The following is a 144,179-nucleotide window of genomic DNA, read 5'->3' as shown; positions in this document are numbered from 1 at the left end:
AGAATCACTGTTATATTGTGTCACAGTTCAGTGCAACATCACTGTACTTCTCCTCCATGGTCCAGCAAGGGCAACCTTTCTCTAGCTACCAGTTTTCCCGGTCATTCACTTCCTTGGGTGAAGACCCATGTGTCTCTCCCTCCTGACTGGCATATTTCTAGGCTGCACAGTTCCCTACCTTCGCTCTGCTATTGGTCCTGTTTTAAGCACAGGGTTGGACTAATGCAGGCCTGCGATCTCTTCCAAATCTAATCTTCTATGACTCCCGGCAGAGATAGGTGACCTAAGCACACCTGTTTGCTTTTTCTTTAGAGGCTGCTAACAGTGACTCTCAACAGTTATAAAGTAACAAAGAGGTAGCTATGATAGTCTGTACTCCAACAAAACAAAGCAGCAGAAATGTAGCACTTAAAAGACTAACAACACGATTTATTCGTTGATGAGCTTTCGTGGGACAGACCCACTTAACAGTTGTGTTATCACACAGCTCTTTTTACACAACCCTATAAAAGCCACAGAGAAAACAATAACAACATTAAAAGTATCTGCACATGTTCATAAATTGGAGAGTTAAACCAAATCCCAAATGCAGTTTTTGGCTGAAGCACTCCTTCCAAATCCTAGCCTTGTGGTTTCAAGTTCATCACAGCTTCAGCTCAGAACAAGCACTCTCAACAGTTAATCATCCTTTATACAAAACAAAGCAGCAGAAATGTAACACTTTAAAGACTAACAAAATGATCTGAAGAAGTGGGTCTGTCCCAGGAAAGCTCATCACTGAATACATCATTCTGTTAGTCTTTAAAGTGCTACTTTTCTGCTGTTTTGTTTTGTTGGAGTACAGACTAACAAGTCTACCTCTCCCTTACTATCCCTTTATATACAGTTGAGGGGTTTTTGAACTGGAGTTTCTGGGATCAAGTAATCAACACACAGTGAGTTTTCCTTCCCATGACATAGCTTCAGAAGGGTCAGTTCAAAGAGGTTGTTTGCTTTCTCTTTCCCCCAGGAACACCTTAGGAATTCCACTTCAAGGGTATTGCTCCAAAACGCTCCCTGAAGTTTCTAATGGTTTCCAGACATTGCATTAGTCAGGGTATGTTTATGTTAGAACCCTACAGGGACACTGCTGCTGCACTTACAATAGCAACAGAAGAGGCTTTTCCATCACTAAGGGCCTGGTTACACTTACAAAGGTGCTGTGGTATCACTACACCGGCACCACTTCAGTGGTTCAGTGATGACAACCTATGCCTCCTACGGGAGTTCTCCCTTTGTCATTGCCAGTCCTTCTCCCGCAGAAGCAATAGTTAGCTCAATGGAAGAACTTGCCCATCAGCCTAGCACTATGAACTCCAGGGATTAAGGTATTTAACTATGTTGCTCAGCAGAGTGCATTTTTCACACCCCGGAGTGACAGTTATACCAACCTAATTTCCTAGTGAAGATCAAGTGCACAGTAAATTCTCCGCTCGGACTCAGAAGCTGTAGCAAAGATGATGGAAAAATTCTTCTGTCAACCTATCAGTGTTTACCTCAGGTCTTAAATTAGCTTAATTATATCACCCGGGTGTGAAATTTTTCACAGCTCTAAGCGATGCAGTTAAACCAATCCATTCTTGTAGTCTAGACTACCCTCAGTGTCCTAGAAAAGTTACATATGAACAATTCCACAACAGCAAGTACTACAACTGCATTTTTATTACAATGGTCCCCAGAGGTAAAACACTTAATTCAATCACATTTAACTGAATTCAATAAAGTTCACTGAGGATATTGCAGGAAATTTTCTGACTGTCACACATTAGTCATGCTATTTCAGACCTAACGTAGAATACTCTTTTCCACGGGCAAATATCTCCCCAATGGAATAGTTCAATATCCAGAGCCCACAGAAAAGGGCACGCTCGTCAGAGTACTCCTTAACGCTAAGTTGTTTGACATTGTTTTGTCTTGCACTGTGCTGCAATGCAAAAAAAGGCAGCCTTTTGCGAAATCAGTATATACAGCCATTTGCTCTAGTGCATGGTAGAATTAAGGCCAGTAAGAACCATTTGGTACACCAAAATGTTTACGGAATTAACAGAAGTATGAGAGATGCAAGAAATGCAGGTCTTGGTCCCAGTTTGGTAGACCAGATTTTTCTCAATAAACATACATTGAAATGATAGCTTGTGAAGCATTGAACCTAAGTGTCTGACGTTTTCAGAAGTGGTGGTGAATAATGTTCTTACATGAATTAGAATATGTTTATAGCTAGTAAGCTTCTTACAAAAATACTATTCATCTATTACAGCTGCTTGTAGTATGAGATTTCATAAATGTGCACTGTTACAATTCATATGTGGATTTCAAGTTCCTGAAATGGAAAGCAACAATATGTCTGTCTTTAATTCCAGCATGATTTTCTCTGGTTGCCTTTCCAAACACCTGAGGCCAGGCACATGAGTAAATTAGATTATGCTAAAATGCATATTAATGAATCTCAACCAATGATCCCCCAAAGGGACAGTAAAACTATATACACAGGCATTTTAACCAAAAGGGAAATATATATTTAGTTAATATGTCTTCAGCAAGTTTAGATACTGCAAAAATCCTTCAGTTCTAGAACGGTAAAGAAAATGCTGGGAAATAATCATATATTGAGCTCCTGATTTTTTTAAAACATATGAACAATGCCCTTGAACAGTATTTAATGTTGTGTGCCCCATCACTCTTCTGCATCTTCATCACCATGACCCTTCACCTCATTGATGGCAAGCTTCCAGAGGGTGTGAAGATTGTCTCTAGAATGAATGGGAATATATTCAATTTCAGGAGACTGAAGGCTAAAAGTGAGACCTCCACAACCTTGACCATGGAGCTGCAGTGTGTGGGTGACAATATGGTTGTTGCTCTTTCTCCCACAGCCTTTCAGACCACCTTAAGTGCCTTCAATGAAGCATATGAAAATCTCGGACTCACACTGAACATCCAAAAGACCAAGGTGCTCCATCAACCTTCACCAATGGGACAATCTCATGAACCTTCTATTGAAGTCAAGGGAGAACTGCTGGAAAATGTGGAGCACTTCCCATACCTACCAATCTGATTAGCTTCTATGATGAGGTAACAAGCTCTGTGGACATGGGGAAGTCAGTGGATGTGATATACCTTGACTTCAGCAAGGCTTTTGATATGGTCTCCCACAACATTCTTGTCCATAGGTTAAGGAAATATGGATTGGATCCTTGGACTATAAGATGGATAGAAAGCTGGCTTGATGGTTGGGCCCAACGGGTAGTGGTCAATGGCTCAATATCTGGATGGCGGTCTGTTTCAAGCGGAGTGCCGCAAGGCTCGGTTCTGGGGCCGGTGTTATTCAACATCTTTATTAATGACCTGGATGAGGGACTGGATTGCACCCTCAGCAAGTTTGCGGATGACACAAAACTAGGGGGAGAGGTAGATACATTGGAGGGTAGAGAGAGAGAATCCAGAGGGACCTGGATAAATTGGAGGACTGGGCCAAAAGAAATCTGATATGGTTCAATAAGGAGAAGTGTAGAGTCCTGCAGCTGGGGGGGAAGAATCCCAAACTTTGTTACAGGCTGGGAACCGACTGGCTCAGCAGCAGTACAATGGAAAGGGACCTAGCGGTTATGGTGGATGAAAGGCTGGATATGAGTAAACAGTGTGCCCTTGTAGCCAAGAAGGCAAACGGCATACTAGGGTGCATTAGGAGAAGCATTTCGAGCAGATCTAGAGAAGTAGTTATTCCTCTTTATTTGGCACTGGTGAGGCCACATCTGCAATATTGTGTCCAGTTTTGGGCCCTACAGTATAAAAAGGATGTGGATTTGCTGGAGCAGGTTCAGCGAAGGGCAACAAAAATGATTAAGGGGCTGGAGCACAAGACCTATGAGGATAGGCTGAGGGATTTGGGCTTGTTTAGTTTACAGAAGAGAAGACTTAGAGGTGATTTAATAGCAGCCTTTAACTTCCTGAAGGGGAGCTCTAAAAAGGAGGGTGAGAAACTGTTCCCAGTGGTGTCAGATGGCAGAACAAGGAGTAATAGTCAGAAGTTGAAGAGGGAAAGGTGTAGGTTAGATACTAGGAAAAACTTCTTCACCAGGAGGGTGGTGAAGCATTGGAATGCGTTGCCTAGAGAGGTGGTGGATTCTCAGTCCCTTGAGGTTTTTAAGTCCCGGCTGGACAGGGTCCTGGCTGGTATGACTTAGTGGGGGTTGATCCTGCCTGAAGCAGGTGGCTGGACTAGATGACCTCCTGAGGTCCCTTCCAGCCCTGTGATTCTGTGGTTCTGTGATCTATGCTAAAGTTGACATTGATGTGGAAATCCAGCATTGTCTGAGCCATGCAAGCTCTGCTTTCACCCACCTGAGACAAAGGGTCTTCGAGAACCAGGACCTCTATCCCAAGACAACATGCCTTGTATAACATGCAGTGGTAGTTCCAGCACTACTATATGCATGTGAAACCTGAACAACATACAAGCGTTATTTGAAGTCACTTGAACAAATATCATCAACACTGCCTGAGGAGAATCCTATATATATATCTTGGGAGGATAGGTGCATGAGCACTAGGATCCTAGAAGAGTCAAACGTGACCAGTATTGAAGACATTATCATTCATCAACAACTTCATCGGACTGGTCACGTGGTTCGGATGTCTGATCAGCACCTCCCAAAATGGATTCTGTTTCCTGAATTGGAGGAAGGACAGAGGAGCATTAGGGGTCAGTGGAAGCGATATAAGGACATGCTGAAGGCACATATGAAAAAGTGCAGCATCGGTGTCAACACTTGGGAGAATCTTACCCAAGAACTTTCCCAGTAGAGAACGGTAATCCATGAGAGTGTGGCGCAATTTGAGAGGTCCTGCCTCAGTGCAGATGAGGAGAGGCAGAGAAGAAGAAAAAAGCATCAAAAATTGCTCTGCGTCCCTCCAACAGCTTCCAACACCTGTCTCTTCTGTGATAAGACCTGCAGCTCCAGAACTGAGCTGATCAGGCATCAAAAGACTCAAAAACAGGAAGGCAACATGAAGACATCCTACTCATTATTGAGTGACCATCAAGAGTTTCCAAAGAAATATGCGATAAAAGCTTTTTCAGTTGCTTCAGTTGATGCTGAAATGTTAAGGGAGATTAGAGAGGCTATCAAAATAAAAAACACAGTAATAATAGGAGATTTCAATTATCCCCATATTGATTGGGTACATGTCACCTCAGGACGGGATTCAGAGATTATCTTTCTTGATGCCTTAAATGACTGCTTTCTGGAGCAGCTAGTACAGGAACCCACAAGGGGAGAGTCAATTCTCGATCTAGTCCTGACTGGAATGCAGGATCTGGTCCAAGAGGTAACTGTTACTGGACCGTTTGGAAATAGTGACCACAATATAATAACTTTTAATATTCCTGTTTTGGGAAGAACACTGCAGCGGTCAAACACTCCAGCATTTAATTTCAAAAAGGGGAATTACACTAAAATGAGGAAGCTAGTTAAACAGAAACTAAAAGGTAGAGTAGCTAAACTAAAATCCCTGGAAACTGCATGGAAACTTTAAAGACACCATACTAGAGGCCCAACTTAAATGTATACCTCAAATAAAAAACACTGTAAGAGACCTAACAAAGAACCACCATGGCTTAACAGCCATGTTAAAAAGGCAGCGATAGAGAAAAGGGCAGCTTTTAAAAAGTGGAAGTCAAATCCTAGTGAGGAAAATAGAAAGGAACACTTAATAGAAATCAAGTGTCATAATGTAGTAAGAAAAGCCAAAAAAGATTTTGAGGAACAGCTAGCCAAAAATTAAAAAAATGATAGTAAAATGTTTTTTAAATACATTAGAAGCAGGAAGCCCGCTAAAAAAGCAGTGGGGCCCTTGTACAATAAAGATATAAAAGGAGCGATCAAGGAAGACAGTGCCATTGTGGAGCGATTAAATGATTTCTTTGCTTCAGTCTTCACGGCTGAGGATGTTACAGAGGTTCCTAAATCTGAGCCAGCCTTTTTAGGTGACAAATCTGAGGAACTCTCCCAGATAGAAGTGACATTAGAGGAGGTTTTGGAGTTAATTGATAAGCTGAATAGTAACAAGTCTCTAGGACCAGACAGTATTCACCCCAGGGTTCTGAAAGAACTTAAATGTGAAATTGCGGAGTTATTAACAGTGGTTTGTAACCTCTCCTTTAAATCCGCTTCAGTACCCAAGGACTGGAAGATGGCCAATATAACACCAATATTTAAAAAAGGCTCTAGAGGAGACCCTGGCAATTACAGACTGATAAGTCTAACATCAGTACCAGGCAAATTAGTAGAACAATAGTAAAGAATAAAATTGCAAGGCACGTAGAAGAGCACGAATTGTTGGGCAAAAGTCAGCATGGTTTCTGCAGAGGGAAGTCATGTCTAACTAATCTATTAGAATTCTTTGAAGGGGTTAATAAATATGCGGACAAGGGGCACCCAGTGGACATAATATACCTAGATTTCCAGAAAGCCTTTGGCACGGTCCCAAACCAAAGGCTTGTGTGTAAATTAGGCGGTCATGGGATAGGAGGAAAGATCCTTTCATGGATGGAGAATTGGTGAAAAGACAGAAAACAAAGGGTTGGAATAAATGGTAAATTTTCACATTGGAGGGGGGTAACTAGTGGTGTTCCCCAGGGGTCAGTCCTGGGACCGATCCTGTTCAACTTGTTCATCAATGATCTAGAAAATGAGGTAAGCAGTGAGGTGGCAAAGTTTGCAGATGACACCAAGTTGTTCAGGACAGTCAAAACCAAAAGGGACTGTGAAGAACTACCAAAAGATCTCAGCAAACTGAGTGACTGGGCAGCAAAATGGCAAATGAAATTTAATGTGGGTAAGTGTAAGGTAATGCACATTGGAAAAAATAACCCAAATTACACGTACAACATGATGGGGTCAAATTTAGCTACGACAGATCAGGAAAGGGATCTTGGAGTTATAGTGGATAGTTCTCTGAAGACATCCACGCAGTGTGCAGCGGCAGTTAGTAAAGCAAATAGGATGTTAGGAATTATTAAAAAAGGGATAGATAATAAGACAAAAGATATCATACTTCCCCTATATAAAACTATGGTCCGCCCACATCTTGAGTACTGCGTGCAGATGTGGTCTCCTCACCTGAAAAAAGATATATTGGCATTAGAAAAGGTTCAGAAAAGGGCGACAGATGATTAGGGGTTTAGAGCAGGTCCCATATGAGGAGAGGCTAGAGAGACTGGGACTTTTCAGTCTGGAAAAGAGGTGATTGAGGGTCGATATGATAGAGGTATATAAAATCATGAATGGTGTGGAGAAAGTGAATATAGAAAAATTATTTACCTTTTCCCATAATACAAGAACTAGGGGACACCAAATGAAATTGATGGGTAGTAGGTTCAAAAATAATAAAAGGAAATTTTTCTTCACACAGTGCACAGTCAACCTGTGGAACTCCTTGCCCGAGGAGGCTGTGAAGGCCAGGAATCTATTAGGGTTTAAAAAAGAGCTCGATAAATTTTTGCAGGTTAGGTCCATAAATGGCTATTAGCCAGGGATAAAGTATGGTGCCCTAGCCTTCAGTACAAGGGCAGGAGATGGATGGCAGGAGATAAATCACTTGATCATTGTCTTCTGTTCTCCTCCTCTGGGGCACCTGGCGCTGGCCACTGTCGGCAGACAGGATACTGGGCTGGATGGACCTTTGGTCTGACCCAGTATGGCCATTCTTACGTTCTTATGCTTTGTCCCACTCAACACTACTACTGTAGGAGTGGAAAGATTAGACATTCTCCACTTATTCCTTACCCACATCTCTGTACTTCCCCCAGTAAAAATAATAGCTTTTATTGTAGTTAGTAATAGGAGGGCAACGACCAGCTAACATACAGCACTCTGCACAGCAGAGTGGAGAGAGAAGTGTTTGGGGAAGGGTATGGGAATAAATCCCCATTCTTAAGAAAAAAAGACATGGAATCTGACCTATCCATTCAGTTTCCACAGAACTTCAGTTAGCAAAACTACCTTATCCCCAGTTACAACAATCTTGCAGCAGACTGAGATGAAGGAGGGACACTCATGCAACCCACTCACTAGCCTAGGTTGCCCTTGCTGCTTGGGGAAATAAAAATAATTACTTCGGAAATAAAATTATTCATTATTAAGATCGCCCTACATAGCTGGCCACTGGAAAAAGAAACTAAAGAGTCAGACCTTCCTTGTAAGCCATGGCAATTGCAGTACCCTAGTTGTCTAAGATTTCCATTGTGGGAATAACCCAGTGCCCTTTCAGAATATGTGTTTGACTCTGAGGTGAATAGCCCTCTTTTCCTAGAACATCAAGGTGTAGAAAATTACCACTACTTGTGTGTTTTTGCTTCTCAGTCTATCTATAGATGACAGCACAGTAATTGGTTTTTGAATGACATATGGCTCTAGCAGTCTGAACCACTTATACTATAGAGACTCAGGCCATTCACCCAGTAGCTCAGTTTGAGCACTTCTGATAGGAAGAAATATCTTACTTAATAGTATATCATTAATCATGTAAGCCTGGGCAAATTTAAAGGTGATGAACTACTATGGCAAGTGTTAATAAAAACTCTCCATTTTGTTGCATATACAAAAACCTGCTCTGTTTCTGAGATCAACTTACCCCCTCTCTCAAGACTCTAGTTTTAAAAGCAGTGCTGTTTTGTGTTGGTACTTGTCAGTACTGAGTACTGGCCCCTCTGCAGCCCCAGCCATGGGACTGGCTGGTGCGGGGAGCCGACTGAGTACTGGCATCTCTTTTTTTTTTTCACAAAAAGGACACTATTTAAAAATAAACGTATTTATTTGTCTCTTGTTTTGATCACTGTGGCTTATTACGGAATAATTTAATTATTCAATGTTTCACCTTCAGCTCAACAGCAGAACATATGTAAAAGGTTATTGATTCCATGGATTTTGTATGACATTGAGAATGACAGTAAAAATAAAAACAATAGTTACAATGAAAAAAAGCCATATGGTAAGGGAGGTTTCAGTTTACATATGGTACAAGCTCATATCTGCCATGTCACTATGAAAAGGTGAGTTAAAAATACAACTAACTTAAGCAGAACCATCAAGATGTTACATATATTGAGGTTAACACATGGCAACTGTTCAGGTGCTGGAATTATGTGTGCACTGATGCTTCCACATCCCTGACTTAAAATGGCTATACAAATTGTTCCAGAACCACTGGGTAACTATCCTCACTCTACCGAGCCCTGGTGAGGGCTCAAATGAAGCAGTGTATCCAGTTCTATGGACAATTTGGAGAGTATCCAGAGGAGAGCAACAAAAACGATAAAAGTCTTCCTATGAAGAAAGGTTTAAAAAAAGCTGGGCATGTTTAATTTTGAGAAAAGAAGACTGAGGAGGGACCCAAAAACAGTCTTCAAATATGCTGAGCCTAGGTAAGTGATGATGAGCTAAGGCATAAAGTTAGCACCTCTGTTTCTGTGACTTTTAACGTAGATAAATGAGAATGAGCTAGGCAGACCTCTGGCATAGATAGGATACCTAACTTCACACCCTCTTTAAAGTGAACACCTACTTTGCAGAGAACATGGAAATCTCTAGGTAGGCCAGAAATAACAGACATTACTAAATTAATGACCGTTGTTAATACATATGAAGATGTCAGCCTGTAAATTAAGTGTACCCTGATATTTACTGGGTGAGGGAATTAAGCTCTAGACATGGAAAGTGAGCACATAGTACTCGGGTTCAATAACAGAAGTAACCCACTGTCAGTTAGCTCTAGTCAGGCTTTAAGGTAGCTTTCATAGCCTTTCTAGAGCTTTTTAGCTCTCTAGTTTCTCCTAAATTCCTAAGCCTACTCAAGAACTGAAGAAACTGGACCATCAGACTCTTTTTGCCATGTCAAAGACAAAGCTGATCCTTTGTTTCTCACCACCAGGTTATCAAGGAAGAGTGTGAGTATGTTAATCTTGAAAGTTCTATAGTATTAGTATATAAGCCTCTAGAAGATGTATCTCTAGAACCAATATTATGTAAATAATAATATTTAGCCCCTCAAATCAGGCAACAAAGGTTAAAAGGGAAGTGGTGGAACTCCCCATTAAGGGAGGATTATAAGAACCAGTTAGACAACCATCTCTCAGGGATAATTTAGGTATACTTGGTCCTGCCTCTCCACAGAGCACTGGATTAGATGATCTCTTGAAATTCTTTGAAGTCCTACATTTCTATGATTTTACTGTTAATCCTTCTGCTGTGCCCCTTTGACACTTCCCAAATCTCTTTTGTCTGTTTAAAATACTCACCATATGCCATGGCTAAATTTAGGCTGCAAATTTATTTTCCAAGTCTGAAGTGCATCCTTTTTGAATTTCTGTGGCCTGGATTTTTAGATATTCTGAGCACCTCCAGGTTGGCCATTGATGTCAACAGGAATTTGGAATGCTCCATACCTTGGAAGATTGGGGCTAAATTATCTCAAAGTGGGCACCCAGAGTTCCTCAAAAATGGTTGCCACTTTGGGAAGTTTGGCTGTCAGCTGTTTGGGGAAGGAACTAAGTCAGATTCCGTGTAGCATCGAGCACACTTCCGGTCTTCAAAATTGGATTCTTGTCACCACTTGCTACAGCTTTGTGCTGACTCAACCATGCAAAGAAGTCATAAAGTTGTTCTAAGGGACAGTCAAGGATTCTCTCAGGATAGGGGGATCTTTGGACAGTGACAGCCTGCATAGCCAGATTCTATACTATCTATTTAGCAAAACATACTCATTGGCACACTGATGTTATGATGATTGGCATTAGTATAAAACCTTAACATAAATAGTTGCTGGCAAATTCTAGTTTCATACCAGGTTGTTTCCAAGAGGTTGCTATAAATAAGGACTGGAAATATGGCACACTTTTTTTGACAGTGAGGATGATTCAGTGGTGGAGCAACTTACCAAGGGTCTTGGTGGAGTCTCCATCATTGACAAACTTAAACTCATGACGAGATAGTTTTCTAAAAATATATTCTGGAAACTATTTTGGGAAAAGACTATGGCCTGTGCAATACAGATGATCAAACTGGGTAATTACAGTGGTCCTTTCTGGACTTGACATCTATAAACGTACTGCAGGTTTGGTACATGGAAAATGTTTTCATGCAGTGGATTCTCCCTCCCTCCCCCCACCTTCACACACACACACACACACACACACACACACACACCCTCAGATCAATTATTACATTCTTCCTTTTACTGCACTGGAGTTGTGTTTGTTTGGGTTTCTTGTTTGTTTATTTGTTTAGTAAGTTTATTCCTTTTTTAAAAAAAGAAAAGGAATCCCTATGTTTCTGCATATACTTGAGCTTGAACAACTAAAGATGTGTGCTTTAACTTATCTAATTCAGTGGCTTCTATTCTGTCCTTGTTTCATCTAGTTCCTGGCAGGGGAGGGATGAATGAAGTCAGTTAAAGAAAGATTCGGCTCCAAGAGATCAAGAAGGGTATGCCAAGACTTCATGCTTTCCACATATGATATTTTGTTGCAAACCACTGGGGGTTGGAGAAAAATCTTAGTTTCAAAGCTCAGCCTTGTAAAGTTCAAGAATACTCAAAAATGGATGAAAGCCAAGGCAGGAGTCTGTAAGTTGGAGAGTCACAGGGATAGTAGGAGAATTAGAAAAAAGCAATATGATACCCACAGCTGCACTTGTTAGCACAGGAAAGTAGATGATAATAAAATGACGTATGGAAATAATTACCTAACACTGTGCTGTAATCTTCCATAGAAAAAGAGCTCCTTTACAAAGAACTCTCCCCAGAAATCATCCTGCAGTATTTATCACTACAAGCTGTATTTTGATGTTTCTTCATGTGTTCAGATACTTCATAGTCACTTAAGATGCAACTGATAGTTAAATGTGCAAAAGAATCATCCTTTTGTCTTCTGCACTTTAAGAAGCTCTGAGGACAAAAAGCAATTTAATCAGAAATATGGGATGATGAGAAGAGGCAGCAAGGGAGTACCTTCATTGCTTCTTGAAGAAATAATTAATACCCACAGAACGTCTATTAAATGCAACAGAATTTTTATTGCTAAACAGTGCTGTCATATACGCTGATTTCTGTACCACATTGGTATTATTACTGTACATTGTCAAGAAAGATGACACACAAGCCAAATTTCATGGACAGAGACCAGTGGAGCAGAAGTTCCAAACATCTGTTTTGCTCTGATCCCACACCAAAGTGCTGCAAGATATTTTGCTCATAATAATACTTTCTGATCTCTTATTTTTTTCTTTTTTAATTTCTGAAAGTATCTTTTCAGCAAAACAATTTATACCACACTGGGGAGCAGATCCTGTTTCAGATCTGAAAAATAAAGAACGACTCAGGTGCAAAGTTCTCAGAAAGGTAATTTTTATTCTGGAATGAAATACACATTTTATCCAGTAAGGAATGTGGCAGCAGGAACGCAACGCTGCTGAAGGCTGGGAGGAATGTGTCTCTCAGAGATCATTTGCATGGGAATGCAAAGGGGTGCATATCAAAACAAAAAGCAGTCAAGCAGCACTTTAAAAACTAGTAAAATAGTTTATTAGGTGAGCCTTTGTGGGACAGACCCACTTCTTCAGACCATAGCCAGACCAGAACAGACTCAATATTTAAGGCACAGAGAACCAAAAACAGTAAGCAAGGAGGACAAATCAGAAAAAGATAATCAAGGTGAGCAAATCAGAGAGTGGAGGGGTGGGGGGGGAAGTCAAGAATTAGATTAACTAAGTATGCAGATGAGCCCCTATAGTGACTCAGAAAGTTCCCGTCCCGGTTTAAACCATGTGTTAATGTGCCGAATTTGAATATAAAAGCCAGCTCAGCTGCTTCCCTTTGAAGAACGGTGCAAAAATTCTGGCTATGGTCTGAAGAAGTGGGTCTGTCCCATGAAAGCTCACCTAATAAACTATTTTACTAGTCTTTAAAGTGCTACTTGACTGCTTTTTGTTTTGATAGTGTATAGACTAGCACGGCTTCCTCTCTGTTACTATTCAACATGCAAAGGGGTGCATGTGTGATACTGAGGCTGGGAGGAATGTGTCTCCCAGAGATCATTTGCATGAGAATGGAAAGGTGTGCATGTGTGATACAAACGTGTGCATGTGTGATACCTTTCAGGCAAAGCCTAATGGGTAGCAAGTAAGACATGAGATTTTGTCTATTGTAAACACATTGTGGTAAAATCACAATTTATGCTGACACTCAGTGTGGGAGTTGTGGGATCTCACCAATGCTCTGGGTTGTTGTGGTGGACAGGGCAGTCTCCATAGCTGCATAAGACATTGATTACACAGGGCTCTCTGGTTTAAAGCATTGTAAAGCAGAAGGGGAGGGATACTAGTTGAGTCAGCTTGCCGAGTGCCTTGGCCATATAGCTATAAGCCTGGTTTGACTAGCCCTCCCCAATTGTTGAAAGATAGAGCTGGATACTAGGGTTTTCATGAAACTCCACACTGGAGATATTCAGAGCTGAAATCACAGGGTTCTGCCTCAGGGTGATTCCCCCAGCAGCATGACTAGTAAGGGGGTGACAACAGCAGGCGGCCAGTAGGAGCAGCGGCGGATGACGGTGACTGGTGGGCAGCAGGTAGGAGGAGTAGCCAGCAGCCAGCAGGTGGCAGCCAGTGGGATGCTGCAGACAAGCAGACAGCTAGTACTGCCCTGTGGGCTCTGAGTTTGGGACTGCACCATGAGAGGTACACCCTGTAACTGTGTGTGGGGTAAAGGCCAAGAGCCCCAGCAAGAGACTTGGTTCTATAATGTATGGGCATGGGATCTTGTTAAAGGGGTTTGTCTCTCCTTTGCTTAGATATACTGCATCTGTCACAGTAAACTTGGGGTAGGTTATTGTCATTAAATAAGCTGTTTCTATCTTAGACTCTGTGCTTGGGTGTGGGGGGAGAACTGCCTTACAGGCACCCAGCAAGTGGGGTGAGATTGTCCCAGGCCACTGCGTGGGGGCTCAAGCTGGTTGTTTGTATCCTTGACAGGAAACCCTCTAGGAGCTGAACCCGGCCCTTCTGGCAGGCACCTGGCATTAATAGAAGCATTACATCACAAAAGAACAAATAGTTAAATAACCGACACACACAAACACATTGTACTAAATTCCACAGAAAGAGCCATGACAGGAGGAAAGAGGAACAAGCAAAGTGTTGGATTAGATGCATACAGTAACAGAGGCTTTATAGAAACATGGATTTTCAAAAACTGAATATTCCAGTACCACATGCTTGGCCTTAGGGAACATGGAGCCATGGGAGAACCTGTATCTTGGTGCTCCAGACCCTGGATGCCTCCTCACACACCTCTCCCCTCATCATTGGATCCTGCTGCCTCTTGGGCTCCCCACCCATCCCTGCAGTATTCCTGGCCCACTCTGCCTCCGCCCAACCCCACCATCACTCCCAGGCCCATTGCCTGCCCCCATACTACAAGCTCCATTCTGTGGTCTCACCCTCACCCCTACCTCATTCCTGGCTTCTTGAGCATGGACCCCTCACCACAGCACCCTGGGCAGTAGCCCACGTCAGGCTGACCCTTGAGGTCTGTGATACCATATAAAGTTTTCTGCTCCTATCCCTTTCCTAGGTGCTCTGTGTAAGCGATGTGCACAATGTTTCTTAATCATTCTGGTTCTGATGGTGAACCTTTATCAAAGGTATAAGTCGTAATGTGCAAAACAACAGAAACCCACAATTGCAAGGGAATATGCTGTCAATGTTGTGGAATAAGGCAAGTGCAATCTTCAATTCATTTATAATAAAAGACACTGCAACAGGACTCAAAAGATACATGGCATGAACAATGTAGTACAAAACCAAAGACAATTCTAACACTGCAAGCAAGGGTGCTAGTTTAACCTGACAGTTTAATAGCTGACATAAAAATGAAATGGGAGTACCTGCCACTGGTAAGCAAAAGAAGGGACACAGGGAAACACATATCTGAGGATTACCATGTAATGACAGCTCACAAAGAGCAGGGAGTGATTCTAAATGCAGAGTTTATGGTACCAAAAGACAAAACAAACTGTCTTAGAGCAGGCTAATAACCAGACATTGCAGAAAGAAGAAACTGCATGCTGAGGTGATAGACTGAATAGAAATGGCTGAAATGCAGTTGGGGGAGGGGGTCTAAGGACAGGAAGTGCCAGAAAACGCCAGCAAGAGCTTGAGTTTCTTTAAATTACACATTTAAATTTCTGCTGATCTACTATCTAAACAGACATCTGCCATTCTGTGAAGCAAAGCTGGCACCACATGTAAAAGAGACACACTCTGTGCTCTCTCATGGAGATTAAGACTCAGCATGTATCATTCCTTGAACTAGATATAAAACATTCTTGGAACTTTACTTGGTTTGTTGAAAATCTTTCACAACAAAGGATGAATAGAGACTATTCAACAGCAAACGTGCATTAAGGTTATCCTATTAATACTCTTCAGGATTATGTATTGAGACAGAAAAGAAACATTCATAAGGTCTTTCAGGGAGCCATAAGAGAACTCTGACGAATCTGTTTCATGATCAGGAGACATTTATACTTGATATTAGTTTATTTTTCTGAGTAGTGAAATCTGATACTACATCATAAGCTGCATTGGGTATTGACAGCTAATATTCATGCCTCTTACTTGCATAAAACATACCAATTTTCTTGGGATCTGCTTCTTATGAAAGTATATGTTTTATTTACTACAGAATAGCTTGATGCTTGACCTACTGTTTGTAGGAAAGACTTTCAATACTGTTGCCTGTGATATAGTTGATGTCAGATATAAGCTACAGGTCTTCTTTTCAAAGGCCTTCACAGCCTCATCCCTTCAAAATTTCTCATTCAGTATCAGAATGTCAGCTTCCACCTTTGATCAGCACATTATGCCAGCCTCCTTCACACACTTGTTTGATTTTTAAACTAACATCTTGAAGCTGTTTCCAATACTGCCTCTCTCAGGGTAAGTCTATAGAGCCAAAACACCCAACCAAAATTCATGGGGCAGAACAGAGGCTGAGCAGGACTGGAGCCAGGATGTGAAGAGGTGGGGAGGGGCTATCATGTTTTCTGTCTTCTCTTTCCAGACGAAACAAACCAATTTTTTTCACTCTTCCCCCATAGTCATATTTCCCTGCCTCTTGAGCAAAGTACTTAAACCAACATAAGTCTATAGCGTCTTCTTCTTCTTGTGGTCTCTCGATAGGACATAGGACATCTTCATGTCACCCTCCTATTTGTGAATCTGTTGATGGCTGATCATCCAGATTCTGGAGCTGCAGATCTTATCACAGAAGAAGCAGGTATTGGTAGCTGTTGAAGGGATACAGAGCAATTTTTGATGCTCTTTTCTTCTTCTCCACCTCTCCTCACCTGCACTGCAGCTGGACATCTCAAATTGCACCACACCCTCATGGATTACCATTCTCCACTGGGCAGGGGCTTGGGCAAGGTTCTCCCAAGTGTTGACACCGATGCTGCACTTTTCATATGTGTCTTTCAGTGACACCCGAAAGACCACTGTCATCAACGAGGAACTGAAGAGGCTCAGAGTTGATATCGCTGCATTGCAAGAGACGTGACTCGCAGATTCGGGATCTCTAAAGGAAAAGGACTACACATTTTTCTGGCATGGTAAAGCCCAAGAAGAACCCAGAGAGCATGGTGTTGGCTTTGCTGTTGTTGGGGAAGCCACTTTCCCCGGGGAACAGTACTCCCCAAAGGTCCGAGGCTGGAGGTTAAAGCAGTGAGGCAAGAGTGAGATCTAAAAGGAAAGTTTATTTGCATATATGCAGGCTGCCAACTTCCAGAGAAGTGGGAGCCCTGAGAATCAGTTTTCAGGCCTTTTTATACAGTTTGTTTAGATAGTTTGGTAATTAATTGTCTTTTTTAACATACCAAAGTTTTAGCCAAGTTATTCTGAGATCTGTCTGCAAACACCAGCTCTGCTGACTTTAGTTTACCCTACAAAGGTACATGATGACAGAAACAAAGGAGTCTTCAGGGTAAATTGTTTTTAAGTGACAAGGTAACAACTTCAAAGAGGTGCAGATGACCCCCTAATTTTCTCTTACAGAGTGGGGTTTGGTTATTGTGGAAAAGTAAAAATTTTAACCCCCACAGCAGTTTTTCTTTTTTTTTTCCCCCACAAATCCCCCCTTTGATACTTTACAGGAGTATTACGTTAATTTTATTTTGGACAATTTTAGGTGTTCTTTTTTTGCTAAGATACTTAACCCATTTTATTATAGTATCTTAACCCATTTTATTATAGTATCTTAAAGCTTTAAAATAGAAAGGATAGTAGTAGCACAGTAATTAGTAAGCAAATAGCACAACAGTCTTCTTAGTAAAGCTTAGTTATTTAGTACTGTTTGGCTTGCCTTAGCAGGCAGTTTTTGAGATTTTGTAGTTTTTTAATTTACTTAATACTGCAGGAAGTTGGTTTTTTTTAATGAAAGTTACAGGGTGTTAGGATTACCTGCAGTTTTTTGGTGGCACAGTTTTACTTTTTAGTTTATATTTTAAAGCTTCCGGTGGAGGCCTGTTTGGTAGCAGTCTGGCTTGGGAGTTTGCCTTCTTGGTTTGCTGAACCTCGTCCTTAGGTGATTTTTTCAGGGAGGGGTCCTGGGTGACGGGGTCAATTAGCTTTGCTGGGTCTACAGTTTGGCATACATGACTTGCGTGGATCCACGAGGGGCGCTTCTTTACCTTTACTGCTGTGTGGGTGACAAGCAGCACTTGGAACGGTCCTTCCCACCGGGCTGCGAGACAGTTTTTTTTGCGATGTTCCTTTACAAGCACGTAGTTACCTGGTCGGATGTTGTGGCACGGTACATCAGTAGGTACTGGGAGGGCTTTTTTTACCTGCAAATGTAAGCTGGAAGCAAGCTTAGTTAGTTGGATAACAAATTTGGTTAAAGAGTTAAACTCCTCACTTAAACTTTTTACAACTCTAGGGGGTGATAGTCCCACTGCCATGGGTCGGCCAAAGACTATTTCATGGGGTGTGAGGTTGTGTTTTTTATTAGGTGTATTTTTAAGATGCATTAGCACTAAGGGTAGGGCTTTTGGCCACTTTAGTTCAGTGTTAGCACAGATTTTTTCTAACCGCCGTTTTATGTTGAGGTTTCTTTTTTTTGTGTGGCCGCTGGCCTGTGGGTGGTATGGGGTATGGAACTGCTGAGAGACATTTAAAGCCTTGCAGATGGCAGTCATAAGGGACGCAGTGAAGTGGCTTCCTCGGTCAGAATCAATTTGTAAGGGCACACCAAATTTGGGAATGATTTTAGTTAACAACTTTTTAGCTACAGTTACAGCATCTGCTTTTTTGCAAGGGAAACACTTAATTCAGCCACTAAACAAACACACTATAACAAGGCAATACTGATACATCATACATTTTGGAAGTTTAATAAAGTTTACTTGCAAATACTGAAATGGTCCTTTTGGCCATGGAGTGGCGCTTGGAGCTGTAGGGTTTTTTTTGCAACATTAAACTGCTTACAAGTTATATATGAATTAGATATGCTTGCAGCTTTTATGTGCACGCCTGGGGCATACCATTGTTTTAGGATCTGTGAGGCCACCCCCCTTTTGCTCATGTGTGTTATCTGGTGAGACACCTGAGCAAGCTGTTGTGTAAGAGATCTCGGGGTGACCGGGCGACCGTCAGGTGCAACCATGATCCCTGTTGGGGATAAGGAGCAGCCTGCTTTCTCCCAGAGATTTTTCTCTGCAGGTGGAGCAGCCTTCTGTAGCTCTATTAGGTCCTGCAAAGAAACAGGGAGAGAAAGAGAGACCAGAATCTGAAAAGGAGCCGGAGGTCCATGTGCTGCTGCATGTCTGGCCGCAGCATCAGCACTTGCATTGCCCATAGAAACAGGATTAGTGGCACCTGTGTGAGCTGGGCAATGGATAATGGAGAGGGACATAGGGAGCAGAATGGCATCGAGAAGTTGGGAGATAAGGGGACCATGGGAGACAGCAGAGCCAGAGGAGGTAAGGAAACCTCGCTGTTTTCAAATTTGTCCTGTAGCATGACAAACAGAGAAAGCATATTTTGAGTCAGTGTAAATAGCAGCAGGCTGTCCAGAAGCTAGGAGACATGCACGGGTTAAAGCGATAAGTTCAGCTGCTTGAGCTGATCTGATACCTGGGAGAGAAAATGCTTCTAGAACATTATTATCTGAAACCACTGCATACCCAGTCTCTAGTTCACCAAATGGATATTTTTTACATGACCCATCAATGTACAATACCAGATCTGCATTTTCCAGGGGTTGATCAGACAGATCTTGGCGAGGCTTAACACAGTGTTCAAGCAGCTCTTCACAGTTGTGGATATGAGGTTCACCATCAGAGGGTAAAGGAAAAAGAGTAGCTGGGTTAAGCACATTACACCTTTGAATGACAACATTTGGAGAAGAAAGGATAACATTTTCATAGCGGGTCTGTCTCTGAACAGACAGATGCTGGGTGCGGTGTCGCTGCAAGAGAGCAGAGACAGTATGGGGGACCTGTAGGATAACACTGTGTCCTAATGTGATAGGTTGAGCTTTTTCAAGTAATTCAGCAGCAGCTGCAACTGCTCGTAGGCAGGGTGGAAACCCACGGGCTACTGAGTCCAGGGTTGCTGAAAAATAAGCTACTGGGCGGAGTGTGGACCCAAAGGGTTGGCAGAGAACCCCTGATGCAATTCCATCCTGCTCATGACAAAATAGGGTAAAAGGTTTTAGATAGTCAGGTAACCCAAGTGCTGGGGGCTGTGAGAGAAGAGTTTTAAGAGAAAGGAAGGCAAATTCGCAATCTGTAGACCATTCCACAGGATCAGAGGCTGCATCTAAGAGTAGCTCAGTAAGGGGTCTGGTGAGCATAGAGAAATTAGGAATCCATTGTCTGCAATATCCAGCAGCACCCAGAAATTTGCGTACCTGACGTTTGGTTAATGGGCGAGGAATGGAGAGTACTTGTGAGATCCGCTCAGGTGTTAACTGGCGGCCATCTCCTGAAAGTAAATGTCCCAAGTACTGAACCTGTTGTTTGGCAAATTGCAATTTGGCTTTGGAGGCCTTATGGCCTCTTTCAGCCAGGCATTTTAACACATGCAGAGTATCAGTTTTACAATCTTCCTCAGTCTTACTGGCAATTAACAGGTCATCCACATACTGAACTAGTGCAGACCCACAGGGGAGAGCTATGGAATCAAGATCAGCTTTTAGAAACTGAGAAAACAGGGTAGGGCTTTCACAATAACCTTGGGGAAGACGTGTCCAGGTTAATTGACAACCCTGAAAAGAAAAGGCAAAGAGGAACTGGGAATCCTCATGCACTGGAATAGAGAAGAAGGCAGAACATAAATCTATTACAGAGAACCATTTAGATGTGGGTGGAACAGAGGAAAGAATAGTAGCAGGGTTAGGTACTACTGGAAACCTGGGGATTACAAATTTGTTGATGGCTCTCAGGTCTTGCACAAACCTATAGATTTGTTTACCCTGGTTATCAATTTTTCCTTCCTTCTTCACAGGTAGTATAGGTGTGTTACATGGTGAGGTTGTGTAAACAAGTATCCCTTGTTCAAGGAGGGAAGAGATTACAGGCTTAATGCCCTCTTCTGCCTCCCTAGACAACAGATACTGGGGTACCCTTGGGAAAGGCTTATTGTGTTTGTATGTTATTTGCACTGGTGTTGCAGAGGCTAGCAACCCAACTTCATTTGCATGGGCTGCCCACAATGTCTCTGGGATATCTGAGAGGTCCAGGAGGGGTGCATGTCCTGAGGCCTCATCAGATTCCACTGAGAGTAGTAATGCCATCAAATTTGGAGTCTGATAGGGAGGAAGGTCAACAAATATCCCTTCCTCTCTACAATAGAGGTTTGCTCCCAATTTACACAACAAGTCACGTCCCATAAGGTTTACAGGAGAACTGGGAGATAACAGGAAAGAATGCTCAGCTGATAAGGGTCCAACAGTCACTGATGTGGTTTCTGAGACTGGATGAGGAATACATTGACCTCCTATTCCCACAGCATTAATCACAGAAGGAGTTTTTTGGAGGGAGGTTTCAGACTGTCTTAAAGTAGAAAGGGTAGCCCCAGTGTCAACCAAAAATTTGTGGGGTTGTCCATTCACAGTTATTGAAATAAAAGGTTCAGGAACTTGTGGGGAAGTCTGAAGGGGTAATGTGAGGACCTCACGGCATTGTCAATAATTACAGCCATAATTTTGATCAGTTCCCAAGTGGCTAACACGTGGGTTAGGCTGTGGAAGCAGATCTTGGCTGTTTGGGGGATCAGGCCAGGGAGCAGCAGCAGGATTGAGTTGGCTCTGGTGTTGTAAGAGACCCCGATTTTTTTGTGCCATGTCCTGCTGGCGCTTGCGGCATTCATTTTTCCAGTGGCCATTTTTCCCACAGTAATGACACTCCCCAGTTCTTAGGGGTCCCCGGGGCTGAGATAGTGAGCGTTGCTGTTGTTGTTGGGGAAAGTTAGGTTGGCCAGAAAAAGGAATAAAGCTTCGACTTCTAGGTGGCGGTGGTGCACTAGTTGGGCGCCATTTAGGGTTTTTCTTTTTCTGCAGATTTGCAATTTGCATGGCCATGAGAGTTGTTTTTAATTCCTTTTTCTTTGCTTTGTCAGCTTGCAAGTTTTCCCAAAACTGTGTAGCTCCCCCTGAATTTGAAGGATTGTGTTCTCTCTCCAGCCTACAACGTTGTTTTTAATCCTGTCTCTGATTTCAGGGAGGAGATTGTCCACCACAACTGCAATAATAATGGGACGATTACCTTCCACTTCTGGGTCAATTTGGGAGAATTTTCGAAAGGCAGACAGGAGGCGTTCAATGTATGAGACAGGAGGTTCATCTGGCTTTTGCTTTACAGCTTGTATTTTTGACCAGTTCTGCCGCACTGGGACAACCTCAGTGATTGCATTAAGGAGTCCCTTCAAGTCATTATTTAAAACATTTTGCTCAGTATTATTAGTGGGGGAGCCAGGGAGAGGATCATTTGGCCATTGAGCACCCTCATGATGTGGGGCTGCTAATTGAGCCTGCCGAATTAAAGCTGCATAATCATGTGGAGGCAGATTACCTCTTAAGAGCCAGTCCATGTGCCTACACGTGGGGTTATAAATGTTAATAAGCCTTTGTACTTCCTCACGGAATCCTTGGGGGTCCTCTCGGAAAGGAGGCAAAATGCTCTTAAAATTTAAAATATCAGCAGCAGTCCATGGTACATGGATTCGCTGTGGAGCCTCTTCTGAAGCCCCTGGAAACATTCTAAGGGGAGCCTCTATGACTTGTGATGAGTCTCCCTATTCAGAAATATTGGTGGCTGGTGACAACTCTTGTGAGTTCTTAAATAAGGTCGGGAAGTAGCATTGCTCAAAGGAAACTTTAGATGGGCGAGCACCCTTCGCAATTGCAACAGTGTTTGTGTCAGTGTGGATTCCAGTTGGCTTCCAACCAGCTTTAAGCAATATAGGGTTAAGGCTATTAATCAACTCCTGAAGAGTATGTTTCTTAAGAGGCTTAATGGGTACAAAAATCATATCAGGATGGTCTGGTTTAAGTAAGGTGAAGGATACTTCAACCTGGCGCAGAGATGGGGGCTGTTCTGGCTGATTAGGCAGTGTCTGGTTTATTCGTGAGGAAGAAGCAGTCTGATCTGGTGGAGGGGATGGATGTGTGGGAGGCAAGGGTGGCGGTAGCCAGCCTGTCCACATGTTCAAAAGGTCCTCTGGCGGGTCAGGGATTGGGGCTGGGGTAGCCTTATTCTCAGGCAACTGAGGATATAATTGTGCTGTTGCTGAGTAGAGTGGGGGGTGCAGACAGCGATTCTGGGGAATTGGGCTGTTTCTTTAGAGTAGCCAATTGTTGGTGCAGCTTCTCAATAGAGTCTTTTTGGCTAGCCATTATGCTTTGGTTCTTTTTCTTTTCTGCCACATCCTGCCAGAGGTACCAATATTCCGTCTGGTTAGGATGTGTTTCCTCGAGGAAACCTCTAAGGTGGGCAAGATTTTCCAAATCAAAACTGCCCTCTAGTGGCCACTGTTTTGGGGGATTCCCATAAGTATAGCCATTCCAAATGTCCAGCAATTTCTTAAGTCTCCTACTTTTCAAACCTGCCGGCAATTTTCCGAGCTGACTGTAAATTCTTATCATCTGAGACAAGGGAGCCCCAGGCTGTGAGGTGCCTTTCCCCTGAGCTGGAGGCAAACTCGAGGGAGCATTCCCACCCATGTTAGCACTGTCCTGTCCAAGGACAGCACAGGAGCCCAGCAGTACTACCCTCTCCAAGGGCAGCACAGGCATCCAGCAACACTACCCCCTCCAAGGATAGTGTGGGAGTCCAGACAAACTGTCAGCTTCACTCACACTTCTCACGCGCCGGAGAGAAACCGCCCTTGCTTTCGGCAGCAGTTCAGTAGCACTGACAGCGCCAGTGCGGCTGCGGTTCTATTCCGGACTTCACTCACTCAAAATCATGTGCTTGGACTCGCCACCCGTCAGTCAGCAACAACCCAACCCCTATTTTGGCTATACCCAACGTTTTAAATCTCTCTCAAGCCTCCTGGAGAAAATTTAGGAACGAAAGATGACTCTTACCGCCAACCGGTTCAGCCAGCGAGGAGAACAGGGAGGCAGACCGGGGATTTTAAATGGATCCCTTACCCTTTAGGTGCGCGCTGTGGCCCGATCCTGTTCCCCATCGTCAGCCTCTCTAGCTGGTGTTCCAAGCCATCTTGTCCGTGACGCCAGTTGTTGGGGAAGCCACTTTCCCCTGGGAAACAGTACTCCCCAAAGGTCCGAGGCTGGAGGTTAAAGCAGTGAGGCAAGAGTGAGATCCAAAAGGAAAGTTTATTTGCATATATGCAGGCTGCCAACTTCCAGAGAAGTGGGAGCCCTGAGAATCAGTTTTCAGGCCTTTTTATACGGTTTGTTTAGATAGTTTGGTAATTAATTGTCTTTTTTAACATACCAAAGTTTTAGCCAAGTTATTCTGAGATCTGTCTGCAAACACCAGCTCTGCTGACTTTAGTTTACCCTACAAAGGTACATGATGACAGAAACAAAGGAGTCTTCAGGGTAAATTGTTTTTAAGTGACAAGGTAACAACTTCAAAGAGGTGCAGATTACTCCCTAATTTTCTCTTACAGAGTGGGGTTTGGTTATTGTGGAAAAGTAAAAATTTTAACCCCCACAGCAGTTTTTCTTTTTTTTTTCCCCCGCACACTGTCAGAAACACCCTTCTACAAATGGTGGATTTAGTGATGGGCGGATCAGAAAGGCTTCTTCGGATCACGCTTCAAACTTGCGCCGGTCCTGTCCACCTGATCAGCGCTTATGCCCCAACCCTGTATGCCACACCAGAAGTAAAAGACAAGTTCTACGACGTGCTTAGTGCTGCTGTAGCGCAAATACCTGCTCGTGAACAACTGTACATCTTGGGTGACTTCAAAGCAAGAGTTGGAGCTGATTGGGCCTCATGGCCTTCCTGCTTAGGACACTTCGGTGTGGGAAAAATGAATGACAATGGACAGCGTCTCCTTGAACTGTGCACGTACCACAATCTGTGCATCACAAACACATTCTTCCAAACAAAGCCACAGCACAGAGTGTTGTGGAGACACCCACGCTCGAAGCACTGGCATCAACTAGATGTGGTCATCACTAGGCGTAATAACCTCAAAAACGTCCTTCTGACACGCAGCTATCATAGTGCTGACTGTGATACAGATCACTCGCTAGTTTGCTCCAAGCTCAAGCTGAGACCCAAGAAGCTGTACCGCTCTAAACCTGCTGGAAGGCCCCGCATTGACGCCAGAAAGACCGCAAACTCGGAGAAAGCTGAAAAGTTCAGAGAGACCTTCCAGGAAAATCTGCGCAGCGGCCCTGGGGGCGTCAATGCGACATCCAAATGGCAACATCTGAGGGATACAGTTTACAACACGGCCTTGTCGGTGTTTGGAAGAAGAGCTAGAAACACGAACGACTGGTTCGAAGCTAACTCTGATGAGATGATTCCAGTCATTGAAAAGAAGCGCGCTGCACTCCTGGAGTACAAACGCTCACCGAGCCAGAGTACCCAGCAAGCACTTAGAGAGGCCAGAAGAACAGTACAGCAGACAGCCAGGCGCTGTGCCAACAACCACTGGCTCCAGCTATGCAGCAGCATTCAGACCTGTGCCGACTTTGGTAATCTCAGAGGAATGTACGAGGGTATGAAGAAGGTATTAGGACCCACCCAGAACAAGATGGCACCTCTGAAATCCAAATCTGGTGAAGTCATCGCTGACAAAGCCAAACAGATGGAGCGCTGGGTTGAGCACTACTCCGAGCTGTACTCACGCGAGAATGTTGTGGTTGACGCAGCCCTCGATGCCGTCGAGCTCCTACCAGTAATGGACGAACTGGACCAAGAGCCAACTGTGGATGAACTGAAGACAGCCATCGACAGCATTGCAGCTGGAAAGGCCCCTGGTCAGGATGGTATACCACCAGAGGTAATCAAATGTGCCGCGGACACACTCCTGGAACCCCTGTATGAGCTACTGTGCCTGTGCAGGAAAGAGGGTGAGGTTCCACAGGATATGCGTGACACTAACATTGTAACGTTGTATAAGAACAAAGGAGACAGAAGCGACTGCAACAACTACTGTGGAATCTCCCTCCTAAGCGTCACTGGTAAACTGTTCGCTCGCATCATTCTTGGCAGACTCCAGAAGATTGCTGAGAGGGTGTACCCCGAATCGCAGTGCGGATTCCGCGCAGAGAGATCTACTGTTGATGTGGTCTTCTCTCTAAGGCAGCTGCAGGAGAAGTGCAGGCAGCAGAGAAAGCCACTCTACATAGCCTTCATCGACTTGACCAAGGCTTTTGACTTGGTCAGCAGGGATGGTCTGTTCAAACTGCTCCACAAGATAGGCTGTCCTCCACGGTTACTGAAGATGATCCAGTCGTTCCACGAAAACATGAGAGGAACCATCCAATATGACGGCGCATTATCGGATGCTTTCAGAGTCAGGAGCGGCGTCAAACAAGGATGCGTGCTTGCTCCGACATTGTTCGGGATCTTCTTCGCACTCCTCCTGAAGCATGCCTTTGGATCTTCAACAGAGGGCATCTTGCTGCACACAAGATCCGATGGGAAACTGTTTAACCTTGCGAGGCTGAAAGCTAAGTCTAAGGTGCAAGAAGTCCTCATCAAAGACATGCTTTCGCAGACGATGCTGCTGTAGTGTCTCACACAGAAGACCAGCTTCAAAAACTGCTGGATCGGTTCTCCAAAGCGTGCAAGGACTTTGGGCTTACCATCAGCCTAAAGAAGACGAACGTACTCGGTCAGGATGTTGCTGAATCCCCATCAATCAGCATTGACAAGTATACGTTAGAGGTTGTCCACGAGTTCGTTTACCTAGGGTCCACCATCACTGACACCCTGTCGTTGGACACTGAGCTAAATAGGAGGATCGGAAAAGCGGCCACAACTCTGTCCAGACTCAGCAAGAGAGTGTGGAATAACAACAAGCTGTACACTCACACCAAAATGCAAGTCTACAGAGCCTGCATCCTCAGCACCCTCCTTTATGGCAGCGAGACTTGGACCCTGTATGCCCGCCAGGAAAAGAGGCTGAACGTCTTCCACTTGCGCTGCCTCAGGTGCATCCTTGGCATATCATGGAAGGACAGAGTTACCAACACAGCCGTCCTCGAGCAAGCTGGAATCCCAACCATGCACACCCTCCTCAGGCAGCGTCGACTCCGCTGGCTTGGCCACGTCCACAGGATGAACGATGGAAGGATTCCAAAAGACATCATGTATGGTGAGCTAGCCTCTGGCAAAAGACCCCCAGGACGCCCCCAGTTGCGTTACAAAGATGTCTGCAAGAGAGACCTCAGAGAGGTAGACATCGAGCTGGACAACTGGGAAGATCTAGCAGACGACCGCAGCAGATGGAGGCAGGAGTTACACAAGGACCTTCAGAAGGGCGAGTTGAAGATCAGACAACTAGCAGAGGAGAAGCGAGCGCACAGAAAGCACAATAAGGACTTGCCAGACACCCACTACATCTGCAAGAGATGCAGCAAGGACTGTCACTCTCGTGTGGGTCTTTATAGTCACAACAGATGCTGTAAATGAAGTCCTCAATTGAAACTTTAAAGGGCGCGATCCATAGTCTATGCAGACTGAAGGATGCCTACTCAGCATTTCCTTATATCACTTCTGCAGGCCACCAATGCTCCTCTGTCCTTCCTCCAATTTGGAAAACAGAATCTGTTTTGGGAGATGCTGATCAGATATCTGAACCACATGATCAGTCCAGTGAAGTTGTTGAGGAGTAATAATGGCTTTGATGCTGGTCATGTTCAACTCTTCCAGGATGCTAGTGTTTGTGCACCTATCCTCCCAAGAGATATTTAGGATTCTCCTGAGGAATTGTTGATGATACTGGTCAAGTGCCTTCAAATGACAGTTGTATGCTGTCCAGGTTTCACATGCATACAGTAGTGTTGGAACAACCACTGCATGGTGTACAAGGAGCTTTGTCTTGGGATAGATGTCTCAGTTCTCAAAGGCCCCCCAGAACATCCAAACTAGGTTTCTGTCAACCAATCTCTGTCAACAGAAGTGTTATGCCTTATGGGGAGCGGGATACAGCTGTCAACAAAAGTGTTGTGTTCTGTCAATTTACTGTTGACAGAATGCCTTGGGAATCTGGATGCTCCCCAGGTTTTGTCAACAAAATGCTAGTTCTATTGACAAGCCCTGTAATGTAGACATAGCCAAAGTGCACAGGAAAGATATGTCTATACTACAGTGATCTTTCAAAAGAAGCCCTTCCAGAAGATCTCTTCCAAAAGACTTTGTTTCGAAAGAGTGCATCCACACACAAAAAAGTGGCTCAAAAGAGTGATTTACTCTTTCACAAGAAAGTGTCCACACAGCCCCCCCAAAAGAACGGGTCAGGGACCGAAAAATCAGGCCCCATGAGGACTGCTCTTTTGAAAAAGAGGGCCTGCAGAGCATCTACACATATTTTCTTTCTAAAGAAGCTTCCGAAAGGGGGCACTCTTCCTGAAACGGGAAAGGAAGAGTGATTTTGGAAGGAGCACCACATTCTTTCAATTTACTTTTGAAAAAACACTTTTTATGTGTAGGCGATCTGTGAGACCTTTTGAAAGCGCCCTCTTCTTAAGGAGAGAACTTGCTAGTGTAGATGCAGCCAAAGTGAATTGTAGGAGCAGCAGTGATCTATATGTCTCAAAAGCTTGTTACACCTCCCCACGCCTGCATCTCACTGAATGCCTGTGAGATGGCTTTCCCTCCCACCCTCTCCTGGAACGTGTGTTGAGAGGAATGAGCCGTCTAAGCAGCTCCCAGGTAGATAAGGCATCTGGGACTCCAGTCAGGTGGCAATCACATGCCCCATGCATGGATTCTGCCCAAGGTGGGGTTTGACCAACCAGACATGTCATCTCTAGCCACAGAGCAGAAGGAGCAGGTCCTTAAAAGGGGGAGAAGCCAGATGGTCAGGGAGCGCGCTTACAAGATTGCACTTCCCAGGAAGGCCCCTGTCCCGGACTGCCTGGCCAGTGGTCCACATGTCACATTCCACTGTGCCTCAGGAAGACGTACCTCCATTGCACACCCATCACTGTGCTGTGGGGAACTGACCTCACGGAATCCTGGCGTCTCCAGCGCTGTGCACATCCTGGGAGTGTGAGTATGTGAGTGTAAGTGTGACCACCTTCCCCACCTTTCTTGAGCTTAATTATCAGCATAATAAACATGTTGCTTTCTGCCAAACTCTGGCGGGACATTGGTCCTCCTTAAGCTTAGTAGCTGGCCCAGTTTCAGGTAACTTTACTGTTGGAGAATGTGGGCAGCTTTGGGGAGGATTTGACCCAAGATTAAGGATTCCCTGGTGCCCCCCAAGTAGCTGCTGCGTGCTGGTGTAGGGCAAGGGAGAAGGTTAGGTCATAGTCCCCTGGTGCCCCTGGTAGTCTCTTGAGTGGGTCTGCTCAACCCACAGTGGGGAGAAAGGACAGTGCTACCGAGTGCCAGTGTAGAGCAAGGGAGAGGGTTAAGTTATAAACCCTGGGTGCCACCAATAGTCTATTGAGAGGTAGGCAATAGGACACCATTGCCAATCATGCCAGTGTGGGGCAAGGGCAAGTGAAAGGTGAAGCAGCCTGAGCAAGAGAACACCCCATTTTGAGAAGCACCAGCGCCGCCTGGAGGGGTGGTGTTAGAATGGCTCCACAAGAAGAAGGCACTGTACTTACATGTTACTGAGCTTCTGTCTTTCAGCTCCCTGACCAGAACATTGGGTACAGGTACTGGCTCCCATTCGGCATCAGTCAACATGATCCAGCACAAACACCCCTGTGGATATCCTATTCCCACCATAGTTGTTTCCTCCTCCACCTGCCACAAGACTCCTCAAGAACAACTGTTAGTAGCAGGGGGCTCTGAAACACTATAGCAACTAGATGTCAGTTTGTGCACCAGCTGTTCCATTAAATCCCCTGTTGCTTTGTATCTTCTGAATCAACACCTGGGACCCCCACAAACCTTACTTGTTGGATGTACCTGTGGGGGTCCTGGCTTCAGTGACTTTTATCATTTGGTAGCTATTGCAGCATCAGACATGAACTCTATTTGTTAATGTACTCAATTATTGTGATGGTGATGGTTTTATTGTATTCCCATTCTGTTTGTAATGATTTTATTATCCACTCACTTATTATGATTGCAATGATTTTATTGTATGGCCAATTATGATTGCATTTATGTTTGTTATTATATCTGAGGTTAGTTCAATTGTAAAGATTTTAGTTACATTCACCTGGTTATGATTATTTAGTTTGCTAGTAAAAGATCACCTGTGCCCTACAATATCAACGACTATAATAATGATCATAGCTCAAGGGGCAGAGGGTTGTAGGAGCAGCAGTGATTTGTCTAAAAAGCCTGTTACACCTCCCCTTACATTTTTTGTTAATAAACTCTTTTAATATTGGCTAGAAGAAACAGAAAGAGCAGAAGCACTACAGTTGTCCATTTCCTTTCCAACAGGGCTGGATTTCCCACCATGCAGAGAAATTATCTGAACAATTTGCCTCTTCATAAAGAATAATTTCATAAAATTAATTCAATCTGTTTCTGTTTGCAAATTTTCTGAGAACAGTGATTTTCTTTAATGTGTTACTCAACTTATTCAAGTATCAGAGGGGTAGCCGTGTTAGTCTGGATCTGCAAAAGCAACGAGGGGTCCTGTGGCACCTTATAGACTAATAGAAAGGTATGAGCATAAGCTTTCATGGGCAAAGACCCACTTCATCAGTTGCAGGTCAACTTATTCAGGAATTTATTTCAGCTAACAACTGAAACCCTGAAATTCATTAGTGAGTAGTTTGTTGCCAGTAGTTGATATTAAAAGAAATTAACTATTTTGATTGAAAATATGTCACATGGGCCATGTCTACACTAGCCAAAAACTTCGAAATGGCCATGCAAATGGGCATTTCGAAGTTTGCTAATAAATCGCTGAAATACATATTCAGCGCCTCATTAGCATGTGGGCAGCCACGGCACTTCAAAATTGCTGTGGCTTGCCACCGCGCGGCTCGTCCGGACGGGGCTCCTTTTCGAAAGGACCCCGCCTACTTCGAAGTCCCCTTATTCCCATCTGCTCATAGGAGTAAGGGGACTTCGAGGTTGCCGGGGTCCTTTCGAAAAGGAGCCCCATCTGGATGACCTGCGCGGCGGCAAAGCGCGTCAATTTCAAAGTGCTGCGGCCGCCCACATGCTAATGGCCATTTTGAAGTCTTTGGCTAGTGTAGACATAGCCATGGTGGTTTTGTCTTGCATGCACTCATGAAAATCTGACAATAAATTTGCCCATGTGCAGATAAAAAAATCAGCATTTACCCTCCACTAATATTTTGCAGTATTCAATTAATCCTTAATTTTAGCAAATAGTCCTGCAAGTAAGCTCATTTGCTAGCTTTGCAGAAAGTGAACACCAAAGAGCATACGTATACTTGTTTGCAAATGGTATATTCACAATTTTTGTTCAGTAGTCACTCAATTCTAGAGCCAAATTCAGAATTCTTACTGCCAGTGGTGGTAGTGCTTTATACCCTCTCCAGCACATTTTTATTACCTCCTCCTTGCACAAGAATAAATTATCACATATACAGCATGCTAATGGAGAAGCATGGTCCTAGTGGCCACATCCGCAATCCACAAAACAATTATCCAAAGCTGAGCACTGCTATGTACTTGGGCACTCAAGGGCAATGAAGGAAGCGCGGCAGTAACAATAAATTCCCAATGGCAACATAGTGCTATGAAATCACTTTTAGTTAAGCGAAACTATGTGTATTAGAATTTGTAGGGGCAAGTTGTGCCTGGTTCTTCCGCATATATACAGAGACAGGAGTTAAAGTACTTCTCCTGTCCCCATCGCTGATCCAAAGAGACAAGCAAGAAAGGGAGGGAGGGGGTGCAAAGGGACAGTTACCCTGGCACCTGGTGATCTAAAAGGGCCCAGGGCTCCAGGCTCTTTAAATCACCACCACAGCCCCATGTAGAGTGGCCTGGGTAGCTCTGAGGGAGGCTGGGGGAGGTGCAGTTTGGGCCAGGTAGCACTGGGGGCTGGCTGCCCTATCCCTGCCCCTTCTACCTGAGAGTCCACCCCTTCCGGGGGGCCCCATTGTTCAGGGCCCAATGAGCTGTCACCAGCTCTGTGTGCCAGAGCTGTGTCTTGATCTAGCTTGTGAAGAGAGATGGCAATTGTAGGAGGATCTATCACCATGAACCTACAAATAGATTCTGTACCTGGGAACCTGCAAGACATGAAATTTATTAACAGGAATACAATGCTGTAGCTCTATTCCCACAGCGTCCAATACGTTCACCACTTGCCACATGTGGCAAACAGGACACCGTGGTGTGGCGGTTTCAGCTGTGGAGCCAAATGTGGCTTTTGGAGACTTTAAATGTGGCTCCTCCTAGACCCACATGAGGGGAGTGCCATCAGCCTGCTCTGCACATGTACTCCAGAGAAGCACATAGCCACCCTGGTGGCCACAGCAGCCCTGGCCCCAGTGGCCCTGGTGGCTCCAGTGGAGTCCAGCGGCTCCAGCCACTCTGGCAGCCCCAGTTGCCCCCCCCCAGTGGCCCAGAGGCCCCCAGTGGCTCTGGTGCTCGTGGTGGCCCCCAGCAGCTCTGGAAGCCCCTGTGGCCCCCCCAGCAGCTCCAGCAGCCCCAGTGGCCCCTGGCAGCCCCACTAGCCCCGGTCCTGATGGTCCCCAGTGACCCTGGCACACCTGCAGCTCCCCAGCAGCCCCAGTGGCCCCCAGCAGGGAAGAAGGGGCCTTTGAAGTCCAGAGGTCCTTTCAAAAGGCCCCTGTCTACACAAGCAGTATGCATTTCGAAAGCGGCACTTTCAAAATGCGTGTGACAGCCATTATGCTAATGAGGTGCTGCATATTCATGGTACTGCCTCATTAGCATTTACCAAAGTTGCTCATTAGCATGCCCCTTGCAAAAGGTGGGGGCTAGCGTAGCCACGGCCTTTGTGTTTCTGCAGATTGGGTACAGGCCTGACCCGAAGATCAGATTCTAGCATTCCTAAATCTCTGGGACATAGGGAAAAAAGGTGACAGCCTGGTTCAGATACTAGTTTTGGAGCTCAACAACGTTTTTGTAAATGATGAATTGCAAAAACAATGTTTTGCTCCTTTATTTCCCCTTTTCATAGTGACCAGTTCTCATGCTCATCCTTCTTTTGGTGGACAATACTGGCAAGATCTCTGGAAGAACGAAATACTGATGTGATACCAAGCTGAAACCCAAGTTACAGCATTTCTTCCCCACAAGAGAGGCTGTCCCCCTTTGGTCCTCAGAGTCAGGGTGAGAGAGTGGCAGTTCAAGCCCTCATTTGCCATCGCTCCCTTTGCTAGAGGGGAGCAGCAGTGAAAAAAGTACCTGTCCTTTCTAATGTAAAAGCAGAATTTCTTTTGATGCAGGGAGGGTCTGAAATTTGAAGCAGGGGAGCACTTCACTTGTTTGCCTGTCAATTTCACAAGCAAATAGAGTCATCTGGCTATTACACGTGTATCCTTCAAAGTTATTTCTTAATGGCATCAAAGCCTTAATTAGTATCGGCCCCTTTCTGCCTCCCCAGAGGATTATAACAATTAAATTAGTCTCAGGTAAACCATTTAGATATGTGTATCCTTACCCAGCACTTTTTATGCAGGCAAAACCCTCAGGGAAGTTTGAGGAATTTGAGGAGTGCAGGACTGGGCCCAGTTGACTGTAGTCATAAAACTATCCTCCTCTTCCCCTGGGCAGGCTGCCATCACACAATGCCTTGTCTCCATAAGAAAAGTACACCAATTTCACTAACTAGATTTAGAAATAAAATTAGTTCATCTGGTCCAAACTCCTAATGAAGACGCCCTTGAACTGGTTTAATGCTTGCCTGCATTGATTTTATTGAAGTCATGCCTTACTGATACAAGCAAAACTGATTTGTTCTCTATCAAGGGTCTGCATATGTAGGTAAATTGACTTTTAAAGCTATTTGATTAAAACTTGTGCACAGTTCTTGTACAGACAAGGCCAAGGACTAGCTGATTCCACCAGACATGCAGACCTTTAGCTAGTTCCCTCTCAACAGCTGCACTATTTCACATCCCAAAACTAATTACTTTCCAGGACGGTCATGCTTGCAGTACCAGGTGCCCTGCAAATGCTTTTCAGTCCTTCTCAAGAGCACCCCTTTGGGCATGGGTGGTGGGTGAAGCTGCTCCCCAGCCTGTGGCCCTCTGCAAAGATGCTGCCCACTGCCCCACACCCTTCCCACTGTCTCCCTGTCTCTCCTCACCCATTCCAGCCAAATCCATGAATCCAAAAGCAGCAAATGACACTGGGAGCTGGGGGGGAACTCCTCTAATATTTCTTTCTGAAGAAGATGGAGCATGTTTTCCACAGAATGCCAGATTGTGAAGACTGCACGTGCAGAAGGTACTTAATTTAAAACAATAAAGTGGAGAATGAAAAATGTTAGTTGTAAGGTTTTTGGATATACCCTGAAGTTTGTCATAGATTTATGTGCAAATACTCTGTAGTAAGGGGCAAAACAGTTTTCCAGATGAATGCATCATTAAATATTATGGAACATGTGATGCAGTCCTTCTCTGTTTTCTGTTTCCTTCATCAGTAAGTCAAAGCTGGTTTTATATTTTAAATCTACTCTTAAGTTCTCCATAAAGAAATCATTCCAGAGGGCAGAGTGATCTCCAGCATAATTTAAGGGACCATTGTGCCAACTAAGAAGTAGCAATTTGTTTCTCCACTTACATCAAGGCAGAGCAGAACCTGGTGATATAAAATTAGCTCTTTATCCTGTCTTCTATACTATTGAGATGTTGACCCTCTCCTCACCTTTGCCACTGATTCCAAACCTAATGGCCCTCGTCCCATTTTCAAACAAACACCTTCACTGTGACATTTCAGTTATTCTTCTGCTGCCCTTTCTCTCTTAATACCCTTCATGCATATGAGGAGCTTTTCATTAACATCTGCAAAGTCACACCATTGTCCTCCTTCAAATACATCCCAAAACTCTCTTCTGCCATGAGGCTTCTGAAAAGCTTGACAATATTTGGACAGCTGGTATGCTGAGACCACTGCCTATCAGTCACAGAGTAGGGATGTTTTTTTGTTATGTGTTTGTATGGCATTAAGCAGACCAGATGCTGGTATGGCTGGTGCAATACAAATAAAAATACACCCAAGGATTTCCCTATGTAAATAGGAATACTCAGCTGTTCCTTTAGTCCCAGAGTCAGGAATGAGCCTTCGGGCTCTAAAAACAGCAGCAGCTGCTCATACAGTTTTTTGCAAGAGAGTTGCATGCCAAGTAAGAAGGCACTAAGTAACTGTGCTTATTTATCCATGGTGACATTACTCTGTGACCTTGACACACAAAATGTTAACTACAGGATACTAGTACGTTTGCATTTGCCCAGATGTTTCATCAAGGTTCCTCTGCAGGAGATAGGCTTACAACTTCCATTTTAAAAGAATCATTATTGACTATGTTTGCAGTTGCATTTCTGAGCATTGCCCTCCCCAAATAGTCCCCCAATAAAATTTAAGTTGACCACATGACCTATATACTGTCAGATCGCAAAGAAACTGAAACTCACTGTGAGATTTCACATAGCATATATTTGGTAAACCACACATAGCAACCTGATCCCCGAATTCAACGATTGCATTGATATGGTGCCCTTGAGGAGCTGGCCATCTCCCTACAACTCATACACCAATATTGTATGTTTATCTAATCAAGCTACTGATTTCCAGTGCTTTGGTAAAGGTCAGGAAGAATTTTCTAGTATGATTGGGGGAACCTTTTATCAAACTGACTATATACAAGCAACATTTTTTCTTAAATTTAACAATTTGCCTTCCTTCCATGTAATCCCATCCTCAGCGGACAAGGTTGATGAGGAAAAGGAGGAGGAGAATGGTCAGCACACAAACAGAGCAGCCAATCTCACTGACAGTCAGGATCTTTTAAAAAACAAAACAAAATAAAACAAAACAAAAAAAAACTTTGATGCCAATTCCCTCCTCCCAGGACATATTGCTGCTGGATGGTGGGGAGGGTACCTCTTTCTGGTGCTCTCACAGTTTTAATTGTGCTGTAAGTGGGATCAGGGTGTGATCTGTGGCAGTCACTCTGCCTATACAGCAAGGGCTCCCAGGAATAGTTTGTTAATGTGTCTGGAGGTGGGGATACTCCTTACACCACCATAAAACTTACAATGTATCTCCTCTCCTTCACTTTTTTGTTACAGCTGGGGCAACAGGAAGCCGACTGCCCATTCCTCTGGCTCCTCCAGCTGTTCAGCTAGCACAGATCTGGAAAAAAATGTACTCAGGATCATATGTTGCTTGAGCATATGCAATCCACCCACACAGGAACGGCACAATTAAATGAACAGGGGAGAATAATGCTGCAGGAGAAGAGGGTGGAGCAAGAAGAGAGGAGAGCATTCAGAGAATAAGCAAAGACCCAGGAGGAGATATTGAGGCTCGTGGGGCAGTAAACAGAGCTGTTGACAAGCCTGGTAAAGGCAAAGGAGCACGGAGCAGCCCATGCTGAACCACATGCCCTTGTCAACATGTTCCATAGCCTCCTCTCCCAGACACTTTGGAATGGGGAGGGGCAGGGGGAAAGGGGTCAAGGCCAGCCTTCCACTCAACCGCCAGGGATATCTCCCAGAACAGGAGGCTGACATTCCTACTCTTGTGATTGCTGATCAGGGGTATTACAAAATGCTTCTTGCCCTTGCTCAAATTCCCCCTCCCCCCCAAAAAAAATCATGCCCTGAATTCCTTTTCTGTATCTACTTTCTTGGGTTTCCTAAAGAAAAAAATCATGATTTCCTCAACAACAATATATTTATTATGTGTGTTGTGAGGGAGAGGGGATTACAGGGTTTACAGACCAGCACATGACAAACAGGTCAGCTCACAATAGACTTGATTGTCATTTTGCTCTTTGATGATACACAAAGCTGTTTTTCAAAGCCTCTCTGGACACAGGACCAAGGTATAGGATGGGTCTCCAAGGATAACTGTTAGCATCTCCACATCTCCACTGGTAATTTTCTGGTTTGGGAAGACAGTTCCATGCTGCAGCTTTCTGAACAGGCCAGAATTCCTAAAGATGCATGTGTCATGCACCTTTCCCCACCAACCAATGTTGATGTTGTTGAAACAGCCCTTGTGATCCTCTAGCATCTGCAAAACCATCAAGAAGTACCACTTGCAGTTTACGTACTCTGGGGCTACTTAGATCACAGCAACCCCCACTGTAGATTTACCCACTCTGAACTGATTCCAACTGACCGGTAGCTGTCTGGCATTACTAGTTTCCACAGGGTTATTGCCACTCACTTCTCAACTCAGAGTCAGTCTCATTCTGGTACTGCTGCACTTCAGGACAGAGGAAAGCAATTAGCAATGTTCCATGAAAACGGCCTTATGCATGTGAAGGTTTTGCAGCCATTGCTGATTGGCCCATAGCTTGCCCCAACAGTTTGAAGCTGAACAGCGTCCATGCTTGTCTTGATAAGTGGTCTGCATGGATAAGCAGTGAAAAAGGGCGCGAAAACATTGTTTGATGCTGCTTTCAAGAAGCCAGGGAAGGACATAAGCTCATGTTGGGAGTCTGATGACACATACCCAAAACCACAGTTTTCCCATCAGACACTGGCTACGTCTACACATGCACCCAACTTCGAAATAGCTTATTTCGATGTTGCGACATCGAAATAGGCTATTTCGATGAATAACGTCTACACGTCCTCCAGGGCTGGCAACGTCGATGTTCAACTTCGACGTTGCTCAGCCCAACATCGAAATAGGCACAGCGAGGGAACGTCTACACGCCAAAGTAGCACACATCGAAATAAGGGAGCCAGGCACAGCTGCAGACAGGGTCACGGGGCGGACTCAACAGCAAGTCGCTCCCTTAAAGGGCCCCTCCCAGACACACTTTCATTAAACAGTGCAAGATACACAGAGCCAACAACTAGTTGCAGACCCTGTATATGCAGCACGGACCCCCAGCTGCAGCAGCAGCAGCCAGAAGCCCTGGGCTAAGGGCTGCTGCCCACGGTGACCACAGAGCCCCGCAAGGGCTGGAGAGAGAGTATCTCTCAACCCCCCAGCTGATGGCCGCCATGGAGGACCCCGCTATTTCGATGTTGCGGGACGCGGATCGTCTACACGTCCCTACTTCGATGTTGAACGTCGAAGTAGGGCGCTATTCCCATCCCCTCATGGGGTTAGCGACTTCGACGTCTCGCCGCCTAACGTCGATTTCAACTTCGAAATAGCGCCCAACACGTGTAGACGTGACGGGCGCTATTTCGAAGTTACTGCCGCTACTTCGAAGTAGCGTGCACGTGTAGACGCAGCTACTGGGAGCTTAATCCAGAATGCAAAGGGGTGACAAGTACCGTGGGATAGCTACATATAGTGCATCACTGTCAAATTGAAAGGTACACACCCTGTCAATCTCATGCACACAGTGGGGACATGCACCCTTAACTTTACAAAATTGGGTGCTAAAAATTGACCTTAAAAAATTTGACTTAATCTTGTAGTGCAGAGATACCCTAAAAGAGTTAGCATCGCCGAGAGACATTGCATCTTCGGTGGAGGCTACTGCTGCTAGAGCCCCACAATGAACTCCCTTCCCAGCTGCCAACGAGCTGCTTACAACTAGCCCAGCTCCTCTGCACTAGCTTCTGAACAGAAAGAGCTCTCAGTAAATAAGAGGTAGCATGGTCTGGTAGCATAAAACTGGCATTAGGAATATGGGATTACTGTATTCTAACGCCAGCTCTCACAATGACCCTGGCCAACATACTAGATCACCACCTCAAATTGCCTTAGGAAATGTGGTGAGCAGCTACCCGTTTCACTGTGGAGTTGTGCTTAAATATGTCAGATGATGGATCAAAATCTGCTCCCAGCAACTCCAAAGACTTCAACAGGCTTACAAAAGGTGTAAGTTAAGGCAGAACTTAGTTCCTTTTTTGTAAAGCATTTATAAGTGTTAAGTATTGTAACTAGAAAACAAAATATCCAGATCTGACCTTCAAGAGAGAGGGTAATGGATGAATGAGAAAGAGGAGAGATGAAAGGGAAGGAAGTGTTGTTTTTCAAAGAGAAAGCATAAAAATAAGACTAGGCTGTTCAAATGAGAAAGTGAAAATTGTGAAAGAAAGAAAGAAAGAAAGAAAGGACACGCCTTAAAAGTCATACAGGATTTTGATCTTATCTGACCTGAAACAGTAGTTTTGACTTAGTCATATTCCATCCATAACAATTCTTTTCTTTGCTTACTATCTGAGAATCTCTATTTTTACTCTTTTGTCTGTGCAGTCCTTTAAACACAGTTTACTTGGTAAGATAGTTATATTACCAACTGCCTTAATAGCTTAATTGTGCTGAACTCACAGATATACCGGGTTAATATTTGATGCTAATGCTCCATAAAGAAGAAATTTATCATTTTAAATAGTCTCTATGAGATTAATATAGAAATTAGAGTTGTCCTCTCAATGTTATTGATGATCTTAACATTTTCCATTGCTCCTCTTGTTAGCCACTTACTGAACGTGGAGTAATGATTGTGGCATCCCATAGATTTCTTGTCCTATTTTCCACTCTATGTAGTAATTCATTCCTTCCCCTAGTGACTAAAATTTATCTTAGAAAATTACTGATCTATACAGTACATTGCACATAAGTGAAAACAATTTTCATTTTAGGTTGCTGGCCCCAGAGGATCCTACTAGCATCTACTGATTGCATCCAATCTACATGAATACAAGAAATGTACATTGTGGCTGTCAATAAAATCACAGTGTTTTGCAGATTATTAAGTGTATATAGATACAAGTGTGTACAGCCCTTAACATATGAAGTGACTCAATCCCTGCCTTCTTAAAGAATAAAATCTAATTTGAAAAAAATAACTTCTCCAGAACAAAGAAAGTGTGGATATGTTGTTTGCAAAGAGATAAACAAGGCAAAGGTTTAATTACAGATTTAAGGAGGGATTCTGAAGAGAATTATACATCAGAAAGTTTCCTTAGATGTTTTGTATGCATAAGATGTGGACACTGGTGGTCGTCACTGAGTGTAGCTGTATCAGTCCAGTTCCCAGCTGTGGCTATGTCTACACTAGAATGATCTGTCAACAGAAGTGTCTCTCAGAAGATATCTTCTGACAAAACTTCTATCGACAGATCGCATCGCGATGGCAATATGCTCTGTCAACAGAGAGTGGACTGATGGAGTGCCCAGCTGCTCTCTTGACAGAACGGCCAACCAAAAGCACAGCAAACAGGACTGCCCAGTGTCCCAGAAGACCTGTCTGTCAACAGAGGGCCCCCCAGAATGTCCAGACCAGCTTTCTGTCAACAGAATCTGTAGGCAAAGGCGTTCTGCCTCATGAGGAAGCAGCAAAACGCTGTCGACAGAAGTGCTGTGTTCTGTCATTTTACTGTCAACAGAACGCCATGGGACTGTGGACGCTCCACAGGTTTTATTGACCAAATGCCAGTTTTGTCAACAAAACTCTTTAATGTAAGCATTGCCTGTGGAAAAAGGAAAGTCACAATTTGTGCTATTTAGGCTTACTCACCATTGTGACCTGGTATTTGGGTGAGTGCTGTAACTCCTATTGCTGGCCACCAACAGCTAAAATTAGACTAGTCCTAAATATAATCCAGGCCTAAATTACATAGGATACAATTTTATATGAGCCAGAACGCAAATATTTCAACTAAACAAATAGCCATCTTTATGAACTGATTGGTATCATGGAAACTTGGACCCAGTTACCATATGCTTCTTAACACAGTCAGAAAAATGTTACATTCCAAGAAGTACATTTTGAGGACTTTGGAACATGTAAGAACATTTTTAAAATAGTGAGTAATGCTAGCCAAATATGTTAAGATGATTATGAAAGGCTTTATCAAGTACACTGGAGAAAAGTACGTCCAGAGATGGGGGAGGAAATTAATTTTGACTCAAAATTCATCAAGATAATGAACACTGTCCAAAGATAAGTCTCAACAATTGGTAAGAAATGATGACTCTGTTAAAAAAAGTTCTGATAACAAGCAAGTAACAGTATGCCTGGAAAATGCAAGCCCCCATAAACAGGTTTGGCTGATACGATAGAATAAGAATATTAACCAAGGCACCAATAAATACTTTTGGGGTGAAAACCCCCAAATCCTGAGTCTATATCAAAATAATAAATAAGCAGGCTTTTAAAAGTTAATGTCCAGAGGAAAATGGCAATGGCAGCTACAAATCATATCATTTCAGTTTCTCTCTTTAGTAGTGTATGGTTATGCTGGAAGGCATTAATAGCTGCCATCAATCACAGACCTGGCTGAAACTGATGCATGTATTAAGCACCCTTCATTCTGGCTAAGTGGAGGTTCAATTACATGGCCCTTTGTGTTGTTTGGTTGCTGAAACAACCAAAGCCACCACACAAAGCTTGGGCAGCCTGGTAGGGTCTTAGCAGAACTAAGGTCCTGTGGAGTAAGGAATTCCCTGGAGACTGATTGCAAATATGGGGCTTGGGCATTGATTGATTGAAGCTGAGTGTTTAAGGCTATGTCTACACTAGACATAGAAGTTGACTGCTGATACGCCAATTGCGTAGCTGAAATCTATTTATCCATGGTCAACTCCCATGTCTGTCCACGTAACAGAAGGTGGACCTTCCTTCAACCTTCCTTATTCCTCGCCTTTTGCAAAGAGTACAGGGGTCAACGTTGACCCCTGGCAGCATCATTTTGTGCATGTGCAAAATTAAACCCCAGAAGATCAACCCTGAGCGGGTTGATCTTCTGCTGTAGTGTGGCTCTAGCCTAAAGCATCAAGGAAACAGAAAGCCCAGAGACAGTGAGCAGAGAGAAGCAGTGTATGAGTCTGACCAGCGGCAGAGACAGAGCTCCTGGGAGCAAAGGACTCTCTGAAAGGGCAGAATTGGATTTCTGGCTAAGGAAACTGCCTGCTGTTTGTTCTTACTGAGTTCTAGGAACAAAACTTCATGTGCATTTTATAAATAAACAGGATTGCATCAAAGAAGTACCTGGTTCATAATCAGTTTCTCCTCCTACTGGGAATTTCCTGACAAGGCCCTAAATAATGACTGACTGCTCAGGCTAAGCAACATTAATGTCATTATTAAGCTGGTGCCCAGGAATAATATTCATGCAAGAGCATTGAATCAAAGAAATAAAATGGGGACAGGTCCTGATACTGAAAACAACAGGCCTCCAAGGCACACAGGGCCCCCAAAAGACCCCTTCTCCCAACTGTGGAATCTCAGGGACCCAACAGACTTGCCTTGCCCCAGACGAGGTGGGAGGGGTGGCACTACAGTTCCAGAAGTGGAGGGGAAGGGCCTCAGGCAGAAGGAGACTGATGGGGTGGACTGGGCTGAGCTGAACAGCCCGCCCTGGGCACCTTCTAGGCTGCAATGCACCCCCAGCCAGTCCTCAGACCCTGCTGGAGTGCACTGCACAGGGCTTCAGAAGCTATCTGAAGGCCCTGGGGCTCCAGTGCTACTATTGCTGCAGTAGCAGTAGCAGACAGGAGCCCCAGGGCCTTTAGAATTGCTGGGCCCTGAGGCAGTTGCCCACTTTGCCCTCCTCTCTTTCCCCTTCTGGTGCTGAGCCTGCAGCATCTAAAGGAAATAAACTTCCCTGAGGCTTGGGCCAGCCCTTGGGGGAATAAAGTGTTCCACCAGCAGCCATAGCCGTCCTGCTGTATTCAGATTCTTATACCGTGCCCATCACCACAGTACGAATACCTTCTAGCTGTGCCTCAGACAGTAAGGGGCAAAGCTGTGCGTGTTTTCATTGCCAGAGAAGGCAGGATCAAAGTACTTTTTGCTCTTAGAATGGAAAGTAGTGAGGTTAGAGGTGGTTTGTAGTTCCTTTGGGAGGCCAGCAGCATGGACTGAGACCAGCCTCCAAGAAAGCTTTTTCTCCCAGACTTGACTCTTTTGATGACAGCCAGATTTGTTAGGCTGGAAATGACATCTTCACCCCCAGATAACGGTAGTGATTTTGTAGCCTTCAAGGCCAAGGTCTTTAAGAGCCTTGAAGATGAGGACTGAGATCTTGAATCTGATATGACACTTAGTCTGTGAGGAGCAGGTGTAATGAAGGACAGGTTCAATGTACTCCCAGTAACTTGTCTTCCTGAGGATTTGAGCAGAAGTTCTCCCTTTGCCTTTGAAATCGCTGGAGAAATCTTGTATCACTGGAAACTGGCATTCTACAGTTTTGCTGCTGGACACCTCACTATAGCTGTGTATGTGTTGGGGTTGGGGACAACAGTATAGACAGCAGAAGGATTAAGAGGCAGCATATTGTCTGGCATATTTAATATTCGGGGGTTTTTTGCCAATTAAAATAGTTTTATATTCTTCCCTCTACTCAGCTACATTCTCACCTTTAGGCACTATTTCCTGCTGGCCTCTGTTACATGAGCAAAAACCCAGTAAACTGAATTATTAGAAGCTCCCCCCAAAAATTGTATTCCAACGTAAACTGTGGTGAGGAGTGCTGCTTTTCTAAGGTCTGGTCTATATGCCAAGGTTAGGCTGGTACACCTGTGCCAGCCTAGCTGTGTATGTGCCATGTGGCAAAAGCCTCTCTCTCACTGGTCAGTGTTTGGGCTAGAAGCTGGTTTCTGCAGTAGGGACCCCAGCCTCTCCCTCTGGGATTCCCTTTTCGGATGTCTGAACTCTATAGTTCTTTGTACCTTGTAAGTCATTAGCACATGGTGTGTCTCCTTCTCACTCCTCCCCTTCCTTCAGTCTAGGAAAGCTTTTAAAGACTTCCAGTAGGCCTAAATTGGAGTCAACTGGCTCCAGCATGCTTGGACCAACTCCTTGTCAGCTGATCCTAATTGTCCTGCAGCCCTCCATCCTTAATTAGCAGGCCTTTCACCCTTTCGGGGCTGCCCCTTCCCTACTCTGTAGCAGCCCTCTGGTCTGACTTTGTCACATATCCCCCTCCACTGTTTAAGTGGGGCTACTTGGGTCAGAAAACTGTACCCATGACAGGCCATCTGCATGCCCATTCTGGACTCCCAACCTATGTTGCATGCAGAAATGGAAGGGTTGCAGGGACAGGAACCACCCAGTTATCCTCACATTCCAGTCCTTCTTCCAGTACATACACAGCAGAGGCATGTGATCGGTGACAAAGGTAAACTTTTACCCAAGTTGGCAGTAGTGCAGGCATTCCCTGACCCATTTACTGTGAGGCATTCCTTCTCTATTACAGTGTAGTTTTGCTATCTTGGTAGGAGTTTCCTGCTGAGGTACAGGACCTTCTCCAACAACACGGCCTTTAACCCCACCTTAGAGGCATTGGTCTGCAAAACAAATTCCTTCTCAAAGTCAGGGGCTATGAGTACTGGGTCATTTCAGAGGGCATTCTTCAGACTCACAAAATCTTCCCTTGCCACACTGGTCCATCTTACAACATCTGGGCCATGTGCTCTTGTTAGATCCATCAGTAGGTGTGCCCTAGAAGCAAACTGGGAAATGAACCTGTGGTTATACCTGACTAGTCCTAGGAATGCCCTGACCTGCTTTTTCTGGGCTGGCTGGGGCCAGTTTTGTATTGCCTCTATCTTATCAAGTTGGTGCGTCACCATGCCCTTTCCTACAGTATATCTGAGGTATTTTGCTTCAGCTAGCCTGATTGCACACTTAGTGAGGTTCTCTGTAAGTCTTGCTTGCCTCAAGGTGTCCATCTTTAGGTGTGTGTCCCAATCTGTGCTATGAGTAACCATGTAATTGAGATACACAGATGCATACTTGGTGTACAAGCATAGGCTATGTCTATACTAGCCCCAAACTTCAAAATGGCCATGTAAAGTAAGAAATGGCCAAGTAAAGTTTACTAATGAAGTGCTTAAATACATATTCAGCGCCTCATTAGCATGCGGGCGGCCGCAGCACTTCGAAATTGACACGGCTCACCGCCGCACGGCTCGTCCCGACGGGGCTCCTTTTCAAAAGGATCCCGCCTACTTCGAAGTCCCCTTATTCCTGTGAGCAGATGGGAATAAATGTCAGTAGTCCTACTGGGCTTTGCTGAAAACACATCACAGTTCCTTTGGAACACGTCAGCAACTTCTGCTCATTGATCCAGGGTCAACTCAAGGGACACTCCCACTTGCCTTTGAAGGTCTTCCTCTGGGGACAATAGGCCCAGGCAACCTACTGTACTTCTCTGTCTTCCCAGGGTTTTCATATTATTGATGTGATAGATTTACTCCAGTTTCTGGTGGTTGGGCTAACAAACCCTTTAGTCTACCTCCCCAACAGCTTCTATCACTTTCTATAAGCCCTGACACCTGGCCAGGAGCTTATTTTCCACCTCTGGCACAAATACCATCACCTTGTCTCCTGCTTGGAACTCCCGGGGTGTTGCCTGGTAGTTATAATAGGTTTATTGGGCCTGCTGTGCCTTCTCCAAAAGTTTCCACACTAGCGGGGTGACTCTGGCTATACTGTCCCTCATCTGGATCACATGCTCAGTGATGTTTCAGCTTGGATCTGACTGCTCCTCCCAGGCTTCTTTGGCAAGGTCTAATATACCATGGGGGTTACAACCATACAGCAGCTTGACCGGGGAGAACCCAATAGAAGTCTGAGGGACTTCACTCATGGCAAACATAAGATATGGCAGCAGGGTATCCCAATCTTTCCCATTAGCTCAGTGATTTGGGCATTGGTCTGCTAAACTTTGGGTTGTGAGCTCAATCCTTGTGGAGGCTAATTAAGGCAGATAGATGGCAGGGATGGTGCTTGGTCCTGCCAAGAGGGCAGGAGACTGGACTAGATGACCTCCAGAGGTCCCTTCCAGTTCTAGAAGATGTGTATCTCCTTTATCATACCTTTTAGAGTCCCGTTAAACCATTCAATGTGCCTGTTGGTTTGTGGATGATAGACTGATATCCTCAGGGCCCATATGCAGAGCATTGTACACAAGTCCCACTTTAACTTGGACTTTAAGGGTATTCCTCGACCAGTTAGGATTTCTTTGGGTATCCTCACCCCAGAAAAAATTTGTATTAATTCTCTAGCGATATTCTTGGACAGGGTGTTATGTAGGGGCACTGCCTCTGGGTATCAGGTGGTGTAGTCCAAAACAACTAGGATGCTCTGGTGGACCTGTGCTGACTTCTCTTCTGGGCCAATTATGTCCATAACAGTCCTCTCAAAGGGGACCACAATAATTGGTAAATGTACCAATGGGGCCCTCAGGTTTGGTCAAGACCCATGCAGCTGACATTTGGGGCAGGAGATGCAATCATAGAATCATGGAGCTGGAAGGGACCTCAAGAGGCCATCAAGTCCAACCCCCTGCCCCAAGCTGAATCAACCCCAATTAAGTCATCCCAGCCAGGACCTTGTCAAACCAGGACTTAAAAACCTCTAGGGATGGAGATTCCACAATATCTCTAGGCAATGGATTCCAGTGCTTCACCACCCTCCCAGTGAAGTAGTTTCTGCAGACGTGGCCTCACCAGTGCCGAACAGAGGGGAACAACAACCTCTCTAGATCTGCTCAAAATGCTCCTCTTAATGCACCCCAATATGCCATTGGCCTTCTTGGCTACAAGGGCACACTGTTTACTCATATCCAGCCTCCCATATAGACCTCTAGTCAAAAGACCCTCCATAAAATCCAGTCCAGGGTTTTCTCTACCCCTAGATGTCCCTCCAAACAAATGGATGTGGGCTAACTCCTATACCACCCTCCAGAGCTTTTGAGCCACCACTTGCTCCTGCATACAAACTATTCAATATAACAGGTCCCCTTAACTATATAAAAGGGTCAAGGACCCTTGCGCTTTCCTTCTACTGTGACCCAATTAAACTTGACTATATCTTTAGCAGACATTATGATAGATGGGATCATTGGCTTGATCCTACCTGAAGCTTTCCCTTGGGGGTCTGATATGTTTGAGCTCAAGAGATCCTACATCAGCTCCCATCCCAGGGGGCCCTGGAGAACTGGGGCCTGCTTCTTGCTCATCTACTCCCTGGATTGCCCTTCTGCCAGTCAGGCCTGATACCCAATCATCAGCTTCAAGTTTTGGGCCAAAATTTTTGTGCCCAGCCTCTTAGCTGCTCTCCTCTTCTGCCTCGTCTTCCAAGATTTCCCTGGTGCAGAGAACAGGTCCTGGGCAAATTCATGGAAGATCAGGAGGGCACCACCTACTTTTACCCAAACCAGGGGGAGCAGGTTGCTAAACCTGATGAAGTCCCATCCTAAGATGACAGGATAGGGGATCCTTAAGACCACCCTCATGGTCACTCTCATCACAATCCTTTTGACTTCTACCCTTTTGGGGATGGCAGGGTAATAGTTGATATCCCCAAGTAAGCAGGATATTCCAGTGCCAACACAGGCTCTGCTTAGGCCATGTCTATACTAGCACTTAGGGGATACGTCTACATGTGAAGCCAACATCGAAATAGCTTATTTCGATGTAGCAACATCGTCTACACGTCCTCCAGGGCTGGCAACGTCGATGTTCAACTTCGACGTTGCGCGGCACCACATCGAAATAGGTGCTGCGAGGGTACGTCTACACGCCAAAGTAGCACACATCGAAATAAGGGTGCCAGGCACAGCTGCAGACAGGGTCACAGGGCGGACTCAACAGCAAGCCGCTCCCTTAAAGGGCCCCTCCCAGACACAGTTGCACTAAACAACACAAGATACACAGAGCTGACAACTGGTTGCAGACCCTGTGCCTGCAGCATGGATCCCCAGCTGCCGCAGAAGCAGCCAGAAGCCCTGGGCTAAGGGCTGCTGCACACGGTGACCATAGAGCCCCGCAGGGGCTGGAGAGAGAGCATCTCTCAACCCCCCAGCTGATGGCCGCCATGGAGGACCCAGCAATTTCGACGTTGCAGGACGCAGATCGTCTACACGGTCCCTACTTCGACGTTGAACGTCGAAGTAGGGCGCTATTCCGACCCCCTCATGAGGTTAGCGACTTCGACGTCTCGCCGCCTAACGTCGAAGTTAACTTCGAAATAGTGCCCGACGCGTGTAGCCGCGACGGGCGCTATTTCGAAGTTAGTGCCGCTACTTCGAAGTAGCGTGCACGTGTAGACACAGCTAGGTTGGTAAACCAGGGGAGTGGCAAATCCAATGCTTTTGAAAGACTTCTATTGTTACTTCAGGATATGTCTTCAAAGAATTTTTAATTTATGTTAATTGCCAGTTAACTGAATTAGTTAATATGTTTGTACATGCTAATCTGGACCATACAAACCTTTGTTCCTAGACACAAATTTTTAGGTAAGCTACAAATCTTTATATCCTGGAATCCAAAGCATGTTACATTACTTGAGTTAATTCTAAATCAATTAACTTAACTTAAAAATTTTAGTATAGGCAAAACCTCAGGCTATATCTTCACTTGAAAAGAAAAAGTCTATTCAGAACTTGTGTTAGGTAACAGGTGGTAACTAATATGAGGGCTACATCTACACTAGCCCCTTCCTTTCAGAAGGTGCATGGTAATGAGTGAGTTGGGAAGATGCTAATGAGGCACTTCCATGAATATGCAGCGCCTCATTAGCATAATGGCATCCACACGTGATTCGAAAGCAACTGCTGCCCATACAGAAGAGCACCTTTCAAAAGGACTCCCTGGACTTCGGAAGCCCCTTCTTCCTATTTGATTTTAGGAAGAAGGGGCTTTCAAAGTCTGGGGGGTCCTTTTGAAATGCCCCCATATACACTGGCAGTGCGTGATTCGAAAGCGGCACTTTCGAATCGAGTGTGGCTTCAGTTATGCTAATGAGGCGCTGCATATTCATGGCAGCGCCTCATTAGCATCTTCTCAACTCGCTCATTACCATGCCCCTTCATAAAGGAAGGAGCTAGTGTATATGCAGCCAAGGTAAAATCCTAGTGACCACAAGGTAGTTTTAACCAGTGCGTTTTTAGTAAAAAAAGGAAAAAGGAGCCAGTGCTCAGCCAGCTCCCTGCCTCCCCTCTCCCCAGACAATTCCATGGCTGTGACTGCCAAGGTGCCAGTACTCAGTGCTGGCAAGTACCAGCACAAAAAAAAGGCCCTGGTTTTAACATGAATTAGCAGGTGAAGGTAAGACAATGGGGCAGCCTCAGGTGTACCTTAACCTAATGCTTCTGACAACCATAAAACTTCTCCCCTAGTAAAGACAAGACCTCATTGGTCTGATATGGCAAGCTCAGTCTTTTCTAAAGTTGAGCAATTGAACAAAACCAAATCATATTTAAAATTGAGTAATAAAAAATATTTTGATTTTGGCGCACTTCCCATAAGTTTATTACTTCAAACTCTAAAGTACTGTGTGAGGGAGAATTACTTAGACAATCATGAACTCATTTTTGCAATCTTTTCTGTACAGTATGCACTTTAAATTTCTCTATTCTGCAGTCTTTATACATATCCTCTAACAGCTTATCACCTTTGTCTCTATCCTTTGAATTTCATCCAATTTATGAGCATCCTCACTGTGGGAGCCCAAATCTGTATACAGTACTCCCAAGTGTAATTTAAACACAGCTGCATTAAACAGAATTACCTTATTTGTCCATGTATGTAATAGCCTATTTAGACATCACAGTTAGATCCTTGTTTTTTTGCAATCTCATGACATTGTGAACTACTGTTTAATTTGCTATCCATAGCCTCCAGGTCCTCATCTGTATTATTGAATTTTAAAATGTGGACTTAAATAAAAATAACTGACCCAAATTAGCCCTTTCTTGGGATTGTCAAAATTAAGACAAGTAGCCTCCCAATCAAACAGGATGCACTCCTCTCCGCTCTATATTCTCCACTAACTCCAGCTCAATCCACAGAAGTGCCTACAAAGTCAGTGGAGTAATACTGGGACCCACAAAGCCTGAATTAGGCACCTACGCTTCCTATACAATGAATGGGGAGAGATGGGTGCCTTAGAATTTGAGCCACAAAAGCCAGCACACTGGCAGGGAGGTGCTTAGTCAGCCAGTGGGAGACACCAAGGAGTGCGGAGCCTAGTCCATCTCAAGTATCAGAGGGGTAGCTGTGCTAGTCTGTATTTGCAAAAACAGTGAGAGGTCCTGAGGCACCTTATAGGCTAACAGATTTATTGGAGCATAAGCTTTTGTGGGCAAAGACTCATTTTATCAGATGTAAGACAAAGTCTTATCCGTCTCAGAGAGTTCAGCACCTAAGCCTGGGCTGCAGGAGTGTCTGTTTCCGCTTGCCATCCACAGCCAACCCTCTCTTGGAGCTGAGCTGCTAAAACACCAAAGCCATTCTTGCAAAACTTACCAGAGAAGGAGCCTCCCTTATAACTCTCAATCCAGTGACTCGAGATAAACCAGCTCCGGTCCCTCCCAGTATATTCATCAAAGTACTGATGCAAGTACTGAGCATAAGCTTTTGTGGGCAAATACCCGCTTCGTCAGATGCAGGTCACGCTCATGCTCATGCATAATGCTTATGCTCATGCATTTCTGTTAGTCTATAAGGTGCCACAGGACCCCTTGTTGCTTTTGCAGATCCAGACTAACCGGGCTACCCCTCTGATACTTGACACCAGTAAGACTGGTAACTGACACCAGCTGCAGGACTTGTGTATGTTTGTGTGTGTGCACATGCATGTGTGTGAATGAATGCATATGCTGATTTCTGTATTTGCACTAAACATGGCATATTGCCTGTCCCCCGAAAAAGATCCCACGTGTTTCTTATTAGCATAACAAGGTGGGAAGCTTATGGACCGCAAATGGTGCTTAAAACTACAACTTAGGGAACCAAGTCCCTTTGTGGATCTGGGCCTCCCTCCCCACACTCTTGACAATCCCACTTTAACTGCCTCTCAAAAACGCTATTGCTGTTGATTCAGCAGGGATGAGGGCGTTTCTCCAGCATTGCTTCCTCTCCTCTGTCAGGGATCCTGAAGCACTGTGGAGTCTAGAAAAATGTTGACTATCCCTCAAAAGTTCATGTACATGTCAACCAGTTTTTCAGGCTGTCTGCTGGTACCAAGGCTTGAGTCTTCTTCCAAACAGCATACCCTGTGGTATTTCTGCATCTGAGGCATACAATACCCCTGGGAACATTTCCTCACCCTTTCTTCTTCCCTTCAGAAACTCTCATTCGCCCTCATAGCTTGAAAACTCCTCCTCCTAGTGGCTTTTCTGGACATGAATGGGTCCCTAAGTGATCAATTCCTGTGCAGTGTAACATTTCATTAAAAACCAACTAAATTTCCAGAAATTATAACATTGGCAATCCCAAGCACATAGCTATTAAATGAAGGGATCCCCCCCGCACCAGTCTATAATTCACTTCAACATCAAGGCTACATCAACAATAAGAGAAATCTTCAAAATAGTCATGCTGATGACCATTTTGAAGAAAACTAATGAGGTGCTGACATGCATATTCAGCGCCTCATTAGCATGCCGTTGGCTGCAGCACTTCAAAATTACCGCTTTCCGCTCCCACGTGACTCGTCAAGAGAGGGGTCCTTTTCGAAAGGACCCTGCCAACTTCGAAATCCCCTTGTTCCTAACTGTTTAAAACATTTCTTTAAAATCATGAGGGCTCAGAGCTTATTTTTTTCATCAGTGAAAGCCAAGATTCTCATATTCACATGAGTCCAGGAACTGAAGCTTTAGAAAACCACCAAGTATACTAAGAGTTGGCAACACTGCAATAGCAGAGATTATTTATTTCACATCTGGAAGGTAAACTGATGCAATATTGTCTTCCTGAATACAGGCTCTGGTCTATCTGTTGTTGCTCCTGTCCTTTCAAAGTAGTAGCCATTGAAGCCAACCAGAGTTTCCCTGTTGTTGGTCAGAACTATGCAGGTCGCATGAAAACTATAGAGAACCTGAATTTTATTTTGTCGCTACTTGGGGAACAGGCTCTGGAGTTATTCACAAATAAGGACAACCAAAAGAAAAAAAAAAGTCTGGGGGATGGGAAAAGTAGCAGAGACCTCTTTTCTCGCTACCTCTAACAGCCACAAAAATCAGAAGGAGGCAAAAAGCAGTCCCCCATGCCCTCTGCAGCAATATGAGGTGGTTACTGGATACTGATTCGCCTCAAAGCAAGGTACATTTGCAAAACAGGCCAGGTGTATTTGCTGTTAGGGCCTCGACACAGGCCATGTTATTGTGGACAAGAAATAGAGTTTCAATTTCTTGCCTATAACCCTGTGTGTACAACAGGGTGTATGAGGCAGATGACTGGAGCTGCAAGTTTGCAACACGTTGATTAACCATCTGAAGAAAAAGCACGTTGCTGGAAATCCCATCACCTCCACACTTCCCAAAAGTGTGGGTTGCAGGAAAGTTGATTTCTCCTCAGAGTATTGACCCTGCAGATTCACAGTACTTTCTGCCTAAGTGCAAATGACAATGTACATTTCAAAGCCACCAGTTCTGTTGCATCCTTCCCATTTACCTATATATATGTCTGCTTCCAGTTAGTAGGTTTTGGGAATGTAGCCATCCATCTCTCTTCAATCAGCTAAGTTCCACACTCTGAGCGCGTCTACACTAGCCGGCTACTTCTAAGTAGCTGGCACAACGTCGAAATAGCACGCATTGCATCTACACGCGCCGTGTGCTATTTCGACGTTGAAATCGACTTTAGGCGGTGAGACGTCGAAATCGCTATTCCCATCCAAAGATGCAAATAGCACCCTACTTTGACATTGAACGTTGAAGGAGGGCGTGTGTAGATGATCCGCATCTTGCTACTTCAAAATACCGGGGTCCTCCATGGTGGTCATCAGCTGAGAGGTTGAGAGACGCTCTGTCCAGCCCCTGTGGGGCTCTATGGTCACCGCGTGCAGCAGCCCTTACCCCAGGAATTCTGGCTGCTGCTGCTGCAGCTGGGGGTCCGTGCTGCATGCACAGGGTCTGCAACCAGTCATCGGCTCTGTGGATCTCGTGCTGTGCAGGGCGTGTGTATCTGGGAGGGGCCCTTTAAGGGAGCAGCTTGGGGCTTTGCTGGCCCCTTATTTCGACGGGGAGCGCTTATGTGTGTAGACGCTCCACATTTCCTTCCGGGGTGGCTCCTTTCGATGTTCCCTGTCGCTAATTTGATGTTGAACGTCAACGGCACCAGCCCTGGAGGACGTGTAGATGATACGCGTCGAAGTAGCCTATTTCGACGTAGTGTGCTAGTGTAGACGTAGCCTCTGAGATGTAAATTTTGAAATAAATTAAAAAGCAAAGCTACCATGCAGCTCAGATATTTCTGCTATAACCTTTGTAGTTCTCATTTAGTTACATTGTGGTTTCCTGTAACCTTTAAGATAGTGACAGCATGCTTTGTTTACCCTGTGAACTACTGTACATACTAATGGAACAGTGTATCTCAATAGAAATGCTGTTAATATGCTTGCAGACTGATGGGAAGGTGCAGTCTTGCAAGAAGGACTGTACTTGTGAAACTTCCAGCTGTGTCTTACCCAGGCAAGAGTGTTGGATAATCCCACTTGTGGTATTACTTAAATTTATAATGGGTAACATGGAAGATCTAAAAAAGTTAAAATGATAGTTATTTCACCTGCAGCCATGGATAATAATCAGGTGAGATGGTTCGGCTGGCTTCATTTTACAGATTTGCTTCTTTATTTAAATTGATTCTTTTCATAGCTTTTGAACCAAAAGACAAGGAGTATTCTGGCTGCAATAATCTGCTTCAGAAGCAGTTGTGACTCCAACTGGTTTTCTTTTCTGCAGTAAGTATTTCAGCAAGATATTTAGAGTTGGTTTTGTTTCATCAAAAGCACTTACAGATTCAGGCACTGACTTTTAAATGAGTTCTTCCATTTCTCAGAACACAAAATTTGAGTAGCATCCTTAAGATACGGGCTTGCTTAAAGAACAAGATGCCCCTTATCTCTAGTACCTGGCTTAGTTGTTTATACCAGTGTAAATCTGAGTGGTAACATTTTACTCCCATTTTGCAAAAGCATAGATGAGGATGTGCAGTACATTTCAAAGCCATGAGGAATAAATCCTGTTGCATCTCTTCTTGTACCAGAGAAGACAGTAAAGTAACTTGAAGTTTTGTGTGTAGATGCCCTACTTCTACTTTGTGTGTAGACACTCTATGTCAAAGTTGCTTACTTCAAAGTATAACTTTGATGTAGAGCATCTACACACAAAATGCATTCTCCTTTACTTTAAAGTAGGCTTCCCCCTACTTCGAAGTTAAACATCTACATACAATTAGCCCCTACTTCAAAGTAAGGGGCAAGGACATGACGCAGGCATGGAGTCGCATGGCTGACAAGTCCTTCCGGGCTCGCAGCCAGCCAATCCCTTAAACAGCCCCTCCCAATGCCCCCACCCTGCAGGTGCTCAAGGGTGCAGCAGAGCACGTGTGGGGGAGAAGAGCCGAGCAACATTCCCACTCCCACCCTCCCCAAGGACGAGGTCTTCTCCACCCTGGCCATGCTGGTCACCGTGCTTTTTCAGTGGCGTGGCCAGGTCACCCACAATGACCCAGCCTGCAGGCCCTGGCCATGGCACTGCTGGCCTTCTCTGGGCCCCCCTCAAATTGGTGCCCATGGGCCTTCACCACCGCGCGTGAGTGATGGGACTGGCTGGTGCTGAAGGACTGGGACGATGAACAGTGGCTGGGGAACTTCAGAATGACCCGCCAGACATTTGAAGACCTCTGCCACTGGCTTGCCCCAGTCCTCCAGCACTGGGACAAGCAGATGCAGTCAGACATCCCAGTGCAGAAGAGGGTAGTCATTGCTCTGTGGTGTCTGGCCACCCCCGACAGTCTCCAGCCTGTTGGACACCAATTCAGCATCAGCAAGACCACTATCAGAGTGGTGATGATTGAGGTAAGTCTGGCACCCACCACAGACCCACCCTGGCCCCTGGTGGGGAGGGGGCAGGGGGCCTCCCGGTCAGGCATTCATGGACATATCTTCCTTCCCCCCGCTTCCCCCGCAGTCATCTGAGCCATCAACAAGGTGCTCCTGCCACAAGTCGTGACCCTGGGGGACCTGGATGCTGCCCTTGCCAGGTTCACGGGCCTGGGCTTCCCCAATTGTTTTGGAGCTCTGGACAGGAAGCATGTGGTGATCTAGGCTCCAAACCACAGTGGGGGCACCTTCATTAATAGGAAGGGGTACCACTTGGTGGTACTTCAGGCCCTGGTGGATGGGAGGAACCATTTCCTGGACATGTGAGTGGGGTGGCCAGGCAGGGCCCATGATGCCCAGGTGTTCCAGAATTTGTGGCTGGGACACCAGATGCAGGAGGGCACATACGTCCCCCTGCGGGTGCTCCCGCTTGGGGACATCACGATGGCCCCCTGCATTGTGGTCGATGCTGCATACCTGCTGCACCCATGGCTTATGCAGCCATCTACCGGACGCACCATGTTGTTCCAGGACCCCTTTAATGATCACCTCAGCCATGTCAGGGGCACAGTCGAGCAGGTGTTTGGGAGGCTGAAGGGGAGATTTTGCAGCCTTCTCACCAGGCTGGATGTCAGCCTCCCAGATATCCCCGTGGTCATCGATACCTGCTGTGTCCTCCACAGCCTTGTGGAGGGCCACTGGGAGCCCTTTATCCAGGGCTGGGCTGTGGATCTGGGGGCTGGCTATGAACAGCTGCCCACAGCCCTGTGCTGCGAGGCACAGAGGGATGGGGTGAGGGTCTGGGAGGCCTTGAGCCAGGCCTTTGCCCAGGGCCTGCCCTGACCCTCCCAGCCACACTCCACGCCATGGGTCCCCCCACACCCTCATCCCTCACGCTCTTCCTGACACCATTCTTTCACCAAACACCAGGGACATGGGGTTAGGGTGGGAACATTGAACTTTAGTACTGGGGGAATAAGTCTTTTTCTAAACAAAACAAAACAAAGTATGAAACTATTTACAGTGCACAGGGGGCACCATCCACAGGAGGGAGGTGCGGGGCTAGGTAGGGGGACTGAAGTGGAAGTGGGGGCTAGATGGGGGAAGGCTCAATCACCCAAGGGTCTGGGGGGCCGGGAGCCAAGTAGGCCATGGCTGCCCCTACTGTCTCATATCTGGGGTCCCCTGTGGTGCTGCAATGGGGCCAGGACCACAAGGAGATGGGGCTGGGCTGGAGGTGCCATGGGCTCGGCTACCGCAGGGTGTGCAGGAGGGGCACTGGGGCTGGGCCAGGTGCCCCTGCCTCAGCCAGCAGCCAACGAGCCAGTTACAGGCTGGTGTATGGTGACAGGTCCACCAGAAGATGGGCAGTTGCTGGAGTGGTGGCTACATGGGGGGGGGGACTGCGGAAGGGGTGGTTGTGGGCCAGGCTGGCAAGGGGGCAGGCAGTTGGGTGACACAGGCGGCCAAGATCTGGGCCACAGTGTCCAGGCTGCCGGCCAGCCACACCCACATGTCCCGCTCCATCCCCAGCCAGTCCCAGAGCACCCCAATCATCTCCCGCACAACTGCCAGGCTGGCAGCTGCCTCCTTGTCCCTCCAGCGCTGTCTGCTGGAGACCCTGCCATGGCTGTGGGGCAGTGCAGGCTGGGACGGTGCAGCCTATGGGATTAACTTCATGTAACTACCTCTTCATCATTATGTGTAAGTAAACATGCGCAAAGAAATTCTTTTTGTCAAGTGAGAGTTAATACTAGATTGAAATTGCCTTTTTAAAATACTTATACTTCAATTAGTAAACTTAGGAACAATGATCCTGTAGTTAAAGATATTAGACTGAGAATGAAACATGTTGGTTGCTATTCCTCACTGTTGCAAAGATTTGTGGCTTGATTCTCCACTGCTTTGCACCTTGTGAGATGGATTTACCACTCAGATAGTAAACGGACAAAGGGGAAGCAGCTTTGTCTCTTCTACTACTGGCCAATCCAGTCCCCATTGCAAGCTAAGATTCTAGAGAGCTTTGTAGGAGCGCATCACCCACTGAAATAGTCCAGTCCAGAACAGCTCCTGTGCCCAGGCATACAGAATCCACCAGTATTGTTGCTGACATCTTCTGTCTCTGTGAGTTAATACATGGAAATTACACTTTCTGCTTGCACAAAATTGATAGGTATTGTAAAGCAGTGTTTTGTAGAGTTTGAAAAACAATCATAATCAGCGTCCAAAAATTCATTTACTAGCATCTAGCTTTCTCTGACACAGGTGAGGTAAGCAGTATGTTTGTTGTCATGCTCATTCTTCCATCCAGGAACTGCTTGAGTTAGCTCAGTGTCAAAACACAGAAAAGGCACCTGATTTGGGTCAAGCAAATAGCACTCGAAAAGCAGGCAGCTGATTGTTTAAACCTCAGTGGGAGTGTACTAGTCATACTTGCAGTGCTGGTGTAACTTTTCTGCAATGACTAGAACAATTCTAATCCAATCTATCACTTTGTTTTACGTTGAGTGGATCAAAACCTGCCAACTTTCAAACAATGTTAAAAGATACATGAACTGGATTGCATTCTCAGCCATGAACTTCACCTGATTTTCAGTGTTACTGTTGACTTTAAGCAAAGACTGTGGGTTTACAATAGCTGGTATTGTAGCTTCTGATGCAGTTGAAAAACTTACTAACTCAAGCTGAACAGGCTTCATTAGGAAAACAGGCATACAGTCGTCTTTCCAAATACCAATAAAATGTGGAGTATATATTTATCCCATGCATCTGTTGCTTTGACAGCTGCAACTGAAATGGAATCATATTCTTCCAGTGCAGATTTTGTAGACTGAACATGTTCCACAATTACTTGTGTTAGATAATCTTTGTGAAGCCTATTTGCTCACAGGAAAGTGCCAGCATTTGGTACATCCATTAATTTTGGATTGTCTATTTTTTTCTAAAGGTATGTCGGCAGCACTGACCACTAGCTCCATCATGGCTTCTCTTTTTGCTAAACTACTTTCAGTTGGTCTTTTAAATATCACGGATATGTTTTTGTTGTCCTGTAGTCGCTGCACGTGCATTTCGTTCAATATGTGATTCAGATTCAAAATGGAGATTGATTGTGTTTATTCAGAACAAAACCAGAGTCACATGACAAGACAAACAAAACAATTTACTGTCATCTGCATGTAAGGTTCTCAATACAGCATCATATGATCCAAAGCTGAAATGTTTTGATTTGTTTGCTTTTTTTGATTTATTGTTGGCTATCTTTGCATGCAACAACAATCTTTTCACTCAACCGTATGACTGTGATGCTCACTTATCATCATAAATGTTGATACACTCAATCAACAATATACTGTCATGACTGCCGAACTTATTTTGGTCTACGTCATGCAACTTGGCAGACAATCTCAACTATTCATCATGAAGATTAGAGTGTTATCACTTGATTATAGTAAACTATGTTTGCACTGTGGTAATCACAGAAATTTTGCAGCCTATTTTATAACTAATACATATTTTTATTTTTGAAGCTTGATTTTACAAATGGTCCCATAGTTCACTATTTCCACAAAATCCATGAAATCATGAATGAAGTAGGCCTCTACTTATAACCAGTAGCCCAGGGATTAGAGCATTCACATAGGATACATAAGACCCTGATTTAATTCTCCTCCCCCTCTCTTGATGTTCACCACTCCACATTAACTGCTGATTATGGGCCATTTCCACCCTTACTGAATAGACCTCGTCAGCTCTGGTCCTCTCCTTTACTGAGACGCCCCCTCTTTAAATCCTCCTCTGAACCCCCCACCCCACCTCATGCATCTGATGAAGTGGGTCTTTGCCCACAAAAGCTTACAGTCCAGACACAGTTATATAGTACAGAGATCCAAAAAAAATTGCAATCAAAAATTATAAATCAAATACATAGAACTGAAGGAGGGGAGTGAGGGGTGGGGGTTGTTAGGTGTCTTGCCTGAGATAATTATGAATATCAAAGGAAGGGAAGCAGTCATAGAATCATAGGGCTGGAAGGGACCTCAGGAGGTCATCTAGTCCAGCCCCCTGCTTCAAGCAGAATCAACCCCTACTAAGTCATCCCAGCCAGGACCTTGTCCAGCCGGGACTTAAAAACCTCGAGGGATGGAGAATCCACCACCTCTCTAGGTAATGCATTCCAATGCTTCACCACCCTCCTGCTGAAGTAGTTTTTCCTAATATCTAACCTACACCTTTCCCTTTTCAACTTCAGACCATTACTCCTTGTTCTACCATCTGACACCACGGAGAACAGTTTCTCACCCACCTCTTTAGAGCTCCCCTTCAGGAAGTTGAAGGCTGCTATTAAATCACCTCTAAGTCTTCTCTTCTGTAAACTAAACAAGCCCAAATCCCTCAGCCTATCCTCGTAGGTCTTGTGCTCCAGCTCCTTAATCATTTTTGTTGCCCTCTGTTGAACCTGCCCCAGCAAATCCACATCCTTGTTATACTGGGGGGCCCAAAACTGGACACAATATTCCAGATGTTGCCTCAGCAGTGCAGAATAAAGAGGAATAATTACTTCTCCAGATCTGCTCCTAATGCACCCTAGGATGCTGTTAGCCTTCTTGGCTACAAGGGCGCACTGTTTTCTCATATCCAGCCTTTCACCCACCATAACCCCTAGGTCCCTTTCCATCACACTGCTGCTGAGCCAGTCGGTTCCCAGCCTGTAACAATGCTTGTGATTCTTCCCCCCCAGGTGCAGGACTCTACACTTCTCCTTGTTGAACTGCATCAGATTTCTTTTGGCCCAGTCCTCCAATTCATCCAGGTCACTTTGGATTCTCTCTCTACCTTCCAGCGTATCTACCTCTGACCCTACTATTGTGCCATCCACACACTTGCTGAGGGTGTAATCCAGTCCCTCATCCAGGTCATTAATAAAGATGTTGAATAACACCGGCCCCAGAATGGAGCCTTGCGTCACTCCGCTTGAAACTGACTGCCATCCGGATATTGAGCCATTGACCACTACCCATTGGGCTCCACCATCAAGCCAGTTTTCTATCCATCTCATAGTCCAAGGATCCAATCCATATTTCCTTAACTTATGAACAAGAATGTTGTGGGAGACCATATCAAAAGCCTTGCTGAAATCAAGGTATATCACATCCACTGACTTCCCCATGTCCACAAAGCTTGTTACCTCATCATAGAAGCTAATCAGATTGGTCAAGCAGGACTTGCTCCTGGTGAATCCATGTTGGCTACTTTTGATCACTTTCCCCTCTTCCAAGTGCTCTAAAATGGATTCCTTGAGGATTCCCTCCATTATTTTCCCAGGGATTGAGTAAGGCTGACTGGGCTATAGCTCCCTGGATTGTCCTTCTTTCCTTTTTTAAAGATGGGCACTATGTTTGCCTTCTTCCAGTCATCCGCTATCTCCCCCAATCTCCAAGATTTTTCAAGGATAATGGCCAAAGGTTCAGCAATGACCTCTGCCAATTCCCTCAGTACCCTCAGGTGCATTAAATCCAGACCCATAGACTTCTGCACATCTAGTTTTTCTAGATAGCTCAGAACTTGTTCCTTCCCCACAGATGGCTGCCCTACACCTTCCCATACTGCATTGTCTAGGACCATACTGCATTGTCTAGGATGTCTAGTCTTTGGAATGTGTGAGATAATTGCTGTCCCTGTTCATACTAAGTGTTAATGTCTAGAATTTGAATATGAAGCCCAGTTCACAAATCTCCCTATGTAATCTGTTTTTTAAAGTCTCTTTGTTGTAGGAGGCATATTTAACAGAATGGCCCACTCCACTGAAATGTTAACTGACAAGCTTATGTGTGTTGAGATTCCTAATGTCTGCTCTGTGTCCATTCATTCTTTGGCAAAGTGTTTGCCCAGTTTGTCCAATGTACTTTGTAGAGGGGCATTGCTGGCACATAATGGCAGATATAATATTGGTCGAGGTACATAGGAATGAGCCCCGACCTTGTAATTAATATGGTTAGGTCCAGTGATGATATCCCCAGAATAAATATGTGGACAAAGTTGGCAAAGTTTGTTGCAAGGAAAAGGTCGAGGATTAGTGTTACTGTGGTGTAGTCTGTGGTTGCTAGTGAAAATCTTGCTTAGGTTAGGAGATGGTCTATGGGAGAGTACAGCAGGCCTGTTACCCTGGGGCCTTCCAGAGTGTAGCCTCATGATTTAGAATAGGTTGTAGGTTTTTAAAGATGCATTGCAGGGGTTTCAGCTGGAGGCTCAATAATGACCTATTACCTATAGTCCCCAGCTCAAACCCCTCCAAACCCCATTACTATAGCTGGAATTGTATAACTTAATTTGACCTTCTACTGCAGTGTGGACTTGGCCTATGTGTATTGACCCATAATCTTGCCAGTGAGTGTAAAAGTGCAAATTCAGACCTGATACATAGCCATTGAGCTACAAGATACTCTGAGGCAGAAGGGGGTTTGGTCAGTCTCCCCTGATGAAGTGACTCCACTGTGATAAATAACTAGAATCACTGGACCAGACCCTGGATCATATACTGCCCAGGAGAATGCCCTCATTACAGATTCATTCTTTCACTTTCTCTTTGGGCCAATGACTCTTTCATTAGACATAAAATGGTCTCAACCACTGACATATTGGCATAAAGCCCCCTATATAGTATAAGCACTAGAGACAGCAATACAGAGATTACTAAACAATTGGCATTTGAGACTATTTAAAATTCAACTTCTAACAGTTATTCTGAACATTCAGCATACACAGCACAATGAAATTCAAACAAAAAAAGAGCATAAACATCATCTGTGTATCCCCCTTGTCACCCCAAAGATTTCACATGACACTTTATCATGGAAAGTCTCCCTCCAGCATAAGAGAACTGGCTGGGATTTTGTAATGAGCAGTACAATTCTCATTTTGTCCCACCCTATCAGACATGTAGGACCCTTCCAGTGATTTGCAGGTTAAGCTAAAGCTAATTTATTGGGGTAAGTATGGATTGATAGATGCCACTCCGGCTCTGAGGCAATTTGTGTAAACCTCTTGCACAGGGGTCAGCAGTCTTTCAAAGATGCAGTGCCAAAATTTGACCTTTTGACCTCTATGTATGGTCCGAGTGCCAGTGACACTTTTTAAAGTCAATGATGGTGTAACTTACAACAGCTTCCTTAATAAATAAATTAAGGTGCACAGCTTTACTAGTTAGGTGGTGGTTGGTAGCATTAGCTTTTTTGCTTCTGTCTTTTGTTAATCCACAGGCGGTATGGCTTTCAGCAATCTTCCAGCTGCACGGGAGAGGAAGAATGAGGCTGAGCTCCCGCCTGGCATGCCAATGAAAATCAGCTCGCATGGCATTCTTGGCACTCGAGCTCAGGGTTGCTGATCTCTGCTGTAGCAGAAGGAACTGAGAGCTGAAATACCTTCAAATAGCAACTGCAAAATTCCTTTTCATGCATCCTTTTACTCCTGACAACCTCTAGGATTAATGATCACGAGAAAGGCTTAAAAATTAGATTTTTTTTTAAATAGTACAATCTGAGTCTTTTTATTTGCCTTCCAGCTTTGGGGCTTTTAGAAATCAAACTATCAGACATTTCTCCACAATTATGAGGTCTGAAAACATATTACTTTTTAAATTAAAGCTGAGACATCCATCCAATAACATGAGAGTAGCTGAGGCTTTAAATATTGTAAGACTTGTGATAAAATTGTCAATAGGCAATATAGTCTTTTCACCTCTACTTGGTTATAGAATTTTTTCTCTAATTTTGCTGTGAATATTTGTTTAACAGCCAAAAAGCATCCTAGGTTGCAAAAAGGGGAAGAGGAGAATGCTTCCATTACAAAGCTATTAAGCAATACAACATGAGTTTCATCTGCTATTGCCATGGTAAAGGCTGCATGCTAAACATCAGAATAAATGTGCAGCTTCCCAACATATTCTCTAACTTGTTTTGATATGCTGATATTTGAGCGTAGTGGGGAAATAGGGAAAAAAAAGAAAGAGATGGTTGTGGTTCATGGATTCTGGGAGAAAAATGTCATTAGCTAGTAAGCCACAAGTAGACACAAAGAGCATAAGCATTCAATTGCTATGTAATGGAGACTCAAGGGTTGTCTTTGGAAGATCAGCTTCCTCTGTTTTAGATCCTGTTTTATCTGATTCTCCATACTTTGGCCTTTTCTGTATTACCATAAGAATGGGCTAGGAAAACCTTTTAAAATAGGCTCAGCCAGCACAGTTATGTCTCCTTCAGAATCTATCTATACATTTTAGAAATGTGCATCTGTTTTTGTGTCCGTCTGTGAGTCCATTTGTCCAAGAACTCCTAAATGGTAAGAGCTAGAACCACCAAATTTGGTATGCAGCTTCCTCTTTTCCTAACTTAGAGAAATATTAAACTTGGGTTGTGCCAGAAAAATGGGATCTGCCTGAAATAGGATTGTTTTCCATAACATTGAAAGGGAGGGGGCTGATTGGAGGGATAGCGATACTGCAGAATAGCCACTTTGGGAAGTGAGCATAGGAGGGAGATATTCTGCCGATCTACTGCACAGTAACCACTGGGGCAATCACACTACCAAGAAAGCGATCAGCTGGAGATGGGGCTTACCATCTTGCTGGTCACCAACTGGGTAAGTGGTCTCCCACACCAGCCCTTGGTGCAAGGGGGGAAGGAAGGAGAAGGCCCCTGCTGGATGCAGGGAAACGAGAGGGAGAAGGCCGCTGCTAGACAGGGGTTGAGAGAGACAGAAGGCTCTGCTAGATGCGGGGAAAGAGAGGAGAGGTTGCCAGCCCATCCCTCTCAAGTGAATCTTTACTAGTCATTTGCCTCACATACTTCTTCTCCAGGTATTGATCATGACATTGGAGGGGATGTGGAAGAGCATGGCATGCTCATTGGTCAACTTGATCTTCTCATAACTGTTGGCAGGCAGCTTGAGGGCCCCCTTGCTAACTGAGGGCAAACTGCATTGTTGTGTTAGGCTTTGTGATCAGGTCACTCTACATGAACATCTGCTTTGCTGGACAGGAATGTAGTATGTTCTGTAGCAGGAGTGTTTAGTATGTTCTGTAGCATTATCTTGTCTGTCTGCACCAATGACTCTTCATCAACTGACTCATCTAATTCCACCCACATCTTGATGGTCTTGGCCTTGAGTTTGTCACAGAGAGCAAATGGCATGTCTGCACATGGATGAATATCTGGAGCTTCCTGCTTGTTTCTCTGAATTGTATGTTTACCTGCCAGTAATGCTACCCTGGGAATGAATTATAAAATTCCTGGAAAAGTGCCTCTTAGCCAGGCTTCCTATGATCTTGTAGTGAGACCGCCATGTTGAGTTTTCCACATGCAGCCATGCCTAATATTGGTATCACCTCTTTTGGTACCACAGTGAAAGGTAGACAGTAACTGTGTTTTTATGGTTGATGTTAGCAAGGCACCTTGCCTTCTCTGGTATATTTTTTCCAGAATAACCAGTTACTTTTATTTTTTGTTGGTCCCAGTTTTGGTCTTGTGTTGAGTTTTTCATAATCTTGCTCAGAGAAGAATATTAACCTTACAGCCTGTGTCCAGTTTCACTGGAATAATTGTTCTATTTACTGTCATAGGCAGTATCCAGTCACTATCATGGGGCTTGCTAGACCCTAGTACATCTATGAAAAATTTCTCAACCAGATTACTTTTACCTGAATGCACTTGGCTTTTCTGCATTTAATTTCTGCAACATTTATCAAAATTATTAGTTTCCCCATATTTATGACAGTTTCCCAAAGGCAGCATATTATCTGGGGCCATGCCGTGATCAACACCTTCCACTTAACCATCTGCATCCAGTCTTCTCCTTAGCTGTGGTTTTCATACTGAATGGCTCCACTTTCTGATCTGACCTGCCTGACTATAGTCTTTAGTATATGGATAACCCCTTCTGTGAATTCAGTTCATTTGCCTGAGCTTCCACAGTTTCTATTGCCTTGCATATTTGGAGAGCTTTTTTTAAATTTAAATTTCCATCATGGAGCTGTCTCTCTCTTAACACATTATCTTTAGTGCCACAAATGAGCCTGTCTCTTACCAGAAAATCTGTCAACTCACAAGAGTCACAGATTTTACTGAGTTTCCCTAAGTCTGTGGCATACTGCTCTATCTTGTAATCAGTTTTTCCCACTCACGTAAAACATTTGAATTATTCAAAGGTTCTGTTCTTTATTGGTATGCCATATTCCTCAAATTCAGTCAGTATTTTACTTAACCTCATGCTTTTACCTTCTTCAACCTTAAGGTTGTTACACATATCCAATGCTTCCTCCCTAACAATATGCAAAAAAGATAAAGAGAAATCATCAATCTCTCTTCTTTTTTCCCCCTTTCCTGTGCCCCTCTGACTGCTAAATAAAATTCAAATCCCTGATTTTTTTCCAGTTTTCTGCAACATTGCCTAACAATTGCAAACTGGAAGGAGGTTGCAACACATCCATTTTTGGCTTTTCCCTCCCTTCCCTTCTTAAGCCAGTCAAACTACTATTGTGCTCACCAAATACATGTAAAAAGCTACTATGTCTGGTGATCCATATGCATCCTTTGTGTCTCCCTTTGTTTTTTCTTTCAGTTGCAAACATAGGAGTTAATTTCAAAACATCTGTAGTTTCCTTCTCATTCAGCAATCTGACACCACGTAACAGTTTTGGGGTTCATTAAAATGAATCAGTGCATGAGAAAGCAATAAAATTATAATAAAATAAACTGGGGAGATTCTATAGGGAGTTGCTGCACAAAGCCACACAGTGTTCCCAACCCCTGCTTCCAGGGCACATCTCCAAATTCCCACTCCCACAATACTGTTCTTTGTGAGAGGGAATTTCCAAAGCACAATCTTCAATAAGCATATCTCTACAGTGCTCCTATCACTGTAAATACTTCTTTGCTAAACCATTTAATCTGAAAAGAAATATGAATGCCTATCCTGCCACTAACTCTTACAGAGACACTCTGTATCGTCTTAAGTACTCTCAACTTTATTGTAATGAAAGCGTGTTTCTGAATCACAGTATTCTTGAGAACACCAAATATGAATTTTCTCACCATTCCGTATGATAAATATTCTGAAGGGGGCTGACAGACTCACTGGGCCCCTAGGCAAAGTGGGACAGAGGCTCAGGTGAAAGGGGCAGGTCTGAGGCAGGCAGTTCTCAACACCACCCAGTCTGCAAAACCTCCCCCTGCGAAACTAACTCTTAGTGCTCTCTGGAGCGCGTTGTCCAGCACTGCAGTGGCAATTTAAAGCGCCCGAGGCTGTTGTTTTTGTCACTGCTGCAGTAGGGAGGAGCCCTGCACCCTGTTGAATCACCAGGCTCCAGGGCAGCTGCCCCCTTTGCATCTCTCCCTCCCTCTCCCGCCCCATGTTATCAGGCCTGAATGCTCCAGAATAGCTGACATTCTATTCCTCTACAACAGACCAAGATGTTACATTCACTCATCCACACATCACGGCTACTGCTGTGAGATCAACACAAAGCACCTAATCTATAGCAGCTGGAGATCAAAGAATTGTAGGAATGAGTGTAGTGTGGAGACTAATAAATTTATTGCTTCCATTTGTTAAGCAGATGATCTAGAAGAAAAAGAGCCATTGTGGCGTATGTGGCACAGTTACAGAAAAATCACAATGACTGTGTGTACACACAGCCCATAATCCTGAAGTGCCATGCTTACTTTGCTGTTTGGTTTGTCACACCACCACTCCTCACTGCCATAGCTCCCAAGTCTCATAAATATGTTAAGATAATAATAGTATTCTGCAATTGGACATGACAGTAGCTGCGTCTACACTACAGCATGCTTTCGAAAGGCAATCTTCCCGAAGGCATCTTTTGAAAGATGGGGTTTCGAAAGAGCGCACATACACCCAATAGCGGATCAACCTTCCAATCCGTCCTTTCGAAAGAGTGAGGCGCTGCCTTAAAGGGCCCCTCCCAAATACCCCCACCCTGCACATGCTGAAGGCTGCTCTGCAAGACCCAGCACCGCACACCCTGTGCCCAGAGCAAAGCCAGGATCCTGCAGACCCCCGTGGATCCCCTTCAGCTCCCCAATGGGGATGCCACCGACAACCAGATCAGACTGCGGGCCGCAATCATCATTGCCATCCTCTACCTCCTCCGGTGGCCAACCTCCCACCCCAGTCCTGCAAGCCCTCGTCACAGGGCACAGTCCATGCTCCTTCCCCCATACCATATAGCACTTGTGGTGCTATCCCACCAGCACCAAGTAGTGGGACCTGGAGGTGATACTTGAGTGGGACGATGAGGAAGGAGGCATTCATGGAGCTGTGCCACATTCCTGGACTGTGCCACTGGCTGGCACCCACCCTTCAGCACCAGGACATGCGGATGAGGCCCTTACTTCCCCTGGAGAAAAGGGTAGTGATTGCCATATGGAAACTGGGTACCTTGGACAGCCACCACTCAGTTGGCTGCCAGTTTGGGGTGGGCAAAGCCACCACTGGGCCTGTCCTCCTGGAGGTAAGTGATGTCTGGGTCACACACCCACTAGGGCGGGGGCTCCTGGGCCAGGGAGAACGTCAGGGCCAGGGGCCCTGGAGGGGGCCAGGAAGGGGCCGTGGAGGGGACAGGGGAGGAGACATGGAAGAGGGCCAGGAGGGATGGGGGAGGGGTGTGGGGCGCACAGGCTGGGGATACAGTGCTCCAGGGCACCCCTACACGAGCTCACAGTGGGCATGCCCTCCATTCCATACAGGTCATACAAACAATCAATGTCATCCTCCTCCGGAGTGTTGTCCAAGTGAGGGACCTTGCCGCTGCCATTGAGGGATTTGCCAGCTTGGGCTTCTCCAACTGCTTTGGGGCCCTGAATGGGACCCATAACCCCATCTGGGCCCCAGAGAACAGTGTGGGGCAATATATTAATAGAAAGGGGTACCATGCCATGGTACTCCAGGCCCTCATGGACATCCAGGGTCGGTTCATGGATTTCTGCATGGAATGGTCCGGGCCAGCTCATGACACCCAGATTTTCTGCAACTCCTGGCTTGGCTGCAGGATACAGGAGGAGACCTAAATCCCCCCACAGGACCTCCCCAATGGGGAGACCACCCTACCCCACTGCATTGTGACCGAGGCTGCCTAATCCCTGCACACATGGGTCATGCAGCCTTACATGGGACAAACTGAGCCCACCCAGGAGCAATTCAACAAGCACCTGAACCAGGCCCAGGGCACAGAGGAGCAGGCCTTCGGCTGCTTGAAGGGGCACTTTCGGTACCTCCTCACGTGGCTGGAGGTCAGCCTGTGGAATGTGCCCACAGTGGTGGAGGCAAGCTGCACTCTCCACAATATTGTGGTGAGAAAGCACAAGCTATTCATGCAGGGTGGGCCTCCGAGGCCATGGCTGGCTATGAGCAGCCAGCCCATGCCCCATGCCATCAGATGCATCAGGATGGGATGCGGGTCAGGGAGGCCCTCAGGGTGGCCTTGGCCAGGGGCCCCAATGACGTTCCCCCCGCCACCCTCCATCACGACCTCCTAATCATGCCTCACCACTGCCTCCACACATGCATGGCCCTCACCACTGCCACCATACACCCACCCCTCACCCACCTAGCACACAGGACACGGGGATGGATATAAATAAACATGTTAACTCTGAAAATTAACCTTCTTTGAACGACAACTTGAATGGGGGGGCTATATTCAGGGGTGAATGGGGGGAAATATGTACAGTGCAGTGGGAGGGGGATAGAAGCACCTGAACCTGGAGGTGGGAGGGGTAAGGGCCTCATTATTGTGCAGGGGTGGGGGGCCATGACCCACGTTGGCCGTGGAAGCCCCTACTGCCCCGGGTCTGGGGTCCCCTGTGGGGCTGGAATGCGGTCAGTACCATGGGGAGGTAGAGGTGTGGTGGGGGTGCTGCAGCTATGTGCTGGTGGCAGGGGCTGGAGAAAGCTGGCCCAGTTTGGCCCACCCTGGCCATGAGCAGCTGGGCCAGTTCCAGCACAGCAGCTGGAGGATGGTTGGGCAGGATCAGGGCAGGGCAGGGAGGTCGGGGATGGCAGGGGTGGTGATGGGGAAAGTGGTGAAAGGGTGGCAGGGGTGGTAGTGGATGGTGGGTGCTGGATGATGGCCTGGGTGAAGGCCTGGAGGGCCTTGGTGACCTCACCCCAGTCTCCTGCCACCACCCCATGTCTGTCTCCCCCAGCTCCAGCCACCGCCGGAGCATGTCAATCTGCTCCTGAATGGCCGTGGTCTGTAAGGAAGCCTTGTCCTCCTCCTCCTCCTCCCTGTGGCCTCAGTGGCACAGCCTCCGACCACAGGCCTCCCAGGGTGGCGGGGGTTGAGGTGCACCAGCCCCCTTGGCATTCAGAGGGGCTCCCCTGGCCCTGGACAGGGCTTGCCTGGCCTGCAGATGGTGGTGCTGTGAAGACAGAAGGGGAAAGGGGGCTACCCATCAGCCCCATGGTCTAGCCTTGGTGGCTGTGCCCCTTACCCCTTGTGGCCATCCCCCTCTCAACTGGCTCAAGGTGATCCTGGGTGCCCAGGGGTCCCTGCATGAATGGGCTGCATGCGGTGTGTGGTCAGTCCCCCCCACCCGGCAGTCTTCCCCTAGCTTACAGGTGCTGGTGCTGTCCACAACAGGGGGTGCTGAGTGCCATGTGTGGGCTGCTCCACAGCCCCAGGGATGCAGCCAGCTGGAATGCCTCGGGACAGGTCTGGTGGCCGTGTGGCTGGTCCATTGCTGGCTGTGCTGGGGCAGCCGCACCCTGCCAAGGTGTCCAAATGCCAGTTACTGACTTGAAGGTCCCTCGAGGACTTTGTGGGTGACCCGGGTGCAGGGAGCCTGGCTTGAGGAGCCGGAAGTTATGGCTATGACCAGGGACCCCACCTCATCTGAGGACATCTCCGACTCCTGGTCCCAGGTCCTGGCCACTGTTGCTAGCCAGTTGTCTGGCACCAGCTGGGGCTCCACTTTGGGAGAGGCCACATTCATCACAATCTCCAGCTCTGCTGTGTCCTTCAATCTCAGTAGCCGATTGGGGGCCTTGTAGTGGAGGCAGCCATTGGGTGCTGCCCGCCTCCGAGCAGCTGGCCGCATCCTGGGCCCTGGTGTATGCCTGCCACAGCTCCTTTACTTTTGACCTAAGCCGGTTGGCCATGTAGCAGGGGTGGCAGGATGGTCATGAGTCCCACTGACAGCTGGACAAAGGCTCTGGCATTCCAGCATCAGCCACTGTGTGAAGGAGCACCTCTTTGTTCCCCCACAGTCCCAGCAAGTCTTTTACTTCCCCCTCGCTCCAGGAGGAGGACCTCTTCTTTGGACCCTGGCTGGCCTCCTGAGATCCCTCTGGTGGACTGGGGGGAGCCCCTGGGGTGCACAGGGGTCCTGCACACTGGCCATGGGGCCAGTGATGTGCCTCGCTGGGCTCTGGCATTGCTGGGTGAACATGCTGCTGGAGGAGCATGGGGTTCCTGCAGCCAGCATGATCTCAGCTTCCTACCATTCAGGCGTGCTGATCACAGACCCTCACCTGTGCTGGCAGGGGCCTGTCCACACACCAGCTGGCCAGCACCATGGAGGACTGCTCTTTCGAAAGAACAGTCTGCGGAGTGTCTACACCCCTTCTTTCAAACGAAGATTTTGAAAGAAGGGGCTCTTCCTGAAACAGAAATGGAAGAGCAATTTAGAGAGGAGCGCCACATTCTTTCAAAAATAATTTAGAAAGAATGCGCTTTGTGTGTAGACACTCCACAGGAGCTTTTGAAAGGGGCCCTCCTTTCTAAAACTATTTCAAAAGAACATGCTAGTGTAGACACAGCCGGGTTGTTTATTCTTAAAAACTTACACTTTGAAGTGTTAACAAGAGCCAGAATTATCCAACTCTTTAGAAGCTGATCCCTATAATTGTCTCACCCTTCAGAGACACTGAGTTCCTCAGCTGGAGTGCTGTATGTAGGAGTTATGGGAAATAGCATTTCTGAATGTTTTTTCAAAATACATCATCCTGAGGTTTCCTCAGTTAACCCCCTCATAGATATTTTATGAACAGGGATGTCCTACTTCTATTTTTCACTTTCATTTTCAGCACTATCAGGGAACCACTTGAGCCTTGCTAGAGTTAAGAGTACCAACATTCAATAGCATACAATAGAGAATATGAAAAGGAACTGGAGAACCTCAGAGGAAAAACAGACAAGAGAATCATTAATGGATACCTGTAGTGGGTATTGCCTGGGTAGTCCATCCCTAACAAAAGTAAAATATGTTCCTACATACCTCTTAAAGCTCAGGCAGTATAGACAGAAGAGTTGCACCACCTCAGAGCTGTTGAAATTTCTCTCTAGAACCTCTTTGAAAGCTATCTGAGGTCAAGCTGACATTCAGCTCCATTTCTCTCTCTGTGTTTACTGCTAGAAAGACATTCTCACTTCCAGTTCTTTCTGGCACTTTTACTTCCAAAAAATGTGTAAGATCAAGTTACTCAATGAATCAGTCTGTCATATCTATAGTGCAAAACTGATGCAGTATACAATGCTAGAGAGATATCCCAGAGTTTTCCAGATTGTACTGAAACAATGGTTATCAACAGTTAGAAAATGGATACATAGGTGAACCTGCTTTTTTTACACCAATGAGCTGGGGTCTCTAGTTAACTGGGCCACACAAAGTGCCTACAATTTAAAGATGCTCCCAATTCTTGGGATACTAATGCTGTCATCTCCATTATTCATTATTTCAGATATGTGTATCATCTCTCTTTTCCATCTCCTTTCAAAATAAATAATCCAAACCTTTTCAATCTCCCTTCTTGTAAAACATTTCCATGCTTCTAATAACTTGTTGAAAGCCATCTAATTTTGCAATATCCTTTACTGAGATGGGATGACCAATAACATACACTATTCTAGCTGAGGCAGAATCATTGATTTATATAATTCATTTGTTTATTGCCTTACTGACATAGACTGCATCACTGTAGTTTCAAAGTTTTAAGAAAAGCCAGAAATTAAAAGCATAAATAACACAACAGTTTATGTTTACAAACTTTGACCTTGTGTCAGTAGCAAATTATTTTACTAATTTAATTACTTTTTTTTGGTCTTGTACTTTCAGAATATCTGACAGAAAATATAATTGTAATAAACATGCTGGTGGAAAATGGTACTATTACATTCAAAATAACTAAAAAGTGTCAGACAGCTTTTTGCCATCTACTGAATAGATCTAGATTAATGCCTTGTTCTCTAAATCGGCACTCTCTTCAGTAGTGGTTAGATCCAGGTACATGAATCTTCGTAGATGGCACTCATTACAAGATCAGGCCCAGAAGGTAAGAAGAAAGCATATTGCTGCAATCATTATGAGACACCTAAGAGGAAGGGATTCCATTTGGACAAATTCAATATAATATCAATTCTTCCAGTTTTCTTCATGCAAAATTTTATGACCAATACCAAATTATATTGTCTTTAATGGTTAGTTTTAAACTAATGTCAGTGCTGCCAGAGTGCTGATAAGAGACGAATAAACCATACCATATGAAGTCTATTTCATCACTAAGTTAACATTCGGGATGAAAGCTTGGCTCTGCTGAAGTCTACGTAACTTTTATCATTTATTTTAGCGGGGCTAGGATTTCACTGTGATGTTTAGAAGCATTCTGAAGCAAGGAATAGTGTGACCATATTGCCCTATGCTGAATAAAGCACGCCTGGTAAAATTACCATAAGTATTTAGCACAGGGGTTGGCCTGTGTCCCCCACTTTGTCCAAGCCCCACTCATCTTCCCCAGAGCCCCCACGTGGCGTGGCACCACTTGCTTTTGCAGCCGCTGCTCCCCTTACAGTGCAAGACCTCTGTGTTCTCTCCCAAAAGAGAGGGAGCCTCGCTCCTCTTACCCCTCCCTTCCCTGTCCAGCAGCAGTTCCCAGTGCTGGTAAGTGCAGTGGGCACCAGAGAGTGAGTCTCTCTGCACCCTGGGCTGCCCCTGCCCAGCCCTGAGCAGCCATAAGAAGTTGGAGGCAGAGGTCTCTGCACAGGCTCCCTTGGGAACAGGGCTGGGGGAGCCTCCCCCAGTCCCTCACCTTCATGGCACCCCCCTTTCTGAGCACAACAACCCCTGTAAACAGTGCATGGGGGGGAGGAGAGATGGGGCTGAGCTCCCACCATGTGCCAGTGAAAATTGGCTCATGTGCCACTCTTTGTATGCATGCCGGGGCTTGCCAACCCCTGTGCTGAATACTTATGCTCTATTATTTGTTCTACCTCGAAGTCGGCAGGACCTCCATGTATCTGCCCAAGACCTGAGCTCTGCGCTGCTCAGAAGCGTGTCCCTCTCTCCAACAAGAAGCTGGTCCAATAAAACCTCACTCACCTTGTCCCACTCATGCAGGGGCCCCCAAATTTGATTATACTGTGACCCCCCTTTGACAATGATGGGGGGAGGGGAGGAAAAATCTGATGCATAACACCTGGGATGGGGGCAAGTCACTTCAGCCCCAGGTGAGGGGTCTGTGACCTGACCCCCCGAGGGTCGGCTTCAGCCCCCACCAGGTCGAGAGGGAGGACGCTCCCAGCTCAGGGTGCTGCAGGACGCAGCACATTCACGCCAGGGGAGGTGGCTGACACACTCCCTCGCAGAAGGGTCCTGTTTCGAACGGCCAAATGGGGCACCCTAAGGCCGGCGCTGGTGACCCCTGACGTCGCGAGCTCCGAACCCCCAGTGGGAGACTTGCTGCCTTAACAGCCTACAGCAGCTGCAACGCCAGCTCCGCCCCAACCCCGCCTACGAGCAACCTCGGCGCTGTCAACACCTCGGGACTACATGTCCCAACATGCACCGCGGGAGCACTACCCCCCTCCACCACGCATGCTCAGTGCTGGCCCTGCCCTGCCCTGCCCTGCCATAGAGACCGAGCGCTCTCACCTGCCCCTCGGCCCGGCTGAGCGGAGGGGGAGGAGCCGCGGTAGTACCATGGAGCCTGAGCCGGAGCTCGCAGCTGCCGCCGCCCCTCGGCCGCTGCCCCCGGGGCAGGAGAGGAAGCTGGAGCAGGAGAAGCTCTCCGGGGTGGTGAAGAGCGTTCACCGGCGGCTGCGCAGGAAGTACCGGGAAGGTAAATACCGGGGCGCGGCCGGGCCTGCCCCTTCACCGGCTTCCTCAGCGGCCGCGGGTGGACCAGAGGAAACCCCGTAGGGGGCCTGGACTCCTGCCCGGGGAGGGCCCCGGGAGCCGGTGCCGTCCCTTGACCGGAGCCCGGCGGAAAGGCCCCAGGGGCTGCCTGCAGGTGTAGCCGTTGGGCCTGGGCGGGGGGGGGACGACCCAGGTCCCGTTTTCCTGCAGCTCCCCCTCCCCCTAGTCAGCACGGGGGCGGGGATCTGCAGGCGCCGCACAAGCCTGCGGCTGTTGACACTGAGGGTCTGCCTTGTGTAAGTGCCCGCTGGGCTTGGTCCTGCAGAACCCCTCTGGGCCTCTCGCCGCTCGCACGGTGTCCTCTTGGCCACTTGTGGCTTCTCATCTGTGCTCCGTAGGAACACTTCAGAGCCGCTTTCCCTGACCCAGGAGTGCTCGTGGCTAACTTTGGAGCTGTTTGGGGGAGCTGTACAGACAGCAGAAGTTCTAGGGATAAATGATAGCCTGTGGTGTAAAAAGTCTTTTAATTTAGCTGGGTAATCAAGTGCAATATAATGTGTCCAATGGGCATCTCACTAGTCCCATTCATTGCGACACTTAATTGCTGATGTTCTATTGAGCTCTTGCAACAAACTTTTACATTATGAAATATCAGAGAGGTAGCTGTGTTAGTCTGTATCTTCAAAAACAACAAGAAGCCCTGTGGCACCTTCTAGACTAACAGATATTTTGGAGCATAAGCTTTCATGGGCAAAGCCCTGCTTCATCAGATGCATGAGTCATGAAATAGCTGATCTACGCTGACCAACAACCCCAGAGGTGGCTAGTAAGAGTGCTTGTTTTACCTTCCATGAGCAATTCAAGTGTGTCTCCTCTGTGGTGTGCTGGGACTGGAATAGCAGAAGCATGTCCCAAATTAGGCACAGCTGTTCTGAAGATTTAAAGTAAGGCAAATTTTTAAGATGAGGTTAGTGGAGGTTTACACCAGAAATGGCTGATTGCCTAGTGCAGAGGTTGGCAGCCTGTGGCTCCAGAGTGGCATACGGCTGATTAAGGAGTCACGGCTTGGGATGCTGCTGCTGCAACAGCTGATTCCTCTTGCAGTTACCTGCCCTGCTGTGCTGAAGTAGTGGAACTAAATTTAATTGGTTTAACAGCTGGCAGGGTGGTGGAAGGATCTGGCCATTATACCAATTAAACTTAGCTCCGTTATTTCTGTATGGCAGGGCTGGGAGCTACCTGCTGTGCAGGTGGGGGGAGTGTGCAGGAGAGCTGTGGGGAGGGGTGGCTGAGTCTGCATCTCCTGGAGCTGTGCAGCTCTGCTGAGAAGGAGGCAACGGTGGGGAGCAGATCATCAGCTGAGGCAGGTTAATCTTAGAGAAGAAGGGGTGGATTTGGGGACTGAGTGCTGAGGTGGGTAAAGCCTAGGCATGGGGGGCAGGTTTGGGGCTGAGAGGGGTTAAGCCTGGGGATGGGTGGGTTTGGGGCTGAGAGGGGTTAAGCCTGGGGGTGGGGGTAACTTAACTTTCTAACTGCTACAAATCATTGTGTGTGCACTTTTTCTTAAAATAGGAGTGGCAAAGTACAGTTTGACCTTATTTATTAAGGACTGTCATGTATTTTCATGCATCACAGCTCCTGAAGTATTGATTTTTTTTTTTATAAATGAATTTGGAAAACTCTTCTCACTATTTTGGTTGCAGACCCCTGGTGCAGTGACTAGTCTGACTTTCTTCAAAACAGCGGTTATAATTCATCTAGTTTAATTCTTGCATCAGGGCCATAATTTCTGCTTGAGCTACAACATATATATTGATTGAATGGAAACTGTTCTTGTAACTATGATAATACTTGGCTCTTGTATAGCATTTCTAGTCTTTAGATCTCAAAGTGCTTTATGTCTCAAACTAATTCTTGCATCTCTATCCATGGCTGCCCGAAGGCCCTCTGGCTTCAGGACTGATGCTGTGCTGCTCTCTGGACTCTCCACATTCCAAAAGCATGCACTGTTGTGCTTCCTAGTCCAGATTCTCATTGGATTTGGTCTGAGCTAGCTACTAGATAGATCTATCATATCTTTCATACTGCAGGAAGAGAGCACTGATTATTCCAGCCCTTCTGGGATGTCTATACTACCTCTGGAAATCAGCTTTCCTGTGCTCACAGAGTAAAAATAGTTCTGTAAATGTTGCTTTGACACTGAGGATCAGACTGATACTCAGATTCCCAAGCCAACCCCCCTGTTCCCATCATGCTTGAAAGCTCAAGATGCAGGCCAAGCTGTGGTGTATGTAGCTATTTTTAGCACACTTGCATGAGCCCCATTGCCATAACTGCCAAGTAGGGCTGGGAAATTGATTTCCAGATGCAGTGTAGGCATATGCTTACAAGCTTTAAGGGGAGGATTACTCTCATCTTCCAGGCTGAGGAACCATTATCAACACACAATTTAACTTTTCAACTTGGGCTTTTGACTGTTCAGATTCAAAAGACAACACTGGGTCACCCTTTGGATTTTTCTACAGAGAAATGTCACGAGGAAGTTAATGTAGAATAGTTAGGATGTTAATTTAAAGTGCAATAGGTATTTGACACAAACTCCCTGTGTGGACATCCTTATTCTGCATTAAAAGTGCTTTTTTGTGGATTCTGCCATAATTATTCTGGGCCTTTTCCCTTGTGTGGAAAATCCCTGAACAAATATTTTTAGCTGTCATAAATTTTTAATGATCTTTCAACTTCTGCAGAAGTCAAGGTAAGCGCTCTGCCTAGGAGGAGTTTCTTACTTGCCATTGGAAAGTGAATATGTAGGGAATAACTTACTGGTACTAATACTAGTTTTTCAGCACTCTGGAGCAAAGTAAATAGTATGATCTATGGTACTTGTTTATTTTTTCCTCAAGTACAGCATCTTGCACATTAGTAAGACCTTCAGTGTCTTGTACTTTATGGAGGGTAAGAAGAGTAAGAAAATTGTCCAAAAAATTATACTTCTACAGCATGGAGCTTTCCCCCATTCTACCAGTGAGACACATCTAGGTTAATGAGTGGACTGCATGAGTGGCCCTCCTTTATCTCAGTGGGCCACAAGATTGTCATAAAAATCTTCTTCTGGCACAGGATAGTTTTGCTAACTATGCTTCCCTACCTAGAATTTGTAGGGTGTGCTGTTTGAACCATAGCAGCACTTTGAATGGATGCACAGGAAGCAAATGGCTCTCACAGTCAGTGTTTGCAGTCAGCGTGCCCCTCATTTCATGTGCCCTTGCTGTTAAGCGTGTGTCACTTCTGTAGTACTGCTAGGAAAAAAACCTATGCAGACAAAAACCAACAAAATGTCAACCCTGTGCATAGGCAATGATAAACAAAGTGTCTCATGGGGCACAAACAGAAGTCCAATGGGCTGCAAGTTGCCCTCCACTGCTTTATACCAATCAATTGTAATTTTCATGTGTTCCTAGCTGTCGTACCATTAGTCTTTCAACATGAAGTTGAAATAATTTTCTCCTGTTCAGTGATCTTGTCTTACACCCTAACCTTCCAAAAACTTGAGTCTCTTTTCAGAATGTCCATCTTATTGAACTTACAGTAGTTGGAAATAGTTTGAGTTCCTAATATACATTTTTTTCCGTATAACTAGGACCCTATCAAATTCACATCCATGGAAAACATGTGAAATCTGGTCTTTTTTGTGCTTTTAGCTTCTGCAGATTTCACCTGCGTGTCTGAAATTGTGGGTATTGACTGAACAGAAACTACTGAGTGGGAGCCACACCACAGTTAGTTTTCATGGACTTTTTCCAACCATAGTTTAATGAAATTAGAAGTGGTGCTATACTATTTGCAATGAGCTACCAGTCAAAAAGGGGGCATGCTCAAATTTCTCAGTGAGAAATATTACTTTGCATAACAAATTCTCAAAGAATGCACTTTTATATCATTGGTGGGATTTAATAGTAACTGTGGTCTGAGAAAAGTGTTATAGTCACTTCCCCAAGGCCTTTGGATGAAATATTTGCAGTGACACACTTATTTCTAATAAGTGGATATCGGTGCTGATGTGAAAGAAACAGTTACTGAAATTAAATTTAATAAGTATTACTTCTCGATTAATGTGAAGGAAAAAAAACACTTTAGATTTGAATATACCTATGGAGGCCAGTGCCATTCATAATTTGGATTAATCCTAGCCTAGAAAGAGGAAAATACAGTTTGAAAATGCAACTGTATATACAAGTAATAGCCATCAGATTCAGAAGCTCGTTAAGGCTTTAATTTTTTTCGTAATGATTGCATCTAAAATGTCTCTGACCTTACAACAGTAACATTTGAAAGCTGGAAGGTGCTTTCCTAAGAAGCAGGTTTTTGTTTTTAGTATTGTATCATGGTACTCCCTTTTTTGGATCTAAAGAAATTAATAACAAACCTTAATCTTGGGTTTCTACCAGCTTGAATAGTGGCATCACAGAAGCATCTGCACAAACAAGGAAGTAACCAAACAAAAAGCCACTTGAAGACAGAGGGAAAGTACATATTGTAACTGTCAAAGTATTTGGCAGAGCATGTATTATAAAGTTATTTTTCTAAATAAAGTGTGTGCACCTGTGAATCAAGCAATTCTAAAAAAGTCTTCCCATACCTCATGTTAAAGATTCCAAAACCAGGCAACAGCTTGTCATGTGAGCCTTTACTTTTCAACCATTAGTTTTAAATAACAAACAAGACTCATTTCTGGTATCAATACATTGTTTTGTATCTAGGATTTAAAAAACTGATACTGCGAGTCAATGCATAATATTAATTTGACAAGTGTCTTCCTTTGCTTTTGTTTTCTTGGTTCTGTACACTTGTGCAGTATGTGCTGAATGGGCATTTTTGGGCCCTGCATAACGTAGTCTGAGTCTCTTGTTAAAGTATCTTCCATTTGAGCTTAGTTAGTACTTATATCAGATTACAAACTAGAATTTGCATCAGCCTTGGATAGCACATGTTTTGCAAAGTTTTATTTGCATTCTGGTAGCAGTAGAAGAACTGTTACATGTTTAAAGAATTATTATACGACTGTTTTTGCAATGGTTTCTTTGAAGTTTCAAGTGGAAAATGAACCAACAATTATAACATTACTAATGTAGTCATATCTGTTGTACATTTTTTTCTGAAATGTGGGACAATTGATTTACACCAACAGGTAATACATAGTCTTGAGTTATGGGAGAGGAAAAACGAGTAGCTAAATGAAAGGTTGCTCATGTTTGATTTTTCACTGTCAGCATTGTCATCCTTTTTCAGTTTAGATCACAATATCTGGTTAAGTGGGTATTACCCATGAAAGTTCATTACCTAATACATAAAATCGTTAGTCTTTTAAGGTGCTACAGGACTGTGTTGTGTGGTTTTTTGTGAAGCTGCAGACTAATACCTGTTTAAAACTTGTAAAGTAAATGTCTAAGTGAAATGAGAAATATCTAATTACCCTTTTTATTTAAACAGTTAAATTATATTCCATTTTGGACAAGTATAAAATTAAATAAACTAGTCCTGCAAAATAGTTTGATCTTCATTGAAATACTGAGTATGTTGTGTGAGAGGAAGGCAGATGATTAGTAAACTTGGAGTTTTGAATATACTGACCATTTTAAGTGGAATAAGGTAGTATGTAGATAGCATTCTTAATTTGTCTTCTCTGACTAGCCATTGCCACATTCTCCAGTACTATAACATCATTACTTCGTATTAAGAGGGCATACTTGCTACATAGTGCAGCACTGGTTATTTTTCCATCATTGCATCTGAGACACTTACAACTTATTCAGTTTTGCAGTATGTTAACTTCAAGAACAAAGTAAAACTTGTCATGTTGAGTTTTTCTAGGAATTTTGTAACCTAACATTGCCCTAGCTCAGTGGTTCTCTGTGTGGTGGTTTTCTGATTTGTGGATCCCTAGAAAATTACTCCAGAAGATGGAGCTTACTTTGGAACTCTTAAACGTGAGCGTCTCTGTCCTACTTGACAATATTTGTTGCCTTTATTGCTTTTCAGCATTTTGCGTAAACTGATGCACTGGTTCAGTGACTGTACCAGAGGTATTTTTACAAACACTATAATGCCCATGTGGAACACTGGGGCATGTTAAGTTAGTCTCATGGCAACTATCAGAGGAGTAGCTGAGTTGGTCTTATCTTCAAAAACAACAAAAAGTCCTGTGGCACCTTGTAGACCAACAGGTATTTTGGAGCATAAGCATTCATGGGCAGAGATGAAGCTGGTCTTTACCCACAAAAGCTTATGCTCCAAAATATCTGTTGGTGTATAAGGTGCCACAAGACTTCTTGTTGTTTCTGATGGCAGCGCATTCCAGCTAAAAATCTAAGCAGAAACCTAACTGTCTAAATAGGAAGTTGCTGTAGCTAAGCTTTTGAAATTTGGAATCTGCCAGCACCGTCCTCACAGCCAACATCTGTTACTTTCCTTTAAAATAGAAGATTTAAAGGGCTGCAACTAAAAGCGTCTTTGTAGAAACAGGAATTTTTGTTAGTGCTGTGTTAGGCAATATGCTGTTTTCTGACTCTTGGACCAACAAAAAGTTGCACAGTCCTAGGAACTTTCTTGCTAAACAGCTAGTAGCAGGAGGATGTAGCTCACACATTTTGTTCTGATTCAGCTTAATTGTCACTTTTTATTTCTCAGGGACATAAGTATTGCTTTTTAAAATATATATACATATAATAGATTTGAGGGCAATGTTGCTCCAGGTTGTATCCAAATCTATCCTATCCTATTTTTCCATAGTTATAAAATGGCTTGTGTCTGTTTGAAAAAAAATAAAACACAAGTATAAGCTAATAAATTACAGATTATCATGCATGCTACTCTACCTACAGGCCCCCATCTCTGGTTCTGGATTACCTTATCGACCTCTTAATGCTTTCATAAATACTGACATTTGTTCAAAGATAAAATACTATCCCGGCATCAACATGAACATAAAACTTAAAATTGGCTAACAGAACTATTACCAATTGCCGTACCTGGTTTTACCCAATTCAGATCTTTTATTTACAAAGGTAGCAAAGGTGGACCCTAAGTTAAGAAAATCCTCAACTTTGTCGAGATTTGAACTGACTTAAGGTGGATGGTGTAAATTATTCATTTTGTTTTGTTTAAAGCTGTGTAGTGGTCAAATGCTTGCTACCGTGGCTGCTCCTGCTGGTCACTCGGGCCTTGTCTACACTTGCCCCCAACTTTGAAAGGGGCATGGTAATCAGAGCCATGGGAGACTACTAATGAAGTGCTGCAGTGAATATGTGGCACTTTATTAAGCTAATTTTCCCCCACGGCAACTATGAAGCTTCAAACTACATTCATCGAAATTGCTGCGGGGGGAAAATTAGCCTAATGAAATTAATATTCACTGCAGCACTTCATTGCTCATCTGCCGTGGCCCCTGATTACCATGCCCCTTTCGAAGCTGGCGGCAAGTGTAGACCCAGCCTCTGGGAGTTACCTCTAATTCTCTTTTGGCCAGTGTCTCACCTGTCATTGCTCTGTACTTCCTCCACCTTCTGGTTCTGGACCTTTGTCACTCCCAGGATCATGGCATCCTCAGGACACTGCCCTCTGCCAGTGCCCACTACTCTGGTCTGTTGCCTCCCTTCTGGGGGTATCAGCAGTCCTCAGCCTCATATCTGCCCCCTGTAGCCTACTGCAGCCAGGTTCTATTCTTTCGCCTCAGGGGCAAGCTGCAGTCTATAGGTTCTGAACCTAGGGGTGCTGAGGATGCTGCAGTACCCCTGGACTTGGGGGGGTTTCAGTTATATACAGGGTTTGCAGTTTGGTTCAATGGCGCTCAGCACCCCCACTAGAGTAATAGTGCAGCCTGTATTGGTCATGCTCAGTGGTGGCTAGATGTGGAGTGAGAGGAAAGGAGGAGACCCTAACCTGGGCACTCTCTGGTGGCAGTCTCGTCCTGCCCTCCTTCACTCTCCCCTACTGCATTCTGTTCCCTGGGCCACTTTCCCTCTTACCCTTGCACCTTCTTGTCCTTTGTGGGTTGAGGGGGTGGGGAATATAGCATGTTTTATAAAACATGCTTGAAGTGATCGATGGGTAACATATCTTCAGTGAAATAAATATCAAATCACCAAAACACTCTTCAGTTACAAGAATAAACAGTAAGTAGATATGTATTTTGTACATTTTAAAGGACTTTAACACACACTAGATTGAATATAATTTAAAAAATTGAAGATAAGTTACTAGCAATGTATAACTTCAAACGTTTTGCATTTTAACGGTCTATTTTGTGCATAATAGGATAACGTTGAGTAGTGTATCTAAGAGATCATAATCTTTTACTGTCTTTTTTTTTTTTTTTTAATTTCAACCTGATTAACTTTACTCTTGCAGCTTAAAATACTTGAACTGTCAGGGTAGAGCAGCTGATGACAGACTTCTGGCAATGTGTTACAAATAAGAGTACCTAAATAAAATAGTGCAAGTCCCTTTTTAATGACTATTCTCAGTTAAGTACATTTTAAACAGCAAATGAAATAAGCCATATACATATTGTAATATGACACGTTAATAGGCTAACTGTGCATTGTTGCAGTGGAAAAACAAACTGAGGTCAAAACTTCCTTTTTTCTTTAGCCATTGATAATCGTAATTTAAGAATGCATTTTTTATAATTGTAGCTTATAAAAACTTATAGAAACTGAAATGATGTATTTGTGCAATCAATACCTCTCTTTTCTGTTCTCTCCCCCTAAAATAATAGCAGATATCAATCAGTGTCAGCCAACAGCCTTTCCACGGTGAATAGGAAGAGTTCTCATGTGTGGCATTTTTGAGTGGATTCGGCATATTAACTGGCAGCTACAAAGAACTGTGTAGTTATTATGGGCCAGACCAAAACTACATCTTTGGGTCTATTTTAAATATTTCGAATAGCATAGGAAACATGATTGATAATGACTACACATGTATTTCATACAAAGAGATGACTTAAACAAAGTGGTCTTCTGTGGGCAGGCACTTGCATTATAATTGGTACATATGCAACAAATTTTCATCTGAGGCTCTCAAAGCACTTTATAACAGAGGGTAAGAAATACCATAACCTAGTGTGTAATGTTATGAGAACATAATATTGAAATCTCTCAGAAAATGAAATAAAGTATTGTCTGGCTCTGTGATGCCTGAGATCTGTGGTGAGTAAACTTTTCTACATTGGTCCCCACTTTTCATCTCTGCGTAACCAACAGAAATTTTGGTTATGTTCAGATGAAGAAAAAAACTTTCATGTGTAAGAAAATACATAGAATGTAAAAGCTTTATTTAATCGGTGTATATAAATGTGAATACGTATACATAAAACCAGTAACATAGTTCAGCATTTTTAATGATATGGATGAGTCTGAGACCCACCACTTTGTAAACCCCTGCCTTAGATTTGTATACTTTCTTGTTTACTACAGGTTGAACCTCTCTAGTCTGGCATGCTTGGTACCTGACCAATGCTGAATGAGAGAATTTGCCAGACCATGAGAGGTCTGTATCGTCCAGCAGCATTACCAACACTTCCGCTGCTTAATGGGCTCTTTGAAGATATTTAACAATATAGAACACAGAGTCAGAACTCATGGCTGTAGATAAAGTTTAAGGGACTGCAGGAAACTTGGCCACACCCACAAGTGGTCATCTAGCTAACAAAAATCATGCCAGATTATGGATGTTGCTGGATGAAAGAGTGTTGGACTAGAGGTTCAAACTGTTCTAACTATGATAAGCTTGTGGACTGTAGTTAGAAGTACTACAGTGCTTTTGAGTTCACCTAGAGACTCTCATCACATTATATTTATGTCTAGGAGATAGATGACAAAGTCCAGAAACTATTGTCAGGATTTGTGTTGCGAAAGTTGTTACAGTAAACTACTTTCAGTCTCAGTTGTGCCTGGGTAGAGCCATTTTAAAAAGGTTTTTAACATCAATCATCCCACTGCTTCTTATTAGCACAACTTAAATCTCTGCAACAACCTGCAAGAAATCATGCAAAATTTGGACTTAGATTTTAAAAAAAAAATTGTTTTCCAATCCATATGTATGTAAAATTTGTTGGTCGTGCTTTCTTTGCAACAATAAAGCGCTTTTGAAGCCTCTGGAGATGGTGTGCTGGACACTAGCACATCCTGAGCTTAAATATGGGAAAAAACTGACGAAGTGAGCCATGTTTAATCAAATGAAATAGACTTATAGATAAGTACTGTCTTTGCTGCAAGGATCCTGGTGCTCATTCTATGTAGTGCTGTGTACTGAGCAGTCAGGTAATAAGTCACTTCTTCTTAATCTAAATAAAAATATATTGAAATAAATCACTTGTCTGGTTCCATTTCAGAAACGGGAAGTGGGAATTTAATTTTCTTCAGACTGTAGCCCCACTGTCCCATCTAAATATAAAGAAAAGATTTCCTTCTTTTTATTGTGCTGCTTTGCTTGTCCAGTCTGGATTTTTTTTCCTCACTTAAAATAATTTCTTCAAAGAAGTTAACCATTTAACAGTTGATAAAGTCATCTTTTATGCACGCTTCATTTAGCACTGCTTAAAGATGTACTTGTTGAGGGGAAAATGGGATGGGGACTGTGGCAGGACAAGCCAGATTTTTTTTTAAACCTGAAAAAAAATCTTGCACGAATGATAAGTATATTCTGGGGAATGCATTTCAACTGGGGATTGGACTTCTAGATTATATCAAAGAATATACTGTTATAGGGAATCTCTTAGAACATCAGCTGTGTTTGCACTCCATAATCCAATTGCAAGAAAAGGTAACCAAGTAACTGCCTTATAAATTTTCCAGGACAGACACAGGACACACAGCACAGAAGACACTCACCTGATATCTTACTTTTAACAGCCCTGAAGAGGCAACCAACCATAAATGTTCTTGAAGTAAAGCTCCTGCAGGGACCTGCAAGGCTTGTACAATGACTGCTCATAACAAGACAGTTTTACATCAGACTCTGCAAGGTCTGATGTTTGCATGATTGATTCCTTTTATGGAAGGAATGTGGCATAGACCAGCTTTTTTGAGGGGTTTGTGCTGAAAGAGGATTCAAGTTGTATGAGACACTGTGTTCAAATCCGTACTTGACACTGGCTGAATCTGCGGTAGTCCCCTTCTTCGAAGAGGGCATGGTAATCAGCCTGAGCGGGGAATAGCAATGAGCAAAACTTTTTGGGAGTAAGGGCACTTGGAAGTTGTGCAGGTATGTCAAAGTGCCCACAGCTTGCTGGCTTTGCCAATACTTAAGTCATCAACTTTGAAGTTTGCATGGTGAAAATTAGCCTAATGAGGTGTTGTATATGCATTGCAGCACCTCATTGCTGATCCCCACTCAGGCTGATAACCATGCCCCCTTCGAAGAAGGGAGCTAGTACAGACCCAGCTATTGTAAATGAAATTAAGAAAACCCCACATGAAGTGAAATCAATGAGTCTCCAAAGTGCAGAGGTTAATGTAAGAGACAGGAAGAAATATTGTAAGAAGCCTGCCAAATTTTGTGTAAGAATTCCTGACTATTTTGGGGTTATTTTTGAACATGAACTTTGACACACTAAGAACAATCTTTAATACGTTATTTTCAAACAGCTCATGAGACATTTTAAATTTATTTCCAGTGACCCAAGTTGTCTAAATTTGCTATGCAAAGTTCTTCCTGTAAACTCTGCATCTTCTCTTACCTAAGTTTTGACTCATAAATCAGTTTCTATCCCATCTAGTGCTGAAGGTTGTGTAGCCAATGTGCTGCAGTCTGCATTTCTGCTGTAATTTTGAAATGTAAATAGCAAACCCTATTGGGTATGATGTCAGAATATATTGATCAATCATTAGTTCTGGCATGAAATACAAGTACTACAAATACTTTCTGGAGTCAGTCCACAAATAGTGAATCTCCAACACTTTCAATTCAAAGTACGTGTGAATGTGCTTGCTCTGTCAATTTGAACTGAAATGTATGATTTTTAAATACAGTCAACTGAGGATTTTCATCCTCTAAGTGGTATTCCAAGGGATGACCAGAATCTCGTGAAATTTTCAAGTATCGGAGAGGTAGCTGAGTTAGTCTGTATCTTCAAAAACAGTTAGTAGTCCTCTGGTACCTTTATAGACTAACAAGTTTTTGGACTGTAAGCTTTTATGGGCAAAGACCCAGATTCTGACGAAGTGGGTCTTTGCCTATGAAAACTTATGTTCCAAAATATCTGCTAGTCTATAAGGTGCCACAGGACTTGTTTATGAAATTTTCGGTTTTCTCTGTGTCTGTATTACTTGCCACAGAGCTAGTGACCTTGCTGGTCTGAACCCTAGGAGGTGGTGGGAAAGGACTTGAAGTGCCTCATCAGTGCAACAATACTAAGTTAAATATGATAAATGTGTGTGGGGTGAAGAAACATGGAGGAGAAAGCAACATTGGGGAAACTTTTTAAAAAAAAAAAAACTCAACTGTGCAATATTTATCATTTAAATCACACCTTCAATTTGTTATCAAGGTGGTAGCTTAAGGGAAATAAGGAAGGTTTTAAAAACTAGATTCTCTGGTTTTAGTTTTTGCTGTACTTGAAATGGGCAAAGAGACAAAAGTCCAGTCCTTGGAGTAGCAAAAGGGCTCCTGGGGCAGATGGAAGTGGTTACGCCGGTCTCACTTAGACAGACCGAAGAAACTGGCTGCAGCAGCAATGCTTCAGGCCCAGTGGCTTTGTGATATTTGGGACAGCCATTTAAAAAAAACCGCAAACACATTTTATATTTCCTCTGACAATACCGAATTTCATTTGTTTGAACTCGTTCTGCATGTACCTTAGACCAGTGGTGAGTAAACTTTTTACATCAAACCACACTTTTCATCACTGCAATTAGCAGGGCCACCCCTTACCAGTCTAATGTAATCCAAACCAAGTGAAATTTCAGTTTATGTTCTTATGAAAAAAAACCCTTTGGGATGTGTAAAAGTGTGTGCACAATGTAAAAAAAAAACTGTTAATCTGTATATAAATGTGATTACACAAACAGGAACATTTCAGCATTTTTGATAAGATGGATGAGTCTGACATCCTGCAGCCAATTGTGGACAGAAAGTGAAAAGATCACCAATAAATGAGTTTGGTAAATGAAGAGATATTACTATGCTGAAGTAGGGGGAATATCTGGGGTTAAAACCTTAAAATATGCAAAAAACATTATGGCAAGGTTAACTAGTAAGTAGAGAAATGACAGGAATGTGGTCAGAAGTAGTTAAGTCTAGGCCCAGAAAAGGTAGTAAGTAAAACTGGGTGTAGTACAGGTCGATTCTCTCTAATCCAGCACTGCCAGGACTTGACTGGTGCCAAATGAGAGTATTCGCTGGACCATGGGAGGGCCATATTGTCTAGCAGCATTATCAACACTTCCACTGCTTACTGGGCTCTTAAAAGACTTTTATGGGTAAATTATTGCACAGAACACTGAATGCCAAGACTGGTGGCTGTAAACAAAGTTTATGGGGCCATGAGAGATTTAGCTACACCTATGAAAAGTGGTCATCCAGCTAACTAAAGTCATGCAGGATTATGGATGTTGCTGGGGGAGAGAGTGCCGGACTAGAAAGTTTCAGCCAGTGCCACAAAGCTACCGTAGTCTTTCATTTGTAATCTTATTTTTGTCCTATTCCCTTATTTTAAAATTTTGACTCAGTCTAAGTAGAAGTATGACAACAAGTTAAGAATTTTAAGGTGTGGACTGCCATTGTGTGTTTGTGGTGGGGGGCATTTAACACTTCTGGATCCTCTATAAACAAATAATTAATCATAGCACCAGCAACTTTTAGATAGTCACAAAAAATCCTGTGGCACGTTATAGACCTAGCAAATTTATTGGAGCATAAGCTGTCATGGGCAAAGACCTACTTTGTCTGATTCATGTAGATGTTGCCCATGACAGCTTATGCTCCAATAAATCTGTTAGTCTATAAGGTGCTACAGGACTTATTGTTTTTGCAGATACAGACTAATGTGGTACCCCTCTGAAACGTTTAGTCTTCATCCCAGACTTGTAATTTAGCATGTCGAGCCTCTTAACAGAAGCCCAATTTAGCAAGTTTCAGAGTATTGTGCAGGAGCAGTTGCAAGAGGATAGTTCAAGTCATTAGAATTTATTACCTACCGAGTATATTTATATCCAAGCTGACAGTTTTCTGAAATTGGTTTTGCATAGCCACAAATATGCTTCACTAACTCATCAACCAGGAGAGAGAAATTACAGGACTTGTAAGTGTCCTACCAGACAGTAGGTGGTGGTGAAATTTAGGCTGTGGGTATACCACCATGTAAATGGATATAAGTTCTGTCACTTGTGGGTTTGAATTAGTCACTCCCTTAAGTCACCATAAGTTATGTAGTTCAAGTGTCAGTGTGGACAGCATGCTACATCAGTGGGAGAAGTCCTCTTGCTGAAATAGGTATGGCTGCCTGTGCTGGTTGTGGTAATTAAGCTCTTTGGGGAGGTGTAGTGTAGCCACAGCCCTACACTTTGTTTTCCTACTCACCAATGCCTGGTCAGTGTTGTGCTGGGTTTCCTTGGACAGGGTGTTTTGTGGGGCACCCAGATAAGAACAGACTCTGTCCTGGGAGTGCTCTTGTGTCATCTGATACAGGCACACTCCCAATCTGAAGTCTGTATAACTGCTGATGTCTTATTGCCAACTTCACAATTACACACACAATCTTAATTCAGTGCTTTTGGAAATAATGAGAATGAAGGGTGCCGTGTATGAAACTGCTTTCAAGTGTTATGATCATCCGGCAAATTTACTATTTGGGGCAGAGACTTCTGCCATGTGCTGGTCATGAAGCAGATAAATATCTGCTAAGTATCAGAGAGGTAGCCGTGTTAGTCAAATCTAGACAAATCTCTGCTAGACTCTTTGTTCTGTTTCCACCTTCTCTCCCAGTTGGATTTAGACTCTGTGTGTGATTTGCTTCTTGACCTTTCGGCACGAATGCTCTCTCATAGGAGTGAATTCAAATGGCTGATTCAAATGGTTCTGCTCACTCATGACACCAAAATAAATTGCTGTTCAAGACAGACTATGTAGTTCTTTCTAATCCTCTCTCCCTCCTTGTGGCCTGTGATTAGCAGTAAATAGCTAAGCCTGTTGACATGTAAGTTGTCATAAGTGGACCTGATAATGTTAGCACTCCTATTGATATGACTGGGAACAGTTTTGTCACGGTTTTTCAGGTGTCTTTAGATGTCCCTCCCTTCTCCCCTCCTTGCTTTTATGAGGATGGAAAAGTTGATTTAATCCTGGGGGAATTCCATGCCCAAAAACTAAATGCTATCCACAATACTTTAAAATTCTGCATTTTGTTGAAATATCTACAAAAGCATGCCAGTTTAAAGTGCCTGTCACAGGTATGTCTGTAACAATACAGGAACACATACATTCCTCCAAATGTACAGAGTTAAATAAACCCATATAACAATGCAGTTCCAGTATATCTGCCACTTCCCATTAAGAGCCCAACTGAAGAGCCAGAGACTTGCACCACCTTCCCTCCCCCAGAATCCAGCTGCAGTCCCCACTCTCCCCTAAGCTCTCAGACCCTTCCCTCCTAATGTTCGGGGATCCAGAGGGAGAAAGTGCAAACCCCGGATCAAACCTCAGGCTCTGTTTTTGTGCATGCCTGTTTTCTGCCTGAGAATCCTGCAGTTCCCTTCCTGCACTCTTGTTTCCTGTATGCAAGCTGGGCTGCTGAACCCAGCAGTGCCCCTAGTGGTGGCCAACAACTCTGCAGCCCGTTTATGTGAGGATAAATATGGTGCACTCACATTAATTGCAGCTTTTTTTTTTTCTTGCACAGTGGTGCCGAATACACCAAGGAATAGTTGGTGGTCTTATTTTTATTTTATTATTCTTGCATTCCTGGCTTTCAAAAGTAAGAAGCTTCATCTCTTATTTCAAACATCTCTACCAATGTATAGAATGCATTTGATTTCCTTCTCTCCTTTCCTGTTCCTTATTTGCCTTGCCCTCAATTCTGCCTGTTTATCCCTATAGGTGGTGATTCCACACCAGCACCAGAATATAAGATTTTATCTTTTCCTGCTTTATGGCTCCCATTGCAAACTGCTGCTGCTTCACATAGTGTAAACACAAATTTCTCTTCTTTTGTGTTCCAGAGGGTGAGGTGGGGGGAGTGTTTTCTTTCCTATTCTACTTTTTATGATCCTTAGTAATAGCAGGGGAGTATTGCTGCTCTTGTCCTGTGGTACATATACTGCAAGCAGTCTCCCAGGAAGTACTGTCAGATTGGCATGATCCTTTTTGTAATCTCTTTGAAGCAATGACTGTGCCTGCGTTTCCTTAAAGCTGGAAGGTGTTACTGCATAACAGCAACTTGCTTCATTTAGAGTTCCCCAAAACAAAAGCATCAGGAATAAGACAAGTTTTTGTTAGATTTTTTTCCATCCTCTTAATTTTTCTTTATCATGTCCAGTCTTGTTAACCTGAACTATAGGAACCTAGTTTGCAGCATAAGGTTTTTAAGCAAGAGGCAGGGTGTGTGGACATATTCATTCATAGAGAGATGCTAAGTTCACTTTGACTGAGTCACTTTTCTGTATCACCATCTGTGAATTGGCCTAGTAAGATCAGATATTTATTAAAACAAAAATTCCAATCTGCCCATAAGCAAATAACACAACATATGATGATCACTCCAATAATCAGAGAAATTTATATTTTGGATTCAAAGATGGTTGGTATTAATATCATCTGTGATGACAAATATCAACAAGACGGGTTTCAAGAAAATGCTCCAGTTCAATATTTTATTGAAAAGTTCCAATGTCATACTTGCATCCTTGTGAAATCCCAAAAGCAAAAATCAGGCTACGCCATGATCACAGTAGTTCATCTGCCGTCTGACCTTAATAAAAATGCATACACTATTGTTTTTAAAACTCTCTAAATATTAGTTCCGCTTTATTTTACGTATTTGAACGTGAAAGGGAGGGAGATTTTAATTTTTAATCTGATGGTTTGTCTACAGCATGCTTATGCTTTAGATGATTTAAACGTAAGACTAATATTTAAATAGCAAACATTAAATATATATAAGTATTCTGCTCAGTCTATTTTTGTTTTGTTTAGTGGGAGACTTTGACAAGATTTGGCGTGAACACTGTGAGGATGAGGAAACTCTTTGTGAGTATGCTGTGGCAATGAAAAACCTGGCAGATAATCACTGGACGAAATCTTGTGAAGGGGAAGGTCGAATTGAATGGTGTTGCAGGTAAATCTTTGCTTTCGCAACAAACTGTGTAAACTGTCAAATTGACAATCTGGGTCTTCAGTGTGGAGTATGGTGGTGGTTTCTTGCCTTCTCTACATATCTTCAATGCTCATGTTGTAATGTGTGGTTCATTTTTAAGTAAGCCTCAGATTTCCCATTATTCTTTGTATTCTTATCATTTAGGCTGTGATGTTCTAGATTTGAATGTTAAATCCAGACTAAATTATTCCCAACTAGGTTGAACAAAGATTTAAGGTGTTAACACTGTTAGCAGTTAAATTTATTAGAAAGGACATGCCTAGTACTTGGTTCTAAATCTAGATTCCTCAAATTGAGGAAGTACACTGTTATGAAATAATTGGTCATGTTTGCAGAGGACTTACAAAAGTTGGTTGCTAGCTACTTTTTGTAGCAGTACTGGTCCTTTTTTAAATATAGACCTTTCCTATATGATAGTCACATGTTCTAATGATCTCCCAATGGATTTGGAATCCTGGCAAGTTTTATACTTGGGGGTTTAAAGATGTAGAATAAGAAAATCCACCCTTGTGGTGGTTTTCATGCACAACATTCCATATATAATTTTTTTGTGTGTGAAAACTGTTCTTTTTGGCAGAGAGACAGGGTGGGTAAGATAATATCTTTTTATTGGGCCAAGTTTTGTTGGTGAAAAACAAGCTTTTGAGCTACATAGAACTCTTCCACAGGTCTGGGAAGGGTACTCATTTTTCCTCCTGTCTTCATAATTTCAAACAACATTTAGCAGGTTGGACGGTCCCTTAGGGTTTAGGCCCCAGCTCTAGTCTATGGCCAAATCATTTGACCAAAGGGTTGCACTAGGCACCAATTTCAGACTGCTGCCACCTGAGGAGGGGGCTGCCTTTCTCACAGTGAAAGGGAAAATTTCCTGACACTTTCTGTTCCAATGATAAGTCTCCCAAATGGAAATGACAATAGGTGTGGGGTAAGCTAAGTGATGGCATGAACGTTCTGTGACCCAGGGGTACGGGGGCCGGGGCATTAAGCTTTAAAATGGGGTGGGAAACCATTTTTGGATCGGGAGCCTCAGGCCAACACAAGTGAGAAGTGCCCTTCCCCACCCCCCAAAAAAACCAAACCCATTATCACTGATGTGTGGCCCCTAACAGAGAGACCTCACTCCCCTCACATTCCAGCACCATGGGCAGAGTGGTGGTGAAGTGGGGGACTGAGGTTCAGGACTTCCCCCATGCTAGATTAACTCCTCTTGGTGGCCCAAAGTGGAACCAAAAATGGGAGTTCAGGATTTGGTGTGCGGCAGAGGGCTGCCAATGAGCAAGTGTGGGGTCTGGGTGGGAGAAAAGGTGCATATATAGGCTTGGGGACAGTGGTGGGAGGTCAGGAGCGGGCTGGAGGAAGGGGGAGTCACTGGCCAGATACTGAGGAGGGGAGCTCCAAGCCTCGGGGCCAGATCCAGGCAAGCCACAGTCTAGATCCAGACCACCGTTTTGGGAGTGCCTCCCCCCAACCCTCTACTTTAAAGTCTAAAAGAGAGATTATTTGTGTAACCCTGCTAACTAGAAAAAGGAAGCATTTTACCTTGGAAGGGACAAACGGATTGAATTAACTTGTTTGGTTTATTGAAACAAAAGTCCTAAGAAAAGGCCCTGATTGTGAATGTAATGGATTTGTGTTCCTTGGAAATTCAGGGGTCAAACTAGTGCATAGAAGCCAGATGATAGAGGTAAACTGCTTCTCTGACGGGTTCTTGTCAACTTCTCAATAAATAGAGCTGAGAACGTATTTTGAGACTCCTCACTTCTTTAGAGACCAGAATTTCTCAAAATTTTGTTGTGTGTATCACTGAGGTAATGGGTCACATGGTGCTAGACCTTCTTTGTGTCCTGCTGCTTAACTGAATGAAAATGAAGTTGAAAAAATAATTTTCTTAAATAGAAAAAGAAATTGTAGTTGATATGATAATGGGATTGTAAAATTTCCTCTTAAGTAGTGGAATACTCCGAAAATATTGGAGAACCCTTCAGTAAGCCTTTTTTGAGGGCAAGGTGATTTTTCAGAGGCAGATCTTCTTAAGAAACTAATGAGGAAAGAAATTTTTCCCAGAAGCTAGAAGAAAGTGCATATCCAGTTTACCTTCCTTTCTATCTTGCTTTATCCCGTATTTGGTTAAGAAACTCTGCATGGAAGCAGCTTATGTAGACTAACCCTCTAATTCACACACAACATAATGCGTGCATTAGAGAAACCATCTATCCTTTTTAATTTTAAGAACAACTACTATGCAGATTTTTTATATATTTTTTTTTGGCTGCCTAATTGGAGTCTGAAAATATTCTGAGATTGAACAGGCACATAGAATCTAGTTTATGACAATCAGGTGTAAGTGGTTTTGTTGCTTAATTGAAATAATTCTTTATGGTTTCTAAAAAGTTAGTATATGGTGATATTGGCCATTCATAGCCTTAAAATAAGGAGACTTCACCTCATCCTGTATATTTGAAAGTTTCGGGTAGCGGCTTGGAAACTTTTACATATGGGGACAGATACAAGATTTGTCTGTTGAATTCCAGAAGTATATTTTGGAGCCCATGACCTAAGAGAATTATTGAAATAAACATGAACAGTAAATTAATCATATGCCCTCTGCTTCCTTCTTTTTACTTAGAAAACTTAGATTAGCAAATTCTATTTATTGTCTTTGCACTTCCCTGTGGTATAAGGGGATGCAGAAAAAGACAATTAGGAAAATAACTCCAAATCAAAGGCCTTGTTTCCACTTAGAGGATTTGCTAGTTATAGCAAAATCGCCTTGTGTATAAATAGCACCTACTGGGGGAAAAAAAAGAGTACTTTTGCTGATGCAGCTATTCTGGATCTGCAAGCAAAATAAGTTACAGCATAAGCATTCTTTTACTGCTATAACCGCATCTACATTACAATTTTGCTAGCATGGCCATTTAGTGTCTAATGTAGCTATGCTAACAAAACTTAACTATAGGTGCTTTGTCTGGTTCTGTAATTTACTTAAGTAAAGAAGCATTCAAGAAGAGAGAGGAGAAGTGGTCCCTAAATAAGATAGAGATGGAATTCCATGGCCTGTTCATCATCCATTTTACTTTTTGTGTCAGTGTGGAAATATATTTTGCCCTGTCTTGCATGGTTGGTGATCAGCAGAATTATCTAAAAATTCTTGTATTCTAACAATTGTAAATTCCTTGACTATGCTGGAACAGAATCAGAACAGTGAACGTGCAGTAACTGAACGAAAAGTCTCTTCCCCCCCGCCCCCCCATAGCAGACTCTGGAATCTTCCGTGGGAGAAACTGCATACAAAGATGTTCTTCCAGAAAAATTGGTGTCTGCCTCAGTTCAGAATCTGTTTTAAGCATTGTGTAGCTGAGAACCTGAAATTGTATTCCTCTATCAAAATCCAATATCTCCCTCAGTAAGGAGATGCAAAGCTTCTAATGAACAGAACTTTTTTCAACTTTGTTTCTCATAAAATGAAAAACAAAACAAAAAAAAGCAGCTGAACAATTAAATGTTTTAGAACAAGACTCCTAATGTAAACAAGGTTTAATATCTGATATGCTGAGAAAATTACAACCTCACGAGTTTTAAACTGTGAACCTACAGTGACCCAAGGGACAATCAATAATAGCAAAAGTATATAATTACAGAAGAAGATCTGTATTCCGGAGGTGAACCAGAGTGAAGTTGAAAGCAACTTCAATTTCACCTTAGAACTATGGAAGGAAAGAGCATTACTGTTAATAAGCATATATTATCAATACCAGCTAGAGCGCAGAAGGGTTCACCTCTGGATTACAGAGCTTCTGGGCTCTAGCTGGTATTGATAATATATGCTTATTAACAGTAATGCTCTTGCCTTCCATAGTTCTAAAGTGAAATTGAAGTTGCTTTCAAGGTTGATCTTGACATTTTTAAGTCTTTGCTTTATAGTTTACCTACACCAGTCCTTATGACTGAGTTATATTCCTTCTTTTCACTTACTGTTTTACAAGTAAAGTTGACCTTCTCTAACCTGGCATCCCAGGGGACCGGGGGAGGTCAATATTGTCTAGCACATTGCCAACACTTCCACTGCTTAGTAAGTTCTTTAGAAGATATTTAAGGGGTAAATTACAGCTAAATAACTTCACAGAACACTGAGAGGCAACAACTGATGACTGTAAACAAACTGAGACCATGGGGAAACTCAGTCACACCCGTAAGTGGTCATCCATCTGTTTTACAGAAATCATGCCGGATTATGGTGGTTGCCGGATGAGAGAGGTTCATACTGTACTTGCTAAACCCCCCTATTTCTGGAGATTACACAGCTAGCATGAAAATGAGGGCAAAGAATATACTTCTAATTATAGCCCTGTTAAGGGTATTTTCACTAGGTCTGCATTCCCTGCTGTTTAAAGTTAGGATCCATGTATGTGTAGTTAATATGGAACTTATCTAACGGGGGAAAAATCCATATATCTCACTTCAACTTAGTTCAGCTTTTGACTACTGCCTCTGGGTTAAAACACCTGAAAACAAAGAAGCCAATCCTAATTTCATGCCATCTGTACTGAAAATAAGTGGCCAAAGAAGTGAGGAAAATCAGTGCCTTCTAAAAACTATTGGAAACAATGCACTCTACAGGTAACATTGGGTTTTGTTCTTTGAATGTGTATTGTTGCTTTGACATGGGACTTTAGTTGCCAAGTGTTACATCCTTGAATGAGTTAAATTTAAAATTGTTTTTCCTTAATTCTCACTTCATCATGCTGCTACTAAATTCAAATTAGTTTAGGTAGGACCCTATCAAATTCATGGTCAATTTTGGTCAATTTCACAGTCTTAAGATTTTTAAGTCCTAAATTTCATGACTTCAACTGTTGTAATCTGAAATTTCAGTGTTGTTGTAGGGCTTCTGATCCATAAGCAAGGGTGGGGGAAGGGGTTGGGAAGGAGAAGGTTATTGTACTGCTACCCTTACTTCTGTGCTGCTTTGGCAGCATTGTCTTCAGAGCTGAAGAGTTTCCTGGCCAGAAGTCCCTCTCTGAAGGCAGAGCTGCCACTAGCACCAGTGCAAAAGTAAGGATTGAATAGTATAGTATTGCCAACCTTTACTTCTATGATCCTGCCTGTAGAACTGGGCCATCAGTCGCTAGCCGTGTCTCTCCCACCACCCAACTCTGAAATCAGTGCAGAAATAAGGGTGACAGAACCATGATCCCCCGCCCACCACTAAACCAATTTTGTGCACCTCCTGCCACCCAGCAGCTCTCTTTTGGATAAGGACTCCTCTCTCCTTCCCCCCATTTCAGAAAAGTTGATTTACTTCCCCACATGAAATATGTATGGTCTAGAGTAAAAGCATACTAAGGACTAGATTTCATGGCCCAATTCATTTTTCATTGCTGTGAATTTTTGGTAGGGACCTAGATTTATGTAAACTCCAATAATAACTTCTATAAAAGTCTTCATTTCAAGGCTCGGGTATAATCAGTTTAATAATAAAATTTACCATGAAGTTTAAGTAACATGTAGACTCAAAGCACCTCTAGTCATAAATATTGCTAAACTCCATTATTGCTGGTCTGCTAAAATATTACTTTGGATATTTCTTTTTTAGTGTATGCAGAGAATATTTTCAAAATGGCGGAAAGAAAAAAGCACTTGAAAAAGATGAGAAAAGAGCAGTTCTTGCATCTAAGACAACTTCAGCCTTAAATGATCAGCAGACTCCCAAAATTGAAGAACCCTTGTCAGATGTCAGCTTTACAAATCGTGAAACCGTATCGGAGGAGTAAGTTGTAAATTTCTGCTAGAGTGTAAAAGTTTGCAAAAGAGAAGTTTTTTTCCCATTCTTGTAACACTGACTACTGTGAAATTGCATTACCCTAATGCATTTCCAGTGCAACTTTTTACAGCTGTAAAAAAGGAAAGAAGTTAAGCACGTACATGCCGTAAACCCTCAAAATGCATGATTTTGGGTTGTGCTTAACTCACATTAATGGAAGTTAAGCGCAGCTCAAAACCCCTGCCCTGGTTCAATTCACCCTTCCCATCCCCACTCACCACATGTGCATGGCTGTGCTCACCCCTCACACGCAGCTCCAGCTTAACCTCCCCACCCCTGGTTCAGAGCTCCAGCCGGCTTACCACCTGAGCATGGCTCTGGTTCACCACCCCTTCCTCCACTAGTTCAACCCCCACGGCTCTGGTTCATCCCCACCGCCTCACCACCAGAGTGTGGCTCCAGCTCATCACACCTGTGCGTGTGTGGCTCCGGCTCAACCTCTGTCACCCTGGTTCAAACCCCACGTGTGGCTCTGGCTCAACCCGTCCCCGGCCCTAATTCAAACCCTCTGCATGCAGCTCACCGCCCTTGCGCATGGCTCTGACTCAACCCATGCCCGGGTTCAACCAACCCCCCCACCCCACCCCACCCACACACGTGTGCGGCTTCAGCACGACTCCCCGTCTCCCTTGCAGCCCTAACCCACCCCAGGCTTAAACTCCCTACCCTCATCTCACACCCTTAACCCCCCTCCAACCCCAAGACTTAACTTGCAAAAGGAACTTCAGGTGTTCCTGCTGCTTCCCTGTCTGTAGAACATGCATTCCCCCAGGGAAAGAAGCTGTCACCGACTTATGCAAAATTCCAGTTACGCGAGGGTGCATGGGAACAGAACCCTCAAGTAAATTGAGGGGCTACTGTATTAATATGCTTCAGGAAATATTTTTGGTAAATATTACAAAAATAGTGGCCCAGAACTTACTCTCAATTTTTTTCAATTCAAGAAAAACCAATTTAATTGTCATTTTCATTATTACAACAACTTGTGAAATGATCCCATTTTGTTAGCAATCTTGGTGTGTTATTTATAATACAGGTTGTGTGCCTCCCTGGTCTGGCATCCTTGGGACCTCACTAGTCCTGAATGAGGGATTTTTGCCAAAACAGGGGAGGTTAAAGGCCACACCCTGCCACTTTGTCCTGTGGCCGCAGCTCACCACCACAGACGACCCCTCTCAGCTCCAACCCAGTACTCTGTCCCTGCAGATACAGGGACATAAAATTTTTCATTGAAGATTACAGAGCAGTTTAACTTTTAACAGGTGGATTGATTTAAATCAGTGCTTTGAATTGAAATTGTATAGTTAGTTACATCACGAAGCTTCGAAACCTTGATTTTAAATAAACTTGCATTTGTACTTTTATGTTGCTAAAGATAAGTTAATGTTTGATTTGCAACCAGATATAGCCTTTACTTAAATATATGTAGATATTGTGTATTCTCCTGTTTAGCAAAAGAAAAAAACCAAACTTTAACGTAATCACATAGTTTTAACATACATTTATTCAGATTCTTGGTGGGGAGGGGGTGTGGTGTTTTTTCTAAGTTGTTTTTTACTCCTGGATTGGTGTCAAGCTGCATTTGGATGGAAACTGAAAATCAATCAAATGTGTATATCAGCAGACTTTTTTTAAAAATTACAGCACATTTAAAAAGTTTACATGAGAAAAAGTAAACTTTGATCAAAATCATATCTTGCATTTAAAACTAATTTATTAAACAAAGGAAATATTAACCATAATTGTCAACCATAATTGACTGTTTCTGGTTATTGTGGGAAGGATTTTCAAAGTTGTGCAGGTACCTCTAGATTATGGTAAGATTCTTTCTCTCCCTTCCTCTCCTACCTTTTTAAAAACATCTTAAATTGCAGTCTGGATCTGGTGTAGAGGACATTACATATAGGCATCCAACAGTTTTGATTCAGATAGCATTACAGCTGCACCTCCTAGGAAGAGAGGGTTCAAAAATATGTTTTTTTTCTGCTTGACAACTGTGGACCTTCTCAGAGTTCATTAGAGTTTTTGCCAGCTCTTGAAGAAACAGTTCATAGCAGTAAGGATGCTTCATAGTCCCTGCTGCACAATTACCTGTTTACACCTAAATCTATATTTTTCAAAGGTAAATTTCTGGTTCAGAATTTCTCTATGGTAATTCCAGGAAAGCCCACGTGTTTTTTGCACTGCTAGTAGTTCAGTGTTGTTGCAGAATGCATTGTTATTTATCATAGAAAAGGAGATCAATGGAAAGATGAAATAAGCTTGCAGTTTTTGTTGCAGCCATACCCTGTCTTTTCAGTCTTGTTCCTTTGTTTTCTTCACTTTGTTTCTTCATACAATTCTCTAATTGCAGTGATGGTGTGATGATGTTTTTGAAAGCCAGAGGAAAAGTATTGAGCCCAAATATATCTACTGTTTTTGCCAGTTTACTCTTCTGCTTCATAAGTAGAAATTTTATTTTGTAGGACTAGAGAAGAAAATGCACAAGGACAAATTGCTGCAACATAATTTTTTATCTTTCATACTGAATAACAGACAGCTTCAACTCATGTTTCTGTAGGGTAAAAATATATTTATGTACAATTGCATGGATGCATGTTTCCAGTACATTCTTTGGAAGTCCATTTTTTAAATCATTCCTGTAAGATAATCATCCTTCACAAGGAGGAACAAACTTAGTGTTTGTTCACTGGGGGGAGGGGGAAAGCTGACATTCCATTTTCCTGAAGAAGTTTAAGGTATTGATGCAATTAAGCATAGAGGCTGTGCTTACACTTGCATTTCTCTTTTGAAAGGTATGCAAATGAGGGAAATAGAAAATGCAAATGAGGCACAGATTTGTATATCTGGCACCTCCATTTGCATATTTGGAAAGAGCTTCTTTTGAAAGAAGGAAACCAGTGTAGACGCTGCTCTTTTGAAAGTAAACCCCATCTTCGAAGGAATCCTTCCCTTTCTTACGGGAAGAAGGATTCTTTTTCGAAGATGGGGTTTACTTTCAAAGGAGCAGTGTCTCTACTGGTTTTCTTCTTTCGAAAGCAGCTCTCGAAATAATATGCAAATGAGGTGCTGGATATGCAAATCTGCACCTTGTTTGCATTTTCAGTTTACCTCATTTGCATATCATTGAAAAGAGGAATGCAAGCACAGACACAGCCATAGTGAACTAAGAATGTGAACTAAATTTTATTAAAGATGGGGTACAATAATTTTTTTACCAAAATACAGTGCAGATCCCTGCTTCAGTATTACAATCTGTAAGATAGACTTTTCTTGAAGGTGCTTCAAAAATTACGATATTAATACACCAATATCTCTTGGTAATGTATATTTTTTTCCTTCGATTTTAAAGCTATGGGTTAACCCAAATGAGGAGTGGGGAAACATGTTTGAGTTGCAGGCACTGACTCTCAAAAAAAAAAAAAAAAAAAAAAAAAAACACTGAGCCCCTCAATGATCTGGCTCCATGGTTGGGAGCTCCATGCTCACTTGTGGTGCTGTAAAGGGACAGGGCAAGCCCCATTCCTTGCAGGCCAGCTCAAGAAAAGCTGCAGGCAGGATCTGGCCTGTGGTTATAGGTTTCCCACCCCCAACCTACACCATTGCCTCCTGGCAGTGTAGTAAAGCATTCACATTCACTTCAGCTCTTTGAAGAGCAATCATATAGGAGGATGAATGGCATATTCTGCCGTTTGTGTAAAATGACTTGATATGTATTATTGGGTCCTGACTCTTTCAGAGATTCTCCATACCAGCATCTTCCATTGACTTCAATTGGAAGTCTGGACAGAATTATATAGCAAATCCCTGTATTAGTCCTACCAATTTGCGATAAGGAGTTCAAAATGTAATATTCCTGAAAAAGGCACAGAATTTTTCTTTCCCCACCTGCATTCAGATTCCATAATTGTGGTGCAGTTAATTTGAGGGGTAACAAAGCCTGTTTAAATCGACCACATATTATTGAGATGGGAAACCTATATGGACCTGTTTAGCAGAAAAGCATATTCATCAGGGCTGGTCAGTTTCCTGGCTGCTTCTCCCTCCCTTCCCCCAGCAGTGCTGCTGTCAGGGTGACAGTGGTGCAGCTGGGGGAAAGGGCTCTTAGGCAGCTAGGCAAGCTGATAGCCACAGAGCAGCTTCAAGTTGTGCTTAACTCGCTGTAACACCAGTTATGAGCAACCTGAATCTGCATATTTTGAGGGTTTACTGTACTGTCAGGTCGTAACTTTAGGTATCATCTGTTTGATGGTTTTCTTTGGATGCAGTCTGCTCTAAACTTTAAGAAAGCCTTGGCTCTTCTAAGGATGACACACGTCGATTCTGAAATCTGAAGTGCCATCCTACAAAGATACCTCTGAATCCGAATACTTCGATAGCTTGCAATGTAAATAGCAAAAATGGTTTCATATGTAGGCCTAATGCTATATATTTCTGATATAACATCAGTGTATACTGATAGTAAACCAAATTATGTGAAATAAAAATTTCAATTATCCAGTTAAAAGCACTGTCATTTTGCTATATATACACACAGGTTTCACAATTAAAATAATATTGAAATTTACAGTAGAATGATTTCGTCCTGTAAACACTGAGAACACACAGATAAATCTCACTGTGAAGAAGCTTTCCTGAAATGCTATATGCATTTTTTATTTAACCACGTCTTCTAGTTTGTAATTTAATATTTTTTAAATGTTTTAAAAAAAAATTATAAATGTTGTGTGTCTGGATCCTTACAAAGAAAACAATGCTATATGAGAAATGAATACATAAATATTTACGTGTATTAGCAATTTATAGTCTCTTGCTTTGAGAGGCATTTTTAACCATAATATGAACTGTAGGTTGAACCTCTCTCATCCGGCACCCTTGGGACCTGACTGGTGCTGAGTAAGAGAATTTGCCAGACTACGGAAGGTCAATATTTTCTATCACTTTACCAATGGTTTCACTGCTTACTGGGCTCTTAAAAAAAACATTTAGCGATTAAATTATAGTTAAATAACAGCGCAAAACAGTGAGAGCCAACTCTGGTGTCTGTAAAACTTAGCCACACTCGTAAGTGGTTGTCCGGCTAACTAAAATCATGCCGCATTATGGATGTTGCTAGATGAGTGTTACAGAATAGAGTTCAATCAGCAATACATTTTACTCTTGAAGTCAGACTAACAAATCCAAGGCTATCAAAACATACACAGGATTCCTAAATCTTTTTTTAGTTGTTAACATATTGGTATAATAGTCTCAGCCTTTCATGTTGGTAATTCTCATTCAACCACTGTCCTCAACTAGGTCTTATGCTTAAAGTAATACTCCCCACCAAGTGTAAGCATCAGCCACAAAACTCATCATTTATCATGCTGATCAGAATCATTTTATTGTGGCCATGTGGTCCTCACTTGGTCTCCTCATGTTCAACCATGCTCTCTCACCTTATGCTTATGTTGTACATTGTTAAGGCAAGGGATCATTTCCTTAGCATAGTGACCACCTGTAGGCACCTTCAGGGTATAAATGAAAAAAAAAAATGCTTTCTATTACTTTTTCTCTAACTGTCTAATTCAGAATATACTTTCAATAAACAAAATTTGATAAAACTGAATTTTCTACTTTTAGGTTGCTGCTCCCATCAGGAAAAATTAGGTTACTTGACGTTGGCAGTTGCTTTAATCCATTTCTGAAGTTTGAAGAATTCTTGACTGTCGGCATAGACATTGTCCCAGCTGTTGAGGTATGTAATGTTAACTGAATATCTTTTTAGTTTGAACTGATGTATTTTAGGAGTACTTTCTACCTTAAAAGACGTAAGGGACTATGTTTCTGTTTTTCAAAGTAGGTATTCTGTATGGCTTCTGGGCAGCTGGAGGAAGGATGTCAATGGAAAAAAATTGAGTTCGTTTTAACAAACTTACCACAAAGATGTCAAGCAAGCACAGTAGAAATGGCCAATTTGGCTTGTGATCCATATGCAGCTTCTTTTACAGTTAGTGTGGCTTGCAGAGCCCTCCTGAAATCTGTCACCCTGCCCCTCCACACCCCCTATTCTTCACCCACCGGACTTGGAGGGCAGTCGGGGGGGGGGGGGGAAACATGGGAATTGTTCCTTGCAGAAGAGTGGTGACGTACAGGCTTCAGCAAAAGTACACCCTCAATCCCCCAAGTCCCTGCAGGGTAGAAGCCCCAGTAGGTGTGTCCCAGCTCTCTAGTTTCTGAACTTTGTCTTATGCAGCTTGGAGTGTCAGTAAGTTTGTCCACCTCTGCTCTATGAATTTTTAGTGTTAAGGAAACAAGGAAAAAACTGGCAAATCCCATAGACAGGCAGGGTATTTTTAAAGGTTGTTTTCATTTTTCCACTAGCTAAAAACAAGGAAAAACAAACTACTTCATTTTATAGCAAGATAAATATACTATAATCAGAGGCATTGACTAGATGCAACAATCAGCACAGAAATTATGGCTAAATTTATCATTTGTGCCCCCACACAAAACTGCACTGTCTTAATTAAATCTGTGCAACACAACATCCTTAGCTGTGCCAGTGCAATCTATTTTTGGGGGAGGCAGGGGGGAGAATTCTAAAATGTTGTAAATTCTGCTGCAATTGTTATGTACTGCTTTTGTCTCCCCCTCTTGGCCTTATTTATGTTACTGAGGATTAACCAGAGTTTCTTTAATGGAATGCTGAGTGCCTTCAACAAAAGTGAGTCACAAGAGTGAGAGGGAGATGAAAAGATACAAAAAAGGGATAGAATTTTATTTTAAAACTTTAACCATGCCTTCTGTCTTCAAGAATCCTGAAGTGAATGAGTATTTTCATAATTTCAGAAGTGTAATTGGAAGCTAATACATACTACAGGTAATCTCTGAAAAGAGTAAAAATGTAACAGCGGCCATTGTGAGCAGCACTGTTGAAATTAGTGCATGACCAAATTTGATTGAAAACTGAGGGAATGGCTATATTTGAACACAGTAATAGTTCTTCCTTCATATTCTTAGGTACTAGTTCAGGCAGTAGTTCACAGTGGCCAAGGAATCAGCATTATATAGAACATATGTACAGTAATAACAGCTTGAATATAATGCTGTCCTTCAGCAAAGATATATGCTATCCTTTGCTGCTGCTTGGTATAAAGGCTTATTGTTTGCAGCTGTATGGCAATATTTAGGCAGAGCATGCCCTATATGTTGTTGTGCTCACTAGATGCTGGATCCATAAAAGGATATAAGTGCCTACATTTGAGCACTACTGAGATGCTTTGCTCAGCTTCTGCCTGCTGTAGGAAAGCTACGTTATCTCAATGAATTATGTCTGTTACTGCTTCAGTCTAGGTGTCTGGGTGCCAAAAGCCCTGGTGGGTTCCTCAAACTAAGCATTCCCCACCTATCTTGCTTGCAGGCCTCAACCTGATAGGACTTCTCTGAGCATTCCTAACCCCAGACACGGCTTGTAGGGGTGAAGTGGGAGATGTGGGGGGACATACCTCACATATAAGGACTTATCCACACTGTGACATGGTGCATGGAAAGCTAGGGTTTAATTCTACAGCATGCTAGCGCGCTGCACGCTAAAGCTGGTTCTGCACTATAAAGTTCTGTCTACAGAAGTCACTGTCGACATAGCATGCCCACACCTAATAGGGGCTTCCCCTGTCAACATCCTCTGTCGACAGAGTGGCCAGACTGCCCAGCCTTCTGCCAACAGAACAGCCAACCAGAAGTTCTGCAAACAGGGCTGCCAGGTAAACCAGAAGCCCTCTCTTTCAACAGAGGGCCTGGTGGAGCATCCGCACTATTTTTCTGTCTACAGAGGTGCTGTGCCTCAAGCTTTCAAGACAGAACTCTGCTGGAAAAAAAGGCTGTGTTCTGTCAACAGATTCGCGACAGAACACATTTGGGGTGTGGACGCTCCCTAGTTTTGTCAACAGAAGGCCTCTTCTGTTGACAAAAGTTTGTAGCGTAGACACAGCTTGAGTCTCTGAGTGGACCCTGTTACTGTACACTAAAAGTTCTGTGGCATGGTCTTCCTCTCTTGCTGGTAAACTCTGTCGTAGCAGTAAGTCTGATCACACTAAGGAACTTGTGCAGCAACAGCTGCATCCCATAGTGACTTAATAGGCAGCAAGCTACTAAATTGTACACTAAGGCTAGGCCTGCATTACAATTTATGCTGGTACAGTATGCTCTTTCATATCTGGCATTCTATCATCCAGAACTCTCACATAACTGGGATTTTAACCATAACTAAATGGTAGTTGCAATTTCCATAAGTACAGTATAGTGAAAGTAAATACAAATAAATGCAGTATAAATTTACCGTGTACAATAGTACTGTTGATAACTAAAGTACTCTGCAAACATTTGTTTCTTAATATCTAATCTGTGTTTTTATTTACTGTTATACATAGCTAGGTATACCTCTGCATTATCCAGAATATGGCCGTGTCTACACTAGCCAAAAACTTCGAAATGGCCATGCAAATGGCCATTTCGAAGTTTACTAATGAAGCGCTGAAATACATATTCAGCACCTCATTAGCATGCGGGCAGCCACGGCACTTAGACATTGACGCGTGGCTCATCCTGATGGGGCTCCTTTTCAAAAGGACCCCGCCTACTTCGAAGTCCCCTTATTCCCATCTGCTCGTGCCTATTTGAATATCCGGCAACCTCCCATGCCTGGGGCTGCCAGATATAGGAAAGTATTTCCTGTATAACTTACATCGCTCAGGGATGTGAATAAACCATTCCCAGAGTGCGAAATGTTGGTTTTAAGCAGGGCAGCTTTCCTGCTGACACAGCACTCTCTGACAAAGATACCATTTCTCATGGAGGTGGTTTCATGCTGATGGAAAAGCTCTCTCCCGTTGGCACAGAACAAGGCTGGGGATACTTGATTTGGTTCCCCAGGCTTGGGACTCCCTTTCCCAACATCTGGCCCGTGACGGGTACGAAGCCTTGAGCCTCACAGGCCTGAGTCAGGCAGGCTGGGGGTGGATCCAGCCCATGGGCTCTACCTGGTGGGGCTGGATATTGGCAGTGCTGCTGCTCCTCCTCCCCCTGCTGGGGGAACAGCAGCTCAATGCTGCCTGGAATGTGAGGGGTTAGTCAGGCACCAACTCATTGAGTGGAGTGGGGTTTTTTTATTTTTGCTTCTCACTTTTAGGTGGTGCCCGACCAGAAAAGTTCCCCACCCCAGCATAGATCATCTTCACCAGACATGCTGCAGTAGCACAATAGTGAATGTCAGCAAATGTTGACTGGGAGGAAAAAAGTGCCCATTTTAAGGGGTAAAAAGAAGTCCTCTGTTTTGAAGTTTTGTGTTTCAAGGTAAACAAGAGGGTGGTGGTGAAGAGGGAAATCGCCATATAGCAAAATGCATTTTTGCACCATGATTTGTAGTAAAATTGCAGGGAAAACCTCAAGATGCAATACAATACCCAGTTGGGTGTTCTGGGAGCTGACTTTATATCCCTTGTTTGGGAGTACTGTTGCCCAGGATGTTTTTGTATTACTCTTGTTTTGCGAGGGAAGGGTTCTCACTGAGATCATACTGGCAGCTCCACAATCCTTTTTAGCTTGCCAAACCTATCCCAGCAAAGTACTGCAGATTTAAATGTACCCTGGCTAGTTACATCAGACTCTTAAGGAATGTCTACATGGGGGAGTTATTCTAAAGTAATTATTCCTGATTAACACCATGTTGCTGCATCTGCACCAGCCCTCCCCACCCCCGCCCCCAAAGGGGCACAGTAATGAGCGGAGCATAAGATGCAAATGAAGTGCAGATTAAAATATCTCGCACCTCGTTTGCATGTTTCTGTGAGATATTGCTTCCGGAACATCCCCTTTTGGAAGCAAAAGCTGTCGCGTAGATGGAGCTCCTTCAAAAGGAAATGCGGGGGTCCCACCGAAGGACATCCTCCTTCAGGAAGACCTTTCTTCTGCAAACATTTGCAGGCCTTCCGGAAGGGAGATTTCCTTCAGCAGGAGCCCCATCTACATGGCAGCTTTTGCTTCCAAAAGGGGATCTTCTGGAAGAGATCTTGTGGGATTTTGCAAATGGGGTGTGAGATATTAATCTGTACCTCATTTGCATTTTCCTATCTGCTCATTACCATGCCCCTTCCAGAAAGGAGTCAGGGTGGTGTAGATGCAGCCTTTGTGAATGCCCTATTTTTGGAATATATGCATGCACATATGGAGTTAGTCAGGAATAGCTAATCTGTTTAAATTTACTCCCTACTTTACAGGAGAGTTAATCCACTAGATCGACCAACCCTTGATGCAGAAAGAGGAAACATAACATAGTTGGCCTTGTTTTTGATAGGTAAAAATACAGAACAAGGCCTATGAACCTTTCAGAAAATGTAAGCATTGCCTTAGGCCCAGCATTGATTATTTGGGGAAGGGAAGATGGGGTGAGCTTTTTGCTTTCTTTTCTCATCTGTATGTTTTGTTTTTTTTATCTGATAAAGCACTCAAATAACATGTCCTGAAATTTCCATTTGGAAAGGAAAGTTATTTTGTTAGCCTTTAAAGTGCTACACGACTGGTGTTTTGTTATGTCCTGAAATTGTTTTAAAATTTCTTTCTCTTTACCCCTGTTGGTTTATATCTAGAGCCTGTCTTCTCAGTATCTGAGACGCTGACAAGAGGACTCAGGGCTATTTGACTGAATCTGACTGAAGGGCTATTTTCAAAACTGTTTTGCTAAGTTTCCGCTATAATCAAGTGTTTTTAATTGTTTTTGTTTTGGAAGTATGGACAGCTTTCAGATGAAAATGTACTAAAATCATAATAGGGTTTTTTAAGCATTTACCAGCAAATACCATGCAGATACCTCAATTACATCCTCTCTATAGTAGTGGAGAGTGTGATACTACAGAATCTATAATGTAGCTTCCTTGTCAATAACTGAGATCTTAATTCCAGTTACTGTATAGTCTCAGTTCAATTCATGCCACATGCAAGATGGTGAAAAGTAGTTGAAAGAGCCTGGAATATACCTTACAACTTTAAATACATTCCCTGCAGAAGAAATGATTATATACACACAAACGCACAGAAAACCAGAAGAGGAAAAAGTGTTAATGTAAACAGTGACAAGTAGCTTTAAAACAGTATGGTTTCTCTAAATCACACGTCAGTAATTTTTCAGTAGTGTTTACCACTGAAATGTAAGGAGTGAGCTTTGAAGTCTCTCTAAATGAGTCATAGGTTACTCCTCTGAAAGCCAGCATTCTCTTTGGACTGGCAATATCTGTTGTCCACCAGGACTATGGATGCTCCTTGACCAGAGAGCCTGGGAGCCTAAGGGCCAGAGGGCCAGCCACAACAAGCAGCATAGGGCTGGACACAGAGCCCGCTGTGGCAGTGTGGGGGCCAGGACTGCAGCTCCACACAGGCCTGGAGCCTCACAGCAGCCCTGTGTCTGTGCATGGGGCCAGAGCTGCGCCAGCCCCCTTGCTGTGCAGGGTTGAGTCTGTAGCCTGTGTAGCGCTGGGTCCAGACCTCCCCCAGCAGTGCAGAGCTGTGGCCAGAGTCTCCAGCAGTGGGAGGCTGGGGTGGAGCTTGAGATCCTGGGCAGGAAGCCGGAGCTTGGGATTCCCAGGATACCCACAGCAGCTGGGCGAGGAGCCCAGGATGGTGGGGAGCCAAAGTAAGGTGCCTGTGGCAGAGAACTTCCCCCAGTCCAGCAAATTCTCTCATTTGGGACCATTCAGGTCCCGACATTGCATTTCTCTAGTCCACCACCATGTATTTCACGAAGTTTTATGGTGCAGAATTTTTATTATTCTGTAAAATAGCATCCATTTGTCAAATGTTCATCACATAATGTTTTTCCACCTTTTGTTATTCAGTCTTAATTACCAATTTGCGGTTCAGTATTTCACAGTAGATTCTTGAGTCAATAATGTAAATTAGTGAGGTTTTACAGCATTAGTGTTTTGTGCTAGGAATGTCCTTATTTTTCTGAAAAGTCAGGTAAATGAAATTTCATAAGGGGGATACAGCATGATTGGCTGCTGGGCATCAAGCTCATCCATCTCATTAAAAATGTTGAAATATATTACTGTTTCTATGTATGTGTATTCACATTTATATGCTGATTAATAAGGTTCTTTACATTCTACATATTTTCATACACATGGGGAGGGGGGACCTTTTCGGCACATGAACAAAACCAAAATTTCCATCAGTTTGGATTACATTAGAGAGGTTGTAGGGATGAAGAAGAGTGGGACTCGATGTAAAGAGTTTGGTCGCTCCTGTTCTACTGTACAATTTAGTATCAAGAGACAGATTAAAAGGCTGCAGAATATCTGGGGTCCTTTTCATAATCATTCCATGCATTGGCATAATGTTTGTCACTGCACATAATCTAATCTTTTTTAATATTTTTCTCACCAGAGTGTATACAAATGTGACTTTTTAAACCTTCAAATTCAGCAACCACTCCAGCTTGCGCAAGATGCTGTAGATGCCTTTCTTAAACAGCTGAAAAATCCCATTGATTCTCTGCCAGGAGAACTGTTCCATGTTGTGGTTTTCTCCCTTCTCCTTTCTTACTTTCCATCACCTTACCAACGATGGATATGCTGCAAGAAGGCCCATGAACTTCTGGTGTTGAACGGCTTGTTGCTTATAATCACTCCTGACTCCTCCCACCAGAATCGCCATGCTATGATGATGAAAAGCTGGAAAATTGCCATAGAATCCCTGGGCTTTAAACGTTTCAAGTATTCCAAGTTTTCTCATATGCACCTGATGGCATTTAGGAAAATCTCCTTGAAAACTAAAAGTGACTTAGTTAGCAGGAACTATCCAGATATGCTGTACATTCCACAGGATTTCAACAGTGTAGAAGATGAAGAATATTCTAACACTTCCTGCTATGTGCGATCAGAAATTGAAGACGAACAGCTAGCTTACAGCTTCCTGGAGCTTCCTGATGCCCCTTATGACTCAGACTCTGGAGAAAGTCAGGCTAGCTCTGTCCCTTTCTATGAGCTGGAAGATCCTATATTACTTCTAAGTTAATATAATGGTTAAAATGCCCTTATAACTCCAAACTTCTTTATTGCTTAACCAATTTTGCTATACTAACATGGGCTTGTTACATAAAAATTGTTTGCATAGAGAAAATGCAAAGGTTTACAGAGTTTGCTATTTTTTTCTACTTTTGAATTTTAAAATTTATTCTTGTACAAAAAGGAATACAAGTTTTATGCAAAATGACTCACGTCATAGCATAAATGGCTGTTACTTTCTTTAGGACTTTTTCTGAAGGGTACCATTCTTTTCTTAAGTGCTGTGAAGTGTGAGTTCTACTTAATTTGCTAAATGTCTTATGTCAATATTTTTAACTCTTAATATGGTTGATCTTATGACACTGGAGTTGGTGGATTTCTGAGAATTTGCACTTTGATAGTGAATGTGCAAAGTTTGGAGTAAGCTATTCAGTGATTAGACTTGTCCATATTTTTCACTGAACAAAGCTTGTTCTTTTGTTGCAGAAAGCTGTTTCATTCTGGGTAAGTTTGGGCTGAAGAAACACTTGCACATTTTACTTAAAGATTTTGTTGCTCTTTCTATTTAAGTTGATTGAGGAAATGCCGAAATATTGAGGCATACTCTCCCATCTCTATACACATATAAAACCTCACTGGTATAATAGGAGTTAGATGTGTGTTCGAGAGACTAGCCCTGACAAATGCTTTAGTACAGTAGGTTTAGATGCTGTTTTTTACTTGGAATCTGGAAAGTGTTTGCAATTTTATTATTAAATTAGCATTATCATATCAGTATTACCCACACTGGAGAGTCTTCTGTATTCTCCTGAAATTCTATTTTGCATATGAGTTTGAGTAAAATACTTATACTTCGGGGGGGGGGGGGGATATTAAGATTTTAAATATAATATAGCAATAGATCTTAACTGCAACATTTTCATGCAGTAAATCTAGCAGGCCAATTTTGCAAATACTGGGACCCAATTCCACACATTAAGGATGTACGTACACTTAGGAGAATAACCATACTGACCACTTTCGTAAGTGAAGTAAACGGCATCTGTAAGTGTTTGCATGATTTTGGTCCCTGTTCTACATAAGGCATTTGGATAAGAACTGTTTTCCTTTGACTTTCCTCATTCTTCTGCAGTTTGACACTGAAACAAAATCTGTTCTTTACACATTCTGAACTGTTTTGTTTAAATGTATATAATAAACCTGTATCATTCTGCAGACAAACTTGTATACTGGTGTAGAAACTGGTCATATTTTTAAGTACTTTTGCTCTCCACTTAAAAATAATTGCCAAAATTTTCAAACCTAGGTACCTGAAGTTATTTTAAAATACATATGCAGCTACCTATCAAACTAGAAGTTACTTGAGTTAAGTTCTAAAATGTGGGTTTTGAGGCCCTTTATTTAGAGCAGGCTTGAAAAATTTATCCAGTGTTTATAAATGTAGTTTCACACAAAAAAGGTGTTTTGGCCATAGAAAACTAATTCACCAGTCAGAAATTACCAGTTGTCACTTCTAGTGTGAATTTTAGGTTGCTGTTGTATTTAGTTTTGTTTTTAAAACACTTTAAGTTTCACATTGAAGTTCCACAGATTTCAGCTTCTTGATTTGCTCTTTCTTTTTATTCTGTACTTTCTTGGCAATTGGTCCTACTTACACTAAATTTCACAAACTGTATTAATTTGCTTTGTTCTTCAGCATAGCTTTTTTCGTGCATCTTGCACATCATATTAAAACCCCCTATCTAAACTTGATTGCTGTAGTTAATGATAAATGGCACAATTTACTACCAAAACAAGAATTATATTTAAAAATCTAAACATTTTAAGATTAGACAGAACTGTTAAATTAAAACTTATGCTAAATTAAGAGATTAAAAAATTAACAGACTGATCGAAATGTAATCTACTACATATTTTGAATTAAGTTAAATATAGCTTGATGTTCACATCCTTGCTTAAATTCACTTTTGCTGAACTAAAATGCTTGGCAATCAAGATTACATTGTCAGTTGAGCACTGCTGGAGTCAGTGGTTATGTTAAAGCTAAACGTTGGTGCTATAAATTCTCAGTTGTTTACAGAAATTACTAATTCTGCTTATGCTCCAAAGTGTGCATGAGTATTTTAATTGGTACTCCTTTTAAGAAACAAACTAAGTATACACAATTTATTACCGCCTACTATAAATGTATGTGTGCTGGTTAATGCAAGTTATACTCCATTTACTGTTCATTCAAATGGAGATAGGTTGTAATTCAGACCAGGACATTCTCAACAGAAAGATTTAAAAATTGGATGTTTGAGTTCAGCCTACCTGACAGCTTGTCGACATTGTGGTTGTGAATCGGGGAGCCTGGATTATTATGGAAGCTGTGGTTCTTTTTGCTGCCAAACTAAATACCTTAAGTGCTTTCCAGAAATGGAGGGCTTGAGATGGCATGAGGAAGACAGGAAAAGATGTCCTGCTTCTAGAAACAGTTTTGGAATTTCAAGAAGAATGTCTCTAGGTTTTGAAACAGCTTAAATTTATAATTTGGTGAAAGATCCTCATACTCCAGTTGTCAGGGAGAGGGCAGCAGACATACCACAAAATACTTGTTTGCAGTTGTCTTTATTTCACTACTTTTGTGAACAAACCACATGTATTGGAAAAAAATTAAAAGCCTTTTGTAAAGTGTTTTTTTTTCCAGTGGAACTGTTGTCTTTCTTTCAAGCTGTTTGTTTGCAATGTCATTCGTGTACATTACCTCAATTATTGCACTTTTTGGAGATGGCTACTATAACTTTTATAAAACACTAAAATGCCAAATTGGTATCGTTTTTAATTTTTTTTGTTTTAATAGAAGTTTTTATAATCTTAACTATTATATACTTCATAAATAACAAACATAACTCACTTTCTTTGCCGTCCTGTCTGCTCTACATGCCTTCCCTTAGTTTCTCTTCCAGTCTCTTCCTCACTGTAAACTAGTCATTCTGCTTTCCTCCACAACTCTGCCCCTTGTGCAGGGCACAAGATTGCAGTACCTAAAACAGGTGTCTCCTCTCAGCTGTTATTAATTAGATGCACTGTTGATGTTTTCTAGTGTAGTTATCAGTGCAGAAGAGAGGATGGCAGTAAAGAAAGCAAGAGTATGGATCCAAATGGTTGAAAATGCAGGACTACAAGGCCATTTCAGCAGAAATGTTAGTCTTGTTCCTTTTTAATATAATGGACTCTGCCAGCAGCAGTGTTCCCTGTAAGTTGAACACTTGGGCAGCCATCTAGGAGAGATTCAGGTACCACCCAGCTGATCAGCAAAGCACCCACAGCTGCAAGCCATGTATATATTGCTGGTGTACATCAGCACATGCACTGGTGCACATAAAATTTATTCTACCCATGGATGAAATAAATTAGAGGGAATACTAGCCAGCAGTGGTATAAAAGCCATGCTTGCTTCTGCACTGCTGCCTTCAGAGATGGGTGGCTGAAGAATGGTAGCTGCTGGCTGAAGTTTCCAGATCTGAAGGCAGCAGTGTAGAAATAAGGGTGTAAATACCATGCCATCTGTACTTCTGTGCTGCTACTGGTGGTGATACTTTTCAGAGCTGGGCTCCCTGCCAGCAGGTGCTACTCTCCATGCACCCTGAAGGCTGTGCCACTGCCAGCACCAATGCAGGATGGCCATACTAGGAGCTCCTTGCAATCCACTCACAACCCTTTTTGGGTCAGGACCCTTACAACACTGTGAAATTTGATTTCAATATGTGAAATTATGAAGTGTACTATTTTTCAAAATCCTGAGACTAAAATTTAACAAAATGGATTGTGAAGTTGGGAGAGCCTGATACATAAGCTACATGGAGTTTTTAAAAGAGAACATTCTTCCATTCAAAACTTGGTATGCTATTTTGAAACTAGGAATATCCAGTCCAAACAAGATTCAGATGAAACAACTTTTGCTATATTTTTATCACTAGACTTCAAATTTTATGTGCAAGAAAGCACTGAGCTTTCCTTACTGAGAACTTAACTTATAGAGTACTTAGTCCTTGAATGTTCCTATATCAAAATAGGACACTTCTAATTTGTATCGTGGTTTATTACCTACTTTCTTGACTTAGAAAGCAAACATTTGCCAGCTAGAGCAGTTTCCTCTTGAAGTTGTTTACAGTGAAACACAGTGTCATGAAATAGTCCACGGGAGACATCAATTACCTTAAGCATTACAAGGACTGCTTCCCTTCCTGTGATGCTCATAATTATCTCAGACAGGACAACTAGCATGCCCTCCCACCCACCCCCCTTTCAATCCTATTTGATTTGGCAGGGGTTTGTTTTTTTTGCAATTTTTTTTTTGTCCTCTGTATTTACAGATGTCAGTCTGTACTGGAAATGAGATTGAGCTGATGAAGTGGGTCTGTCCTACGAAAGCTCGTGGAAGAAATCATTTTATTAGTCTTTAAAGTGCTACATTTCTGCTGCTTACCACTAACGAACAGTTATAGAATCTCTTTAACTGCTTAACTGTTGGCCTTTGTATAAGACAGCTTTAACAGCCTTTTGTGGTCCAAAACTAATTGATTTTGATGTAGAATACTCACCTTCCCTAGTTACTGCATGTAGAGGTGAAGCACCTTGAGCAGAGGTAAGCCTGTTTCCTTGAACTAGGGTGTATTTGAGCACGAGTTGTTGCATGCTGATAACGAATAAGCAGCTGGTTGTACACTTAGTGCAAAATCACAGTATTTTAAGCTGCCAGGTGTACATCCATGAGTGATCCATTATACTGAGGCAGGTTCTGTGGAGAAGACACAAGCATTTGCATTCCAGGCTCTGCCTAAGCTGCTTCCTAGTAGGTAAACAAAAACAAGCAGTCCAGGAGCACGTGAAAGACTAACAATTTATTAGGTGATGAACTTTTGTGGGACAGACCCCCTTCATAGCCATACTAGAACAGGCTCAATATGTTAAGGCACAGAGAAACAAAAATATTAATCAAGGCTGACAAATCAGAAGGTGGAGGGAGTCAAGAATTAGATTAAGCCAAGTATGCAAAAGAGCCCCTCTATTTTGTTCTGAGTATAGAGACGAGCGCGCCTTTCTCTCTGGCCCTAGGAGGCGTCAGTCTCCCGTGTGACGGAAGGGCCGCACTTGGCTCCGGCGGGCAGCTGAACGGGAGCCAGGGACCGGCGCGTAGAGCCGGCTCCCCCCGGGGCAGGACTGGCTCGGCACAAGCGAAGTGGCGCAGGCTCCAGGATGGCAGTAACGGGGGGTGCAGGAGCCGTTTACCCGCTGGCTCTGGCCGCTCCCCGCCTGACAGGCCGGGAGGTGGCTGCGCAGGGGCGGGTGCAGGCCACAGCTGAGGAGAGCGAGGGGGTTTCTCGCTCCCTGCCCGGCCGCTGTGTGTGTTGGGGGGGGGGGGGTGATCCCAGCCCCTCACGGCACCGAGCGGAGTAGGCCAGGCCTGGTCTACCCCAAGGAGCGTCCCCCGGCCACGCCCTTTGTCGCTGTTTGGGGCACGGTGCCCTCCCACGGCGCAGCGGCCGCGACCCGCCCGCGCGCCTCTCGGCGGCCAGCCCCCGCCGCGCCGTTTGAACTGCTGCGCTCCCCGTAGTCTGGGTGGTGCAAACATGGCGGCGGCGGCGCTGCGTCTCCAGGGGCGGAGAACTTTCCGTGGAGTCGGCGCCGGGTGAGTGCGGGGAAGCGGGAGCGAAGCCGTTCGGCGGGGGGAGAGGCTGCCCGCCGGGGCAGCGGCTGGCTGGGTACCTCAGGTCGGGGCGAGGTTGGGGGCGGGAGTGACGGCGCTAGCGACCGGGCGCCCTGCGGGGGTTGGGGCGCCGAGCCGGGGGAGCAGTGTCAGGAAACTTCGGGGGAAGTTGGTTCCCGGGGCGGGCGAGGCCGGTGCCCTGCGCGTGTTTTGCTTTCGCTTTGGTGGGGGCCGGGCCGGGCCCTCGTGGGCGGAGTGAGGCGTTGGGGCCAGAGCGCCCTTCGACCGGTGGGCGGCCGCCAGCCCCGCGTAGAAAGCTCCGCCGCGACAGCCAGTGACGCCGCGGAACGAGTGGCTGTTGTTGCAAACCAGTGAGCCCAGCCCTGCCCCGCTCCTAGGCCGGCTGCTGCCGGGGCCTGCCCCAGGTGCCTGTCTTCCCCTGGGAAGAGAGTAGGTCACTCCCACGCAGGGCCCGTACTCGGGGACGTCAGGAGGGATTTGCCCGCAGGTCAGTATACTGTGTTGTTCAGACTTACTGCTAAGCAACCTTGATCAACCATGCTGTCTGTCTGGCTGAAGTCTAGTCAACACACAGTACACCAGTTTAAAGGGCTTTCAAACCCCCGCACAGTCCTGTGCAGAGATCCTTAATTTTATTTAAACCTGAATTACATTGCTTGGTCTATTGATAGAGTATTTACACAGGGATAGTTACTGGCCTGACTAAAGGTGTGTCTTGTGTAGATCTAATACGTGTAGCTTTAGCAATATTGAATTGGATGATGAGCTTTCATGGGACAGGCCCCCTTCTGAAAAAGTGGCTCTGTTCCACCAAAGCTCATCACCTAATAATTATTTTGTTAGTCTTTAAAGTGCTCCATGACTTCTGTTTTGTTTTGTTAGAACACAGACTAACACAGCTGTCTCACTGTTAGTATTGACTTAGTAGTGAAAGAAGAAGTGCCAGGGTAAAGCAGTTGTTTTATGTTCATAACTGATGCAGTAAGCCCAGAGTGCCAAGGCTATGAACTGCCAAAACTAGAAGCAGAGAGGCTCAGTCCTGGCAACCCCGGCACAAATTGAGCATTGTTAGCAGTTATTCCTCTAATCTTTTCCATCTGTTTAGATTTATTCCATCCACGTGCAGAATAACTTTTTTGCTGCACTGAGGGAGGTGCAAATATACTCCATAAGTAGAAACACAAACTTAGCTGTGGGTACTTTGGTAGTCGGCAGGGTGGCATTTGAATCTCTCTTGAGCAGCCACATGACCACAGATTACAGGGAAGGTAGGTTTGTTTTTTCCTCTCACAGGGGCTGGTCAGCAGAAGGCCCCCACGCAGCCAACCACCTAGCTGGAGTGGGTGGGGCGAAACAGCCTGCAAACGAACAGGAAAAGATGGGTGGGTGGGGGGGACTGGCCCAGGGGAGGTAAAAAGCAGCCAGAGGCTGTTCACCAGCTCAGCAGACCACCACCCACATTGAAGACGCTCAGCCTATTGAGGACTGAGAATGTGGGTAGGTACAAGCTACACAGCTACAAGATCTCCTTTACAAAGGTGGATCTACTAAAAATATAGTCATCAAATAAATTCTGGGGACAACCAAAGAGAAAAACAGGGACAGGCATGGAGGTCGTAGGGCTAAAACAAGGGAGCTGGAAGGGGACACTGAGCAGAGAGCCCGGGGCAGCACCCACTCTCCCTGAAGGTGTGGGGGGAGCCAGGTGGATGCTGCCGAAAGGAACTCTGCCCAGATGCATGAAAGGAGCAAGGAATGAAAATGAGGCCCCACAGTTACAGTCTTCCCTCTGCCTGCCCCTCCCAGCCAGCCACCCTGGTCTTATAAATGGCCATCTTGGCCAGAGTCAGGAGGAGGCTGATGAGGAGGTCCTGCGACTTTGTGAGGTCAGAGATGGGGTGTGCAGGGAGTGGGAGGTGTGGGGAGAAGTGCAGCCAGACCTCAACAGGAGGTTCTGGAGGAGCAAAAAGAGGGACTGTAACCTGGCGCACACAAGGTAGATGTGCTCCTGGGTCTCCCTCATGCCACAAAAGGAACAAGTGTCAGGGATGGGTTAACCATGCCCAGTATGTGCCTATGCTCTTTGTGCTGCGGAGCATCCTCCATCTGGGAACACTGATGGTTAGTGTGTATTCTAACTAGCACATTCTGATGTAGATAATGCATATGTGACAATGTGTTAAATGAGTTGTGTTAAGCCTAGAAGGAAGTGTGGATCAAATTTTACAGGACACCTTTAAAAGCCTTGTCTTAGTATGGCCCAATTTTTTAAAACCAATTTTAGTTAAACCTCTTCAACTTCTTTATACAGACAGTGTCTAAAGCAGAGGCCCCCAAAGTGGGGGCTGCAAAGGAACATTTGTGGGAGAGGGAGGCACAGTGGAGTCCAGGCCAGCTTCCCACAGGGGAGAGGAGAGAGCACCACCCAGTTCTGCTTCACCCCCAGCTCTCTACCACCTCCAATGTGCAGTCTTGAGTATGGCTTCACTCTTAGCCCCACCCTCAATCTTCACCTCTGTTCCTGGCCCCACTCCCAGCAGCTGACCACTTAACCCTGTTACCACCACTCCCCAGCTCTGGGGAGGAGGAGTGGCAGGATACGATACTGGGGAGAAAGGGAGACACAATCCTGAAGAGTTTGGGGACCACTGATTTAACTCAAGTTAAAGGTATTTTAGAAGATAGTTGTGACCTGGGGAAGGAGACTGGGCTTTAGGGAGTTTGGGTTGGCACATAAAGGCTGTGGCCACACTTGGCCAAAACTTCAAAATGGCTATGCAACTGGCCATTTTGAAGATCACTAACAAGGTGCTGAATTGAATATTCAGTGCCTCATTGGCATTAGGACACTTTGGGCCACAGCACTTCAAATGTGCCTCTTTCAGCTGCGCGTGGCTACACGGGTGGGGTCCTTTTTGAAAGGACCCCTTACATTTCAAGATCCCCTTATTCCTCTCAGCTGAGGGGAATAAGGGGATTTTGAAATGTGTGGGGTCCTTTCAAAAAGGGCCCCCGTGTAGCCGCATCCAGAAGTGTCCTAATGCTAATGAGGTGCTGAATATTCAATTCAGCGCCTCATTAGTAATCTTCAGAATGGCCCATTGTATGGCCATTTCAAAGTTTTGGCCAAGTGTGGCCACAGCCAAAGTGGGAGGTGGTGTGATCTGGGACAGAGGATTGGGGTGCAGGAGCAGGGGCAGAGGGTTAGGGTTATGTGGGGTTGGCGTGTGGGGGGCTAAGGGGGTTGGGGTGTTGGGCTCTGGCTGGAAGACACCTTCCCAGCAGCCCTGTGGCAGCTTTGCTGCCTGCTGCAGACCCGGACTTCTCAACACTCGTGCCTTTTGCCTGTAGTTCTCTGCCCCAGACATGGGAGAGGAGGCTTTGCATGCTGCTCCTGCCCCTCAGCAAAATTTCTGAGCTTCCGTCGGGTAGAAGCCATATACTGGCTAATGGAATCTGAAGATATTTTACAAGCAGGTGGGAACAGCATGTGAAACATTCCCCTGCAGCTGGCTGCTCTGTGCCTGACATGGCCCACAGGCCAGATCCAGCAGCGTGGTGGACTGGATCTTGCCCTCCTGGTATAGGTGAATGTGCCCTTCAGTTTGCAGTTCGCTTTAGGGATCTGTTACAGAGACTGGTGCTGCAGGGTACAGAGTAGTGGCTGCTGGGCCAGCCAGAAACCAGGGAGAACTCTTGGCATGTGGCCAGTCTTCCTCCTGTCTCTAACTAATTAACAAACGCTTGAGTTGTTGCTAATTAGTTATAGAGGAAGGGTGCTGATTGGTTGAATTGCTGCTGGTGTCTCCATAGTCCCAAGTAAGAGTAAACTTACCTGTTGAGCTGACCCTGCCTGGAACTTATAGTCATAACAACTCAGTGCTGAGCCCTGCCAGAATGCTCTGGGATATTTCTTGCGATGTTTTAGGAAACAACTTCAGTACTTGTGTTCCTGGTTTTTTTTGAATGCAGCACTCACCTGCTGTACTTAATTAGACCTAATGTCTTCATATGCAGCCTGTATGCGAGATTTCTGTGAGTTTTAACTGTATGGGAAGTTGGAAGAGTCTGTTCTGTTAAGATCTTTTGCAACAAAGGACTGACAGATGTCTTTCTCAAAGGACGTAGTTTTTAATAGTAATCTCCTTTGCCATAATGCCTATTTAAAAAAAACCCAAACCTTTGAAAACTGTTAGGCTTCCCTTGTACTGAGACCACTGGCTATTGCACTCATTAGTTTTGTATTTTTGTGATCCCTCTGTTGTCTCTGTTACGTATTTTTCTGAGAGTAGCACAATGCCACTCTGCTCCTTAACAGTACAAAAAAAATCAATTTACTTGTAAGTTCTCAGAAATTTTTTTCATTAAGTAAGTACGGTAAATTTGGGAAGACTACATATTTTTATATATAATATGTATTCAGTCTCAGCAGTGCAGAGTGGAATTCAGCCTAAACTATCAATTCTCTATAACTAAAATATCCTTTTGATAGAAGTAAATGCAGGAAAAGTAAGACATTTTAAAATACAAAGAAATACATTTCCTAAACAAATAGCCATGTTTTAACAATTATATTAAGATAAATATGATTGTTAGAGTAGATAACATTAGCTACGCTAACTAGGATTCAAAATTAATGTTGTCAATCCTGTTGCTTCAGGCCACAAGTAGATCATCACTTGGGGTCAGGAAGAAATTTTCACTATAGAATAGCACTGGTTCCTGCCAAATGCAGGATCTGCAGACTACACGGACTATTGGTCAGTTCTCCATGGCAGTATTTTCAGGTTTCTCACAAAACATTTCCTATAAACATCATATTCCCTTTTCTCCCACAGGATTCAACAAATTAAATTGGACAGCTGAATGACACTGGTAGAACCCTGTGTGGACTGTCTGCCAAAATGAGTTGTGGATATCTATGGATATACAGGGGATATCTGCAAATTTGAGGGTTGTAAATACAAAATTATATCTGCATCCATGTGCACAAGAATGAGCCACAGATAGCTAGATGTGAAAACAAGCAGATATAAAGTGGATATTCACAGATTTGCCAGACTGTATATCATTGGATCAGTAATGCAATGTTCTACAAAGTGATGAAATAATTATCAAATATTAAATAGAGCAGTCTTTATTTTGGTGAAAGCTTTTAATTTCATGTCATGGGTAAAAATAAGTAGAACTTTAATGTTTATGAAATCAGTCACTTTGAAAGATGCTTGGTAGTTATTGGTCTTTTACAGGTAATTTAGGGGTTAAAAGGATGATTTTTTTTTGATTAAGGCCCTGGGATTGGGATTGGGTTTAGGTTTAGGAGATCTGTGGGGATTTACTGGCTGAGAGACTGATCAAGTCAGTTAATTACATTGTCTCAGTTCTCCTTCTGTGAAATGGGTATAATGATACTACTTTGTCTCAAAGTGTTGTGGGGGTAAAGTTACTAATCTTTGTGAACCATCCAGATACTTCATCAGCCAAGTAGACTATTAAGCACCTATATACATAAATATGGTAAAGAATACCAGAAACTAATTTAGTTTTGTTACAAAAAATAATGTGGAGTGATCATAATGGAATCAACAGATCTGAGTTAGCAATTTAACAGGTTTCATAAAATTTTGTTTTTAGTATTTTACTGGAATAAGGTTAAGAATTTGTCCATTGACAGGTGTTAGAATTTAATGGAAATGTCATAGGAATATTCTGGAATGTGTAAGTGGTTCATGGAAAGATTGTATTGTCACGATTTGATTATAACATTGTATTCCTCATTTTATTCAAATTAGAGTAGTTTTTATGAGATGAGATTTATGAGAATTTCATTTCATGCTGGTTTTGAATAACTTTCAAAGATCCACCAATTAAAGATTGTATACTTTCAACCATATTCAACATATAATTTTTATACTTACTACATATTTTTAATTTAAATTGTAAACTCTTCGGGACAAGGAGAGTATGCAGTATGTTAGTAAATGTTTAAAGTTTGTAATTTAGCACTGACATTTCCTATTCATTCTTCTTTCAGGACTACTATAATCCAGGACTGTTACTGATGAAATGACATTGCAGGAGGTTACTGCTGCACTTCATTTTTGGATGAAACCCAAACAGTTACTTTCTGTAGAGTGGGTAAAGCCCCATAATTGCTTATTTACATGTGTAGATCACTGCGTTACTGTGTTAGTCACTGTCTCTATGCAGCAATGACAAGGCTGGAAGAAGCAAACAGAGAAGTGAATATGCACTCATCAATCCGATACCTTGGCTATTTGGCCAGGATCAACTTACTGGTTGCTATATGTCTGGGCCTTTATGTCAGGTGGGAGAAGACTGCAGATGCACTAATACTTGTAATCTTTATCCTGGGGCTTTTTGTTCTAGGAATTGCCAGCATACTCTATTATTATTTTTCAATGGAAGCAGCAAGTTTGAGTCTTTCCAATCTTTGGTTTGGATTTTTGCTTGGCCTCCTCTGTTTTCTTGATAACTCCTCTTTTAAAAATGACGTGAAAGAAGAAGCAACCAAATACTTGCTCCTTACCGCCATCGGTATAAGGATATTGTTTGCGTTAGTGGAGAGGATTTGCGGCTGTGTCCATCATCGACCAACTCTGCTGACAACAGTTGAATTTCTGGAGCTGGTTGGATTCGCAATTGCAAGCACTACTATGCTGGTTGAAAAATCTATGAGTATCATCTTGTTGGTTGTGGCCTTGGCTATGCTAATTATTGACTTGCGGATGAAGTCTTTCTTGGCAATTCCAAACTTGGCAATTTTTGGAGCTCTGGCATCTTTATTGTTTTTTCCTTCCCTAAACATTCCGACAAACCCATTTGCCTTGGCATGTTTCTTTAGTTGTCTGATTTCAGACCCTCTTCTTGATGTCTACTTCAGTGGACTTTCTGTTACTGAAAGATGGAAGCCCTACTTGTACCGTGGTAGAATTTGCAGAAGGCTTTCAGTCATCTCTGTTGGCGTAATTGAACTTGTCTTTTTCATTCTGTCAGCATTTAAATTAGGTGATTTGGGTCTCTGGTACTTCGTTATACCTGGTTTTTCCATTTTTGGAATTTTCTGGATGATATGCCACATTATTTTTCTTATAACTCTTTGGGGATTTCACACAAAATTAAATGACTGTCACAAAGTCTATTATACCCACAGAACAGAAAATAATAGCCTTGACCGTGTCATGGCTTCTAAAGGAATGCGTCATTTTTGTTTGATTTCAGAGCAACTAGTATTTTTCAGTCTCCTTGCAACGGCTGTTTTGGGTGCAGTAACTTGGCAGGTAAATTATAATATATTTTCTCTCTTTCCCTTTTCTGATATGATAAAGAACTATTTTCTAACATTTATGATATATAATATTAGGGCCCTGCTAAGTTCGTGGCCATGAAAATCGCATCATGGAGCGGGAAGTCAGACCTCCTCTGTGAAATCTGGCTATTGGAGGGGAATGCAGGAGCAGGCTAGGGCAGGGCTAGGTGTGCCCAAGCTGTGGGCTTCTCCCATTCAGGGGGCACCAGGTGCTAGACCACAGGGCTGCGGAAACACAGGACTTCCTCTGCATGGCCACTCTAAGGGAGAGAGCAGACCTACCTCTGGGTTCCTTCCCCAGTTGCTGAAAACTCCATGGCTGCATTGCACAGAACTTTCAGCAGCTGGGGGAAGTTCTGGGTGTGGGTCTTGTACCCCTTGTGTTGCTGGGAATTGCGCAGCCAGGAGCTCCTAGCTGCTGGTCCAGGCTCAGTTGGAGAGGAACAGGACTGCCTCTTCCCCTGCACAGGTGTTCAGGAGAAGGGAGGAGGTGGTGGGCAGCTGCCAAATTTGAAGACAGCACAGCTGCTTAGTGTCCATCAAAATGGACTGAATTTGGTAGGGTCCTTCTAACGCTGCATTAGCTCCAGGACACAATTGAGCAATTCAGATTTTAAAGTGCAACTGCTGGCTTCAAAAGCAGATTCTTTTACTCTGGTATTTTGACTGACTTAGTGAGGCCACTGGCAGTAATTTGATACTATTAAACTGCCAGGCTTAACCCTGGCAGAAGCCACGGTTAGAGGAGCAGTGGCAGCGCGCACACAACTGCTGGAACTCGTTGGCTGGGGCAGGTTAATTCAAGGGTGGAAGAAATTATTTAATCTACGAAGCTACTGTCTGTCTTGCCAGAATTTTCACAGCAGACAACGTGCACGTTATAGCCCTATAATACAAAATGAAATATGTTGATATACAAGTCTGTGGACATTTTTTCATATGACACAGTTTTAATGAAACCAAGAAAAGACAATATTTGTGTGTGTGTATTTCAATTATTTAACCATGTTACTCTTATTAATCTCTACTGAGGGTAAAGGTCTGAATTCTTCCATGCTACTTTGCAAATATATCCCTTGCAACTGCCCCATGTGCAAGTATATTTGAAAATAAAATGTATCTTCTGATTATTTCCTCAAACTACCCACACATTTTTTTTCCATCTTTTGCCATTAGAGTTGCCTGGATGTAAGATAATGCCTTTTTGCTTAGTAAGCAGAACCAGTGTAAACTTAGCTAAAGAATTTAGATGCAGACTGAGGCATGGTGAATGTTACTGGTACCACAGTAATGTGGGAGTGCGTTTAAGATAGATGTTTTAAAAGTAGTCGAAAATGACCATTGTTTGTTTTTACATCTTTTTAGTAGCAGGAATCAGCAACCTTTCCGAGGCGGAGGGACGAAATTTGACCTTTTGGCCTCTATATACAGTCCGAGTGCTGGTGGTATTTTTTTTTTAGTCACTAATAGTCCTATTTAGAACAACTTCATTAATCAGTTAAGATGCAGAGCTTTACTGTTTAGGCCAGGGTTCGGCAACTTGTGGCTCTGCACACTGCCTACGCTGACTCCCCTGTCCTGCTGTGCTGAAGAAATGGAACTAAATTTAATTGGTTTAACGGACAGCAGGGCAGTGGGAGGGATCCAGCCATTAAACCAATTACATTTATTCCATTACTGCAGCGCTGCAGGTGGGGGAAGTGAGCGCAAGAGTTTGGGGAGAGGGCAGCTAAGTTTGCCCCGTGGAGCTGTGCAGCCCCGCTGAAAAAGAGGAGCAGCGGCAGTGTGCGTGCAGCTATGGGAACTCATCGGCTGAGGCAGGTTAATCATGGGTTTGTGGGGGGGAGGTTAAGCCTGGGGATGTGGGGGGCAGGTTTGGAGCTGAGGAGAGTTAAGCCTGGGGGTGAGGGAATGAAAGTAACTTAAACTTTTTAACCAGTGCAAATCATTGTGTGTGCGCCTGAGCTGTCTTTAAAACAGGCGTGACAAAGTACGGTTTGACATTATTTATTAAGGACCAGCTCGTATTCACATGCATTGGGGCTCCTGAAGTATTGATTTTGTAACTGAATTTGAAAAAATGGCTCTTCTCGCTCTTTTGGTTGCAGGCCCTTTGTGTAGGTGGTGGTTGGTTGTGTTAGCTGGTCTTTTGTTAATCCATAGGCGGCATGGTTTTGAGCAAGCTCCCCCATGCATGTGGGACGAAGGATGGTCCTGAGCTCCCATCTCACATGCTGATGAAAATTGGCTCACGTGCCACTTTTGGCACCCAGGCCAGATGTTACTGGCCTCTGGATTAGCAAATCCAGTATGCAGAAATGTCCGTGCCATTCTTTCAGAATTATTTTACCTTTCATTCAAAAGGACCATGTAATCCTAGATTCTCTTATTGCTGACTCATGTGAAACGTTTGATTGAGGGGGAAACTTTTTTAAATCAGAAACTGTTTTCCTCTGCATCAACCACATTGGTAGTTTGCAGACTACAGGCTGAAATTCTGGTTTCCCTCTGCATCACTTCCTCCCATAAATCATCAGTATATAGCTGCAGCTGAGACTTTGTAGAGAAAAAGCGAAGGGGGATGCATTGGTATGGGATTAAAAAAGTCAGAGAATGAGAAGAGTGCAGAAAACCAGAACGATTAATTTAAAAAGACAACTAAAAAGTAAAGAAATATATGCTTTGACAAAAATGTCAGTAGTTAGGAAGAGAGAGAGAATAGCAGAGGCACTAACATTAATGGCCAATTTAATTCTTCCATTGAAGATCGTGAGGCATCAGAGTTCAGAGGTAACCAGTCTAAAGTCTGAATCTCTATTATACTATCCTATGACAAAAGCAACAAGGAGGCCAGTGGCACCTTAAAGACTAATAATTTTATTATGGCATAAGCTTTTGTGAATTGCAACTCACTTCAGATGCATTAAGTGAAAGAAAAATAAGTAAGTTGTAATGATACTGAGATGGGAGTGTTACATCAGAGCTAATTCAGTTGAGGTGGATGTGGATAAAGAAGTGAGAACATCTAAAGTGGAAAATCACTTAGTGTAATGAGAGACCTGTTCTCAGTTCTTATTCAGGCCCATTCTGATGGTGTCACCTAGAATAGGTTATAGATACTTGATGTGTTGGAGAGGTTTTAGCTGGGGGCTGTAGGTAATGGCTAATGGCCATTCTGTTGCTTTCTTTGTTGAGGTTGCCCTATGGTAGGTGACGTCCACGTACCTGCCTGGCCCTGTCATTCGATGTCTTCAGTTCACCAAGTGGGCATTTTAGGTTTAAGTATGCTTGGTAGAGATCCTGTTGTTTGTCCCTCTCTTTGAGGGATTGAAGCAAATACATTTGTATCTTAGAGCTTGGCTGTTGACAGTGGATCGTGTGATGTGTTCTGGATGAAAATTGAAGGCGTGTAGGTAAGTATAGCAATCAGTAGGTTTTTGGGATAGGGTGGTGTATATGTAACCATCACTTATTTGCCCATTAGTCTCCAGAAGGTGGAGCTCTGTGTAGAATGTTCCAGGCTGATATTGATGGTGGGGTCAAAATTGTTGAAATCCTGGTTGAATTCTGCAGGGGCCTCTGTGTGGGTCAAGAGAGACATTACTCCTCAACAGGGAGAGGTATAACGCTGCCAGTGGATGTGCCAGGTTTTGTAAACAAACTGTCAACAAAGCTCATTCACCCTGTAGATGCTCCATGTTTTTTTTGGTTGTTTTTTCCTGTTAAAAGCTCGGTTTTGCACGGAAAAGTCAATTGTGTACATGTGGCCTCAGTTACTGGCTTGAAAGATGCCCTCCCTAAGCAAAAAAACTTCAAAACCAGGCTGCAACATGAAACTGGTGAGCTGGAAGTCACGTGCAAAGATGACACCACAGGAAAAAGTCTGAATAGGACTGGGAATGGGAAAGTAATTTTCCACTTTGCATGTTCTCACCTCCTTATCCACATCCATCTCAACTGAATTAGTGCTGATGTAACACTTCTCTGTATTCCTACTATCTGTTTCGTTTTCTTTCACTTCATGCATTTCATGGAGTCACAGCTTGTGAATGCTGATGCCATAGCAAATTGTTAGTCTTTAAAGTGCCACTGTTGTTTTTACTGAAACAGACTAACAAGTTACTTGTGAAATCTGTCACAATAAAACAATAGTAACACGGAGGTAGATGTGTTAGTCTGTAGTCCAACAAAACAGCAGAAATGTAGCACTTTAAAGACTGACAAAATGATTTATTCGGTGATGAGCTTCGTGGGACAGACCCACTTTTTCAGATCAACCTCATTTCCAATGCAGACTGACATTTGTAGTAATAACTTGTTTGCAATAAATAAGTATAATTTGTTTGCACTAAAACAAGTTATTCGTCAGGTGATTCTTTTTGTTCCAAGCTCACCAACTAGGTATTTTGTGAGGTGCCAAGATGAGTTCTGTCCAAACCTTTCTTAAAATCTTAGGGACCACTACTTGCTAAATATGATGCTACTTTGAAGGTTCTTGATTTTTTTTCCATTTGAGTGTTATAGTTTCTGTGGTTAGAGTTAATTTGAGATAGCTCTGTATGCTCTTTTTATCCTTGGAAAATAAATAAAACAGTTCTGCAATTGCACATTTTCAGATATCTGTAATTCAGAAGAGACGTGCTTTACTCTTGTATCCTGATATTTCGTACTTGTGAAGGTTCATGAGGCCCATTTCTCAAGATCTTTGTATTTATTTTCAATTAAGATGATAGAAATTAGAGGGCTTCTATTGCACTAGTGACTAGTTAATTAGATGCACATCATTGCCATCTAGCAGAGGAGATGTGTATTTGTCTCTTCAGCTGGGGCAGGAAGGAATAACTGCTGTATCAAAGACAAAGGTAGTGAATCAATTAGTAATTTTCCCATCTAGATAATCCAGGTAATCAATTCTAGTCATGAATCCAAGCCAAGAGAAACTAAATCATTCATGTATTTACAATAAAGTAACCAGTAAATTTGTCAAAGTTTACAAATTCATAATTATCTGCTAGAAATATTTCTATCTTGATAGCATGTCTCCTGGTAGATGAGAATAAGCTGTCCAACAGGTCACAAATATATGCTTCTGTTCACTCATTTGTTACTTGAAAGTTACAGGAAGGGACTATGAAATGTCACTTATTGCATGGGACTATAAATATTACTGCAGTAATTTCTAGTGATTTCTGAAGTTTTTGGGGTTGTACACGTTGTCAGAGTAATTAAAAGCTGCAACAATACACATGTATAAACACACCGCTTAAACCTGATTCAGCAGTTCAGAACTCTGGTAGAATATTGTGCTCGCTCTCTCTAAGATTCATTTTTAATATAGTTTACATAAGCTCAGTGGCAAGGTAGTCAGATGAGCTGGAAGTCACGTGCTGTAGAGTTGCTACAGCAGATAGATGCCTTCTTCCTATGACAGGTTGTCTGTTTGTTGTTTCTAAACAGATTTAGGCCTTTATGGTATAAAAAGCTGACATTCATGTCCCATTGTACATGTTAAACACAATAATATTTCTAATTAATATTTAATTGATGAAATGTGTTCTACTCAAGTTGTAGTTTAATATTAAGAAGTCAAAATATTTGAGAATCTCTTAAAGTTTTTAAATAGAAGAGCAAACTTCCATTTACATATTAATAGAAATCCTTCACTAGATAAGGCCAGTATTGTCAATATATATTCTCTTGTTTAGCAACATTTTAACTTTATGTTCTTCCTTCCTTGGGAATTCTCAACTCTTACTGTCTAACTCTTAAAATATATTTAAAATATTCTTTTAAAGACACAAATAATTTTGGTAAGCTTCATATGATGCAAGAAATTGCATTTAATGTTGTTGGCCAGTTAGAATAATTTAGAATCAGTATTACCTGATTTGGTATGAAAAAGTGTCAACTTTTTTTCTGTTTGGTAAATATAAGAGAAAATATGTCAGTTCAGTATTAATAAGCACATTGTGTGCATTTTGAAGGGTAAAGAAAAGAAAATCTTGACGCTGTCTTATGCCAACAAACTCTGACTCGTACAGCTCAGGCTATAGGCCTGTTTCATTGCCAGTTAGGCTTGAGGATTTGGGTTGGAGCCTGAACTTTTGGACCTTCCCACATTACAGGGTAGACAAATACAATAAGCTGTTTATGGTTGGCCCCGTTTTGGAGTTGAGCTACTGCATGAGAAAAAGGCTGCAGGTTTTAGGTAGGACATGTAGTTTAAAATTATAGCAAAGAATCCCCAGACACTCTTCCCTATTGTTTTTTGAATGTCCAAGAGCAATAAATTTATTGAAGATCTACTTGCTTGTAAAATCTGTAGGATCTGTTCCTGCAGAAACTTACACGTCAGTGATTTTAGTCCCACTTCACCCAATTCCTCCAACTTGTAATATAATTTATTCACTTGAGCAGCTCTATGCATATGAGTAAGTGCATAATTGGATTCTTAGTCCATGGCCAGACTAGCACACGCAGCTGATTGATCCAGATAATCTCACTTACAACCACTGACAAAAGGGAGACTGAATGGTAGACAGACTTGTGTGTCTGGAATTGATGAGGTTGTACTGTTTGTGTGTGCACATGCATTTCACTTCTACCACCCTTGCAAAAGTGTCATTAAAGCTTGCCATAAAACCTGCTTATTCTCCATTTACCTTGATGGCAATAAAGATATTGTGATATTTTACTTATACTTGAAAATATGTTACTCTCCTGGACTAAGCTGAGTTTGCAAAGCTAGTCTGTACAAATATTTACAAGTTTGGATTTTGTTGCATTAAATTGTCTGTCAAATAGCTGCTTTATATGTGATTTGTGTTTCTGTTCTTTCTTTAACTTCACTTTCTTCCTACTGCGTATTTTAATTTCTTTCCCTCTGGCTTTTTCAGTGTCATAGGTTCCTGATTTCCTTCTATTCCCTCAATCCCTTACCGTCTTCTTTCTATGCATTGTTCTCTCTTCCCCTCCCAGTATTTTGCCAAACCCTACAGCCATATACTCACTTAGAAATTCAGTCTTTGCCTCTCCTTCCTCCTCATTTAGCCTTTCACTCCCTGTCTTGTGTCCTTGCTTCCCTTTCTCTTTCTCTCTGTCTTTCCCTCATTCCTGACTTGAATCATGTGCTCTAGCTCACTATTTCGTTTGTAGTCTATATGCTCATTCCCACTGAATTTTTCTCTATTCTTGTTACCTCTCATCTCCTCCCTGAAATCACTCCCCATGATTTAACCCAGTGTGAGATGCCTTCTCTCTTTCATCCTAGGTCCTTGCTTCCCCTTGTTTACTGGTCATCTATCATATCCAGACATTACTGCATTTGTTCTCTGTCCCTCTTCCTTCTGCATCTGCTGAGCAGAGCTGGAGAGGGACTTGCTGTGATTATTAGTAAGAGTCTCTTCTGTTCCAGCTGGTATATTAGTTTACATAGTTACAAAGGAAGGGATAGCAGATCCTGTCCTCAACGCCACCTATCTGGAGAGGCAAGAAAGTAAACTTAGCCCAGGGATCTGGAACCTGCAGCTCTTGAAGGACTTATTTGTGGTTCCCAATGCTATAATTGCAAAGTTAAATAAATAAATAAATAAAACCCACCTGAATATTTTCAATGAACAGTGAATCTCTAAAAGCTCAAAAATGAACAACTCAGATTTAAATAGCAAACAATGTATGATCTTGAAACGTTGGACAACTCCCCCTAGCATTCTGCAGAGACAGAGGGGGAGAGAGAGAGAGAAGGTTTGGTAATGAAAGTCAGGAAGACAATGGTACAAAAACACATGTAAAGTGTGAAGAAATAGAATATGTAAAAAGCTTGTGAACGTCTTGCAGTAAACATGCACCACGTTACAAATCATTGTGTGTGAACTGTACTAAAAATAGGGGTTACAAAAAGTATGGTTTGATGTTAGTAAGGATCATCTCACATTCACATGCATTGTGGCTCTTGAATGATTGAGTTTTTTACTGAATTGGGGAAAAAATGGCTGCTCTTGATATTTTTGTTGCTGACCCTGACTTAGCCTATGTCTACACTAACACAGGAAGTTGACTTAAGGTACACAACTTGGACTACGTGAGTAATGAAGCTGGAGTGGACGTATCTTAGCTAGAGTTGTCATGGAGGATGGATGGGAGAAAATCTTTTGTTGACTTCCCTTACTCTTCTGATCTGGGATAGAGTAATGGGGTTGACCCGAGAATTATCTGTGGCTAATTTGGCAGGTCTTCAGTAGACCCACTAAATCGACTACCAGTGACTCAATCTTAAACATCCCCACTGTAGTGTAGACAGAGCTTTAGAGTTCACATGAGATTTAGGATTTTGGGGGACATGATAAACTGATGTTGGTAGCTAGCTCTTACATAGTATATTTTATCAGTAGATGTCAAACCGCATTTATTAAATGTCTTTATCCTCGCATTATCCGTGTGATGCAGAGAAGTAGGATATAATAACTTGCACCCCACGTTTCAGCACCAAATTAGATTTGTTCCAATAATCCTGCGTTAATTATTTTTTAAAGAAATCCTAACTGTCCCCTAAGCATAACTCTTTCATTTGAATTTGTAAGTCGATTTCATAATACATAAATACATCTATTTCCTTTTTAGCCAAAGAATGGGATCTTCATGAGCTTGTTTCTGATTGTTTTACCTCTGGAGTCCATGGCTCATGGACTTTTCCATGAACTGGGGAACTGCTTGGGAGGAACATGTGTTGGATATGCTGTTGTGATTCCCACCAACTTCTGCAGGTATATTTGCCATGGTAAATGTATGCACGTTGCAACTTTGTATTGTAATTAGTGCAGCTCTTACACATGTGAGGCAACAAAGTGGTATAGCTTGCCTTTTTCAGCTATGAAATACTAGTTCACATATTAGATGGGGCTGTGTTTTAATGCCCATTCTCCTACTGTTCCTTACCTTCCAAAAATAATATTTAAATACTGTGACAAGGTCAGGTCAGATGATATAGAAGGGTAGTAGAAAGCAGGTGTGTATATAGAGCCCCAGCATAAGCAGGCCCCTTCCCTCTGGTAGTTGAGCAGGGGTTACTTCAGGATAATTAGGGCACCTGGGGCTAATCAAGGGCCTGCCAGTACCTGTTAGAAGCTTCCCCTTGAGTCAGAGGGGCACACGCAGTAGGAGGTGTGGGAAGCAGGTGTGCTGCTCACAGCTGGGTGGTGTAAACATGGACAAACACCAGGAGGGAGGCCTCATAGATACAGAGCTGAAGAGTGGGGAATCTCTGCCCAATATAGTGAACAATCCTTCCGGGCCTCCAAGGTTTTGGGGAGAAACTGAGCTGGATGTCTGACCTGCTGTCACCATGCCAGAGTGGCTACCAGAGACTGAGGCTCTTGTCAAGGAGGCAGGGTGTATCTTCCTGCTCAGATCGGGGTAGGTATGTGCAGCGGGACAGAAAATGGAGGCACGTGGGGGAATTCCTGGGGGAGAGGAATTCCCCCAGCCCACCGCTGAGAGGAATCACACACACTCTTTCTGTCTCACATGGACACACACACCCCGAGAAAGAGCTCTCCCACAACACTTCATATGTTTGGCTTTCTTTTGAGAAGCCAATAAGTATGCTAAGCCTCAGTTCTACAAAATGTACTGCATGAAAGAGACTGCAGATTTCATGCGATATATGTTTCAGGGGAAGGACCTTAGATTTTGGAGTCAGTGCAGATATTTTATGTAAAGAGACTTAATCTAAGCAGGCAGTGAACTCATGTTCAGCACTACTTTATGAACTGCATTAGAATGATTTATCTGACTAACAAATTACATACTACCTATGTATTTACAGCAATTTGTATTTTCAAAATAAAGATTGCATATTTTTCCCTTTGTTGCTAATCATTTGCCTGTTTATACAGCAACAAATACCTTCTAAAAATGTCCAATTTTAATCCCATTTTTATTTGTATCATTTAAATCCTTTATAAAAGCTTTATCTTGAAAATGACCCAACAGAACTCATGAAATGCATATCTTCTTGAGTTTCCATGGAAATGGGATTGCAAGTTAGAATGTGTGTGCAAACTGTCCAGCTTGCTACAGCTGTGTATTTAATGAGCAAGGAGAAATCTGGGAGCAGAAGGGGCTTTGTGGAGTAGGAGTTGGTGGGTTTTTTTAGAAGAGGGAAGAAAAAAGAAAGTAGATACTATGAAAATTGTTTGAAAATGCTGTACACATGAAAAATTTCACTCTTCAGCTGGTTTTCTGTTGGTGCTTAAAGTAATAATATAAATAAATAGGTTTTCAGTAGAAGCTTTTACATATTACCAATCACTTCTGGGAATATGCTGGTCATCATGCTCCCACACCTGCTTACCTGTATAAAGAGAGTTTGCATCCATGGATTATGCCGGGTGGTGAGGAAGCTGCTGCTTTGTCGTTATGCTGTGCCCTTCTGCTGACTCAACAGAAGCCCCTCAGCTGGGACTTTGTAGGGGACAAGTAATTTCAGAAGTGGAGTGATATATGCTGCTTCCTCCCTTGTGGTTTGGAAGATTCCTGACCTGGGTGGTCTCTGAGGAACACATGAGCTATGGTATCCAGGAGACTTGGTGGGACTTAGTCTTAGCTTGAAAGAAACGTATGTCTCCATGGATGCGACGTACTGCCAGTAGGGATGCACAGGTCTCTGGGTTTAGTGGTGAACCTTCTGAAAGTAAATGGCAGTTGTTTTGCACTCTAGATGAAAGAGATGGTCCAGAGGTTTAGTCCTCTGTTCCCAACTGCAAATTTTAACACTAAGGCTATGTCTACACTACAGCAGTCTGTCGACAGACATTACAGTCAGAAGATATCTTCCGGTAAAACTTCTGTTGACAGATTGTGGCCACACACAAAAGTGGATTACTCTGTCAACAGAGAATAACCGGACTGCCTGGACGTGTTCACAACAGATGCCTGGATGCTCTCTCGATGGAACAGCCAGCCAGAAGCATAGCAGACAGGGCTGCCCGGTGACCCAGAAGCCCTGTCTGTCAACAGAAGGCCCCCTGGAGCATCCACACAGCTTTTTTGTCCATAGATTCTGTCAAGGAAGTGTGTTGTGCCTTGTGGGAGAGAGGCAGAAAGCTGCCAACAAAAGTGCCTAGTTCGAATGCATTTCTAGTGTGTGTTGAGGCTTCGCAAGTCTTGTTGACAAAATTCTATTGTAGATGTAACCTAAGAGAATTACCAGGACAATATGGGAGTTAAAACTACTAGAGCTCCTGTGACAGAATGATCACAGTAGGATGAATTTGTCTTTTTATACATTGTTGCATCTTCTCCACTTAGAACAGAATCATCAATGGTGCCTCAAATCCCATCTGACGAAGTTGGTCTTTGCCCACAAAAGCTTACAGTCCAAAAAATGTTAGTCTATAAGGTACAACGGGACTTCTCGTTGTTTTTACCTCAACTCCCTGAGCTTTGTTCTTATAATGTTCTCAGCTGCACACATTCTGCAGCCACCAAACTGAGGGCATAATATCTCAATTGGACTATAATTGTGAGAGTTTACAAAACATATAGTACATTTAAATTATAGTAGAAATGATATCACTAGAGTCCTACCAAATTCACAGTTCATTGTGGTTAATTTCATGGTCACAGAATTTTTAAAATGGTTAATGTCATGATTTCACATATTTAAATCTGAAGTTCCGTGGTGTTGTAACTGAAGGGGTCCTGTCCCAAAATGAAGTCTTGTGTGTGGGAGGGGGCCACCAGTTTATTGCATAAGGATTATGATATTGCTACCCTAACTTCTGTGCAGTTGCTGGCAGCATCGTTGCCTTCGGAGCTAGGCAGACGAAGAGTGGTGGCTGCTGGCTGGGAATTAATCTCTGACGGCAGAGCTACCACCAGGAGCAGGGCAGAAGTAAGGATGGCATGGCATGGTATGGTATTGCCACGTTTACTTCTGCACTGCTACATGCAGAGCTGGACACTTAGTCAGCAGCCATCACACTCTGAAAGCAGCAGCACAGAAGTAAGGCTGACAGGTATACTATTACCACCATTAATTCTGTGCTGCTCCTGGCAGGGTGCTGCCCTCAGAGCTGGTCACCCAGCGAACATTACAACTACTGCTCTCCAGAAGCCCAGCTCTGAAGGCAGCAGAGAATAAGGGTAGCAATACCATGACCCTCCTAAATTAACCCTGTGATCCTTCTACGACTCCCTTTTGGGTCAGGACCCTCAATTTGAGAAACTGGTCTACCCTGTGAACTCTGTGTAATATGGAGTAAAAGCACACAAAAATCCAAACTTCAGGGAGGATGTCAGATTTCGTTGTCTATCATGTGTTTTGCATGGTTGTAAATTTGGTAGGTCCTAAATATTACCTTTTTTGTCCTTAGCAATAATCCAGTTTCGGCATTACGTTAAATTATTCTGTCTCTGTCTGTTTAGTTTATCCATGAAGAAAATGGAGTAGGTCTTGAAAAACATTGTGAGGTACTGGCATGTTACCCTTTCTTAATAACAGTGAAGTTCAGTTAATAAGTCCCTTCTTTAATTGTTCAGATAAAGCATAAGCAATATTAATATTGTCTTTACTTCAATACAGTTATATCGGTGCAATATAAGCCTGTTTAGGTCCCATTACAGTGAGATGCAGAACCAGAGCAGTTTGGCTATAAACATGGTAAACAAGTATACTATTATTAAAAAAATTATTTCAAACAAAAGCAGTGGAGCAAATGTGCACCCAGATCACTTCTCTTTTGCTTGCTGTTATGTTAAGATCAGAGCAAATCACATTTTCATTCTGCAGTTTGTGCATCACTACAACCTTACTCAAAACGTTTTGATACATTTTTCTCTCAAGTCTTGCAGTACCAGTTACTGAAGTGGTTGAAAGATACTGCTGGAAAGTGATGTTTGAGGCTTTTTCACACACAGCAGCCGAGCGGAGCCTCTGGAGTGCTCCCAACCCTTGCTGGTTTGGGGGACAGAATTTTAAGTGCCTTTTGTGATGTGTTTACTGTCATATAAGCTCATGTGACTTGCAAAATCACTTTTATAGGCAATTTACAGTCTAGCATTTTGATTTCAAGCCCTCCAGTAAGTATTCCAACATAATACTTAAACACTTGAATATCTAGAAAAAACAAAATGTTCCACACATAGAGAGAACTGATTTTACCAGTTATAAGTATGTGATAAATTCAGCAATAAAATATAACCTTTTGTCTTCTGTTTTAGTCCTGATGGTCAACCAACACTTCTTCCTCCTGAGCATGTACAAGAGTTAAATTTGAGGTCTACAGGCATGCTCAATACCATCCAGAGATTTTTTGCATATCATATGATTGAGACATATGGCTGTGACTATTCTACAAGTGGACTTTCTTTCGACACACTTCATTCTAAGCTGAAATCTTTTCTTGAACTTCGGACTGCAGATGGCCCCAGACACGATACTTACGTTTTATATTATAGTGGTCATTCCCACAGCACTGGTGAATGGGCACTAGCAGGTAATCAGCATTTGGAGCTCTTGATGAATTTTTTTCATTTATAGAACCTATAAGTAGATAATTATTGCATTATTGTTATAGAATCATGGCGTGCTATTATTAAAACTCAAGTTTCATGTGCACAGCTACACGTGCATATGAGCATTGTAGTTCTAAAAACAAGAGGTGTAAATGGCTGAAGTCAGTGGTATCAAGCTGTCAAATTGAAAGTCATCTACAGACATAAGAGTATTTATGAATGTACAGTTTTAATAGCCACTATAAAAATGAAAGAAGTCTTATGATAGCAACAACTAGGTGAAATATATGTGTCTAAATGGAATGTTCCAGGTTCATCAAGAAGCTATATGAATCTTAATGAATTCTTCAGAAGTCTTCGGTAATCTTACCTATATTAATTAAAAAATGCCCGGGAAGATGATTTTGTTCATCTTATTAACCATTTAATACAGGTTTTGTTGGTCAACCTTGCCAAGCTCTGCATACACTCAAATTGGTGACATTTGTTTGTATATCCTTTGAACACTGCCTCCAATCAATTCCAAAATTTCGGTAAATATTCTAGACATCAGTGGCAAGAACCCTGTTGATTTTGGGGGACATTGCAGCACTGGAAGGGGGAAAATGGGAGCATGCTATACTTCTGCCACCTACATTAGCAGAAACCGCTTCCAGCGCCTCTGTAATTATAGATCAAAGAACTGTTTGATGGAAGCTATTAGTGTCATGAAAGTAGGCTACTGAAATTGCTGCATTGAGTCAGACACTCAGTTTTGGATGCAGAATGTGGATCCCTGTTAACATGGAGGTCTAGTCTGCACCTAAAACTTAGGTCAACCTAGCTGCATGAGTCAGGGATTAACTACGTTTCGCAGATGTGGATTTTTCTTATCTGATTTAAGTCCAGTGCAGACATGCTACAATTCCTCATCTCTTGAGGGAGTGAACTTTCTATAGCAACCGAAAAAAACCCTGCTGTTGGGTGTAGAACATGTATTTTATAGTGCTAAGGAGGTATATGCAGCTCTGCTGCTGTAACACGTGGTGTAGATATATCTTACATGCTTTTAAAGCTCTTTTTTCTTCAAAGGCGTTGCTACTTAATTTTTTGCACCTTTGTCAGTTTGTGCAATTAGGATGTCTTCAAAGTAAGCTTTGTCTTTACTTTACAGTGAACACCAACATATTGAATGTGCCGTTTTTTACAAAAAAGAGGTAACATGATAAAAACTAAAATATAGAAAGAGTGAAGGAATTTAGAAGCTATGGCAAAACAATTTCAGAGGATTTGAATTTTCCTGAGGAAGTCTCTGCTGGGTTACCCCTAAATGCTTTTCATTTTGGCACACCTCCAGTTTTTACATGCAGAAACAGTGTAAAGCCACACAGACAAAAGGATCAGACAATTAGTATTTGTCATGAATGACTTTCATGATCAGTTTCCCATTGTGAGATCTTGGTAAACCATGGTGTGTACCTTGAATTTCTTGCTGGATAAAACTTCTGAATGCAGCCAGCTGTAAAAGCTGAAGGGTACTTGATGATGTAATTGTGCATAGTTTATCTGACAGTGATGTTTTGTGGCAGATGGAACAGTCATTTGCTCCTCTAATCTGTTCCATCCGCTGACCTCCAGAGCAGATTCATAGAGATGACGACAATGAAATGTTAACACTTGGACAGATAAAGTAGTATCTTCTGGGAGCTTAGACAATGAGGTAACACAGCAGTGGCACTGTAGATTTTGTGCTGTAATGACCCTTTTAAAGGAGGCTTACTGTATTTATTAGCTCACTAATGGCATTTCTTCATTGTTGGAAGCTTGAAGTAGCACAATGGTGTATGAAAGAAACTGTTAATTGGTCATGCATAAAGTATGAGAAATAAAACAGCCTGGGAGGTCACGTTCACCGACTGAATTCAAAAGGCAAGAATTGGGCTATGAAGCTTGGTCTTTATTACTAGAGCTGTCGGTTTATCTGCCTGTGAAACTTGCCGAAGGAGTCTTACGCTGCTATATATCCCTAGATCTCTTCCACAGCTTGGTGTCTAGCTCTGTTGTTGGCTGATCTTTACATATGTTTGAGGGCAGTGGGGGTAGCACTTGTATGTATTAGGCAGATCAGAAATATCTTAGTGGCTTTCTTTTAGTTAGGTCCACAGTACTGTCTTCCTCTAGTTCTGTCTTCCTGCACATGATCATGCTGAGATGTAGCAAACACAATCATGTGGGCTTTAAAATGTGAAATAGAAAGGAAGTACATTTTCTTAATTTATATTCAGGTCTTGTCAAAATGATAGAAATTTTCACCAGTGCAAATTCCAAAATCAGACACTTTGCTCTGGAGCAAAGTGGGGCTAAAAGATATAATTTACTGGGCAAATGATACCACTTTGCATCAACTAGGGTATATATACAGTAGATTTCTGGTTTTTAGAAAATGAATTTTATACAAATGCTGAATTTGCTTCATTTATATTGTTTGTTTGAGAGTATTCCATTCCTGTAAATCTGTTTTACAATGTATACTCGCAACCTTAAGTCCATCCTTAATGCAGTTTTTCTCTGGAAGCAGCAAGATTGATAGATGGCAAAATGCTTTTGTAGCTTGTAAAGACAGAGATCTGAAAACTGTAATGATATCGCATATACCCTTGGGGTATCACTTGACACTCACTGTTTTAGAAGAACACCTCTTTTGACTACACATTCAAAGAGCCTTACGGATAAGGGGAGAAGTATAGGCGTGATATACCTGAGTTCAGTAAAGCATTTGATACAGTCATCCATGACATTCTTATTAGTAAACTAGGGAAATACAACACAGATGGGGCTACTATAAGGTGGGTTCATAACTGGTTGAATGACTGCTCTGAGAGTAGTGATCAATGGTTCACAGTCATGCTGCAGCCGGGGAAGTTTTGGCTGGACATTGGGAAGAAACTTCCTGTCAGTGATGAGACACTGGAATAAATTGCATAGGGAGTGGTGGGATCTCTGTCACTGAAGGTATTTAATAGCAGGTTAAACATACATTGGTCAGTGATGATCTAGATAGTGTAGGGGACTGGACTTACCCTCTTCAGATCCCTTCCTGTTCTGGTGTTTTATGATCTCTATGACTAATATAAACTGCCACTTTCTGAGAAGACCAGTTGGAATTTAGGTTGAACAAAGAGAGGTGTAAGAACTGCATTCATGGCCACATAGTCTTGCTGGCAGTAGTTCTTATTGGATTTATTTTTATTGGCTAGCACTTAGGACACTTGTGTCAGGCATCTTACATATAAATGAAATAAGCACATGGATGCAGGAAGAAATTACTAGTTGCAGCAGCTGTTTGTCTTCATACAACTTGATCAAATTCTACAAAGTAATTAAAATATTAAAGAGACGTAAGCAAATGTTATACTGTAAAATGTGCTCAGGTTTGAAGCGACAGTAAATCTTATTTATAGCTACTTATTACAGTTTCAAACCAAGAAAAAACATTTGTCACTCTGTACTCTCAGCGAGGTTTGCTCCCCAGAGAATTCTGTACCACTGCAGTGCAGCAGCCGAAGGCACATGTACACCCTGCCCACCACTGATTCCCATTGCCTCCTTGAAGAACATGGTTTCTGCAGGGAAGCAAAGAAGCTGTGCCAGTGGTTGCTACTCCCTCCTTGACAGCTCAGACACCTGGTTGCCCACTCCCCCAGCCTCTGCCCATTGAGTTGTAATTACCCTTACCTGGACTCCTCTGCAGAATCCCATTCCGCCTATACCCAGAACCCACAATCAGCCCTTCTGCCTCCAGATTCCCCTCTTCTCCTGCCCCAGAGCACCTTGTATCCAGACTGTGCCACACAAACCAAAAAAATTAAAATTCTGCCAAATTCTGCTTATGTCTTTGTCCGAGTAATGCAGAAAGACAATAATATAATCTCACCATTTTCAATTATTTTTGTCATTTATTTCAAAATACTTGTCAGCAAATAATTGAAAATGAAGTAATTATAGTGTTTTGGCAAAATGTGCAGAATTTTGCATAACTTTAAAATACTGTGTGAGAGAGTTTTAATTTTTGGTGCAGAATTCCCTCAGGAGTATAGGCTGTAAATGAACTGGCTTTCCCATGATAGATTACCTGTGCCTTCAACGTAAAACCTGAATGTAAAACAAATTTTAAAAGATAGAAGTCACTTTTCCTGACTGCAATGTACTTGTAAACAGAGTGCAGATAAATTACTTTCATGGCTTTGATCATATCTAGCAGAGCATTAAATTAAATTCAGTTTAAATTGCTATAAATTCTTATACAACAAATGTGTATGTTTCAGAAATCAAATAAAACTACACTGTCAGGGCAGAATTACTTCCTAAATAAGATCTCGACATTCATATTTCAGCCTTCAGCTTTTAATACTTGAATTTGTTACCTCCTGACTGATGTACTAAATGATTTATCTGATCTCCAAATTGTGATACTTTTCAAAATATTTTGTATATAAATTCAAAGAATTTAAACACAATTTAAAAATACTCAGACTCCTTGGTGCAAATGGTTACTAAAGGGGCGTTGCTAGGTTAAAATTCATATCGGCTTTAAAAATCTAATTTCTTTACCTATTTCTACTAATGGGACTTTAGTATATTAAAAATGAACTTTTTAAAAAAAACTAGGCCACATTTTCAGTCTCAGTTCCTTAATATTATATATCTAATCTGCAAACGTGTGAATCGTGTTCATCATGTGAGCAGTCCAGCTGAAGTCAGTGCAGTTTTACATGCAAATGTTATCAGGATACTTTCCTTATGCTCTTCAAGAAATAGACTGCTTTTTCTTAGGTGTACAGAGTAGCATTACCCATTACATATAATGGGCCAAAAGCAATCCAAAATGTTAACTTTGAAAGTCTGAAGCAGTTATGGGTAATAGTTTTTGAGCAAGAGGGAGCCAGACATCAGGAAAAAAAAACAAAAATTCAAATCATAGTAACTTTTTGATGATCTGTAACTTAAAATCCGTTTATTTTTTAACTTCACAGAAACATTTTTTTCTGCCTTTGGAGTAAATCTGTCAATGTTCTGCCTCGTCAAATACATTTGACCTGCGATTATGGTGGGGTATGAGCCAGGTGGCTTATTAATTGTGCCCTCCAAGGGGCAGGGCATATTGTATAGGTTTAAAAAGTGCCCCATTCTGAGGTTTGGATTTACTTATACAAAACAATGTAAGCTACCGCTCATGCTTTGGCCCTTGCTTAGCTGTTCTTCTCGGAGTGCTTGCATGTGCCCATTTGTTTGTAGGTGTGTGCATGCCCTGAGTGCAGTTGTCAGAAGTTTTTCCTCCGGTGTTGTTCATTAGGTTGACTCCAGCTGTTGCTGGTGCCAGCTGCTCATAACACTGGTATAAAGAGCCCTATCTACCAATGTTCCCTCTAATTCTTTCCATCCATGTGCAGAATAAGTTTTGTTATGCAGATGTGCACCACTGGGAGAGATACCAGCCTCCAGCTGTGGGCACTTGGCTAATCAGCTGGGTGGCATTTGAATTGTTACTGGTGGTTGCTCAGGGAATACTGCTGCCTACCCACTTTACTTCAGTTCCTTCTTTCTGCCCAGGATGGTTGCTAGAACCTCTCATTGCTGAGGGAATTAATCTTTGAGTCATTTTCTCCAGTCTTTAGTGTAAATAGTTGTTAGTTTTAGGACTTAAGTGTTTCAGATGCATCCGCACTTGGCTAGCAGGGTCGTCATCTTCTCTGGGTCTAGGGCTTGCCTCAGTCACCTGGTTTCAAGCCCTGTATATCCTCTCTCAGGTGCTTGGGGGAAGTTTATTGGAAAGACCATGGCTAAATCTGCAGGGACATCAGGCCCTCAACCAGGAAGGACTGAGCTGCACAACTGACAGTCATTCTCAGAGAGGCAGTCTGAAGACCTGCCTTGGTATCATGCTTCATTTGTTTCACAATAGAGTAGGAATTTGCTCCTGCCTCCCTTATAACAAGGATGAGTTTATGACTGCATCTACAGCATTGAGTTGGCTGTATTAGTTAGCATCTACCTACAGCTGAAAAACCTGCCACCTTTATACAAGGTGTTCAGTCAGGCTTACTATTAATTACTGAAGCAAAGTACACAATTTTTCTGTTCTCCTGCAGGTGGTGATGCATTACGGCTTGACACACTTTTGGAATGGTGGAGAGAGAAGAATGGTTCGTTTTGTTCACGACTGATAATTGTGTTGGACTGTGAGAACTCCCAGCCTTGGGTTAAAGACGTAAGAAAAGTAAATGATCTGTATGTTGCAGTACAAGGAGCAGAATTTGCTAGCGCAGTAGACATCGAGGAATCAGACCCACCACAGCTTGGTGACTTTACCAGAGAATGGGTTGAATACAATTGTAACCCTGACAATAGCATCAGCTGGTCTGAAAAGGGCCGTGCAGTGAAAGCAGTGTATGGTGTGTCAAAACGCTGGAGTGACTATACTCTACATTTGCCAACAGGAAGTGATGTTGCCAAACACTGGATGATGTACTTCCCTCGTATGACCTATCCATTGGTGCATTTGGCAAACTGGTTTTGTGATCTCAATCTGTTCTGGGTCTGTAAGGCTTGTTTTAGATGCTTGAAAAGATTAAAAATGAATTGGTTTCTTCCTACAGTGCTGGACACAGGACAAGGCTTCAAACTTGTCAAATCATAATTAAGAACCAAAGATGAGTAGATGTGGGAGATCTGGGGATTTTCTCACTCTCAAATTTTTATTTACTTGCATTTTTTTATATGTAACAGTTTTCTCTGTGGAAGACATCTTGCTACTTCAGTAGCTATACTCACTGTGTTCGACTTCTTGAACAATTACAGTATATGCAAAGGGTTGGAAGCTTTGCTCTAAAGTGAGGAAGATAGGGTTATAATATTTGAATTTTGTTACTGACTTGTATATAAACATGTAGAAAATTTATTAAATACGACCGTGCACTTTGGAGATAGTTTGCCTTGTCATATGTGCTAAATAGAAACGTGCCTGTGTTCTGAATCAGCAAATTACAGGCTTTGGTAAGCTATGGCTCATATGATGAAAAGTGATAATTATATCCCTTTCAAACTTCAAATTTTGGAAAGGAAACAAGCCAGTGTTCAAATCACTTTATTATTCCCTCACACTTCTGTGATGAATATTATAGAATATGACAGAGTCAGAAATTTTAAAACTCAAAAAACACCGTAGGAAGGTAGCTGCAAGGATATTTGGATTCATTTACATTAGCATTCCCAGTGCCTGCCAATTGACAACAGTAGAGGTTGTCCCCAGAGACAGAGGCGACATCTACAGGGAGCTGTGCTGCCGGCAGCGTGATGCAAAGGAGGGTTCTCGAAAATGCAAATGGCCACTCATTTGCACAGTCACACAGCTAATTTGCATATTCCCCCAGGATCACCCTGCTGGCAGAGGCTACTGTCATCAGAAAATGTTCCATTCAGACTTGGTTCTGACTGTGAAAACCTCCCTTTGTTGGCAGCCTCTTATCCCTGGAAAAAATCAGGGACAAGAGGCTGCCAACAAAGGGGGCTTTCACCAACAGTACAATGTCTACACAGCACATTTCCTGACAACAGC

The 144,179-nt window shown here is 43.2% G+C and overlaps 2 protein-coding genes across 3 annotated transcripts; both read left to right on the top strand.

Annotated features, from left to right (window-relative positions):
* The first annotated feature begins 73,559 nt into the window (after positions 1–73,559).
* Positions 73,560–112,703, top strand: SAMTOR (S-adenosylmethionine sensor upstream of mTORC1). Its single transcript, XM_075014745.1, has 5 exons — positions 73,560–73,778; positions 90,986–91,127; positions 96,763–96,936; positions 102,613–102,727; positions 109,408–112,703. Exons 1-5 carry the CDS (start codon positions 73,640–73,642, stop codon positions 110,035–110,037), a joined length of 1,200 nt encoding a protein of 399 aa, XP_074870846.1. The 5' UTR covers positions 73,560–73,639; the 3' UTR covers positions 110,038–112,703.
* Positions 112,704–115,410: 2,707 nt separating this feature from the next.
* TMEM168 (transmembrane protein 168) lies at positions 115,411–143,930 on the top strand. Of its 2 annotated transcripts, none has more exons than XM_075014725.1 (5): positions 115,411–115,701; positions 121,775–123,041; positions 131,690–131,832; positions 136,292–136,566; positions 142,714–143,930. In XM_075014725.1, the coding sequence occupies exons 2-5, from the start codon at positions 121,905–121,907 to the stop codon at positions 143,259–143,261; spliced, it is 2,103 nt and encodes a 700-aa protein (XP_074870826.1). In that variant the 5' UTR covers positions 115,411–115,701; positions 121,775–121,904; the 3' UTR covers positions 143,262–143,930. The 2 variants fall into 2 exon arrangements, with proteins under 2 accessions (XP_074870826.1, XP_074870835.1); XM_075014734.1 differs by lacking the exon at positions 115,411–115,701 and adding an exon at positions 116,026–116,227.
* Positions 143,931–144,179: the final 249 nt, after the last annotated feature.

This window comes from Carettochelys insculpta, chromosome 1, assembly GCF_033958435.1.
Source record: "Carettochelys insculpta isolate YL-2023 chromosome 1, ASM3395843v1, whole genome shotgun sequence".
In the NCBI taxonomy this organism is placed as follows: Eukaryota; Metazoa; Chordata; order Testudines; family Carettochelyidae; genus Carettochelys; species Carettochelys insculpta.
Note: the sequence above shows the minus strand (reverse complement) of the source record. Positions and strands in the feature narration are given on the sequence as shown.

What these genes read in the sequence shown, in the direction of transcription:
- SAMTOR (XM_075014745.1), top strand. Translation starts at nt 73,640, where the DNA reads ATGGAGCCTGAGCCGGAGCTCGCAGCTGCCGCCGCCCCTCGGCCGCTG. An exon ending in CGAATTGAATGGTGTTGCAG is followed by an intron (nt 91,128 to 96,762) that starts GTAAATCTTTGC and finishes TTTCTTTTTTAG; the next exon opens with TGTATGCAGAGAATATTTTC. An exon ending in ACATTGTCCCAGCTGTTGAG is followed by an intron (nt 102,728 to 109,407) that starts GTATGTAATGTT and finishes TTTTCTCACCAG; the next exon opens with AGTGTATACAAATGTGACTT.
- TMEM168 (XM_075014725.1), top strand. Translation starts at nt 121,905, where the DNA reads ATGTGTAGATCACTGCGTTACTGTGTTAGTCACTGTCTCTATGCAGCA. An exon ending in ATTCCCACCAACTTCTGCAG is followed by an intron (nt 131,833 to 136,291) that starts GTATATTTGCCA and finishes CTTCTGTTTTAG; the next exon opens with TCCTGATGGTCAACCAACAC. An exon ending in TGGTGAATGGGCACTAGCAG is followed by an intron (nt 136,567 to 142,713) that starts GTAATCAGCATT and finishes GTTCTCCTGCAG; the next exon opens with GTGGTGATGCATTACGGCTT.